This window comes from Lissotriton helveticus (genome assembly GCF_964261635.1).
Source record: "Lissotriton helveticus chromosome 1_1 unlocalized genomic scaffold, aLisHel1.1 SUPER_1_unloc_55, whole genome shotgun sequence".
Lineage (NCBI taxonomy): Eukaryota > Metazoa > Chordata > Amphibia > Caudata > Salamandridae > Lissotriton > Lissotriton helveticus.
This window is the reverse complement of record NW_027611698.1, coordinates 434,052-578,230: the sequence shown is the minus strand read 5'-3', so window position 1 is coordinate 578,230 and position 144,179 is coordinate 434,052. Positions and strand designations below refer to the sequence as shown.

General features: G+C 49.3%; 1 protein-coding gene and 1 long non-coding RNA gene across 2 annotated transcripts; both read right to left on the bottom strand.

The window, feature by feature from the left end:
* Positions 1-56,080: 56,080 nt before the first annotated feature.
* LOC144806236 (uncharacterized) lies at positions 56,081-59,293 on the bottom strand. Its single transcript, XM_078672634.1, has 2 exons — positions 59,282-59,293; positions 56,081-58,965 (listed from the first exon to the last, which is right to left on the bottom strand). The coding sequence occupies exons 1-2, from the start codon at positions 59,291-59,293 to the stop codon at positions 58,033-58,035; spliced, it is 945 nt and encodes a 314-aa protein (XP_078528760.1). The 3' UTR covers positions 56,081-58,032.
* Positions 59,294-60,157: 864 nt separating this feature from the next.
* Positions 60,158-141,524, bottom strand: LOC144806241 (uncharacterized). The gene is made up of 6 exons (XR_013605738.1): positions 141,389-141,524; positions 90,679-90,737; positions 90,495-90,583; positions 76,256-76,325; positions 60,630-60,798; positions 60,158-60,534 (listed from the first exon to the last, which is right to left on the bottom strand). It is a non-coding gene; the product is annotated as an uncharacterized LOC144806241 (long non-coding RNA).
* Between the last annotated feature and the right edge of the window lie 2,655 nt (positions 141,525-144,179).

The following is a 144,179-nucleotide window of genomic DNA, read 5'->3' as shown; positions in this document are numbered from 1 at the left end:
GAATGTCCTTTTTGGGTGAAGTGCCCGACCAAGGGAGCATTGGCCGTCTTGCACCTTAATCTGCTCCGGTGTTGTGAAATGCGCAGTCGGATTTGCTGTGACGTCTGACCTATGTACAGCATGTTACATGGGAAAAAGATGGCATACACTACATTACATGTATTACAATTAGTTAAGCCCGTCAATACATGTCTCAGATATTTATACACACATTCCTTGCATTCAATAGTGAATTCACAGGCCACACAATTTCCACATTTGGCATGACCTGTAAGGGGTGTAAGGGCCCAGATGTCATTGAGAGTGCAGTCAGGGTGGTTGGTGACGGGCAAGGCAGCGTGAACCAACTGATCTTTGATATTTTTACTTTTCTTAAAAGCAAAGAGGGGCGTGCCTAGTTCTAGAACGCCTGCATTCAAGACATGCCCGTTTTTTTGATTGACTTGCGAATTGCATTAGAGACTGGAGAGAAAGTTGTAACACAAACCAATTGTTCAGTGGCAGTTTTAGGTTTCGGTTTGTAACTCCCCTCTTGTTTCCACAGCCATCGGCGAATACAGCGAAGCAGCCCGAATGGTACCGGACGGGTGAGGTGTTTAGCTGCGACGAAGAAGAGGGTGACTACACCTTTAACTGGGAGTGTCCTGCAGGTACTGAAGAGGTGGAGTCCGGCTCTTTAAATACCGCCCTTGACTCAACACAGGTGTGTCTGTACACCGGAGGAGCGGACAGTGAGAAGAGAGGCGGAGGAGCGGTGGGAAGCGATCGAGGAACAGAGTATGAGTATCGAGGAGGAAGGTGCGACGAGAGCGGGAGAAGAGGAGGCGGAGAGAGTTGCGGGGAACCCGAGGAAAGGAGAGGAAGAGGAAGGAGCGGCGAGAGCATCGGAGCGGGAGAAGAGGAGGCGGAGAGAGTTGCGGGGAACCCGAGGAAAGGAGAGGAAGAGGAAGGAGCGGCGAGAGCATCCGAGCGGGAGAAGAAGAGGACCAAGGCGACTACAGACCCGAACCACCAGCTGAGAGGGAGCATGAGCAGAGGAGAGATCCGCAGGCAACACAGGAGCCAGGAGGCCACCGGCACCGCGATTCGCCCAGCCGCTCGCCTGGAGGCGTGTGGCTACTCGAGGTGCGTAACTGTTTCTCGGGCCGGGTTGGGAGGAGGAGGGGTAGGACTGCCCCGTAAGTCATCAAGCCATTAAGGGTCATCTGTGGGCTGTCTCGGGCCACATTCACTGCCCTCTCCCTTTTAGTACTGGGTTATCGTTTCTCCTCACCCCCTCTCCTGTCAAACTACGTACAAAGAGTCTGTACCTGATACGTGCCTCTCTTTTGCCTTGCATGCGGCGACGCTGGAGCCCGTAGATAAAGTCCGGGGAAGGTGCCTGAGAGAGAAGGAGGTGTGTCCAGCAACACGGCATCGTCGTTCCGAGAGAAGCCGATCACCTCGACGTACATCCAGTCGTCCTACCTGCACTGATCGCTTGTTCATGAAAATAAAACCTTCATTAACAAAAACCCGACTGTTGCCATTTCCTATCGCCCAGAGTGATCCGAGCCCAAGCCTTACAGTGGTGGAGAATGCAGGCAGCAGCGCCATCTGTTTAACAAAGATGGACGAATTACTACAGCAACTGGTCAAAGGGCAGGAAAGACTAGAATGGGTGATGGAGCAGCAAATACGGTCCGCGGACGCGGACAGGGAGATCATCAAGGCTGCGGTGACGGCCCATGCCCTTGACCCCACGATAATCAGCACACCGGTAACAGGAGGAGGGGCTCACCAAAACCCTAGTGGCGTAGCTTTATAGAAGTATCAACCAGGAGAAGACGCCGATACATTCCTCCTCAATTTCGAAAGAGCAGCGAGAGCGTGTGGATGGCCCGTGGTGAAATGGCCATTCTTTTTGGCACCTCAGCTTGTGGGAGAAGCTCAGGCAGCCTATCAGGTAGCCAATCCCAATGGAGATACCTCATACACAGACATTAAGAGAATTATCCTCGATCATTTGGGATTGGACCAAGAGGCTTATCGTTTACGATTCAGAAAGGAGAAAGGAGTACCTGGCGAAACCCCTAAGACACTTTTCGTCAGACTCAAGATGGCCGCCGATAAGTGGCTTACCCCCGCTGTGTGTACAAAGAAAGAGATAATGGACAGGGTATACCTTGAGCAGTTCTTGGAGTCCCTTCCCTATGCCTCTCAACGGTGGTTGAGACAGCACCGTAATCTCACGACCGCACAAGCAGTGGAAATGGCAACCACCTTCTCACGAGCCCAGCCTCCCCCATGCCCAGTGGGAACCCGAGAAACCAAGACTTCCTGCCAGAACAGAAAAAAAAAACCAAGGATACCGGAACCAGTGAAACAACGCACCTGGAGATCAGATGCTCCTGTCCACCAAGGACCGCAGTGCTTTGATTGCGGCAACTGGGGACACATAGCAAGATTGTGCCCCCGGAGAAAAAACTTAGAAGAACCGATGGAGGTCGGATACTTACCGAAGACCGTGCTATACTCCGCCGAGATGGGACAAGCATTCAGAGTGAGTGTGGGGGTGAATGGGATTTCCATCAAAGCTCTACTCGACTTTGGCTGTAGGCAGTCAGTGGTGCAGACCTCCCTTGTAAAACCCGAACAGTTCCTACCCAGAGAGATCGTGAACATAAGATGTGTTCACGGTGATGTGAAGCAATACCCTGTTGCCCAACTACCTCTCGTTCTCAAGAAGGGTGGGCCTCAATCTGTCAAAGTCGGAGTGTTGTCTTCCCTACCCGAAGACCTCATCATAGGGACTGACAACCCTGCTTTTCTAGAAATGTTCGATAATAGCCTACCTAAAGAAAAGAGACGGCCCAAGCCCGTGTCAGCACTGTTGTCCTCCGATCCATGGGTGTTAGACAGAAGTTTTAGATTTTCGCAAACAAACGATGCCACATTATTCAACGCATGGGAAAGTGCACAGCAAAACCAAGGTCGTAGTCCTCCAGTATACCCCAGGTTCTACATAAAGAACGATTTGTTGTACAGACAAGGGCAGAAGGATGACCCAGAACAGCTTTTGGTTCCTGTAGCCTTCCGGGAACAAGTGCTCTTTTTCTCGCACGCTCACCTAGTAGCAGGACATACAGGAGCCGAGAAGACCACACAAAATATTTTGAGACATTTCTATTGGCCAGGCATATACAAAGATACTATGATATACTGTCAGACATGTGAGACCTGCCAAAAAAGGAACATGACCCGCCCGGCAGCCATCCCTTTGCAACCCTTACCAATCATCGGCACCCCGTTCGAGAGAGTAGGCATGGACATTATAGGTCCGCTACCGAAAACCAGAAAAGGCAATCAATATGCCCTGGTCATGGTCGACTATTCTACCAGGTTTCCAGAAGCATTCCCCCTGTCTAGTACCATCACCAAGCAAGTCGCAGATAAGATGTTGGAATTATTCAGCCGAGTGGGATTCCCCAAGGAAATCCTTACTGACCAGGGGACCCCATTCATATCACGCCTTATGAAACAAGTATGTCAGTTGTTGAACATCCACCAAATACGGACCGCTGTCTATCACCCGCAAACAGATGGGCTAGTTGAGCGATACAACAGCACCTTGAAAACGACTCTGAGAAAGATGCCAGAAGTGAATGGTAATGAATGGGACCAAATCCTGCCTCTAGCACTATATGTTATCCGCGGACAGAAACAAAGTAGCTTGGGGTGTTCCTCTTTTGAGCTCCTGTATGGGAGGCAACCTCGGTCTCTACTCGACATGACCAAGGAGGCGTGGGAGAATGAAACACCAGAAGAAACAATGAAAACGCTCGAGTGCGCACAGAAATTACGATCCAAACTGGGCAAATTAAGAGACCTGGCCTATACAAATCTAGAGAAACAACAACAGAAACAAAAGGGATTCTATGACAGAGGAAAAAGATGGAGAAAACTGCAAAAAGGAGATTGGGCATTGGTGCTGTTACCATCGACCACTCAAAAATTTAAGGCAGAGTGGAGCGGCCCATATCTAGTAGTGGATACCATAGGGAACACCAGTTACAGACTTCAGGTACAATCCAGGAAACAGCAAGTATATCACATAAATATGCTGAAGAAGTGGCTCGGGCCCCTCCCACCAGAATACACCTGACCTCAGTCCCCGAACTGCCACAACAAAACACTCTGGAACAGCTGGTAATAAACGAAGAGCTCATGGATCACAAAAGGAAAGAGTTACAGGACATGTTACAAAAGCACGCTAAAATCTTTTCGGACCTCCCTGGTAGAACCAACCTAGCGGAACATAGAATAGAGACCATACCGGGAAAGATAGTTAAAATAAGGCCATACCGTATCCCTGAAGCGCGAAGGAGAGCAATACAACAAGAAGTTAAAGATATGTTGGACCTAGGCGGCATCAGACCTTCCAGAAGCAATTGGTCCAGTCCGATTGTTATGGTTCCAAAGCCGGATGGCTCACGCCGATTTTGTATGGATTTCAGGGCCCTGAATTAAATATCCACCTTTGATGCGTTTCCCATACCACGCATCGACGAGCTGATAGAAAAACTCGGAGAAGCCAGATACATAAGTACCATAGATCTCACTAAAGGATACTGGCAGGTGCCGCTGCGTGAAGAGGATCGGCATAAAACGGCTTTCTCCACAGAAAACGGACATTACGAATTTACAGTGTTGCCCTTTGGGCTCCATGGGGCCCCGGCCACATTTCAAAGATTAATGACCCAAGTGTTGAAAAACATTTCATCATTTTCATCAGCTTATTTGGATGACATAGTGGTGTTCAGCCCCGACTGGAATACCCACCTGGAACATTTACATCATGTTTTTGACACCCTCGAACATGCAGGCCTCAAGATCAATGCAAAGAAGTCGCGGATGGCATACCAGAAAGTGAAATATCTGGGTTATTTCCTTGGCCATTGGCTCATAGAGCCGCAAATAGAAAAAATCAGAGCAATTGCTGACACGCCATTTCCATGTACCAAGAAAGAAATTTGTGCCTTCCTATGCCTGGTGGGATATTATCGTCGCTTTATCCCACAGTTTGCGCAGATAGCAGCCCCTCTTACGGACTGCCTGAAGACGGAATTTAAACAATCGGACCTTTCAAAACCCAACGTTGCTGCTAGAGAGGCATTCCATAACCTGAAGAAGATGATAACGTCTGCCCCTGTATTGTCCTCGCCGGATTTCGTACGTCCCTTTTCCCTACATACCGATGCCTCGGATTATGGGATTGGCGCGGTGTTGTCACAAACAGGGAAGGATGGGCTGGACCACCCCATCCTATTCGTCAGTCGCAAACTGTTCCCTAGGGAACTCAAGTATCCCACGGTGGAGAAGGAGTGTCTGGCAATCAGGTGGGCCGTGGACAAACTGGCATACTATCTGGAAGGTCGCACGTTCGACCTATACACTGATCATGCCCCCCTCCTATGGATGGCACATAACAAATCCAATAACGCCCGTGTCATGCATTGGTTCCACGCGCTGCAGCCGTACGCCTTCAACATACGGCACAAAAAGGGTCTATGTAACACTGGGGCGGACTACTTGTCACGTCACCCGCTTCCCGACCGGAAGCGTCCAGGGGGGGAGGTGTGTAACGGGGTTGCGGGGTCTGAGTCCCTGAAGCCTCGAAGGGAACACTCATGGTATGACCCTCCCCTCTTGTTTCCACAGCCATCGGTGAATACAGCGAAGCAGCCCGAATGGTACCGGACGGGTGAGGTGTTTAGCTGAGACGAAGAAGAGGGTGACTACGCCTTTAACTGGGAGTGTCCTGCAGGTACTGAAGAGGTGGAGTCCGGCTCTTTAAATACCGCCCTTGACTCAACACAGGTGTGTCTGTACAACGGAGGAGCGGACAGTGAGAAGAGAGGCGGAGGAGCGGCGGGAAGCGATCGAGGAACAGAGTACGAGTATCGAGGAGGAAGGAGCGACGAGAGCGGGAGAAGAGGAGGCGGAGAGAGTTGCGGGGAACCCGAGGAAAGGAGAGGAAGAGTAAGGAGCGGCGAGAGCATCGGAGCGGGAGAAGAGGAGGCGGAGAGAGTTGCGGGGAACCCGAGGAAAGGAGAGGAAGAGGAAGGAGCGGCGAGAGCATCGGAGCGGGAGAAGAAGAGGAGCAAGGCGACCACAGACCCGAACCACCAGCTGGGAGGGAGCGTGAGCAGAGGAGAGATCCGCAGGCAACACAGGAGCCAGGAGGCCACCGGCACCGCGATTCGCCCAGCCGCTCGCCTGGAGGCGTGTGGCTACTCGAGGTGCGTAACCGTTTCTCGGGCTGGGTTGGGAGGAGGAGGGGTAGGACTGCCCCGTAAGTCATCAAGCCATTAAGGGTCATCTGTGGGCTGTCTCGGGTCACATTCACTGCCTTCTCCCTTTTAGCACTGGGTTATCGTTTCTCCTCACCCCCTCTCCTGTCAAACTACGTACAAAGAGCCTGTACCTGATACGTGCCTCTCTTTTGCCCAGCATGCGGCGACGCTGGAGCCCGTAGATAAAGTCCGGGGAAGGTGCCTGAGAGAGAAGGAGGTGTGTCCAGCAACACGGCGTCGTCGTTCCGAGAGAAGCCGATCACCTCGACGTACATCCAGTCGTCCTACCTGCACTGATCGCTTGTTCATGAAAATAAAACCTTCATTAACAAAAACCCGACTGTTGCCATTTCCTATCGCCCAGAGTGATCCGAGCCCAAGCCTTACACGGTTCCAACAAGGCTTCACATAGACAGTACCATGCCCTCTTCAAGGCATTACGTACTAAGCGTCTGGGATATCCTATGGACATTAGTTTGGTGCTTAAGGTCTTTGCCTCATTAAAGTAATCAGTTTTTAGGAAGCAGTTCCTCCTGATTCTTAAAAATTGTGAGTATGGAAGGCTGTCCCTCAGGGCACGTGGGTGGTTGCTACTGTAACTGAGTAGTGTATTGCGTTCCCTTGGTTTACGGAACAGGCTGGTGATTAGCTTCCCATCAGTGTGTTTAATCAATAGATCGAGAAAAGGGATGCATGTTTTATTGTGTGCGATAGTGAAGGGCAGACCATTACAATTGTTATTGAGCCAGTGGAGAAAGGGTGTGAGTGATTCCACTGTGTCTTTCCAAATAAGAAAAATGTTGTCTATGTAGCGTTTCCAGTGACTTATGCCTGAACGAAATGGGTTGCTGTCAGATAGAATGGTGTCATGCTCCAATGAGTCCATATAGAGGATAGCCAGGTTTGGTGCAAAAATAGCCCCCATGGAGGTGCCACGCACCTGTTGGTAGTATTGTTCTTCAAACGTGAAGAAGTTACGAGTCAGACGGATCTCTAAAAGTTGCAAAATCAATAGTGTGGGGATCGAGTGTGGTCCGGGTCTTCGTCAAGTATACGTTCCATAACCATGAGAGAGTCTCTCTGGGGAATGTTCGTATACAGGGATTCCACGTCCATGGTACATATAGTTTCAGAGGAGGGGACAAATGGTAGGTTTTCAAAAAGATTGATCATGGACATAGTATCCTTGATATAACATTCAGTGACAGGTACGAAGTCCTTCAGAAAGTAGTTGACGTAATTACCCAGTGGTTCGAGGACCGAACCACACCCGGAGACAATGGGGCGTCCCGGAGGGTCTTCCAGTCTTTTATGAATCTTAGGGAGAGTATAAATGACCGGGGTTCTGGGAGTTTTTACATTGAGAAAGTCGAATTCATGTTTGGAAAGGAAGCCTTCGTGGAGTCCTTCATTAGTAACTTGTCTTATTAGTGTTTGTAACTCTCTAGTGGGGTTGGTGGGGAGTTTACAATAATGATCTGTGTTAGATAATTGACGTAGTAGCTCTATTTTGTAAGAGTCAATCTCTTGGTGCACAATGCCACCTCCTTTATCTGCCAGTTTAATAACAACTTGGGAGTTTTCACGTAATGAGTTGATGGCAGATTTTTCTTCCAGAGAAATGTTGTAAGGGATAAATAAATGTGACTTAGCTAGGCGTGATGTTTCTTTCAGGATCAGTTTTTCAAAAGTAATAATTTCATTTGGGATCATGCTTGCAGATGGCGAGAAGGTCGATGGTGGTCTAAAGGGAGTGTTGGATTGTTTGGGGGTGCCTGGATGTAATGAAAAAAATGTTTGGAGTCTGATTTTACGGAAAAATGTAAGTAACTCTGATTGTAAATCTAGAAAATTTGGGTAAGTGGTGGGGACAAAAGAGAGTCCCTTGCTCAAAATAGATATCTCTTGGCTAGAAAGTGTGTGTGAGGACAGATTGAAAATGGGAATATTCATGGTGTTACTTGTGGAGACGGCAAAGGGGTCTACCACTGGTAGAATTTGTGTCTCGTCTGTCTCTCTCCAGGTGGGTTGTACCATCTGGGTTGTTGCTTCAGCCTGCTTCGTTTTGAGGGTATATTATGCACTGATTCACTTCTGCCCTCACAATTCTTCGTTCAGGTTGTCACCTTCTATTACTAGATTATTGTTGCGCCGCAATTTCTTGCAACATAATTGCTGCACCATGTATGACTGGTACTTTGCTATGCCGAGTATTACAGATTTGTTCATAGCTCCACTTGACAACTTGACAACGGATATAAAACCTCCTTTGTGGGCCTTCGTTACCAAATTCCCTCCCCGTATGTATGTGAATCCAACACTGCTATGCACCGACTGTGCATGGAATGTATCTTAGCACATATTATTATCGTTTATGCACAGTCCGAATACCCACAACTGTGTACCTCTGTCACCCACTTTCAAATAATGTAGGCATTACTATCAGCATGCAAGTTAGCATTGTTCTGAAGAGAGGCCAATGATTGGAAGAGCATCTAGTCTGCAAACCATTATATCTACTGACTCACTGTGAGGAATGCGTACTTCCATGAAGTTGTCGCCTGTAATCACACAGAATGTAACTAGTAGCCATGCCATGGTGCCAATAATATGCTGTGGACAAGTACAGAAAGTCAAGACAATCAGAGTTAGAGGTAGACAGTGGGGTGGGGTGGGGTGGAAGATTTATAGAGAAAAATAGAAGCAAGTAAGAGAGAGAAAGAATACCGGGACTCCGCTACATTATGCTCCCAAACAGAGCATTACACGTCCGTGATTGTTCAACAACTTTGAGCAATGTTTGAAATTTTTAGGACAATAAGGGCATGGTGAAATTACGCACCTTCGGCCACTGGAAGTGACAGTGACTGACTCATTCAAGTGTATTGCATGATTTTATTCACTTTATCTGTTTAGAGTTATTCACAACATTTTGGTTTCTTTTGTCACACCAGAAAAGTTATATCTTTGAACTCATAGACTCTGTTGTAAAAATGGCTTACTCCAGCATTGGCCTTTCCCCAAACCAGCACATAGAGCACTGAAATTGTCCCTTTTCAATGCAGTAGTGATTTTAGCTAATTCATTCCAAAATTGTGCTTTAAATGCACTTTTGAATTAATCTTTTTCTAAAATTTCACAGGGCAGGGGACTCTCCTATCAAAACCTTACTATGAGGAAGGCTCCCTTGCTGAAATTCAGATCGGGTAGTACACCTGACTTGTAGCAGTGCCAGTTGAGGATATGGGTGGAGCTAATAGAGTAAGCGGGTGTATCCAGTGGAGGAAGCGGGTGGAGCCGGAGAAAAGTAGGTGTCGCCCCGACAAACATTTGAGCACCTGCACTTCATATTTTACAAATTAAGCACTGTGTACACCTAATGTGTGAGCATCAAGGATAATACATACAATTTGAATTAAGACTCGTAGTATCTGTTCCAGGAAGAAAAACAGAAACAAATGCAAGTTTGTACATATTGCCTGCCTACCTTTCATATGGGCAGGTGATGTCAAATCGGCGCTCAAATCAAAGTACTCCTCGCATGTGATGCAGGTGCCCTTAAAAGAAATATTAAAATAGTGCTTACATCTAATGTGGCTAAATAAAACACATCAGTTATCTCACTTATGAGAAAGCATCATTAAATGGTAAAATAAAATGGTAGGAAACACTCGTGAGCTATGGACAATACAGGACAGACAACACATTTAACATAAAAAGTATCCCACTACAAGAAACTACTTATTTTTAGGAAATAATAAGCCTAATGATCAACCCGGGTGGAGGGATTGTAGTAACCCTACAGAAAAGAAGCATACAATGTGTTGTAGGTAGGAGGGAAAGAATTGCCATTAACAGACCCGAAGACACGGAGGGGAGATTGTGTTAAAAAAATGCTGCAAAAGTGGCATTTCAAACACCTTTGTCGATTCCTGTAAGGAAAACATTTTTTACTTGGCTTAACACTCTTACGGCATGGTGACCTACTCGTTCCCAGGGCAGACCGAATCTTAGCATGTCTGTTACCCGTTGCGAGTTGAAATAGTGAAACTAAAGCTGAGTCATGCTCACGTGTAGTAAAAGGCTGGAGCGTGACCTCGTTTTTTAACATGGCCGTTATAATACGGCAATAAACGTGCGCCATGTTGGATGTATCGCCCAGTTCTTTTGAATTACGCCTACATCCCCCAGAGGGCCAGGCTCCTGCACAGCTGACATCGCACCAGGGGCACGATAAAAAGCCAGCGGCCCTCCCGCAGCTCGGGACGAACACCGGACAGGGGACTTTCGCAGTGCAGCCTCCGCTGCTGCCGTGAGGTGAACTGCTCTTTCCACGGCACTTTCCACCATTCCTGGCCATGAGGGCAACGGCCCAACAAACGCCTACATCCCCCAGAGGGCCATGCTCCTGCACAGCTGACATCGCGCCGGGGGGTGCAATAAAAAGGCAGCGTCCCTCCTGCATCGCGGGATGCGCACAAGCCAAGGGCGGGCCCGTCTGTGCCCGTCAGAGGCCGGAGGAGGCTGGCCCACTCTCCTTGGCAGATTCCACTGGCTCCAGCGAGGTGAAGAAGATAGTGGGTGAGCCTTTTAATACCGCATGTACCCCCACGGACCTGGTGGTATAGACTCTGAGATAGCAACCAGCTGGACCCCGACACAGTGCTGTGTGACTGAGATGGTGATAGGCAACTATTGCACTGCTCCACCCATGTTCAGACTGAAGTGGGCCACAAAGTAACTAAAATCTCCGGTCTGTTAGGGGGCACGACTAAATAGGGGACTGCTGTGGACAGTGAAAAAAAGGCATGAATTGTGTTGGCTGGTGTCCCCCCCTTTCACCTCTAGTCTTAACTGGGTGTAAGAACCAAGTGACATGTAGGGGGGAAAGGGTCGGTCCCAGCAGAAACAAAACAAGCTGTGCTCCTCCACCACCAAAACATCAATAGACAAAATGCTGCAGAGGGCTATTCGGGTGGTGAATACTGAAATTCCTCGTCACCCCCTGGACAGGCCTCACCTCCTCTGTACCCCTGGACAGGCCTCTCCTCCTCAGCATCCCCTGGACAGGCCTCACCTCCTATGCACCCCTGGACAGGCCTCACCTCCTATGCACCCCTGGACAGACCTCACCTCCTCTGCAACCCTGGACCGGCCTCACCTCCTCTGCACCCCTGGACAGGCCTCACCTCCTCTACCCACCTGGACAGACCTCACCTCTTCTGCACCCCTGGACAGGCCTCTCCTCCTCTGCACCCCTGGACAGGCCTCACCTCCTCTGCACCCCTGGACAGACCTCACCTCCTCTGCAACCCTGGACAAGCCTCACCTGCTGGGCACCCCTCGACAGGCCTCACCTCCTCTCCTCCCCCTGGACAAGCCTCACCTCCTCTGCACCCCCTGGACATGCCTCTCCTCCTCGGCACCCCCTGGACAGGCCTCACCTCCTCTGCACCTCTGGATAGGCCTCACCACCTCTGCACCCCTAGACAGGCCTCGCCTCTTCTGCACCCATGGACAGCCCTCTCCTCCTCTGCACCCCTGGACAGGCCTCACCTCCTCTGCACCACTGGACAGGGCTCATCTTCTCTGCACCCCCATGGACAGGCCTCATCTCCTCTGCACCCCTGGACAGGCCTCACCTCCTCTGCACCCCTTGACAGGGCTCACCTACTCTGCACCCCTGGGCATGCCTCACCCCCTCTGCACCCCTGGACAGGCCTCACATCCTCTGCACTCCTGGGTAGGCCTCACCTTTTCAGCAACCGGGGAAAGGCTTAACCCCCTCTGGAACCCTGGACTGGCCTCACCTCCTCTGCACTCCTGGACAGGCCTCACCTCCTCTGCACCCCTGGACAGGCCTTGCCTCCTCTGCACCCCTGGACACGCCTCTCCTCCTCTGCCCCCTGGAAAGGCCTCACCTCCTTTGCACCCCTGGACAGGTCTCTCCTACTCTGCACCCCTGGACAGGCCTCATCTCCTCTGCACTCCTGGGTAGGCCTCACCTCTTCTGCAGCTCTGAACAGGCCTCAGTTCTGCACCCCTGGACAGGCCTCACCCCCTCTGCACCCCTGGGCAGGCCTCACCTCCTCTGCACTCCTGGGAAGGCCTCACCTCTTCTGCACCCCCCTGGAAAGGCCTCTCCTTCTCTGCTCCCCTCTGGACAGGACTCTCCTCCTCTGCACCCCCCATGGACAGGCCTCTCCTCCTCTGGACCCCTCTGGACAGGCTTCACCTCCTCTGCACCACCTGGACACACCTTACCTCCTCTGAACCCCTGGACAGGCGTCATCTCCTCTGCACCCCTGAACATGACTCACCTCCCCTACACCCCTGGACATACCTCGAATCCTTTGCACCCCCTGGAATGGCCTTGCCTCCTCTGTACCCTTGGACAGGCCTCACCGCCTCTGCATCCCTGGACAGGACTCACCTTCTCTGCACCTCTTGGATAGGCCTCACCTCATCTGCACCCCACGACAGGCCTCTTCTCCTCTGCCCCCTGGACAGGCCTCTCCTCCTCTGCACCCCAGGGCAGGCATCACCTCCTCTGCACCCCTGGGCAGGCCTCAGCCCCTCTGCACCCCTGGACAGGCCTCACCTCCTCTGCCCCTGGATAGGCCTCACCTCCTCTGCGCCCTTGGACAGGTCTCACCTCCTCTGCACTCCTGGGAAGGCCTCGCCTCTTCTGCACCCCCTGGAAAGGCCTCTCCTTCTCTGCACCCCTCTGGACAGGACTCTCCTCCTCTGCACCCCCCATGGACAGGCCTCTCCTCCTCTGGATCCCTCTGGACAGGCTTCACCTCCTCTGCACCACCTGGAAACACCTTACCTCCTCTGAACCCCTGGACAGGCGTCATCTCCTCTGCACCCCTGGACACGACTCACCTCCCCTACACCCCTGGACATACCTCAAATCCTTTGCACCCCCTGGACAGGCCTTGCCTCCTCTGTACCCTTGGACAGGCCTCACCGCCTCTGCATCCCTGGCCAGGCCTCAGCCCCTCTGCACCCCTGGACAGGCCTCACCTCCTCTGCCCCTGGACAGGCCTCACCTCCTCTGCACCCCTGGACAGGTCTCACCTCCTCTGCACCCCTGGACAGGCCTCACCTCCTCTGCCCCCTGGACAGGCCGCTCCTCCTCTGCACCCCTGGACAGGCCTCACCTCTTCTGCACCCCTGGACAGGATTCAGCTCCTCTGCACCCCTGGACAGGCCTCACCTCTTCCGCACCCCGGAGCCTCACCTCCTCTGCACCCCTGGACAAGCCTCACCTCCTCTGCACCCCCCTGGACAGGCATCACCTCCTCTGCACCCCTGGAGAGGCCTCACCTCCTCTGCACCCCTGGACAGGCTTCACCTCCTCTGCACCCCAGGACAGGCCTCTCCTTCGCTGCACCCCTGGACAGACCTCTCCTCCTCTGCACCCTTGGACAGGCCTCTCCTCCTCTGCACCCCTGGACAGGCCTCACTTCCTATGCACCCCTGGACAGGCCTCACCTCCTATGCACCCCTGGACAGGCATCACCTCCTCTGCACTCCTGGAGAGGCCTCACCTCCTCCGCACCCCTGGACAGGCCTCACCTCCTCTGCACCCCTGGACAGGCTTCAGCTCCTCTGCACCCCTGGACAGGCTTCAGCTCCTCTGCACCCCTGGACAGACCTCTCCTCCTCTGCCCCCCTGGACATTCCTCTCCTCCTATGCACCCCTGGACAGGCATCACCTCCTCTGCTCCCCTGGACAGGCCTCACCTCCTCTGCACCCCTGGACAGGCCTCACCTCCTCTGCACCCCACTCAGGCTCAGCAGCAGGAAGAGACCATGAATGCCAGGGGGGGGGGGAATCTGATCCTTGGATTAATACATTGCAGCCATTTGAGTTGGCAGCTCACCTACCTGAGCAGAACACTGTCCAGGCTCTCTCCTCCTCCTGGGGGGGCAGATCTGGGGTCTGTGAAGGGGGGGGGGGTCTGTGATTGTCTGTAGATGGCGGTAACTGCTCACCAGACAGGGCTCCTTCCTCCTCTGCAGCAGGCTGCACACACCATGAGAGGCCGGAAATGATGTCACCACTGTTGCTGATGCTGTCTCTGCCGCCGCTGACCCGGAAGAGGAAACCCTTCTCCCTTTCATACAGTGTGCAGCTCAGTGGATTTCACCAGCAGGCGAGGGAACTGCCACCTCCTGGCTCCAGCAGTGAATACATTTCACACAAACAAGCATTTATACCTGTAAAGACCTGGGATTTCAGATGTCACAGATGTGAATGTTTTTAAGGGTCAGACACTTCAAGAACAGGGCCTCACAATTTGCTGCTGTAAAAAAGTATTTATAGCTTCTCTTCAGATTGCATCTTCCAAACACTGACGTAAAGGACTAATTTAAGTCTGTCTGTATTTCAAAGAATATATCTGTATTTCAATGAATATATCAGAATATCAGTCAGTTTTCCAATTAAACTGGGCAGCTTATTTATTCTTTTAAATCATTTATTTGCAGTTTTTCAAATCCCCAACGTGCTAGATAGCAAAGTAAACAGAGGTAAATACCATGGAGTTTTAAACACCACATCAGTGACAATGAGGCATAGGTCATGTGTCAAAGCGACAATTGAAGGAACAGCTTATTTCTAATGTTCCTATGTCTGTGGCTTATTCCTTATATTTAATTCGGTTTTATATCCTCAAACAAGACTAAATTGTAGGTTCTAATTAGGTTTTGAGTTCCTAGTTTAAGAGCACAACTGTCTCCTAAAATATTAAGATAGCGGCCTCTTCCAGGCTTTGTTGTTTTGTTTACAGTAACCACCATCCTCTCTCAACAAAGATTCACTGACAAAAAATAAAGCAATATATCTTTGAAACAATTAATTCCTAAGATAGGGCAACCAAGTATGAACCAGACATTTCTCACACAGTTTACATTGTATCATAAACATGAGTGGGTATTACTGGCCTGAAGAACAGGGCAGGGACATTTCACTACTCTAAAATATTCTACTCCTTCACATAGACCCCTATATCATAGTACGCTCGTCATCAATACACCGCTGATTAGTGACTGTGTCAACTCTTTGTAGCATTGTCATGCAAGCAACCTTGAGTGCCTCGACAGCGACATTAATTTGGACGTGCATATATCAGAGCCTTCAAGCGTCACTCATCGCGAGTGACACTAACACATTTGGAGGTCATGCTGAGGTCTCACACACACCTGGCCCATTCTTCCAAACTATGGGGATTAACTAGAACTTCACACATGACTATTCGGCACAGAGCAGACCCTCTGTCACACATTTTGGTGCAAAACTTTTCTCATATTTCACCATGAGTACTGCACACAGTTCAGTAGAATGTTAAATTGAATGTCTATTTTAGAGAGACTTGGTTGTTAATTTTATCACTTGACATGTGTGCTGATCATGTCTATAAATTCAGTAATGTCTCTTCCTTTGGAATTGTCAAAGTCAAATGTTAAGTGACACCACTCCCTGTGTCTTTTTTAAATACCTCAATTCTCTATTGATTTTTCATATACAATGAGCATATTACAGGGATGGAAGTTTATCGATTCAGCAGAGTCCAAGATACCGTGTAAACTAGAACTTGTGATAAGACATTGAAAACAGGATACACAATAAATGAAATAAACCCACTAGATAGAGGTGATGTGGCCCAGAAGATCCTGCAGATGATCAGGGAAGGAGGATGAGGGAGAACACGAGGGGAAGGGACATGGGAACAGGAAAAAAAATGTCAGGGTGCCAAGCCCCATGGTCGCCCCCAAAAAGCCAACTCCCACTATGAAGGCCATAGCCAGCTAACTCTTACAGTGGTGGGTTAAATCCTGGAATACTGACATTTTGTGAAGCAAGGTCAGACGGACAATCAATTGCGGTGCCACCTCTAGGTTGGTCATCAAGATATCCCAAACATGACAGGCACCGCGCGGTGCCTGCCATGTTGTAACCCCCAACCCCCCACGCCCCTTTACCCTGGGGGCCCACAACGGGCCACCAAAGCAAGAACCGTATGCCTTTTTGTGGTGGCATTTCCGCCATGGAAAGGCATTACCCTCAGCCCATCCTAATATGGCTGGCGGTGTCTGATAGACACCGCCACCATATTATACCTTTTCAGCCGCGGTCGCAAGGTGACCGCAGCAGTAAAGAGGCGTACGGTCTTCCCGTCTGCCACAGTCCCCCCCGCCATTGTAATATGGCGGGGGGAAATAGGTGGCAGATGGGCAAGGATGGCGGACGGATCGCCACCGCCTGCATGGCGGTGGCAATCCGTCCGCCATCCTAATCGTCCCCTAAGTTAGCGGCCTCTGTCAGGCATTGATACTTGGGATTGTCTCTTTGTTTGTTGCTTTGTTGACCACCTCCCTCTCTCTATCAATTCAATACTTTATTTTGCATAAAAGTGTCTAAAACATTTACAATAATTTAATTAAAAAAACATTAAATATGAAATAGCGCCAGTATAGGGATAAAAATATCTTACAACACTACCAAGCTTGTTTTAGATCAGTTAGTTATCCCACAACAAATCGACTTAAAAAAATTCATAAAAGGCAATGCATCATAAGTAAACTGAATAATCTATTGTGTTTCTCTCCAGATGGTCAATAACCCTCTATTTCCACCATAACCACTCCATCTATCACTGGACACTCATCAACACCAATAATAGTCGACCAAAATAAAAAACTCCCTCTCTCAAGTATGATTCAATTACAAAAAATAATCAAGCAATGGCGTAGCCAATAGGTCTCGCCTACCGGACCTAATACGTGTTTAGCCATGCAGGAGAATAGGGTTTAGGCGCAGGGGGGGTTTGCTTAGAATAGCACTAATCTTTGAAGCTACTGTTTGTGGGGTCATGCCGCTGCAACACAAATCAACCACCAACAGAACCAAGCAGATCCAGGCACACGTACAAGCATACACACTCGTGCAAGCAGGCAATGAAGAGGGAGCATGTGCCCAGCTCCTCGTGCTGCCCAAGCAGAGCCCCCCGCACACTGCACCAGATGCCTTAGGAACGTCTCTTTTATTAACCGGATTGACTAAATCGATATCATGGATAATGAGACAGCAAGCACTGAGGCACTGTTAATTGTTAATTGGAAGCTCGCCTTTTTTATTTTTTTTTAAATGAATGTCGCCATTTCTAAACTGGCAGCAAGTGCCCATGCCGGGGAGAGGTCGCCATGCCAGGCACACCATGGGAAGTCTTTTACAGCAAAGGTGACAAATCTCCCTTAAGGGAAGAAAGAGAGAGATGGGTCCTGCAGAAGAGGCAGCGATTTCAGACATCCCTTTTCCCAGTCCTTCTCCTCCCCCTCCTTCTCCTCACTGGATCCGTTACCCCAACATTGATGCACCTCGTGTACCGGCTTGGCAGACAAGCATTGGCAAAGCCAAAAGGTCATGACTTTTGGCGCTGCTAATGGTTTTTGCTGACTCTATTCAGCCTTTTAATAAACAGTGGTGTGCCGCGGGCGGGCAAGGGCGGGGGAGCACCTCACGGGCTGCCGCAAGTGAAGAGGCAGGAGGAAACAAAAAAGAAATGCAGACAACGGGAGGAGGGCGGGAGCATGTTCAACACGGACAAAGGAGGGGGGCGGGAGCAAAGGGTATGCGGACAGCGGGGGGGGCAATAGCCTTGTGAACACGGACAAAGGGTGGGGGGTGGGAGCAAAGTAACAGGAAATCAAACAAGCGCGCCGCTAAAGTGAAAGTGACTGCACTGTGTTTAATTAATAACCTGATCCAAAATGAGGAATGCAGCTGCCACCCTGCACGCTGCTGCTCGCTCCCGAGAGCAAAACAAGGCGGGAGTGAATCTTTGAGAAGAGGTGGGACATGCACCTGCCTTTGGCCGTTTGCACGCTTCCATTATTGAAAGACACACGCAAAGACCAATCCAATGTGTGGGAGGAGCCAGACCCATACGGAGAAGTTTAGAGTGCTGACAAGAAGCCTCCCATAGAGCTAGGCTCGACCTAAAAAAAATATTGTTGAAACAAGAATTCCTAAGAGAGAGCAAAAGTAAGAGACACCGCTTGCCTCCCGCACTGCGTTTTTAAGCACTTTCAAACACTTTACATTTTACCTTTCTCATTTTAAAAATACCTTACTCATTTGTACATTGCTTATTTGTACTTGCATGCCACGGGGCGATGTTGTCATACAAGTTTGGGGTAGCTTTTAGTTTTTAAATTTACTGGGGGTATACAATTCGAATTTGCTTGAATACGATCTGGATTTGCTTGAATTTGAAACTGCTTGAACCACTTTTACCTGCATTCAAATGGCGGCGGTGTAACTCCACTGCAAAGCCTTCGCTTCCCCGCTCCAGTGTTTAGCAGTGGGCGGGGCTGCTTACTCTTTTCTATTCTAACGCTTCTTAATATGTTCAAAGGGCATATGTGCCACTGGGGCACCGAAAGCATGCCTAAGGCAAGCCCATCTGCGCCCGTCATGATCCCGGAAGTAACCAGATTCTAGCACATCAGACTACGTCAATAGGAATAGCAATTGCTCCTGCTGCAGATAATGTCTTACCAATGCCCAGTGCTTCGGGGGCAAAGAAATGCATGTGACAAGAGAGATCACTTATGAAAGGTCTGCAGGTTAAACCTGTCAACACAATCTAAAGCACCTGAAAGAGAAAGGGATCTAGACTATTCATGAAATACACATCAACGGCAAGAGGAATAACGACTGAGAAGGACTCCTCCACCAGGCCCCATGCATGGTCAGGACCACATATTTTCTATTCACTACAGATTTGTTACTAAAGATGACTGCATCAAAGAGCTGGTACTGGACTTCATTACTGATACAATTGTTTTTCTAGGCTGATACAGTCCCCATGTTTTGTCTGCAGCCCACCTTGGTCCAGTTTGATATCGCTGTTTGCCGATTACCTGGTCTTCTGAAGTACTTCCTTTGCCCGTTGTAGCTGCCGCCTAGAGCCTCCTGAGATTTGCGGGCTCAATCCTTACATCAAGCCATCCACGCGCTTACCTCGCAGACCGCGGACTGCCGGGGAACTACATCCCCCAGAAGGCAGTGCGGTCTCGTGGGAAGAGGCGCGAGAGGACCTGTGTCACCACCACATAAATCTGCCAGGGAGACCCCGCGGTGCGGGACGCTGTTTGCCGATTACCTGGTCTTCTGAAGTACTTCCTTTGCCCGTTGTTGCTGCCGCCTAGAGCTTCCTGAGATTTGCGGGCTCAATCCTTACATCAAGCCATCCACGCGCTTTCCTCGCAGACCGCGGACTGCCGGGGAACTACATCCCCCAGAAGGCAGTGCGGTCTCGTGGGAAGAGGCGCGAGAGGACCTGTGTCACCACCACATAAATCTGCCAGGGAGACCCCGCGCGCGGGACGTGCGTGGGCTCACCCAGGCCAAGGGCAGGACTGTCTGTGCCCGTCCGGGACTGTTCGAGGCCGGGCTGGGCCACCCACCTGATATTGCCATTCCAAGGACAGCTGGACCCTGCAGCGGTGAGTGGGGTGTATTTTTTAAAGTACCTATTGAATGTCTGGGGTAAAACACAACCTGGGCAAACGAAATCCAACCTCCACAGCTTGTAATGCTACGTCTATAGATACTATGTTGGAAAGGGCAATGGACATAGTCAGTACCGAGATCGAACTGACAGAGAGACGTTTATCCCTGGGTCTCACAAAACCCCAACCTGCAGTACAAGTTGAGAACACTGATATAAGTGACCCTCAAATAATGGTATACAATGAGGCTGACCACTGTCCACACCCATTAATTGGAGATAACTTACTGAACGTGGAAGGCTCTGACCATATAGGTGCAATAGTGGACTCTTTATCTAGGAGCTGCCCAATTGACATTACAGTTTTGGTTAATTCGGACATATCCCCTAACCCTGAGGTATGCGGAGCGAAAAGGAAGAGGAAGGCAGCGAAACCAGTTTGCTCCAAACGGAAACAACCTCCACGCTTGAACTCAAAATGCACAACATTGTATACATTGATTAAAGGCCTGAAGGCCATAGTAGACCCAATCCCTAGTAGTGACTCAATTGATTTAGTTTCATTGGATGTTTTAAGTAACTCTGTATACACACAGACAGAGCCCACACAGACTGCTTTTTCTAATTTTACACTTGGGGACACTGCCGTAGATATTATTAAAGACACACTGTATGAACGTGTTAAAGGGATTGTGGATAAAAGCTTTGCAAAACTATGGAAGCATCTAGATCGCCTGGAATCCTTAACCACTAAGGCAAAATCTCCCTGTAGGGAACCTAATCAGCAGCCTGAAAAGGCCGGTCCCCAGGGAAATTTAGCCCAGAGTGGGCAATATGTACCCAAACTGCAAAGTCGTTATCTTCCCCCTGTGATAATAACAGTAAAACTAATGATTATGCACTTTAAAAACACGCATTGCACCTGCTAATATTCAAACCATGAGTGTCATTTGTGCTCATGACGGCCCGACAGTCCGCTCGAATACTGTCGATATTAATATCGGTAAACATGTTGAGCCAAACAAGGATGTTTTAAATCTTTTTAAATCTACCTCCAGCATCTTGCCCGTATGCTTTGGTTCTTGCAGGGGTACCTCCATTAGAGAAAAACAAATTAGAGTCCTGGGAACAACTTCGGAACAAAAGTGTGGATTTGCTGGCTAAATACAAAGGGTACAGGAGGTGGGATATACATTATATTCTAATGGAACGAAGGGTAGGCTGGGTGGGACCAGCAGAAAAAACTATTAGGGGTGATTGTATTGTCATCAACTTTCGCCGACCAGGTATTGTTAGATCTATACTAGTTGTTAGAGAGACTAATTGCCCCCTACCCACAAACATATGTACACTACCCCTCGGCTTCTTTTATAGACCACCACCGACACAGTGCTCATTCATTAGCCCATTTTCCCAATCGGTAAATAGGTTCTCTCCCGTCTTTGACCTAGACACTCTTGATTGACCTTTTTCTAAATCTCAACCGACTGTTTCTGTATTCGCGGCACCCTTTGAGACTCCTAAAATTAATATTGACACTGAGGTGGAAACTTTCTCCAAATGATCATTCTGACTCATTACTACTGGTGCTGAGCAGGAATGTGGCTGGTCTGGCTCCTAAACTAGACATCGAAGAATGGGTTAATATGGTAAATAAATTTGATATCCTTATCCTGGGCAACTAAAGAATTATACCTAGAAGGATATGAGTGCTATAATATTATACCCCCAAACACGGTAGACCCTCTGGCGGTTTATCAATATGGGTCAGTATCGCATCAGGTGGCAGACCGAAATTAATTCCCATTAGAAACGCTAACTTTCAAGTACTGATTTATACACGGGGGGGTTCTATTTGTTTTTATTAATTTTTATAATAAGGACTTCTTAACCACACCTAACGTTAATTTTGTTAATCTTTTTAACTTTATTTCAGACATGGCTAATCTACTGGGAAAGCATAAACCGGTAGGGATATGTTTGGGAGGTGACTTTAATGCGAAGATAGCAGGGGGAAATACTGCGAGTCCCACCCAGCATATCTGAGTTAATCCATGTAAGAGAGGACACGAATTAATAAACCACCTATCAAATAGCAGCCTTTTAAATGTTATGGATATTGTTTCTGTAAATAATGGGGAAAATTCAACACCGACTTATAGAGGTTTTGGTCGATCCTCAACTATAGAGTATGTTTTTATATCTGCGCCATTAGAAGATCATCTGGTTTGGGCAGAGGTTAGGGCATCGACTTTTGGGGATCGCAATCCCATCTTAGTCTCTTTCTGGGCAGGCCCGAGACCCAAAACTAGAAAGGAGCCAGGGGCTGGCAATTTAGACATTTCCACTGATAACCTAAGAGTTAAATGGAAAGCATTGGACTGCACGAAGGTGTTCCAAAAGATGGTATACAACTATCCATCACTCTGTGAGACTTGTCTCACACTGGCTAACCCTAACCCAGAGGCAGTCTCTGCTTTTCTCTTACTATGCGCAGGTATTAAAGAACTAATCACCAGACCCGCAGCTACACCTCTACCCGACCCTAGGTGGTTTGATAACATTTGCTCCAGGGCTAACAGAGAACTCAGAGCTGCCCTATCAGCGTCCCCTAGAGATCCTAACCTCATTAGAGTACTAAGGCACACTTATAAAAGTGCGGTAAAGCACAGGCGAGATGTGGTTTTAAAAGAGCTCAGCCCAGGGGCCCCCGGATAGAAGAGCCCAGCTCAGCCCAGGGGCCCCCAGATAATCAATCAATCAATCAATCAAGCATTTATAAAGCGCACTACTCACCCGGAGAATCCCAGATAGAAGAGCTCAGCCCCAGGGCCCAGGAAAGAAGAGCCCAGCTCAGCCCCAGGGTCCCCGGATAGAAGAGCCAAGCTCAGCCCCAGGGGCCGCCGTATAGAAGAGCCCAGCTCAGCCCCAGGGGCCCGCGGACAGAAGAACCCAGCTCATCCCCAGGGGACCCTGGATAGAAGAGCCCAGCTCAGCCCCAGAGGCCACCGGATAGAAGAGCCCAGCTCAGTCCTAGGGGCCCCAGATAGAAGAGCCCAGCTCAGGCCCAGGGGCCCCAGATAGAAGACCCCAGCTTAGCCCCAGGGGCCCCGGATAGAAGAGCCCAGCTCAGCCCCAGGGCCCCAGGGCCCCCGGATAGAAGAGCCCAGCTCAGCCCCAGGGGCCCCGCATAGAAGAGCCCAGCTCAGCCCCAGGGGCCCCCGGATACAAGAACCCAGCTGAGCCCCAGGGGCCCCCGGATAGAAGAGCCCAGCTCAGCCCGGCTCCTGAAGAGATTCCCTCCAGGATTATTCAGTCCATTTCTACAAACACGGCAGAAGGTGCTGACAATCTCCTACCTGAGCAGAGACCCGTGCAGACATGTCCAGGCTCTTTTCTCCTCCTGGGGTGCCGAGGGGGGGAGCCGGGGCTGATCTGGGGTCTGAGGGGGGGGCGCCGGGGCAGATCTGGGGTATGGGGGAGGTGCAGATCTGGGGTCTGGGGCGACGGGCAGGTCTGGGGTCTGAGGGAGGGGTCTGTGTGGGTCTGTAGATAGCGGTAACTGCCCACCAGACAGGGCTCCTTTCTCCTCTGCAGCAGACTGGACAGACCATGAGAGGCCGGAAGTGATGTCACCACCGCTGCTTGTGCTGTCTCTGCCGCCGCTGACCCGGAAAAGGAAACCCTTCTCCTTTTCATCCAATGTGCAGCTCAGTGAGATTCATCAGCAGACAAGAAGCGCCCTCTGCTGGCCGCTGACGGAACCGCCGCTTCCAGGTACCTGCAGTGAATACATTTCACACAAACAAGCATTTATACCTTTAAAAACCTGGGATTTCGGATGTCACAGACATGAATGTTTTTAAGCACCAGACAGTTCAAATACAGGGCCTCACACTTGGCTGCTGCTGTGGAAAAGTATTTATTGCTTCACTTCAGATGAGCATCTTCCAAACACTGATGTAAAGGACGTAAGAGTATTTACAGAAAGGTGACAACTGGAAGTGACAGTCTGTATTACAAAGAATATATCTGTATTTCAATTAATATTTCTGTATTTCAATTAATTATATGTAGTTCAATGAATATATCTGTATTTCAATGAATATATCTGTATTTTAATGAATATATCTGTATTTCAATGAATATATCTGTATTTCGAAGAATATGTGAGCATATCGGTCAGTTTTGCAAATAAACTGGGCAGCTTAGTTATTTATTTAACTCATGTAGTTGCAGTTTTTTAAATCCACAGGGTGGTACACAGGAAAGTAAACAGAGGAAAATACTACGGTCTTTTAAACACCAGATCAGTGACATTGGGTCATAGGTCATGTGTCAAAGCTGAAGGGGACAGAGCTGTATCCTCAGCACTTCTTGAGTGGGGTGCAGGGGGGAGTCATCTAGACAGTCACCTTGAGGTTTGTCTTAAGCTTTCTAGAGTGTTCATAGGACTTTGCTCTTTCTGGTCCCTACACGCCGGGAAAGAACGTGCATGTGCGTGATCCAAAGGATCAGAATCAGCTTCCGGCCTGGCCATTGTAATGCGAGCCACGCGCATTGCTCGCATTCTGGTTGTCTGTTTGTACCATACGTTATCTTAACAGCATCCATCTAACATTTTCTAGCTTTACAATTGCACCAAAATACGTTCTTATTAATGTCATTCTTTTTTGAAGGCCCTTGGATTTCTATCCATGGGCTGTGTTTGGATGCGTATCATTGGAAGAGATTTGTAAAGTATCAGATTTTAAATTAGTTATGCCACTGATGGCCGTACCAACCACATATTCCTAAACATAATGGGGTGCATTGTAGTGGCGGTTTGTGACTTTTGAAAGTAGTAAGGCGTAGAAGTTGGGGCTGAGTGTTACATCGGAACCAAGCAAAGCAAGCAAGCCTGGTCAACAAAAGGGGATTTGGGGGTTGTCCCCTCTGTGAAAATGTTTAAAAAGAGTGCACTTTAATACAAAATTATTTGACATGCAATTAGACATGGGGTCACAAAATTAAAAAAGTTCTGGCAACTGCCTCCTTAAACTGACCGACTTGCGTGCACAGCTGTACCTTTTATAATGTGTGTATGTAATTGTGATTGTGTGTACATGTAGTGTGTATGAAGCATGATCTGCTGTACTGTACCTGCTATGTGTGTATAAAGCGTGTGCTGTTGTTGCCTGACTGTACATGTCAAATGTAAGTGAGCGAGAGAGCGAGTGAAGCTTTTTCTGATATTGATGTGTGTGTGTGTGTGTAGGAGAGTAGGGTCTGCTATCCTATGGTCACCCCAAATTTTTGCTTTTTGCTTCACTGGTTTTCGACTACTGAGGCTGTGGGCCTGCTGATCAGACCCCCAGCCTGCTGTTCTCTCACTAAATTAATGACACATGTGCTATAGGCACATACCAATTGGAAATGGACTCCTTGTCAGCCCCTGTAGAATGCACTATAGGTGCACAGGGCACAGGAGCCACTAAGGCCTACCAGGGGCTGCAGCATATCTTTTGCCACCCCTGGCTGGTTCTTAAATTGACACAACTGGCTGATCACTCAGCTGGGGTAAGGTGGTGTACACACCCCTTGCTTAGATATAGTATACCTATGTCTAAACCTATATCTGGACACATGTAAACCTGTGAGCCACTCCTATAGACAGGCCTCACCAATCCTGGAGGCTGGGTGCGTGGTTTTTATGTGAGATGGAGCTCTAGCATGAGCTGAGCCTGTCTGCAGCCGTAGGGAACAAATCCCTAAGCTGTTTCAGGATAATGCCATACCATATACTATTAAGTGCCTTATAATCCTCGCGGTTATTTAGCAACTCTGGTTTGGCTTTATCAAAACATGTCGTGTAAGGTGTCATACGCTTTGGAATACCATCCCCTCGCCAGTTCTGGCGACGGGGATGGCATTCCACCCCTCTAGAGGGGTAAGACATGTTACTTCACTTTAATGCGGTTGATTTCTCCAAAGGCCTTAAGATCCACAAAATGGATGCCTCTGCCACAGACAAATGTCTGGACCCCTGGAGCTGACCGAAACCCAGTCAAGGGGGTCCTGGACAAAGGGTTTCCTGTCACAGGAGGGTGTCACCGCCCTCCAGACAGGAGATAGTGTATTGTAGCAGGGAGGTTTGAAAGAAACCAGACACTGCCTGGGGCGCACAAGGCTGCCCCTTGCATAATCCGGCCAAACCGGTTCTGGGGCACTCCAGCCCTCGTGCCAGGGCGGCCTGGATCAAAGGAAGGGGGTGTATCCACCCACTTCCTGGGTCCCACCCATAGGAGGGGACCTAGCAGGTAATCACGCCCACCAGATTCGAATAAGAGTGGGAGCAGTGCCAATGCACATCAGATTTCCTGGAAGAAACATTTGAAACGATATTCTGGACCCTTCGCCCTCCATCTCAACGTGGAAGCCCGAAGAATCTCCCTTGTGGTCAAGGAGTGACCACCCTGCAGCAGCAGGCACCATCCAGCCCTCGACGTCTACTTAGTTGCAGTTCCCGCCGGAACTCGAGCGACTGAGATCGACGAGATCAAGCCTGCCCAGCTTCTAACAGCCCGATCCACAGTCCATGCCAAGCTGAGACCCGTGGAGGCGACCGGAAGCGTGGGGCACGCCATCTTGAAGTGACCACGAGACGCTGACCGTGCAGCCCACGAGTGACCCTCGAAGCTGTACACCGAGGTTTGAGAAGCCCCCACCCTGAGCTACTCCTGAGCCGAAGTTCAGCCCTCCACACTCGACGAGTGCTGCGTGGGGCCCTTTGGCACGATTTGGCTCAACGCGTTGGCCCGGTCACTTGCCAGCTGGCTTGTGGTCCCTGTGCCGACGAACTACAAAAGAAGACTCGTGATTCTGGTTGCTCCAGATCCACACCAGCTCCCCTGAAAGGGAGCCCCGACTCTGACCTTCCTGGTCCGAGTAAGACGCCATCTTCCAATCCCGCGTGGATTGCTCTTACCAAGGCTTGTTTGCTCCAAACCGGAAGCCGACTGCACCGACGGTGAGAGCCTGCGTGGGACAGATCGTGACCTGCTCCTGGACGTCGCAGATGCCCCAGAGCCCACGTGACAGCGAAGAGAAGCGCCTCGACGACCACCTGATTGCGCCCGACATTGCCTGGTTCCGTCCTGGTTCCACCCTGGTCACTGCTGAGTGACCCAGACTCTGTCCCCTCTGCTTTCAGGTACTCTACAACTTGAGTCCACCCTTGGACTCCACCGGACACTTCGTCTTCACCCTGCCTGCAGCCCTTTCAGCTTCAAGCACCAAGAGCCTGCGTGTCAAAACCCGACGCCACTTCGACCCTGTGCACCCACTTCCTGTGGGTGAGGTAACTTTGCTCCGCCGGTGTTCCCACACTGGTGCACACCTCTAGGGTCTGTGTGTTAAGTTTTGTTCCTCTAGGTTCAGCGGAAGTGTCCTTAAACTTTAACTATTTGACTTTTACGCACCATTGGTTAACATTGGTGCATGCGTGCGCTTTCCGCACATCTCCCGAATCCCGAGGGCCATTCCCGACTTCAGCATTGCTTGTCCTGACTGCTCCCAGCGATTCCCTAGGCCCTAGGCCTAACCACTGTTCGAGTGGCCTCTCTTATACCACTTGTTTAGTATATGGTTTGAGTGGCCCCCTGCCCTCATCCATAATTGTGCAACTTTGTATGTTTAAACAGTGCTTTTGATTTAACGCTTGTGCCCCTTTATTCATAAAGAATACTGGGGATTGTTTTTAGTAATAAACACATATATTTTTATAATATATACTTGTGTGGTGTCCTTTCATTTGGTATTACAGGATTGTATGTGGTAAAACAGCTCGCTTAACACGACCTCTTAAGTTAAGCCTTTAGGCTGCTTAGTCCATGCTACCCCTAGGATAGCTTGTCTAATAAGGTTGACTTACAACCAGACACCATAAGGGGATTGTTTGGTCAGGTAGTAGGTGGTTCCAGAATTGGAAACATCCCCTACCAGGCCAACTTCTCACATTGGTGAGCAGCGGTGCGGATTTGAGCTTGCTGTTGTTTTACCATTGCAATCTTTATATCAAATTGAAAGATCACATCAAGTACCTCTAGGTACATATAAAATCAAAAGCTTAGCATATTAAGTTCTACTGAACTTAGTAGTTGTAGGTTGAAGGGAGTAGCACACCCCTGACTACAACTCACTAGCAAGGTCCAGTAGGAAAACACTTAGTGTAGGTAAGTGCACCACTTACACCTCACTAGTAACCATGTCTGACACAGGAAAGGCCTCAGGGTCTAGTCCTGTGACAGTTGACCCTACCCAGGCAACTTTTGGATATGACAAACTAACCCGCAGAGACTTGATTGCCTTGTGCAAAGCAAGAGGGTTAAAAAGGGGCAGAAGCCCCACCTGCCTAACCCTGGTAGAAATCCTAGAACAGGATGACTTAGAGAAGGCTAAAACAGCTTCCCTAGACACAGGAAATGGAGAGAACCCCCCTGTAGTTGATCCCCCTGAAGAGGAGGATGATGATGACTTGGATGAGGACTCAGATGCTGGGGACTTAGAAGTACAGGATCAGGGTAGCCAGGTTCCAGTTGGTAGGCTTAGCCAGGCCAACTTGGACCTACTGGGGAATGGAGAGGGCCAGCACCTCCCCAGAACCCAACATGTGATTCTCCCAGGCAACAGAAGAGTGAGATCTCCCTCAGGGGACTCTCATCTTTCTAGTGCCTCCAGAGAATCAGAGAGAGGCATGAGTGCTTCTCAGAAAGCTGAGCATAGGGCTAGAATGAGGGCTGTCAGACTCCAGATAGAGAGAGAGGAGGTAGCCCTGAGTCAAGCTAAGCTTACCTTAGCTCAAGCTAAACTTGCCTTGGCAAGAGAGCAGAAATTAAGTGGCTTAGATGTCACTGGTGGCAGCAATTTTCCAAGAGAAAAAGACAGGGCCTATGATAATAGAAACCTGACCAAAATTGTGCCCCCCTTTAAAGAAGGGGATGACATCCACAAATGGATGACTGCTCTTGAGAGAGCCTGCATGGTACAGCAGGTTCCTGAGAATCAGTGGGCTGCAATTTTGTGGTACTCCTTTTCTGAGAAAGGGAGGGACAGGCTCCTCACAGTTAGACCTGAGGATGCCAAAAACTACTCTGTTTTGAAGAGTGCTCTCATTGAAGGGTATGGCCTAACCACTGAGCAATACAGGTTGTTGTTCAGAGACACCCAGAAAGCACAGACTCAAGACTGGACTGATTTTGTGGAGTGTGCCACTAAGGCTTTGGAGGGTTGGTTACAGGGAAGTAAAGTTTCAGACTATACAGGATTGTACAATCTTATGATGAGAGAACAGATCCTTAATAACTGTACAAACCAGCTGTTGCATCAATACCTTATTGACTCTGATCTGACCTCTCCCCAAGAATTGGGAAAGAAGGCAGACAAATGGGTCAGAACAAGGATTAAGCAGAAACCCCAGAACCAAGGTGGTGACCAGAAGAAAACAGACCAGAAGGGTGGTAATCAGAATCAGAAAGATAAAGAAAAAGACCAGAAGTCTTCAGGCCCCCAAACTAATAGTAAGGAGGGTGGTTCCCAAAATGGTAACAAGAAGAAGAAGAACAAAGGTCCAAAGACACCTTGGTGTAATACCTGCAAATCAGTTTCACACTGGGGCAGTGAGTGCACCAAGGCAAATCCAGTTCCCACCACTACAGCTCCTAAAGCAACTGAAACCCCAAGTACAGTAAGCAGTGGTGGAACACAGTCCAAGGGTGTAGCTGGGTTGACCCTGGGTATTGAAGTAGGATCTGGCCTAGTCAGAGTCCCTACACAGGCAGTTCTCCTGTATGATGTGGACATTGAGTTGCCCACTGCAGTAAGCCCCACTAACCTGGGCAAATACAGGCAGACTCCCTTAATAAATGAGAAACTGGCTCAAGCTTACAGGGACACATGTGCTAGTGTCACCATGGTGACCCCTGGCTTTGTGGACCCTGGACAGATTGTACTAGGAGAGAGCTACCTAGTAACCAATGCAAGCAACTCCACTACCTCCCATAGTGTGGCAGTTGTGAACTTCTCCTGGGGAGGGGTTGATGGCCTAAAGAAGGTTGTGGTGAGTGCAGACCTACCAGTAGACTGTCTGTTAGGCAATGACCTTGAAAGCTCAGCATGGTCAGAAGTGGAGTACAGGACTCATGCAGAAATGCTAGGGATTTCAGAGCATGTCCTTGCCATGACAAGGGCTCAGGCTAAGAAGTGCCTTCCTGAACCAGTGGTGGATCTTGAGACAATAGACCAGCCACAACCCAAGAGAAGGAGCAAGAGAGGAAAGGCCTCGCCTTCCACCTTGCCCCAGGTTGAGGATCAGGTTTCAGAGGAAACTGATTCTGCAGTCCAAGAGGAGACTGTCTCTGAGGAGCTTGAACCTGACCAGGTTGAGTTTCTGGGGACAGGGGGACCCTCAAGGGCAGACCTGAGGCAGGCTCAATTAGATTGCCCTTCCCTTGAACCCCTCAGACAGCAAGCTGCTGCTGAGGCTGCTGGGGATGCCCAAGGTACCCATACTGTGTATTGGGATGAGGGACTCCTTTACTCAGAGGCTAGAGCCCCCAAGCCTGGCATGACCAGGAGGTTGGTGATACCTCTGCAGTTTAGGGGATTCCTCCTTACCTTGGCCCATGATATTCCCCTTGCAGGACACTTAGGCCAGAACAAGACGTGGGACAGGCTTGTTCCACACTTTCACTGGCCTCACATGTCAGAGGATGTCAAGGAGTTTTGTCGCTCCTGTGTCACTTGCCAAGCCAGTGGTAAGTCAGGTGGCACAACAAAGGCCCCCCTAATACCACTACCTGTGGTGGGGGTCCCCTTTGAGAGAGTTGGAATTGATATTGTGGGTCCAATGGACCCCCAAACAGCATCTGGGAACAGATTCATACTGGTGGTAGTGGATCATGCCACCAGGTACCCAGAGGCTATTCCCCTAAGGACCACCACAGCACCTGTGGTGGCAAAAGCCCTCATTGCAGTTTTCTCAAGAGTGGGCTTTCCTAAGGAGGTACTATCAGATAGAGGGACAAATTTTATGTCCAGCTATCTAAAAGCAATGTGGAAGGAATGTGGAGTAAACTATAAGTTTACCACCCCATATCATCCACAATGCAATGGGCTTGTGGAGAGATTTAACAAGACCCTTAAAGGCATGATAAAAGGATTACCAGAGAAGCTCAGGCGGAAATGGGACATTCTTTTACCCTGCCTGCTCTTTGCTTACAGAGAGGTCCCACAGAAGGGGGTTGGCTACAGCCCTTTTGAACTTTTGTTTGGCCACCCTGTGAGAGGTCCATTGTGTTTGGTGAAGGAAGGATGGGAGTTACCTCTCAAAAAGCCCAAACTAGACATAGTGGACTATGTACTTGGTCTCCGCTCCAGGATGGCTGAGTACATGGAGAGAGCATCCAAAAACCTGGAGGCCAGCCAAGAATTGCAGAAAGCTTGGCATGACCAAAAGGCTGTACTGGTAGAGTTCCAACCAGGACAGAAGGTATGGGTACTGGAGCCAGTGGCTCCAGCAGCACTCCAAGACAAATGGAGTGGACCCTATCCTATTATTGAGAAGAAAGGGGAAGTCACCTACTTGGTAGACTTTGGAACACCCAGGAGCCCTCACAGGGTAATCCATGTGAATCGCTTGAAAGCATTTGTAGACAGGGAGGACATGAGCTTGCTCATGGCCACAGATGGGGAACAGGAGGAAGAGAGTGACCCTCTCCCAGACCTGCTTTCCCAGAACCCTGATGATGGTTCAGTTGATGGAGTAGCCTTGGCAGGCAGCCTCACTGACCAGCAACAGAGGGACTGCAGACAAGTTTTGCAGGCTCACAGGCAAATGTTTTCACTCACACCCAGCCAAACTGACTGGTGTACCCATGTTGTGGACACTGGTGACAGTCTGCCTGTCAAGAATAAGATCTACAGGCAACCTGATCATGTCAGGGATTGCATCAAGGCTGAGGTGCAAAAGATGTTGGAGCTTGGAGTGATTGAGCCATCAGAGAGCCCATGGGCCAGCCCAGTAGTCCTGGTGCCAAAACCTCATACCCAAGATGGTAAGAGAGAAATGAGGTTTTGCGTGGATTACAGGGGCCTCAATGCTGTCACTAGGACAGATGCTCACCCCATTCCAAGAGCAGATGAGCTCATTGACAGATTGGCTTCTGCCAAGTTTCTGAGCACATTTGATCTGACAGCTGGCTACTGGCAAATCAGACTAGCTGAGGAGTCAAAGGCCAAGACAGCATTCTCTACCCCTAGTGGGCATTATCAGTTTGTGGTAATGCCCTTTGGTTTGAAGAATGCACCTGCCACTTTCCAAAGGTTGGTGAACCAAGTCCTTACTGGGTTGGATGACTTTTGTGCAGCTTATCTGGATGATATTGCTGTCTTTAGCTCCACCTGGGAGGATCACCTGATCCACCTGAAGAAAGTTTTGGAGGCCCTGCAAAAGGCAGGCCTAACTATCAAGGCCACAAAGTGCCAGATAGGGCAGAGTAAGGTTGTATACCTGGGCCACCTAGTAGGTGGAGGCCAGGTTCAGCCACTGGAAAGCAAAATCCAGGCCATACAGGACTGGGCTCCTCCAGTTACCCAGACACAAGTCAGAGCCTTCTTGGGCCTGACTGGGTATTACAGAAAGTTTGTGAAAAACTATGGGTCTATAGTGACACCATTAAATGACTTGACATCCAAGAAGATGCCAAAAAAGGTTCAGTGGACAGTTAGCTGTCAGAAGGCATTTGAAGACCTGAAGAAGGCCATGTGCTCTGCACCTATCCTAAAGAGTCCTGACTACTCCAAACAGTTCATTGTTCAGACAGATGCTTCTGAGTTGGGGGTGGGAGCTGTACTCTCACAACTTAATCAAGATGGTCAAGACCAGCCAATTGCTTTCATTAGCAGGAGGCTAACCCCAAGAGAAAAACGTTGGTCAGCCATTGAGAGGGAGGCCTTTGCTGTGGTTTGGGCATTAAAGAAGTTGAGGTCCTACTTGTTTGGAACTCACTTCCTGGTGCAAACAGACCATAAGCCCCTCTTATGGCTTAATCAGATGAAGGGTGAAAATCCCAAACTGCTCAGGTGGTCCATTTCCCTACAGGGGATGGACTTTACAGTGGAGCACCGCCCAGGGACTGACCATGGTAATGCAGATGGTCTCTCCAGGTACTTCCACTTAGAACATGAAGACTTATCTGGTCAAGGTTAGTTTAATGTCCCTGCGTTTGGGGGGGGGTTGTGTAGGAGAGTAGGGTCTGCTATCCTATGGTCACCCCAAATTTTTGCTTTTTGCTTCACTGGTTTTCGACTACTGAGGCTGTGGGCCTGCTGATCAGACCCCCAGCCTGCTGTTCTCTCACTAAATTAATGACACATGTGCTATAGGCACATACCAATTGGAAATGGACTCCTTGTCAGCCCCTGTAGAATGCACTATAGGTGCACAGGGCACAGGAGCCACTAAGGCCTACCAGGGGCTGCAGCATATCTTTTGCCACCCCTGGCTGGTTCTTAAATTGACACAACTGGCTGATCACTCAGCTGGGGTAAGGTGGTGTACACACCCCTTGCTTAGATATAGTATACCTATGTCTAAACCTATATCTGGACACATGTAAACCTGTGAGCCACTCCTATAGACAGGCCTCACCAATCCTGGAGGCTGGGTGCGTGGTTTTTATGTGAGATGGAGCTCTAGCATGAGCTGAGCCTGTCTGCAGCCGTCGGGAACAAATCCCTAAGCTGTTTCAGGATAATGCCATACCATATACTATTAAGTGCCTTATAATCCTCGCGGTTATTTAGCAACTCTGGTTTGGCTTTATCAAAACATGTCGTGTAAGGTGTCATACGCTTTGGAATACCATCCCCTCGCCAGTTCTGGCGACGGGGATGGCATTCCACCCCTCTAGAGGGGTAAGACATGTTACTTCACTTTAATGCGGTTGATTTCTCCAAAGGCCTTAAGATCCACAAAATGGATGCCTCTGCCACAGACAAATGTCTGGACCCCTGGAGCTGACCGAAACCCAGTCAAGGGGGTCCTGGACAAAGGGTTTCCTGTCACAGGAGGGTGTCACCGCCCTCCAGACAGGAGATAGTGTATTGTAGCAGGGAGGTTTGAAAGAAACCAGACACTGCCTGGGGCGCACAAGGCTGCCCCTTGCATAATCCGGCCAAACCGGTTCTGGGGCACTCCAGCCCTCGTGCCAGGGCGGCCTGGATCAAAGGAAGGGGGTGTATCCACCCACTTCCTGGGTCCCACCCATAGGAGGGGACCTAGCAGGTAATCACGCCCACCAGATTCGAATAAGAGTGGGAGCAGTGCCAATGCACATCAGATTTCCTGGAAGAAACATTTGAAACGATATTCTGGACCCTTCGCCCTCCATCTCAACGTGGAAGCCCGAAGAATCTCCCTTGTGGTCAAGGAGTGACCACCCTGCAGCAGCAGGCACCATCCAGCCCTCGACGTCTACTTAGTTGCAGTTCCCGCCGGAACTCGAGCGACTGAGATCGACGAGATCAAGCCTGCCCAGCTTCTAACAGCCCGATCCACAGTCCATGCCAAGCTGAGACCCGTGGAGGCGACCGGAAGCGTGGGGCACGCCATCTTGAAGTGACCACGAGACGCTGACCGTGCAGCCCACGAGTGACCCTCGAAGCTGTACACCGGGGTTTGAGAAGCCCCCACCCTGAGCTACTCCTGAGCCGAAGTTCAGCCCTCCACACTCGACGAGTGCTGCGTGGGGCCCTTTGGCACGATTTGGCTCAACGCGTTGGCCCGGTCACTTGCCAGCTGGCTTGTGGTCCCTGTGCCGACGAACTACAAAAGAAGACTCGTGATTCTGGTTGCTCCAGATCCACACCAGCTCCCCTGAAAGGGAGCCCCGACTCTGACCTTCCTGGTCCGAGTAAGACGCCATCTTCCAATCCCGCGTGGATTGCTCTTACCAAGGCTTGTTTGCTCCAAACCGGAAGCCGACTGCACCGACGGTGAGAGCCTGCGTGGGACAGATCGTGACCTGCTCCTGGACGTCGCAGATGCCCCAGAGCCCACGTGACAGCGAAGAGAAGCGCCTCGACGACCACCTGATTGCGCCCGACATTGCCTGGTTCCGTCCTGGTTCCACCCTGGTCACTGCTGAGTGACCCAGACTCTGTCCCCTCTGCTTTCAGGTACTCTACAACTTGAGTCCACCCTTGGACTCCACCGGACACTTCGTCTTCACCCTGCCTGCAGCCCTTTCAGCTTCAAGCACCAAGAGCCTGCGTGTCAAAACCCGACGCCACTTCGACCCTGTGCACCCACTTCCTGTGGGTGAGGTAACTTTGCTCCGCCGGTGTTCCCACACTGGTGCACACCTCTAGGGTCTGTGTGTTAAGTTTTGTTCCTCTAGGTTCAGCGGAAGTGTCCTTAAACTTTAACTATTTGACTTTTACGCACCATTGGTTAACATTGGTGCATGCGTGCGCTTTCCGCACATCTCCCGAATCCCGAGGGCCATTCCCGACTTCAGCATTGCTTGTCCTGACTGCTCCCAGCGATTCCCTAGGCCCTAGGCCTAACCACTGTTCGAGTGGCCTCTCTTATACCACTTGTTTAGTATATGGTTTGAGTGGCCCCCTGCCCTCATCCATAATTGTGCAACTTTGTATGTTTAAACAGTGCTTTTGATTTAACGCTTGTGCCCCTTTATTCATAAAGAATACTGGGGATTGTTTTTAGTAATAAACACATATATTTTTATAATATATACTTGTGTGGTGTCCTTTCATTTGGTATTACAGGATTGTATGTGGTAAAACAGCTCGCTTAACACGACCTCTTAAGTTAAGCCTTTAGGCTGCTTAGTCCATGCTACCCCTAGGATAGCTTGTCTAATAAGGTTGACTTACAACCAGACACCATAAGGGGATTGTTTGGTCAGGTAGTAGGTGGTTCCAGAATTGGAAACATCCCCTACCAGGCCAACTTCTCACAGTGTGTTACTGTCTGTTTGTGAAAGCACATGTATGTGCAGCACTGCTTCTGCCAGAGGGTGCCTGCCAGTCATGTGTGTGTGTGTGTGTGTGTGTGTGTGTGTGTGTGAAGCTTGTGCTACTGTTGCCTGACCAGCTGCTGTTCCGTGTGGGAGAGCAGAATGAAATGGTAAAGCTTCTGCTTGTTAGCATAATAAGCGAATCTCGAGAACAGTGTTTACACTACACCATGGCACTACACAAACACTAAAACTGCTGGCCGCTGACACGGCTTGCTGCTTTACTCACCAAAACACGGGGTGTGCAGCAGCGCCTACTAGTGCCTAGAGAACCTGCTCTCCGGCGCCTCGGTGACGCTGTCGAGTAGTGAACCGCCCTCCTCATATCGGACTCTCGCAGGGCTGACTCTACCTGATTATCTGCTCTGAGGGGTTGGAGGAAGTGGGTTCCCAAAGGCCACAATTAAGAGGCAGCCACATCCCTCCTCTCAGCGAGCCCTATGTCATTGCTGCGCAGTTTGGCTTTTTAAACCGGCTTTCTTGGGGAGAGAGAGGCCCTTCATTACCAGGTCTTAAATCCTTGTGTCAACTGATAAGGGGGAGGCGTGAGGGAGCCAAGCCCAGGAGCTGTGTGCTCTGCCCATCGAGGGCTCTGCTGCTGCCTGGCACCGCGGAACAACTTTGAGGGCAGATCTAAGAACCTACAGCCTACCAAACAAGCATTATAAAATGCAATAGATCTAGCCTTTAATTAACTTAAAGCTACTTGCTTTGCTATACAATACCATTAGCAAAGCAAATGGCTTTAACTTAAGAAAAGGCGAAACCTATTGCATTTTCAATGCTTGTTATCGTATTGCCTCAACGAATGGACTGCCACCAACCGCCTTCGCATTAGTTAAGAACCTTGGAGTTGTAAGTCTAGCTCAGCTAAGATGACAGTAGCCTTCCTGAGTGACCTTTAATTTGGGATTTAGTGACTACCTGCCCTGCCCGGGGTAAGGTCCATTTATCGGTGCAGCTTTTCAATGCAGAGGGCTTTACTTTGGATTTTCTTTTAGCCCTTTTAGTTCCCGAGTATCACAAGTCAGCATCTAAAATGGTGTAACCCAGCTAGAAGCTATGGCCACACCTTGCCCTGCAGAGCCATTGGAAGCCCTTGGGCGGAGGGGGCTTCACCAGGCCTAGTGTGGCGTCTTCTGATTGATTATAGCATACATCTGCATAGCATAGTAATAGGAAACTTCAGAAAAACTTCAATCAAACCACCTGTAGCACATTATACAAAGGGCATTTTCAATGGACACAAAACAGCCAGAGATTCATTTTCTACAAACCGCTGAAGACTGTAATCAGAAGCCTGCAAACAATCACACACAGCACCCGCCTTACCCCGAAACACCAGCACGCCCGCTCTTACGTTTGAACAACTTAGATGGACTGGGTAATTCATCCCAAGCCTTTCCAGCTATTGTGGCCTCAATCGATGCACTCTATGCATACAGAACAGCCTCAATGTACATTGATCGCACAATATATCCATAGCCCAGTGTTCCCCAAAAGCATCAGTTTTACAATGGTGGCAATAAACAACAACTGCACATTGATTTCCAAAGACAGCATCAAATACTGCTCACCCAAATAATCCCTTTGCTTAAACAAGGCCATTATGGATTGCGCCACAAAATAGATATAACACATCGGTTTAAAAATATTTTTCTATCACAAGTTATATTTAAAACAAGCATTTGCAATGCAATAGGTCTCGCATTAGGAAAGTTTGAGCTAGTGGTATTGTAAATGACATTTTTTTTATTTATGTGTTGGTTTTGAAAATAGTGAAATTAATAGCTTTGTCATTTACAATGCCAATAGTTTAAACTTTCGCAAACGTGACACTTATAGCATTTGTAATGCAATATTTGTTGTATTTACATGACTTAGATGTATTAATATTACAAATAACAATGGCTTTTATTTTTTTAAATAATTAGTACTTAAATAACAGGTATTGTAATTTATAATGGCGATACCGTAAACTTGTGTAAATAACTTTTGGGAAGATTATGTTCAGTGTATTTTATTGTGATGAAAATCCAAGAACAGAAGTGAAATATTAACATCTTTTTGTGACATTTGTAATAAAGCTTGAAGCATTGAGAGAACATATTAGAACCAGTTGTTATTGAATGGTTGCACAGAGTGATGCTGTGGCGTTCAGTGGTGCTGAGTGATGCTGTTGCCTTCAGTGGTGCTGAGTGATGCTGTGGCCTTCAGTGGTGCTGAGTGATGCTGTGGCGTTCAGTTGGGCTGAGTGATGCTGTGGCATTCAGTGGTGCTGAGTGATGCTGTGGCATTCAGTGGTGCTGAGTGATGCTGTGGCGTTGAGTGGTGCTGAGTGATGCTGTGGCGTTGAGTGATGCTGTGGCATTAAGTGATGCTGTGGCATTGAGTAATGCTGTGGCATTCAGTGATGCTTTGGCGTTGAGGGATGCTGTGCACTGAGTTGTGCTGTGGCGTTGAGTGGGGCTGTTGAGTGGTGCTGTGGCATTGGGTGGTGCTGTGGCATTGAGTGGTGCTGTGGCATTGAGGGGTGCTGTGGCATTCAGTGGTGCTGAGTGATTCTGTGGCGCTGAGTGATGCTGTGGCATTGAGTGATGCTGTGGCGTTGGGTGGTGCTGTGGTGTTGAGTGGTGCTGTGGTGTTGAGTGGTTCTGTGGCGATGAGTGGTGCTGTGGCATTGAGGGGTGCTGTGGCATTCAGTGGTGCTGAGTGATTCTGTGGCGCTGAGTGATGCTGTGGCATTGAGTGATGCTGTGGCGTTGAGTGATGCTGTGGCGTTGAGTGATGTTGTGGCAGGATGGATCCCACTGATTTCAGAAAAGGTCAAAGGGTGCGTAATATCACATCTGCCACCACCAGCAGTTTGGTGAATGGGGGACAATAATTGTAAGGTCACAGTGAAGCTTTTATTGTGGAAGTGGAAAGTGCACCTGCCCCTGAGAGACAGCTACGAGACGGGACAGTAGTGTGTGCCAGCAGTAGCACCACCCTCCTTCGCTTGTGAACTGGGAAACTCTTATCACATGTAAAATCAGAGCAGAACCGTGGAACATACACAGGCGCGGGACTGGAAGCTTCCATCCAGGAACAGCGGGTCAGGGGTCAGGCACTGCAGACACACTCTGGGTATCGGTCAGCATCTCACCTGGAAGGACGATGTGTCCTCTTCTGCAACAGAAAGGGGCAGGTAGAGGGAGGGAGAGCAGGGGCGGGAGAAGCGAGAAATGAAATAGGAGCAGAGAAAACAGATAAGGGAAGGCAGTGTGGACAGAGGAGAAACAAATGCACAAATAAAGTGAGGGAAAGGATAGAAAGAGAGTAGAGTGACAAGATAGAGAAACAGGGACGAGGGGAGACGTTTAGAGAAATATGAGGTTGAGAGAGGATGAGAGGGACAAAGGGAGGTAGAAAAAAAATGAAAGGAACAGAAGGGAGGAGGGGCCAATCGAGAATGAAGGTGGGGAAACAGGGCACGAGGAAGTAGGAGAGAGGGAGAGATATAGAGGCGAGAGAGCGAGCAGGCACAGAGAGGGGAAGGGGCAGAGAAAACGTGTGTTACTTAAGTAAATAAAGCTGATTAAATATCATTTCACAGCGCCTAATCACAAACCTTTAACCCGGATTAGCATATGGCAGCAGGTCAGCACTAAAAGAAAAGGGTGAAAAGTAGCCGGCAGAGGAAAGGCAGCGCTGGGAGGGGGGCTGGGTAACCATGCCAGCATCCCGATTCACGAGCAGATGGTCCTGTTTATGACCTGCGGAGCGCGTGAAGTGGATGGTGGCAAATGGACTCAAAGCGGCTGGTCGCTTTGATGTTCTTGGCTTGCTTTGTGGGATGGCGGGAGTTTCAGATCCTCAACAGAGTCAGCAAGTTTCCAAGTACTAAGTGCAAATGTAGTCCTTAGTACCAGGTTATGGTCCTGTCCAGATTTTCATTCTGCTCCTCTAGTGCACGATGAAACATAACCAAACTAGGGCACAAATTAGAAAAGCAAGACTGCGTTATTCAACATGCACAGGGATATGGACTTGAATATTAAGCAGGCCTCCCAGGTGCACTTTAGAAATGGGGCTGGAGAGCTGTGCAGTCTGGCTGCAGTCCAATATCTATCTATCTTATTTAATATCTGTAACCCTGCTGAAATAACCAGTGATAGGAGCAGAAAAGCACCACTGTTAGTCTGGTACTATAGTAGCTCCTGTTGTGATTGGGATTCTGAAACTGGGGGATCAGGCATGTCAAAAATGAAACAACTGTGAAACAAACTATACTTATAAAAGCAGGACAAATGTATTTGTAAAAGAGTCTGCTAGCAACAAATTGATACTTGCGGTGTGAGTTCAGAGTACTTGGGTCACTGTGAAGCGTGTAGTCAAATATATGATGACATGCTAGCGAAAAAGCACCAAAACTCAGGTAAAAAAGACAAAAAAACACACAGGACACATCAATACAATGATCGACCATGGTTTCAAAGAACAAACTCTATATTTTGTTAAGACTTTTGTGAATCTGCCTAATAGGTTGTCATCTTGTCGGGGTGCATTTGTATCCATGTCTACTGTCATAAGGGTGGGGGCTGTAAGCACCCGATCATCGATGGTTCGGCATGCTCCCAGGCTTCCAGGAACCTGAGACAGGCCTTGGGTGTTAAGGCCCGAGATAGGATGGCGCTCAAAGGTCACGAAGAGCATATAAGGCTGCTCTAGCAACTCGCGAGTCGGCCCTGAAGATGGAGGCCTGGAGTACACTGAGTAATAGCTCAAAGTTCTGGTGCATTATTAACAGCCCATTTCTATCTGGAAATAATGCTAAATTACTGGAAGCCCATATCACTGAGGACAATTGAGTACATCATTTCGAGGGTATCTTCCAGTCGGATACCCCGCCAACTGAGGGGCAGGAAAGGGTGGAAGGCAAGTCGGAACTTATTTTTACCACCCAAGAGGTAAGAGCTGGTATTCTGGGTCTGTTTAAAAACAAGGCCCCCGTGCCAGATGGGATCCCGCCATATCTCTACATCACCCACGTAGAAACCTGGGTGCCTGTCCTCACAGCTGTTATCAATGCTGCAGTCCAGGTTGCCGCCCAGATTCTTGGGCTTTATCGATTATAGTCCCGGTATTTTAAAAAGGGATATCGGTACAGTACCTATTGTTATAGGTTCATGTCTCTTCTGGACTCTGTGGTGAAGGTGATGGGCCACATGGTACTTGACACACTTGTATCTTGGGTTGATGAAAACAACTTTTTATCCGATATCCGAAAAAGCTTTCGCCCAGGTAGTTCCACCGTGGAACAGTGTTTTAAACCTGTACATGGTTCTCAACAAATACATTGTGGCTCGTTCCAGCCCCATATACCTAGCCTTCATGGACCAGTCCTCAGCATTCGACTGTGTCAATAGGTCCAAGCTGTGGCAGCTGATGTCCTCCATTGGCATAGACAGTAACATCATTTTATTTCTGCTGGATCTTCACCGTGATTCAACCGCGGTTGTCTGCTATTCAAAGGATCTGAAAGTGTCCAGTCAGCTTGACATCAAGAAAGGGGTGTGTCAGGGGTGCATTTTAGCACCCTTTCTTTTTAACCTCTATATTAACTCCTTAGAGAAGACCCTTTTGGCCACAAATGCTGATTGTCCTCAGGTTGGCAAGCGTAGCCTGCCAGTCCTCCTATACGCAGACGATGCAGTCCTTGGGCGAAGGCAGCTAGGGGCCTAAAACTTCTTCTGAATTCTTTTGCCCTTTTTATGAATGACTTGAACCTTTTGTTAAATCATTCAAGTCGTTCATTATGCAGGTGGGACCTCGTAAAGTTAAGCAGTTCACTTTTAAATTCGGACTTTCGTCAATACCGAAGACCAATGTTTTCTCCTATTTGGGAGTTGTGTTTGACGATTCCTTGAGTTGGTGCCCTTTGTTTACTTGGAAGAAAGGTGATCTAGTGAAAGCTTTTTCAGCTGTTTTTAACTTTGCCAGCAGAGTGGGAGGGAAGCCAGTAGGGGCTCTTTTGAATACATATGAAGACAAATATATCTCAAAGGTTAGTTATGGGAGTGAGATATGGGGCCACATTGGGGTAGGGGCAGTGCAAAATGCTGAAAACTCTTTCCTGCGATGGGCCCTTTCTGTCCCACAAAGCACCCCGTTTTATGTTGTGCACGTAGAGTTGGGGATGCCTTTCCTCTCAGATTTACTGGTTTTCCATCCCCTAGCTTTGTGGCTTAATATTTGGGCTAATTAAGAAAATACACTTAGCAAAGACATCCTACGGGAATGCCTTTCACTTGACCATGTCTCAAGCATCCGATGGCTCCAGTATATAAGAGTTGGCCTCTCCAGGGTAGGTAGGAACTATTTGCTAACCCTGAGCGCATATGTAAGAGAGACCTTTCTCTGGTCAAAGAATGTTTTTTAAAGAATGAGCTGCTGTGATAGAAAGGGAAATTAGCTGTGTAAGCCTAGTGTGCATAAGTACATTGGGCCACATGCATCAACCTATTTAGGAAGTGCAAACGGTGCGAATCGGTAAATTCGGCGATTCCTAAATAAGTTTTTGGGATGCATCATACATTTTTGTGAAAATCGCTATTTTTAGTGATTTCCAAAAATGCGATTGCTTTTAAGGAATCGCAAATTTGCGATTCCTTAAAAGCAATGCATGATTGTTTTTCAAATAGCGAATTAGCAATTAGGGGGTGCAAATTACCACGAGGTTGAACCTCGTGGTAATTTGCGAAAAGTTATGAAAATGCTCAAAATTGCATTTTTTAAACTTTCATGTTACAGACACACATGTCCTTAGGACATGTGTGTGTGAAACATGCACTTTAAAATACATTTCAGGAGTGCAGGGGGGGGTCCTTTGGACCCCCCTCTGCACCCTTGCAATGCATCAAACAAATGGGATTCGCCAAAAAAAAGTGCAAAACGGCATTGATTCCTATGGGCCTCTAGGCCCATAGGAATCAATGTGATGCCATTCCTTAATTGCGATTCGCAATTAAGGAATCGCAAATACCGAAAATTAAGAAATCCTAAAAACTTTTAGGATTTCTTGATGCATAGGATTTTGCAATTCCTAAATTGCGATTCCTTAATTTTCGCAATTTAGGAAATGCAAAATCCTACATTGATGCATGTGGCCCATTGTGTTCAAAACTGTACCAACCATCGAACCTTATTTCCTAGGGCTTAAAAGCATCCATGATCTTTTTCTATTCACCCAGTTTCGGCTCAACTTCTTCCATTACCTCTTGGCACACCCTTGCGGCTCTCACAGAGGCCTCGTGCCTCATGCCCTGTGGCTGCAACAGTGAGTCTCCTCAGGACATGATGCACTTTTTTAATGTTTTGTAATTTTAATGCTGTCTTTCATAAAGTTATTTATTATTCCCATTCTCAAAAAAGCGGGGTTTAGGAGGGTGAGACCAGCTCTTAACTTTTTACAACTGCTCTAATGACACTGTTTTGCATACGCTTAACTTTTTACGGGTCACTGTTCAGGTCAAGCTGCGATTAACTTCTGTACTGTAATTCATGAATTTTTATCTTGTGTTCTGATTAACTTGGACATATTATATTGTCAATCTGTAACTTGGAAAATGTTTTATCATTTTATGTATGACTTTTATGGTTTTCTTTTATAAAACCGAATAAAGTTTGTTGCTAATAATCACTAGGGGATTCATTTACAGGGTAGCATGGTATCCCTCACAATAACTTCAGGAGTCACAGTCCACACAATGTATATGCGTTGTTCCCCCTACTTCCAAGTTTACATGTATCCCCAATCACCTGCCCAAACCTCTCCTTGCTGATGCCAATGTGGTACTCCGTCAACCCGCAGACCATATCTTTGGCCCCTTTGAAAGTGCCCATACAATAAAAATGCTGCAGTTGTAAATACATATCAACTACCATTTGTTGTGTTTGAAACATTTTATTGAATAATAAAACCTAATAAACATAAGCTGATTATTAAAGCAAAACAGAACATCAGTTGCCATACACATAAGAGACGATAGTTGTACATAAAAATCAACATAATGTAACACAGCAAAGTTATGTAAAGCACATTTCCTAATTTCGGGCAATCTTTAAAGTTCAACAATAGAAACGTTCATAAAGAACAGGAAAGGAAACAAAGAAGGTGGGATACAGTGATTTCATTAATGTAATGCTTCCTACATATAGAAAAACAAATACTAATTATTTTCCTTAAACAATAAAGTCCTCACATTAAAATACTAAGAGAAATATATTGAACATTGAACATTTCATATGTAATTAGAATTAAATTTGAATATTTTAACCTCCTCAGCATTATTTGACTCATGATTACAACCTGAATGCTTTCTGGAAAGGAACCGCCTCATGGGGTTCAAAATCACATCTTTTCCAACAATAGGATTCAAATGATAAACTTGAATTTCAATTCAATTTATTGATTTAGTCCATTTTGGAGATCAACAATTTGAAATATATACAAAATCCATACACTTTAGTAAAATTGTCTCCTAAACTTGAATTCCATCCACTTTTTGATTAAACACTTCCCATTCCAGCAAGCATCACAAGACCATTTGTTGTTATCTTCCCAATTAGTGATAATTTTTCGGATGGCAACAACAATAAATATGTTTAGAATTTTACCTCCGAAAGCAAAAACATGCCATTTCTGAATCATGGTGCACAATAAAATGGAGGAACAGAAGGGCATCGTTTGGTGTAGCATTCATTAAGGTTTGACCAGGCTTGAAACTAGAATTCCTGATTTTTTGGGACATTTAAATGTCATATTTTTGAAAGAGTTCTAACAGACCCAGCACGAGCTCCGCAAAAAATAGAAGATGACTGAATTGTACTTAGAAAAAATGTGCTGATAAGTAATCTATTGATGTAAAATACAGTGGTCAGGCAATGCATGTGGATCTAATCTATTCAGATTTTAACTCCATAGTTTGTTCAATAAATTAACTGAGCATAATACTTGAAGGTCCATCTCTCAGATAAGTTCTATTACAGTTTTAGTTGCGATAACACTAATAGAGATCATTGATAAATAGATTTTAAAAGCCATGGGTGGAATTGATCCTTGGTCTAAATCTAGATTGTTGTCTGCAATAGAAACCAGTACAAACAGATCAAATCTCAAAGCATTGAATATGTTTATTATAGTGGTTTAGAGTACACCCAGAAGACACACATTGTTCCTGAAACTCAGAAAATGTATCCAAAGATTATGATCACATCCTATTTTATGTCCAGAAACTGCTTTAGCTGCTTTCCTGTACAAGTGACACCATTTGCAAATATATTTAACAAAACATTAACGCTGGATGTCAGAAATTCTGTCTTTAAGTATTGTGTAAGAGTTATGCGTGATGGTTTTTATTTGATCTGAAGCAACACTAACACTAAATAGGTACATGCACCGGTTATTATTCAACTAACATTATTAGCAAACTTAATTTGGAGGGAATTGAGAGAAATTGCCTCATGTTTTATTGTTAAAAAAATCTACTGGTTTACTAATTCACAGAGTTTGCAAATGCTAAACCCCTTTTTGAAATGTACTAAGCCCATTTAACAATTCAGAATTTGGAAGGGGAATGTTAATAGTTTCCCTTCTGAATATTTAATACATTGTTAAGGTATGTATTGAGCTTTGAAACCATGTGTGGGCTGAAAAACAGTAACAGGAGGTAGTAAGCCAAGGGGACATTTGTGAATGTGAAAGTAAAATGGGGTGTATTAAAAATGCCTTTATTTAAAAGCTATCACAGACAAAGTAGTGTGCTGACTCTACAAGCAACCACTTTTCACCAAATGGATTATTAGTACATGAACCTCAGTATTTCCTATATTGTTGAAATTTCGTACCTAATATTTTTGTAATGTGTAAATATTTGTTCCTGATAGTTCAGAATTTCAATATTGTCATGAAATGTACCTATTCTTTTTGTCAAACATATTGAAATATCGTTATCCCAATTTTGGGGCATTCTAAAAAGTGTTTTCACTCTCTAACTTGAAGCTTCCTAAGAAAAATACTGACGCCAGTTCCTGGTTTCTCCTAGATCATTTAGCTTTCTCACTAAAACAAGCACAATATTGATTTGAGAGAGGTGAATATTGTAGTCATACACACTGGGGTTAGTTTAGAAAAGACCAATTCCTTAATCTTTCGAAATAATACTTGGAAAAGTTTATGTTCAATAATTTCAGATACCTTACTGATAAAGATATCAGATAAAGATCCCCAAACTTCTTATTGTGGTATCAAAAATATGCTAGAATTAACTTTCTAGTTATATTTGCGATGATGAACTTTCTGTTATTTTAACACATTTTGTCAGTGCACAGAGTATTTTCCCTACATAGATCACATTTCATGCAATGGTCTGTGCTTGAACGTACAATGAAGGGGTAAAAATGCATTTCTACCACAATCAAGAAACCCTTGGGTCTCTGAGGATTACTGTTGCAAATGAAGACCTAGCTAAGATGAAATATCCCTTCAAAAGGACAATTTCCCTCACCCACCATAGTTGGCATGCTTCTTTATTGGGAATCTCCTTGCACCATGAAACAACCCCCTCACTGAGAGGGAGGAGTTCAGGCATATTTTGTTATAGAGAAAGGTATACTAAATACAACAATAATGAGCTCAGGGTAGTGGGGGTAGCAGAGTGAAAGTTAAAACTTGCTAAAGGGTATGTGGTTTCCATTATTTGTACAACCCTGGGCCAGGATTAAAAATAGGACACTGTGGGAGAAATATATATGCACTGTTAGAGTCAATAAGAGGTCAACATGTTTCAGCCTATTAACCCTCCAAATAGGTGTTTGCGGCATTCTTCAGGACTTAATCAAAAGTTCTGCCGCTCAATGTACTCAATCAATAACAAGCATTGTCATAGCCAATAGGTCTCGCCTTTGGGTCCTTATAAGTGTTTAGCCATGCATATTCAGTAACAATGTGAAATAATTACTATTAAAAAAAGAAGACTATAAAGTAACTAAGCTAGACGTGACTTTATAACTGGTTAATCAAACGTTTCTGGAGGTTTAGTATATATAAACAACTCCTTTTTTCTATGGTGTGTGATATTAAGTTGATGCTTTAAATTTTGGTGAGAGTACACAACGTCCAAAAATTCAATACTGCTTTTATATTAATATACCTTAGAAAGCTTGAAGTGAAAGACAATTCTAAGTGGCATTTGTTATGAGTAGGCGCTAATGACTATTTCCGGATGACAATGTAATTAGCATTTTTTTGTATAAGATGTGTTAAAAGTATGGGTAGGGAAAATGGCTATTTTGGCCAAAGGCAGCCCTTTCTATATGCATGCTAGTTTTAATTTGTAAACAGAATCACAATTTGTCATGTGGTGCACTGTAATGTTAGATGAATCTGTTTTACCCTTCTGATAAGCAAGGGATGACGATGAACCGTTTTTTCCTCCCTGGTTTTAAATGGATTCAGGTTGGAACAGAAGAGGTGTTGGTTGACTTTACCTCAGAAAATGGTTGTTTCCCGCATGCTGCTTTCATGCGACTTATATCCCTTCAGAGGAAGAGGCGGTTGCATGCCTGCATATATGGCCAGATCAGTACTTGGCTGTTTCGGTTCTCCAGTGGGGCTAGAATAGAAGCTGTTAAGGGCAGGGGCGTAGCTTCCCATTGGTACAGCAGGTGCAGTGGCACCAAGTCCCAGATGCCATAAAGGCCCACTGAACCCTGATAACTGCTGTTTTTCACAGTTCAAACAGAGGCCTGAGGGGCCCACAGAACAATGATTATTGCTGTTTTCCACAGTCCAAATAAACAGCAGAGGTCACATTTCCTTTCGTGCCTTGGGGCCCAGGACACACTGGCTAGGCCACTGGTTAAGGATGCAGTGGGGAAGAAGTGGTGAGACAGGTGGATATTTAAACAGCTCGACAATGACTTCATGCCTGGGTACTAAAGTATTCATTACAATTAAAGAATTAAGCAGGAATGGATATCATAATATAGGAAGGCCTATGTACAAATGCAGCTCGATTAGCGGCTGCCTTTAACTTCTCACTTATCACCTCTCCTAATTTACAGTTTTATATTAGATGCAGACATAAATTGTGACCTATGAATATGTTTATCTATCTTTAGGTTCAAATGACCCATCTTTTCCATATGCAAGTATCAGACAGGTCGGGAACACCCAATGGCGTTGAACTTGATAAAGCCACATTAATCACTGGTCTTGAAATACAAATGGCAGCATTAGGCACGTAGTGGTGTATTCTACGTAATCTCATTATGTTCAGGGTACGGGAGAGTATTTAGGGCATAAAGCACTTTGACAAAAACATTTCCGCCACCATAGAAATACAATCTTCCTTGTCCTACCCTAGTATACAAGTAATACCACATTCTTTGTATACCTGAATTAAATAGGCACACAAAATAGCACCGTATTTAAAGGCCCAGTTCAGAATTACATGGAAGGTGCACTGTCCCAGACTACACAACGGTGCAGTTTTCAGTGGGTGCTATCATCCCACACAGGGGGAGCACACCAGATTATGCTGGAAAAAACATGTGGTGCCCCAACGTAGGCGCAGTTGTAAACCACCAGTCTGCTTACATAGTAAAGCGTTGGGCAGCTATTAAGTGAGGTGGCACGTTTCCCCTGCAGGTGGTTGGGGTCTGTCACCATCTTGTCAGGTGGGGGGTATACAATCAGTGTGCCCCCTGACTGCTTGTTTGCCTTTTCGCCCGTGCCAATAATACAGTGCAGTCCTTGGAGGAGTAGTCAATTTGTATTCATGAAACACACTTGTGTTTCTCGGATGTGTAATCCCCAGATGATCCCTGAACTGTTCCCCAATGGGCTATTTGTACGTCGTATTGAATTGTATGGTCTTATGAGGACTGTTAATAATAATAAAAAAGATTTAGTGAGTGTTTATTGCCCTCTATGTCACTCTACTTCTAAGTACCTAACATAGCTTGTAAAGTGCTTACTGTCATCTGCTCACTTACATTATGCTTATTATGCTTAATATAAATAGTGAACAATTTAGGCGTTTGTGTCGGCCTACAACGTGGACCTGATACAAATAGCAGTACCTACAAGGTGGATGGTACAATTCAACAAGAGTCTAAGATACTCCAGCACAGATGACTTTGCATCAACATTACGGGGCATCAGTCTTGATGGCAAGCCAACTTAAAACTTATCAGTATTGTATACATTATTATCAGAGACTATACTTGCCTCTTGGATACAACTTTACAACGGAATTTTATCAATTTGTGTACAGTTGTGTGTATACAATAAAACAACCTCCCCACCATAATTGATCTGTCTATTCATCTTTTTGGGATCTGGAGTAGCATGCTACTCGCCGAAAAGCACTTCAACACTTCATCAGGGGTAGCAAGCGCTATATAAATGCAAAACCTTCCCTCTTCTATCCCCCCACAATCTTTTTTAACCCAACAGACCAACATGTCCAGCTCTCATATACATTTTATATTTCCCTGTACTAATTCACCACTAATCATTTTTGGATCCTAGAGTAGTGTGCTACTCGCCGAAAAAGCGCTTCAAAGTTCGTATGGGGTAGTAAGTGTTATGTAAATCTAAATACATTAAAATTACTGTTTACATCGGGCTGTACTAACACGAGGATAGAAGTAGAGTGGGGATTAGAGTTTATCTTCCCAGAACAAAGCATACTACAGAAAGTGTGTGAACAGTCTATATGTTGTGCGCCTGGCAAAAAAAAACACAGCAGCGGTGGGAAGAAGGTAGGTAATCTGATGGTCAGACCTATGTGGAAAGAAGCAATCACTTTGGTCAGAGAAGAGGGCTTACACGGAGGACTACTTTGTTCGGATGGACAGCAAGAAAGGGCGGTCTGGAAGATAAGCCTGAAGCTCACTCATCCTGCAATCAGAGGTGATGGCAAGCAAAAAAGCAGTCTTCTAAGGAGGCGAAGAGGACAATTATATAGGCGCTCAAAGGGAGCACACATAAGATAAGTGAGGTCAACTCCCACTAGGGCATTACGAAAGGAGAAGGAGGAAAGAGATGAGTAATGCACTTCAGAAATCTGTTAACAATAGGATCGAAGGCCATGCTCAAGAGCTCGGGGTACCAGACTTGGGACTGATCGCGTTTGATCTTCTTCAGCAATCTTGGCAGAAGTGGTACAGGAGGCCGCAACTCCACTCGCAACGAAAAGGGTCGCCGAGCAAGAGCTGCTTTGGAAACTCTAACACGCAGAACTGCTGACATTGAGCGTTCTCTTCGGTGGCGAATAGATCTAACCAAGGCTCTCCCCACTACTGAAAGAGACCTAGCAGGACCTTCGAGTGAAGATGCCATTTGTGATCCATCATGCACTGGCGGCTGAGTTTGTCCGTCCTTGCGTTCAGTGAACCTGTTAAGTGTTGAACCACCCGAGATATGCCCTGATGTTCCAGCCATGTCCAAAGGCGAAGAGCCTCTTGACATACAGTCCACGACCCCACCCTGCCCTGTTTGTTGCAGTACCACATGGCGGTGGTGTTGTCCGTGAACACCTGCACCACTCTTCCTTTGACAGAAAGAAGAAATGTCTTCAGTGCAAGACGAATCGCCCAGAGCTCTAGAGGATTGATGTGGTGCCTGGACTCCGCCAGAGACCAGAGGTCTTTGATCTGCACCATTCCCATATGGATGCCCCAACCCAGGAGTGACGCATCCGTCACTACTGTGAACTCAGGTTGGGGAAGGTAGAGGGATCTGCTGTTGACTCAATCCTGGTTCGTGAACAACCACTGCAACTGACTTGCAGTCACCTCCGAAATCTGAACGTCATCGGAAAGATTCCCCTGGTGCTGAGCCCACTAAAGTTTAAGTTTAAGTTTAAAATATTTATCAAGCGCAACGTACACCTGGGCGGTTTCTTGGCGCTAAAATAGCAGGCAGCCAGCTGGGCAAGAACAGTCGCTAAGAAGTCGACTGGAAAGGCAGGAAGGGCTTACGAAAGAAGAGACTGATAAAATAAAAAGGTCTTCAAGGCTTTGCGAAAACTGGAATACTGGGTGAGGGACCTAAGATGGAAGGGGAGAGAATTCCAGAACATGGGGGCGAGAGTGGAAAATTTTGAGCCACCCTGTTTTTTTTTCCGGTAGCGGGGTACTGCTAAAAGAAGTTTGTTATAATCTATGAATAATGTCTCCCTATGTATGTCCCTGCCATCTAGATGATGTCCATTAGAGTGCTTCAGTGCTGTGATGTAATATAGAATGTTCAGTGCTGTGGAGAGACTAATGACAGTTTAGATGGGGCTGAGCTACCTGCTGGGTGCTCCTGGTGGTACTTGTCTGGACCAACTTACTACATTTTGATGGCGACGATTTGAACTTACCCTCTGCGTGCTAAACTGGATTTTCAGCGTCACAGCTACCTCTTTAGGATTTCAACTCAATACTTCAAACAAGATTCAAACAACAAAAAGGCAAGTGGTTTAATTCAATTTTCTACCTTATTCAAAGAAGGCTCTGGCACCTAGCCCCACCAGTGACCATTTCACCGGTCGCCCCCAACGTCCTTATGCCACCCTTCTCTGCCACTCTTTTAAACATTTAATCACCTTTCAAAAGCCAGTTTCAGTCAATTTACACTGCAGCTCTTCTTCCTGCCTGCTCCTGCCTGCTCCTGAGCGACAAGGATTTTTACAGTTTCATCCTTTCCTCACTCCCTACTTTGCTGCCTTCCAACTACCTTTCTAATAACGCTGGCAGCACCTCAAGCTTTCACCACGGTTCTTCAGACCTGACAACCTTGTTCTATTATGCTATATGGTTATTGCCTTTCAGCAAAATTAGCACGTTTTTCTAACTGCTATAAATCTAATGAAAGCTACACAAGAACAATCTAAAATAACATTAATCTACGTCCAATGTCCAGCGTAGCCAGGTCACAAAATGAATTTGGAAGCATGCAACTACGATCCATGGCGTTGAGGTTAATTGACATTGATTTAAGGGGCAGTACGTTTTTCACACAGGATTGGTGTGATATCACAAATGTTTTAACGGAGTCTCGAGCAAGACAAATTTACATTTTTTTTCAAGTCAAATTCAATGTTTTATCTCAAGATGTTCGGATGTGTCGCACTTTACAACTGCCACTTAAAAAAAAAAAAATTCAAAAACTTTGCTCGCGCTTACCTCAGAGCAGTTCTAACGTCTCGTGCAGACTCTAGATACTTCTTCTTCTTCTGTCGACAGTGTGACGCATTGACTGCAACGCTGCCTTCAAGCGTTTTGCCGCACGCTGCTGCTTTGAGCCATCCTGTATAACATCGAGTACGTGCCACCATTTTTCTGATGTTGACTTTCAGTGTAAATATACTGTCTTATCAGATAAATCACGACACGCAGTATACGTACCGGAGATCTACCTAAATCGCTATGAAGCTCATATGAAGCTTAAGAAGCAATAAGTGGTTGACAACTCGATGTATCAAAACAAGTTTTTTGTTTCGATGGCGATTAAATGACTGTTCATAAGTAAAGAAATATTAATTTAATAGATGTTTCATTTACGTTTGAAAAAAGGAAAAATTGCCACAGCTCACTTTGATGCTTCAAGGTATTTTTTGTGTATCGACATAGTCAGAGGCACACTTCATGATCTTCAAGGGTCATTGATTTAAGTTCTATTAATGTCGTACATATTAATGGGCAACATTACGTTCAAGTCTTGTTTACATATTGTCTTGTTTACATACTGTCACTTCAAGACATATATTTTTATTTGGCTAAAGATTGTTGGAAAGTTAATCCGAGTATCTATTCTTTTCTGTGTTATGCAGGTTCGTTATATACTCTGTACACACTACGCTATACAACACTGCCATCTAGTGGCTTTATTTCTAGTACAGATTTATGTTAAAAATGCTTAACAGTTTAGTCTCTCCACCTACCACCAAATAAGAGTCAAAGACTACCATAATGTCTATGTTGCTCACTTACTAGTGTTATTGTGGAAGCCTGTATTAAGACTTTATTTAGACTTTATCGCTTAAAATTTAACAATTTTTACAAGGGTCTACATATAAGTACATTTTAACCCAATTTTCAATTTACGTGCATGTATTCAAATTTTCAATTATCTATATATGTACATATTTACAATGTTTCCTAGTTAGGGAAGTACATTTCAATTCAATTTTCAAGTTACATGCATGTATTGAAGTTTTCAATTATCTATGTATGTGCATATTTACGATGTTTCCTAGTTAAGGAAATACATTTCAACTCAATTTTCAAGTTACGTGCATGTATTGAAATTTTCAATTATCTATGTAGAGCATATTTACAATGTTTCCTAGTTGGGAAGGTATTTATCAATTCTATTTTCAAGTTACATGCATGTGTTCTAAAAATTCCCTTTGAGAATTTTTATTTCAATTTCAATTTAGACGCCACAAAAGGAAAACTTCTCAACATTCAAGTTATATGTATTGCTGTGAAACACTTAGAGTAATCTAATTTTCAATAATCACGCAATATCTCGAAGTTTCCTAATTATCAATGTTTATTCAATTGTGACGTTTGTGAGGTTTTTGCTTAATATTACCTCATTTGTTGTCAATATTCAACCTTTAGGTTGTCGATATGGATCTATTCCTGTCAATATTTCAATGTTTTGATTCAATTTACATTTGCTCAAGGTTTATATTATTCTTATGTTGACACTGTTTATTGAATAGTATAAGAAGTCACTATCTGTTCCTTCTTATGCTTTCATTCAGTTTTCTATACTTTTTCTTGACATCTTTCTCCTTACATGCTCTTCGTTTAGTTAGTTATGTGAGGGGTTGTTGTTGAGCTGTTCTTTCCTTTTTACTCTTTTATGAGGAAGATAAGGAGAGAATATAGTATATTCATCTAAAGAAATATAAGGAAATGTATGAGAATGTCTATTTCAACTCCACATACTTTATTGTGCTTTCCGACACATTTGCCTGGCCAGTATTTGAGTCAGGGAGTATCGATAGGTATGTATACTTTTCTCTTACAAACTTATGTTTTAAAAATTTCAGTTCGCTTTCAGAGAAAAGGAGATATGTTATAATCTATGAATAATGTCTCCCTATGTATGTCCCTGCCATCTAGATGATGTCCATTAGAGTGCTTCAGTGGTGTGATGTAATATAGAATGTTCAGTGCTGTGGAGAGACTAATGACAGTTTAGATGGGGCTGAGCTACCTGCTGGGTGCTCCTGGTGGGGCTAGACTTTACTAGATCTTGACTAATTTAATATCTTAATAAATATCACTTAAAACATACCTGCTTGCCTGGACTAATTTGCAACAAAGTTGTGCCGAGGAGCGGAGGTCTCTGCCCGGGACATAGGCCTTGATGGCAGAGGATATGAAAAGGGGGGCCAGGCCAGTCCTGGCCTGGAACGCCATGCAGCCTAATTTGAACAAGGCGCGTTCCCGCACAGGGAGCCAGTGGAGGGTTTTCAGAAGGGGGGAGGTATGGTGGAATTTGGGAAGACCAAAGGCCAGGCGGGCAGCCTGGTTCTGCACTAGTTGCAGTTTACGCAGGCTGTACTGAGGGATGCCGTTGAACAAGATGTTCCCGTAGTCCAGGCGGGACAGGACCAGTGCGGACATAATTAGTTTGAGTGCAGAGAAAGAAAAGAAGCGAGAGATGGAGCGGATAGTACGGAGAGTAAGAAAGCAGGAAGAAACCACCGAACCAATCTGGGAGTGCAAAGTAAGTTTATCATTTAGCTTGATGCCAAGAGTCTTAACAGAGGAAGCAGGGGTGGGAGGAGAACCAAAGGAGGGGGGCCAAAAGAGAGAATTCCAGGGACTGGAGCAACCACCCGTCACTACAAGTTCCGTTTTATCGGGATTGAGTTTCAGGTGGTTGGAGTTCATCCAGTCCCTGATGAAAGATAGGATAGATTGAAAATTAGAGATAGAATCAGGAGTAGAAGACAGATTGAAAATGAGCTGGAGGTCATCGGCATAGTTATATACCGTGACCTCCAGCTGCTGTAGAGCAAAGATAAGAGGAGCGATGTAAAGATTAAACAGTAAAGGAGAGAGAGAAGAGCCCTGAGGAACGCCGCACTGGACCTGGCAGGGGGTAGCTGAAAACTCCCCGAGGTGGACCGCCTGGGTCCGGTCCCTCAAAAAGGATGAAAGCCAGATAAGGGCTGAGCCTCCTATGCCCGCCGCCTTGACACGGGAAAGCAAGATGGAATGATCCACCGTGTCAAAAGCGGCGGACAAGTCAAGGAGGACCGGCACCTGAGATCTGCCCATGTCCATGCCCTCTCTGAGGGTGTCTAATACTGACACCACCACTGACTCTGTCGAGTGCTTGGGCCGAAACCCAGCCTGACACGGAGCCAGCCTCCCATTCTCCTCGGCAAAGGAGCTGAGCACAGATGTAACATGTCGCTCAAGCACCTTTGCCAGAAAGGGGAGGAGGGAGATGGGGCGATAGTTGGCCATCACAGAGGGGTCGGCTCCTGGCTTTTTCAAAATGGGGACGATGGAAGCAGCTTTTAGCGATGGAATGACAACCCCTCGAGCCAATGAGTCGTTAAGGAAGCCCAGAGGAGGCAGGGAACAGACAGTATAAACCTGCCGTAAGATGTGTGCCGGGCATATGTCGGAAGGGGAACCGGATTTAATTTTGGGAAGGAGGGACAGGAAAAGTTCTTCAGAAAGAGGAGGAAAGGAATTGAGCAAGGCTTGGGCGGGGGGAGGCAGGGGGTCAACAAAAAAAGAAGATGGGGGGGGGATGTTGGATTTGATTGTCGAAATTTTTTCGACAAAGTAAAGATTCAGTGAATCACAGAGTTTCAGATCCCACTGCAGAGCACGTATAGGCAATCTGGCATGATGCACCAGCAGGATGCAGGAGGCCCAGCAGCCTCAGGGTCATTCTCACCGAACACCGGGATGGAGGCTGAATCATCGGTATCATATGTAAATGTACAGGAATTTATATAGCGCAAATCACCGAGCGGTTTCTAAGCGCTTGCTTAGGGAACCCGTCCTGGTATTCCCCTGTGAGATAACCCTGGCAGGGTATCCGCAAGGTGAAAGCCAGGCATCCCGCCGCGAGGGGCCGTTGTGGAGATTAAGCAAGCTATTGCCCAGAGTCGCAGAGTGTGAACCCGTGAATCGAGTAGGCACCGGAGCGAGAATTGTCGAGTCCATGGACATTTTAGGACTCAAGACCCCGCCGAGCCGGGAATTGAACCCTGGTCCCGGGCTGACCTCTGCTCTCAGGTCTGCCTCCTCTAACCAGTGAGCCACACTTCTCCACCATAGCCCCAATATACTGGACTTGCTACTAGGGAGGATAGACCCAAAACTGTGCTGTGTCCAGAACCGCTCCGATGAAAAGGAGCTTATCGGATGGAATCAGGTGTGACTTCAGCACGTTAACTGAGAACCCCAGCAAATGCAGGAAGTCCGTCGTAGTCTGGATGTGGAAGCCTTCAACAGCCAGTCGTCGAGAAAGGGGAAGACTGGAACCCCTGACCTGCGCAGATGAGCTGCGACCACCGCCATCACTTTCGTGAACACCCGGGGGAGGGGCTGGTAAGGTCAAAGGGGAGCGTGGTAAACTGAAAATGCGTGTGGCCCACCGTGAACCGTAGGTATTGCCGGTGGGCAGGCAAGACAGGGATGTGAAAGTAAGTGTCCTGCAAGTCCAACGCTACCATCAAATCTCCAGGGTCGAAGGCAGATAAGACCTGAGCCAAGGTTAACAACTTGAACTTCTCCTTTCGGAGAAAGCGGTTGATGTCCCTGAGGACTAAGCTAGGATGCAGGCCTTTGTCCTTCTTGGGTACCAAGAAGTAGTGGGAGTAGCAACACCGACCTACTTCTGGCACAGGGACGCATTTGACAAAGAGATCCATAACTTCCTGGAAGAGAAGGGCCAAATGATCCTCCGACATGGGATGAAATCACCACACACTGCATGACCCTTACGCACTCCGCTGCTTGCGGAACTCCGCGTAGACCGCCAGAGTTTTTTTGTCACTTTGCGGAGTTCCTCACTGAGGAACTCCGCATAAGCTTAATCTTATCATGAAAAAACTAGATATAAGGCATATGTTAAGAAACAAGGGTGAGTAGAAACCTTTGGGCAATTAGTTGATTTTTGCAAGCACTAACACTTCTCTGTGTCAAGTAAAGACCTTGAGAGTTGTGTAACTTTCAGATACTCAAATTGTGGATTCTGTTGCAATGAAAAAAATTTCCAGGCCTGAAATTTCTTTGGAGGTTGCATGCAGGCAGCCTAAGATATCCTGCAAGAGTTTCTTGATGAATTCTATTGCAACTACAATATCTGCTCTCTCATGTAAAGTCAGGTTGTTAGAAGCTTTTCTGCAACTCAAGATACGCCTTACTTTTCACCTGGTGTGGATGCATTGCTCATGTTTAGTGATATCTCCTTTCTGAGTATAACGTTTCTGGCTTTCCCCTCCTGTATATGGCTTTAGTCCAGTGTGAATTCTCTCATGTGAAATGACATTGTATTCAAGACTAAACCTTATCTGACATTCAGAATACACATAAGTCTTTTTTCCCCCGTGTGAGTTCGTTCATGTCAAGTGAGAAGTAATTTGTAGCCAAAACATTGCTTGCATTTCGAGCACTCATAAGGTTTTTCCCCAGAGTGAGATCGCTCATAAAGCATAACACTGTCTTTCAGATTCAACCTTTTATGGCATAAGGATTTTCTCTAGTGTGGAGCTTTGCATGGTGAAATAGCGTTTTTTCTGCAGCTTTTCTGGCATTCAGAGCACTCTTAAGGTTTTTCATCAGTATGGAGTCGCTTATGGTTAGTGAGGCTGTGCCTATCAAATAGAAATTTCTGGCATTCACAGAAATTGGTAATGTTTGTCCCCCGTGTGCGTCTGCTCATGTAGAGTGAGATTGAGTTTAAAATGTATGCTTTTCTGGCATTCGGAGAACTGATTATTTTGATGGTGTGTTTTCTTATGGCGCTAGTAACCATCTCTACCTCTGAATCTTTCCTGACATTTAGAGCACTGATACATTTTTTTCTCTTGTGTGGATTTTCACATGACCAGTGAGATGAGATTTTTGGCTGAAACATTTTTGGCATTCAGAGCACTGATAAGGCTTTTCTCCAGTGTGGATTCTTATATGCATAGTGAGACTGCTTTTTACACTGAAACATTTCTGGCATTCAGAGCACTGAAAAGGTTTTTCCCCAGTGTGGATTCTTGTATGTTGAGTGAGTCTTATTTTGTCACTGAAACATTTCTGGCATTCAGAGCACTGATAAGGTTTTTCCCCAGTGTGGATTCTTATATGCTTAGTGAGACTGCATTTGTTTATGAAACATTTCTGACATTCAGAGCACTGATACGGTTTTTCCCCTGTGTGGATTCTTATATGCACCGTGAGAGAGCGTTTTTCACTGAAACATTTCTGGCATTCAGAGCACTGATAACGGTTTTCCCCAGTGTGGATTTGTATGTGCCGTGTGAGACTACTTTTTGTACTGAAACATTGCTGGCATTCAGAGCACTGATAAGGTTTTTCCACAGAGTGGGTAAATGCATGTTGATATAGAGTCGCTTTGAAACTAAACCTTTTCTGGCATTCAGTGCATTGATAAGGTTTTTCCCCAGTGTGGAATCTCAAATGTGCAGTTAGAATAGATTTACGGTTGAAATGTTTTGGGCATTCAGAGCACTGATAAGGTTTTTCCCCAGTGTGGAATCTCAAATGTGCAGTTAGAAGTGATTTAAGTTTGAAATGTTTTGGGCATTCAGAACACTGATAAGGGTTTTCCCCAGTGTGGATTCTTGTATGTTCAGTGAGTGTGCTTTTGTAACTGAAACATTTCTGGCATTCAGAGCACTTAAAAGGTTTATACCCAGTGTGGGTTCTTATATGCCGAGTGAGACTGCTTTGGACACTGAAACATTTCTGGCATTCAGAGCACTGAAAAGATTTTTCCCAAATGTGGGTTCTTATATGCAAAGTGAGACTCCTTTGGTCACTGAAAGATTTCTGGCATTCAGAGCACTGATAAGGTTTTTCCACAGAGTGGGTTAATGCATGTCGAAATAGGCTTGGTTTGTTACAAAAACTTTCCTGGCATTCAGAGCACTGATAAGGGTTTTCCTCAGAGTGGATTCTCATATGTTCAGTGAGTTTAGATTTACGGCAGAAACTTTTTTGGCATTCATCGCACTGGTAAGGTTTTTCCGCAGAGTGGGTTAAAGCATGTTCATATAGAGTCGCTTTGACACTAAACCTTTTCTGGCATTCAGAGCACTGATAAGGTTTTTCCCCAGTGTGGATTCTCATATGCTCAGTGAGATAAGATTTACGCCTGAAATGTTTTTGGCATACTTTGCACGGAGAGTGGTTTTCCCCAGTGTGGATTCTCATATGCTCAGTGAGATAAGATTTACGCTTGAAACTTTTTTGGCATACTTTGCACTGAGAGTGGATTCCCCCAGTGTGCATTATGTCAAATTCTGTGAGATAAGATTTATGGCTGTGTCTATTTTGGCACATGTAACTTTTCCCCCCAAATTAGGTTATTTTGCTTTGATTGAGGCGGTTTTGAACACTGAATTTGTTCTCACAGCCAGTGTTTTTATAAGGTGTATTCCTAGAGTTAATATCTCTACATTTAGTTTTCTCTTGCTTATATGCCACGGTAAGAGGGAACCCGATTTTAGAGTCAGGCTTGTTTAGATAATGTTCAGCATTTATCTCTAAAAGAAATTGTGTGTATTCTTCTTAACACTTCAATTGAGCAAACTATGTCTGGAAGCAGCTCTGTAACACCTGTTGAAATGTTTCTAGCAGATAATAGTCTTTAGGTTATGGCCTCTCCGGCATCAACTTATTTTGTGACTGAAGACTTTCTCAAATTTATTTGTATAGGTTCTTAATAATGCAGTGATAAGGTGTTAGTCTGATATTTAATAATTAAGCTGATAAGTACCTTTTTGCACTGATGTAATGGCAGTAACTGAGGGCGTTAGAACGTGCACAGTACTATTGTGGATCACGAGTCTCAGAACATCAGTTCCTTTTACCCTTTCTATGTTTGGTGTAAGGTTAAGATTTGTAGTTCTGAAGACGAAGATTTATTTACATTAGCTATAGCGCAACTGTGCTCATTTAATCCATTTTTATATTTAACAGTTTTACATATCACTCACGCACAGCAGATAATGTTGAGGCGATTTACATAGAATTACAGAACAGTACACAATAAAAAGGAAACAATCTTAGATTGTTATGAACACAATAAAGTGGTGACTTTTTAAGGTTTTCGCAAGAGTGAGCAGAGTGGGTCGTGGTTTTCTACCCAGAGGCAGATAGTCTCAAACTTGCGTAACTGGTTAAAAACGGTGTTGAACAAAGGTGATTTTCCAATATTTCGGTTGTTAACGTGTCAGCTTCGGAGTCTTCTTTCAGCGTCTTTTCTTTGATGGTCTTCAGAAGAAACCTTTTGTTATAACTTTCTTTTATGCAGTGTGTGCTTCCTCTCTGGAATTACATGATGTTTTAGATGAACGTTATTCTGTGCACAGATATGGCTTTGTTCTGGGTTAATGAAATACTAAATTAGAGATATCACTTACAGTATAGTACTTTACTCAGCTCCCACTTCCTCGCCACACCTAGATTTTGGAAATTGTTTAAACGTAGAAGGCAGGATGACCTTCAGTTTTTCAAAATAATCCTTCTTATGGCACTGACTTCAGTTGCCTGGTGCTAAATCTTGCTTTCTTCGTCAGTACTTTCAATCACCTATAGTATTAAAATTAAATAGTTAATACATGAAAATTTCCAAAAATATAATTTACAAGCCATATCAATGCAGAGTTGCAGAATTTTGAAAATGTTGAGCTGTTTTTCAGACAGAGCAGAGTGTAGAATGGTAGCCTGAGAGTACTTGGATGTAGGAGTGAGGATTTATAGAATTGTCAACATTTTATTAAGCTCACAAAGGATACATGTACCCTATGGAGTTGCAACATAGAATCCCAAAGGCAGATATGAAAGTCATATGGACTGGCACCAAACAGATATTAAAAACATATACACTATTAATTAATTTGTAATGCATATTTCTGGGAAGGGAATGACTCCTCCACGGACAACAGGCATTTTCCCCTGCCCTGAGTTACCACCTACTTGTATCTGGTATCCTGACTTTTGAGTTTGGCCTCTGCCGCACGCAAATCTATTGTGTATTGCGAGGACTATGCCTAGACATATCCCTCAACTATAGTCCAGAGTATGAATCAAGGGCAATGAAATTAAGGCGTACTTTCATGTGTTCATTTTATTCCATCTGATTATCCTTTGTTAGGTTTTTCGGCACCTGGATGTACCGGGTGCAGAAAAACAGGACACCATTTTTTTCCAGACAGGAAAATTAGACTGAATTTTTCTGCCACCCCAGTATTGTGCAACTTCTAACAAGGGACTATGAGAGGTCTTGGACCGGTCCTGTGACCTTGAGGGTCACACCAAGTGTGCCCTTATTTAAGCTAGAGGACTGGCATGGGTTTACCAGATAGAGCGGTGGTGGCAATGCACCCTGTTGTAAGGATCAATAGCCTGATGAGATCTTTGCATCATGGTCAGTGTAGTGGCTTCCTACTGACACACCCATGTAATGTTCCATTTCTATACCTGTGCCCAGATTTTGCGATAACATCAAGTGCATGTTTAGGGTGTTGGTGTGCGTAGCATAAATGCAATGTGAGAGTGCGACAGAGTAAACCGCATCTCCTGCCTGCCAGTTGTGTATACAAGTGGGACCATCTATCCCTTTTTATACCCTAGTTCAAAGTCCTCTGTTACCAAGGAATAAAATGCTCTACAAAGTATTCAGGTGCCTGCTGTGACACCAGGGATGGTGTCAGCCTGACAGTTTATCTAAGTTGAAGGGACATCACCTGCAGGCTGAATTACTTAATGGAGAAGCTGTGTACCTGTCCTGAAGAGCCTAGAAGTCAGTCTGCCTAGAAGCCTGGCTGTCTGGTAAGAAAGGGAAGGGAGGACAAGGCTGTCCTGGAAGAGGCAAGGTTCGACATATCCTCGTTATCTGTAAGGCAGGCCGGAAAGCCATCCAGCAGGACCAGCTAGTCTGAGGGACTTCCCCCCCAACCCCCGCCTCGCCAAGACTCTCCCAACAGTTCAAGCCAAAAAATAAAACTCTACGACAAAGTGATTGTTGAGGCCCAGTTGGACGATTGTGTGCTGCCAACAGGCCCATTCAAGGTTGCATTTGCCAAATTCCTAACACAACAGGGTCTAAATCTACTGGCTTCCTGGAGAGCATGTGTTGGGCCTTTAGCTGCTGAATTTCTGACTACTCTGTGTCAGAGGCCCATGAGGGACTACAACTACGCCAGTGTCAAACACCCGGTCTGAGCTTACGCCTGTGGTCCAGCCGGCCACAGTGTGGGCTCAATTGCTGACAGTCAGGCCTCCAGAGGGCTTGCACTTACCGACAGGCCAGGTGTGACTGCTACCTTGGGACTGCTGATTTTCAGGCAAAGGCAAAGAAAAGACAGAGTGGGTGCCCTACTGTATGCAGCCTTACATCCAGGACAAAAGCTCTCCACAAAAGCCTGCTGGTGGGTCACTGCTCTCTCGAGTGTTCGGGTGTGCCATTCAAGTGCCGGGAAACAGGAAAGAGACCCATACAAGACTGACTCATCCTGTGGAAGGATAAGGCACTTACGACAGAGCATATACGCATTGGGGTGACTGGAGTGACAGAACTGCACCTATACTATATTCATGATACTCCTAAATTCCCCTAGAGGGGAAGAGGGTATCAGAACCGGACACACCTGTCTACAGCACATGGTAGTCTGGCATGCCTGCACCATCCTTTCACCCATAAAGTTGATTTTAGATCTGTTACGCACATAGCAGGGGGAATCTCAGACCATTCGCTGGTGGAGGTGCAACTGGATGGTCCGGTTATGGACTTCATCCTACCCCCAAGGGTTGATCCGTGATATTTAAAAGACAAGACGTTCAAAGCTTGTATGAGAGATAGAGCAGAATTCTATTTTAAGGAGAACGGGCGGCCTGTTGAATCAGCTTGCATGCTATAGGGTGAATTTAAGGCAGTGATTCGAGGCCAGACACAAGCCTTGATTGGGAGAATGTCGAAGGAACGTAAATTGAAGTGCGAAGCTCAGGACAAGGAATGTGCTTTCCTGGAGGTTCGGTTGGGAAGTGGGGAATCAGTTTCTCTCCCATTACACCATCAACTGAAGCAGCACACATTAAGAGCAGTAATGGAAAATAGCTGGCACTCATACGCTGACTACCCAGCATTGTCTATATGATGTCGGTGATAAAGCCAATGAGTTGCTTGCATGGTTAGAGAGACAAGACAAAGGACGGAACTGGATCCTTGAGGACACTGACAACAAGGGGACAGAAATACTGGGAGAGACTTCCTGAAAGACCTGACCCTGTCAATGCTAACGAATGAGGATCGAGACGCACTAGACCAAGACCTGACAGTAGACTAAATCAATAAGACAATAGGAACCTTGAAAACAGGGCAAGCGACGGGGCCTGATGAGCTCCCATTAGAATTATATAAAAGCATGATGGATAAAATCAGGGAATACCTCCAGAGTAGGTTTCAGACTGCCTGTAAATAAGGGTGTCTCCCAGAGCACCAAAGAAGGTCTGAGGTGGCGGTCATCCCAACAAGCAGTAAAAATGCAATAGGTCTCGGATTTATTTGAGTTAGAGCTAATGGCATTGTAAATGGCAATGTCTTTTAGCCATGTGTTATGGAGTGTATGCATGTAACCTGGTGACCCGATTTGAGGAGCTGATTGCACAGACCCGATATCACTGTTTTTGCTTGTTTCTAGAGAATCAAACTGTAGAGCACACTGACCACATTGGGAAGGGTTCTAATCTAGGCAGGGGGGGGGGGAAGGGTAAGAGGAAGTTGTGAATAGGGGAGGGGGATGGGTGGGGTGTCATGGGAGTTTAATTGCGTTCAAGAAAGTTTTTGCGACAAGCGATGGGCAACGTCACAGTGTCCATACAAGTGGAGGTTGGGACCTCCCGATCCTCATGACTGACAAAAAACGAGTTCCATGGGTTGGGCACTGTGAGACGTCGTACATCGTTATTATACAGTTTGGGGCCATGGCAGGAAGTTGAGTTAGGGTACTGTTGATTTGGTTTCCAAGGACATAAAGAAAGTGTTTTCTAAAATGATTGGATATGTTTCACGCAGGTATGGATTAATATCGTGCTACTGATATGTTGCTATGTAGCGCTGCCGGCCTCCGGGTTGTGGATTCACAGCTGTGTATTCTATGTGATGTGAAATAAAGGTTTTTGAAACTTAAAAAAAAAATGGTGGCATGCTGTACTCACTCACACTCTGCCGCACTCACTCCCACTCTGCCCTCAACACGCTGCCCTCAACACGCTGCCCTCAACACGCTGCCCTCAACATGCTGCCCTCAACATGCTGCCCTCAACACGCTGTCCTCAACACGCTCCCCTCTGCAAGCCCTTAACACTCTGCCCTCTGCACGCCCTCAACACTCTGCACTCACACACACTCTTCACGCCCTCAACATGCTGCCCTCAACACGCTGCCCTCAACACGCTGCCCTCAACACGCTGCCCTCAACAAGCTGCCCTCAACACGCTGCCCTCAACACTCTGCACTCACACACACTCTGCACACCCTTAACACGCTGCCCTCAACACGCTGCCCTCAACACGCTGCCGTCAACATGCTGCCCTCAATACTCTGCCCTCTGCATGCCCTCAACACCCTGCCCTCTGCACGCCCTCAACACTCTGCCCTCTGCACGCTGCCCTCTGCGCGCCCTCAACATGCTGCCCTCTGCATGCCCTCAACACGCTGCCCTCTGCACGCCCTCAACAGTCTGCCCTCACACACACTCTGCACGCCCTCAACACGCTGCCCTCAACACGCTGCACTCACACACACTCTGCACGCCCTTAACATGCTGCCCTCAACACGCTGCCCTCAACATGCAGCCCTCAACATGATGCCCTCAATACGCTGCCCTCAACACTCTGCCCTCAACACTCTGCCCTCAACACTCTGCCCTCAACACTCTGCCCTCAACACTCTGCCCTCTGCACGCCCCCAACACTCTGCCCTCTGCACGCCCTCAACACTCTGCCCTCTGCATGCCCTCAACACGCTGCCCTCTGCACGCCCTCAACATGCTGCCCTCTGCATGCCCTCAACACGCTGCACTCTGCACGCCCTCAACACGCTGCCCTCTGCACGCCCTCAACACTCTGCCCTCAACACTCTGCCCTCAACACTCTGCCCTAAATACTCTGCCCTCACACACACTCTGAGCGCCCTCAACACGCTGCCCTCAACATGCTGCCCTCAACACGCTGCCCTCAACACTCTGCCCTCAAGACTCTGCCCTCAAGACTCTGCCCTCAACACTCTCTGCACTCAACACTCTCTGCCCTCAACACTTTCTGACCCTGCCCCAGCTCAGCGCCCCTCTGTGTCTGCAAGAACCATGTCCTAGAAGCTGACTGACCCTGCCCCAGCCCAGCGCCCCTCTGTGTCGCAAGAACCATGCCCTGGGAGCAGACTGACCCTGCCTAAGCCCAGCGTAGACACAGAGAAGAGGCTGACAGGGAGAGCTCCGTGCTCTAAATACATATTTGGAATTTTTGCAGTTTGCCAACTCCAGCTGGAAAGCAAGCGCCGGCTCCAAGTGCTCTTGTTATTCAGTTCATAGACAGCTAAGCGGCCCAATTTGCTGACATAAATCATGGGCATGAAATGTATCCAGTCTCTCAATTAAAAGTTTTAAATATAATTTAAATATAATATACGAGTCTATCTCTCAGCACCCCTGCCTACTTGATCTCATAACAGATATTAGTATGCCCGATACGAGAGCAACTCGCAACAAAAAACAGAAGCCGCAAAAAAAAAGAGAAAGAAACATAATCGTAAACCGCCGGCGAGTGGTGCATGCGCGCGCGCCACTGCCACCATATGTCTTGAATTATCTCCGCCGTGAAGGCTGAGATAATTGAAGATATATGGCCTTCTGATGCACGTAACAGACACCAATAGGCCATAGGCGGAGCTACTCGACCGCCTATGGCCTATTGCGTGTTGTGTTTCTAAAGCACACACACACAAAGGCCAATAGCAATGCACGTAGCATAAAAAAACACAAAAAACCACGAGCAGCCTGGAATTCGTTAGGTACGTTTTCGGAAGCCCTGAGAAAAGGACTCTTAGGCCAGTGGGACGGTAGGCCCGAGCCCTAAAAAGGACGAACCAGCAACTCAGTGTGGGTCTTATAGGCCTATCTCCCCGCTTAATATTGAGACTAAGGTCCTTGAGAACGCCCTGGCGATCTGCCTGCGGACAGTATTGCAACAGTGGTTCATCCTGATCAATCGAGCTTTATGCCACACCAGGGAACGCGCTTAAATCTCCGACACCTTAATGGAGTACCATATGCAATAGGGGATTCCTTTGCTGAAACAATGGCGCTGCTGTTAAGCTCTTGTATGTGGCCCCTGTAGCGTGCATGCGTGTCAATAATACAGTCTACCGAGTCTTTGCCGTCCGACAGGGATGTTCCTTGTCTCCTATGATCTTCACACATGTTTGGGTTCACCAGGACCTCTCATATGGGGTATTCCAGTTGATCAGGAGTGGGATGTGAGAATCTCCGTCTACTCAGGACGTTTTGTTATATGACACGTAGCCAGCCTTCTCGAGTGAATGAATCCTACACATTTTTCACATACTTGGAGATTATTCAGGATATAATATTAACTGGAAGAAGTCCTTAATATTCCTGCTGGTGGCAGGGACCCTGCGGCTGCACTCTAGGTGCACAGTTAGGGTGGCACTACATAGCTTTAAATATTTGGTTGTGTTCATTACAAGAGAGCACAGGCAGGAACATACTCCCGTAATTAGATCTTCGCTGGGATGCCCCACACTTGCGGGCGCTCCCGCTCTCCTTACTGGGCTGGGTGGCCCTATTTAAAGTGATGAACCTCCAGGGTCTCCTGTACATTGTGCAAAAAATGTCCTTTAAGATCCCACCAGACATTTTTTTTCAAAAGATAGTCTGAGAACTTCGCCTCCTGTTGTGGGATGGTGGCACGTCACACTGAGTAAGTTGCAGAGGGGAGTTTATTAAGGTGGACTGGCGGTCCGGAGCATTCACAAGTATTACTGGGTCACGCAGCTGGTGGCAGTCAACAACTGGGTTGTTGCGGACTGTGAGGATCCTTCTTACCGGGTAGATAGATTGGCCATGGGCAAGAGAGGTTACCCCACCCCGGTGCTGTATCGAAAAAAGTATGAGTGCACCCTAACTACTCATACCTAAACATTGGTAAAGGTGTGGAAAGAGGCTACCAAGTGTTTAGGCTGAGAAGGTAAGCTGACTGAAATTACTCCACTGTATGATGGTGATCTCGTAAGTGCAGCGGGAGGATTGCAGGGCTTCAAAAATGGGGATTGATTAGCTTAGAGCGGCCGGGCGATGTGTGAGGCGACAGGCACTTGTGTCCTTCACGATCCTACAACAAAAGTATGAATTAGGTGACTAAAAACGGTTCAATCAATCATATCAATCATAGGCATTTATACCGCGCACTACTCACCCGGAGGGTCTCAAGGCGCTATGGGGGGGGGGTCCGCTCCTGCTCGAACAGCCAGGTCTTGAGCTTCTTCCTGAAGGAGAGGTGGTCTTGGGTCAGGCGTAGGTCGGTCGGGAGGGAGTTCCAAGTCTTGGCGGCCAGGTGGGAGAAGGACCTTCCTCCTGTTGTCGCTCTGCGGATGCGGGGGACTGCTGCGAGGGCATGATTGGTCGAGCGGAGATGGCGTTTGGGAGCGTAGAAGTTGAGGCGGCTGTTGAGGTAGGTCGGGCCTTGGTTGTGTAGGGCTTTGTGTGCGTGGGTGAGGAGCCGGAAGGTGATTCTTTTGTTGATCGGGAGCCAGTGCAGGTCTCTCAGGTGTCTGGAGATGTGGCTTCGTCTGGGACGTCGAGGATGAGTCTCGCCGAGGCGTTCTGGATCCGCTGGAGTCTTTTCTGGAGCTTGGCGGTGGTTCCGGCGTGGAGGGCGTTGCCGTAGTCCAGTCGGCTGGTGACGAGGGCCTGGGTGACCGTCTTCCTGGTCTCGGTGGGGATCCAACGGAAGATCTTACGTAGCATGCGCAGGATGTTGAAACAGGACGAGGAGGTGGCGTTGACTTGTCTGGTCATGGAGAGGGAGGAGTCCAGGATGAAGCCCAGGTTGCGTGCGTGGTCTGTCGGTTTGGGTGTGTTGCCCAGGGCGGGGGGCCACCAGGAGTCGTCCCAGGCGGAGGGTGAGGAGCCCAGGATGAGGACTTCCGTCTTGTCTGTGTTCAGTTTCAGGCGGCTGGTCGTCATCCACTCGGCCACGTCTTTCATCCCTTCGTGTAGGTTGGCTCTGGCGGTGGCGGGGTCGTTGGTCAGGGAGAGGATCAGCTGGGTGTCATCGGCGTAGGAGATGATGTTCAGGTTGTGTTGGCATGCGATGGCTGCAAGGGGGCTCATGTAGACGTTGAAGAGGGTGGGGCTGAGCGAGGAGCCTTGGGGAACGCCGCAGATGACTTCCGTGGCTTCTGATCTGAATGGGGGCAGGCGAACTCTCTGTGTCCTTCCGGCGAGGAAGGAGGTGATCGATTCCGACGTTGCTGAGGCGCTGCACTAGGGTGCGGTGGCAGACAGTGTCGAATGCCGCGGAGAGGTCCAGTAGGATGAGGGCCGCTGTTTCTCCGTTGTCCAGCAGGTTTCGGATGTCGTCGGTGGCAGCGATGAGGGCGGTCTCGGTGCTGTGGTTGGCCCGGAAGCCTGACTGAGATGGGTCGAGGGATCCAGTCGTCTCGAGGAAGGCTGCCAGTTGCTTGTTGACGGTCTTCTCGATGACTTTGGCTGGAAACGGGAGGAGCGAGATGGGGCGGTAGTTCTTGAGTTCGGTGGGGTCCGCCGTTGGTTTCTTTAGTAGAGCGCTGAGTTCGGCGTGCTTCCAGCTCTCAAGGAAGGTGGCGTGTCGAAGGAGGTGTTGATGATGTCCCGCAGGTGGGGTGCGATGACAGCGTCGGCCTTGTTGAAGACGTGGTGAGGGCAGGGGTCGGTTGGAGATCCGGAGTGGATGGAGTTCATCGTGCGGATGGTGTCTTCGAGGTTGATCGGTGTCCAGGCGTTGAGGGTGGTGGTGGGGGGCGTTGGTGCGGTCGTGGGGAGCGTTGTTTGTGTGCTGAAGCTGTTGTGCATGTCAGCGATCTTGTTGTGGAAGTAGGAGGCGAGGGAGTTGCAGAGGTCTTGCGACGGGGTGATGTCGTTGATTCCGGCGTTGGGGTTGGAGAGCTCTCTCACGATGTTGAAGAGTTCCTTGCTGTTGTGTGCGTTGTTGTCCAGCCGGTCCTTGAATGCTGTTTTCTTGGTGGCGTGGATCAATTGATGGTGCTTTCGGGTGGCGAGCTTGAGGGTGGCCATGTTGTCCGGTGTTGGGTCTCTTCTCCAGGCTTTCTCTAGGGCACGGCAGTTCTTCTTGGAGCTCTTGAGTTCGTCGGTGAACCACGGGGCCTTCTTGCTTCCGAGTCTGCTGGGCGGGGTCCTCAGAGGGGCGAGTTGGTCCGCGCAGGTGCAGATCCATTTCGTGAGGTTGTCGGCGGCTTGGCTGGGGTTCGCTGAGCTGGCGGGAGGGTGCTGGCTCAGGGATGCGGCGAGTTGGTCGGCTGTGATCTTGTTCCAGCTTCTTCGTGCAGCCTGTTGCTGGTGGTGGTGGACCGTGGTTCTTCTGAAGGTGAAGTGGATGCAGCTGTAGTCCGTCCAGTGGAGTCCAGTGGCGTGGCTGAAGGTGATGTCTTTGCTGGACGAGAAGACGGCGTCGAGTGTGTGTCCGGCGAGGTGGGTGGGGGTGGTCACCAGCTGCTTGAGTCCGAGGGTGGCGAGGTTGTCAAGCAGGGTGGTGGTGTTGTGGTCGTTGTTGTTCTCCAGGTGGAAGTTGATGTCCCCGAGGAGGATGTAGTCGGCGGAGGGGAGGGCGTGCGGGCTGATGAAGTCGGCGATGTCTTCGCTGAATTGAGTGCGTGGTCCCGGGGGTCGGTAGATCAGGGTGCCCCTGAGGGTGGTCTTGGGGTCGGTGTGGATCTGGAAGTGCAGGTGTTCGGCGGTTGTCAGGGTGTCGTCGGTGTTGGTCGAGATGCGGATGCTGTTCCTGTGGATGATGGCGATACCTCCTCCAGTCTGTTTGTCGCGGTCTCTCCGGAAGATCTTGTAGCCCTCTGGGATGGCGATGGCGATGTCGGGCGCTGAGGAGGCGTTCATCCAGGTTTCCGTGAGGAAGGCGACGTCAGGAGCTGTGGTGTCGAGGAGGTTCCAGAGTTGGACGGCGTGTCTGTGGACGGAGCGGGTGTTGAGCAGGATGCACTTGAGGTGGTTGCTGCTGGTGTTCGGCTGGGTGGGCGCTGATGCAGTGCAGGTCCGGATGCAGGTGAACTTGCAGGGCTGGCAGGTGAAGGGTCCGTGGGTGCATCTCGGGGTGGCTCGGTAGCATCCAGGGGTTCGGCCGGTGTTGAGTGCGTTGAGGGTGGCAGCGTCGTACGTCCGGCGGGTGGGCTGGGGTCTGCGGGGGCCAGGGGTCCTGGAACTGGGCGCGGTCCAGGAGCGGACGGGCGTAGACGGGCTTACCTTTGGCGCACCTTCGGCGCTCAATCGGTGCTCCCGCTGCGCGCGTCCGCTGCGCGGTCGCTCTGGGGGCGTCATAAGAGGGGAGCCGGGAGGGAGGGTCTGCGGGGAGGCGGGGAACGCGGGAACCAATCAGCAGGCGGGGGGGGCGGGGTCTCGTGGGAAACCGGCGGGAAAAGCCTGAGGGCTCGGCGGCGGCCCTGCGGTGGCTTGGGCGGCGCTGGGGCGGCTCTGCGGCGGCCCTGCGGCGGCTGGGGCGACGTGCAGTGCGAGGCTCAGGCAGCAGCTAAGGAGGAGCAGGCGGGGGTGTGGGGGCGACCAGGCCAACTGTTCTGACATTTGCAGGTGGCCACGCTCTGCAAAGTCACATTCGGGAAGGGGGGCAGTTGCCTGATGCATCCCTACTGGAGGACCAGCTGCTAACTAATCCCCTGACCGAAAAAGCAATCTCAACCATCTATAGGAAGTTGATCTACAATTCTCTGGATGCCTTGGGGACGCGGAGAGCTGTGTGGGAGAGGGATCTAGGCAAGCTTGGCGATGGCGATTGGGTTGAGGCCATTCAGGGTGTCAGGGAGTTGGCAATTAGAAGTAATTTTTGTCTAATTTAACTAAATATACTGATACTGCCAATTCTATTAAAGGGCAGCTTGAACTCAGAGCTCAACAACAGACTCGATTGAATAAATGACCAGCACACTGCTTATCTTGCCAAGACACAGGTACTTTGTAAATCTCTTTTTATTCAACTAGTGCTCAATCGATAGTGTTGACACCGAAAATACGGTGCACATTAGTGAGAGTGATTAGACCAAAAACACAAAGTCTGCAAATATAGAGTGAGTAACATAGCTTGGCTTGTCCTGACACTCCCTGGCCAAATCCCACTACATAAAACTAGATTGCCCTTTATCGAAGGCAGGTAGTCCTCCCAAGGTTCTGGAGGTCGCTGGGCTGCAAGACGACTTGACTTTTGGTTCTGGATCATCCAGGGATGCAGACAGGCCAGTAGGACTGGGACCAAGACAATAGTTCTCTACAGATCCTCACCAGCAGAGAAGGCTGCAGTGCCCGGCTCATCTTAGGTCGTCAAGAACTGAAATTCAGGGTCTGGGGATGCCACCTAAAATCTTGATTTAAGGGTGTTACAAGGGAGTGACAGGTAGAGTCTAATGGGCCCCTTTCCTGGGGTGTCTATACCCTCTATCATGCCCACCTCCTGTGGGAAGGGGACACAGTCCTAGCCCTGATTGGATAAGTCCCATCATCTTCCCATCTTCAGCACCTGAGGGGTGGAGTTGACAGAGGGTGCGGTGGCGCACCTCCTGCTCTATCTAAGGTTTCCCACCTGTCCTTGCGCCTAAAAGGGGGTGAGGCCAGGATGATCGCTTGCTCCCTCTAACAGAAGAGGCTGGGGTTGCATTACCAGGGTGGCAAGGCCTTTGAAAATCCCTGCCACAGATGGCTCTGCCTGACCAGGGAGAGGTGTGAATATCTCCACCCAGGAAAGGCATTGTTATCAACCTCAAAATGCACAGGCACTCTCTCCATGAGGACAGAACACTGTCTGGTGGTAGCAGGCTGGCTCAGGCCAGTCGGTGACCACACTAAGGATTGGTAGATCTTAGGGGACCCCTCTAAGGGGGATGTATGACGTTACCACGCATACTTTTACAACGCATACCTTTACAACGAAACTATAACAACGCAAGTACCTTTACAACGCATGCCTTTACAACGCATGCCTTTACAACGCAGAGGGTCGTGGACCTTGGTCAGCGGACTCGATAATTCTCGCTTCGGTGCTTACTCTAATCAGGGGTTCCACTCGGCAACTCTGGGCATTAGCTTGCCTAATCTCCACAACGGCCCCACCAATTCCGGGGAGGCCTGGCTCCACCTTGGGGACTCCCAGCAAGGGACCATCCCACAGGGAAAGCCAGGACGAGTTCCCCAGAGTTATACAGCGCCGGGACGCCCCGTTGCTGGGGCAGCTGTGCGCTTTACAAGTATACTACCTTTACATTTACATTTACAACGCAATGCCATTACAACGCAAAAAAAGGTAAGTATATAATATAGTGTACTTTAATTTTTTTTAATTATTCAAATTTTAATTTACTATTCTAACTCCTGGGGGGAGTAATAGTAGGGTAAGTGCTGGATAGTGTAGGGGTAAAATTTACTATTCTAACTCCAGGGGGGTGTAATAGTAGGGGAAGTGCTGGATAGTGTAGGGGCAAAATTTACTATTCTAACTCCAGGGGGGTGTAATAGTAGGGTAAGTGCTGGATAGTGTAGGGGAATAATTTACTATTCTAACTTCGGGGGGGTCTAATAGTAGGGTAAGTGCTGGATAGTGTAGGGGTAAAATTTACTATTCTAACTCCAGGGGGGTGTAATAGTAGGGTAAGTGCTGGATAGTGTAGGGGTATAATTTACTATTCTAACTCCAGGGGGGTGTAATAGTAGGGTAAGTGCTGGATAGTGTAGGGGTAAAATGTACTATTCTAACTCCAGGGGGGTGTAATAGTAGGGTAAGTGCTGGATAGTGTAGGGGTAACATTTACTATTCTAACTCCAGGGGGGTGTAATAGTAGGGTAAGTGCTGGATAGTGTAAGGGTAAAATGTACTAATTACTTTTTTAATAATTAATATTAAATTAATATTTTATTTAATTATTATGAAAATTTAATTATTTCTTTAAATAAATGTACACTATATTATATACTTACCTATACTTACCTATATTTGCGTTGTAATGGCATTGCGTTGTAAAACCATCTGCGTTGTAAAGGTACTTGCATTGTAATGGTTTAGTTGTAATGGCATTGCGTTGTAAAAGTTGCGTTGTAATGGTTGTATACCCTCTAAGGGGCACCCTGTGTGCAATTTTTAATAAATCGGACACTGCAATCAATGCAGTTTTAATATGCTCAGATGTTTGGTATCAAATATCCCATATTTCAGAGAAACCTTCATGAGGCTGGGGAACTCGTAATGACAAGTGTCCAGCCAATGTGCTTACTATAGAGCTTGCCTGGTCACTTGCAATATTCAGGAATCGACAAGGACATTGCAGTAGATATCCCTAAAGCAGCATGCACTATAAGGCCTGCTAGAGGGGTGTCTTACCTATATCTATGGGCATCGCATACAGGGATGTGTGGCACGTCGACTCTTCAGTTTTGTCTGCACCAAGACACACAGCTGCAGTGGCAGTATGTATGTATGTATGTATGTATGTATGTATGTATGTATGTTTGCATGTGTGTATGTGCGTGGTGAGGGGTCCCTTAGGGTGGCATAATTTGTGCTGCAGCCTTTAGAGACCCTCTTAAACAAGGCCTTTGGTACCAGAGGTAATCTTTTACTAGGCACTTATATGTGAGCTAATGGGGTGCCAACCGTGGAAACGACAGGTACACTTAAGGGAAGGAGATCGGGCTCAGGGGACCTGGTTGGCAGGGACCCTGTCCACTTCCAGTAAATACTATATCATTTTCCGGTTAAAAAGTGAAGGCTAACCATGTCCAAAACAGGCCCTTTCCTACATTAAGACATTTTTCCTAGGACAGCGAAACCTCTACAGCAGGTCTTGCTCACAGTCCTTACACTGTGACTGCCACTACTGGATATTAATCTTGAATTTTTAAAGCAGGGCCAGGATGTGGACAGGAGCCAATGAACAGGAGGGCAACTCACCAGATAATAGAAGTCTTCTGTCTTCACACTCACTTAGAGAGAACAATAACATCCCATGTATTGCAGGACAAAGAGGCCACAACCCTCAGTGAAACACTCACCTTTCAGAGGAGATTCGTTAATAAGAATAAAATGAACATAACAGGTCCCTGGGGACCCCACAGATACACCGTTACTACCAGTACCATAAATGCTTGGGGTCCCGCAGGTAAACCTAACAGTGCTACAAAGTCTTAGGGGCCCTACAGGTAAACCTTTCCTAACCCAGTGCTACAAATGCTATGTGCTCAGTGCAGCAGGACTGGGCGCTCTAGGGCAGCAATTAAGTTGCTTGGCATTCATCTACCCTTAGCTAAGCCACGTGATAAAGGCAGTAGATCAGGATGATTCTCCTCGATCAGAAGTAGCTCTCACTATCGAAAAGGTGAAGACCCTGGTATAACACAAACGCAGACTTGCGGTTAGGCTCTACCACGACATGTAGTAAACTATTAATTTATGTATCTGTAGGATTAGATTGCATTGCAAGTTAATTCTTATGTCAATATTTTCCGCACACAACATACAACATAGATTCCTCACGTGCATACCCTGATGAAGGAGAACCCCCAAAATGAATTGGGGCAGACTGAATTAGAATTTTTACTTGGGGAACAGTGATTTTGAAAGTGATTCTATGAGAATAAATATGCTTAAACTGGAATACAGGTGGATTTGCTCCCAAGGGAAGGAGACATAGATGCACTTTTGCGGGTACAAGCTGTGGAGCAGGAGACACAGACCAGATCTAGTCTAGAGCTATACAAACAACTGTAGCCAAATACATCTCCCTTCTGGAACGCGATGAGTGGATTACATAAATACTACAATAATGAATGAAAAGTACATGGCATGCATAGACAAGGTTTGCTATGTAACCTCTGGACTCCTGTAAACCTAAACAAACACCAGTAATCAGACACTAGGGACATCACCTGAAGCTCCTAAGATTTTCCTTTTGTTTGGTATCTTGTTTTTGGGAGGTGTGTTTTAGGATAAGCTATGTTGGGTGTGTGTGGGGTGTGTCAGGTAGCCCCTGTGGTAGACAATGGGATAGAGGATAAGGAGTGCCATGCCATCCCTTCATATATTTCTCCCCTCCTATATTCACAGTCCCCTTTTACCAGTTGTCCGATTTGCTGTTATCAAGAAGTGGAGAGAGGGGAATCGGCAGGCGGCCCCTTTAAGCCGGAGCTGAGGACGGACATCAGAGGATACACACTTGAAGAAGGCGGGGCGGAGAGCGCGTCAGGTTGCTCAGTAGTTAGTCCAGCTACACGTGGCATGGGAACGCGAGGCGGAAAAACCAGCGGGGAAGACCGGAAAGACAGAGAAGGACTAACAGCCTTACGAGAGAGACAACCAGAGCCCAGGGGAGGTCACAGCTTGTCGGCGAGCAGAACACCCGAACCTGGCGGAGGAGGGAAAGCCGAAGCAGAAGACCAGACCTCACTGAAGGTCGCGGAGTCACCACGCCACGGCCCCGGAAGGACATGGCTCTTCCAGGTGCGTGGGCGTCTTCGGGGCTTTTGGAAAGGGGCTGAGTCAGAGAGGGACGGGAGGGGAGGCTGAGGGGTGAAAGGGACCAAAGGAAAAGGAAATAAGTGAGATGGAAATAAAGACAAGAGCAGAAATCATCGGCTACTCTTTTTGTTTTGGTTGCTCCAACCTCTACACCCTCCCTTGACATTTATGCATGGCTATTATTTATCCCTCACATCCTCCCTTGGCTAAACCATAAAGCAAAAACACTTACCTGGGTCTTTTCCTTCTGTCCGAGGGACGACGGCGGCCGAGGCTCACCTAAGGGACTGATGTGGAAGACCCTGTGGGAAAGAACAATATAACAGAGACAATCAATCATTGTGATTTCCTGTAATACTAATAAAAAGTACATACCAAGAAATTATTCAATGCAGTGTGCTCCTTCTTGACCGACTCTTCTACAACGGGGAGCTACATACTTTCCCTACAGGGATTGGGAGACAGAAACACAAAGACCAACAGACACACACAGACACACACACACGGGAAAGCATAGTAGGAAAACGCTATATACAGTTTTTATACGCTTGCATATGTACATTGTTTTAGAAAGATGGTGGAACAATTTATTCTGTTCAATGTGCTTATTTTGCTAATTACTTTTATCTGCTTCTATTATCATTGCAGTTCGGGTTGGACTGTTCCCATGAGGCACAGGGTCAAGACTGATTTGCATATGGCCATGTCTGAACTGGGGTGGCATGGTGAGCAAAATAATGATGGATTTACCCAGATCTCTTGACTGAGGGTGAATGTTTTGATTTGTTCTACATTCCGTCCATCAATTGTGTGTCTTTTGCATTATTATAATTGTAGCACATAAATTCTATACAAGAATTACGATGGTTAAATTAATAATGAAAATGCTAATGTTATGTTATTTTAATTTGATATCGCACACGAATTACCCCTAAGCAGAAACTACTTTAAGGAGAAATTTAGGATTGGTACGTAGAACCACTCAATTTTTGTGAAGTTGAAAGAAAGGCTCTTGTATAGGTAATGCCTGAAGTTCATCAACTCTCCTTAGTGAATTTATCGTTCTGAGGAAAGCAACTTTCCATGATAGGAATTGTAACGGACATTTGTGCATTGGTTCAAAATGCGGGCCCATTAGCCTTGTAAGGGCTATGTTTAAATTCCACTCTGGAGCAGGGGGAATACTTGGCGATATAACCCTATTTAATCCTTCCATGAAGGCTTTAATCACTGGTACTCTGAAGAGAGATAGGTGTTGTCCATTTTGCAAGTATGCAGCTACGACTCCCAGGTGTAAACAAATGGATGTGTAAGTTAATCTGCATTGCTGTAAATGCAATGGATAACAAATGATGTTCTTCACAAACAACAAGAGCAATTTGACTGTGACCTGGTTCGATAGGAAACACCTGATTTCAGAGTGGGAAGGATGACATAAAATCACGTAGTACGTAACAATTAAGACCGATATAATTGCTAACAAGATGCGGGTTGTAGCAGTGCAGAACATCGGACTAAAATGTCAAGAAGTTTACACGGTCAATTCAGCAAGAGTGGGCAGTTTGCCAAGTAGGATGGTGTGACAATCGTTTCAGCATATGTCACGGTAAGCCTAATATGATTGAAGTGGACTTAAGGGCAGGTAGAAGTGAGGGTTGTTGCGATGATGAAATTGAGCCTCACAGATACAGGGCAGTGTATTATGAAGCACGGTTTTGTTAAAGATAGGCAATGGCTATTGAGGGCATAAGAATAACGCCTAGGAACAGGTAACAGCTTGGGGTGGTGAGATGACGCAAGGTAGCGCCACATGTATGGGGCAGCATATTGCAAAGTATGATTGTTGTTTGGCAAGAGGGCTAGCTACGGAGGGGTATAAGTTCAACGCTGAGTGCAACTTGATAACTATCAAAATGTGGAGTGCTATTCTGTTTGCAGTACGTTTCATGGACATTTTTTGTTTGTGTACAAAACATATTAAGAATGTATATATTTTAAAGACATGTGTGTAAAGTACGTTGATGGTAATGCACATGAATTTGCTTGCTTTTTAGATGCCCCTGACGAAGGGAAATCTCCCGAAATGCATTGGGCTTTTTAATAACAATAAAAAAAACGTGACATATGGCAACCACCTCTCCTTTGTTTTTGGGAACGTTTCAGCTTGGAAGTAGAATGAATAAAATGGATTGAAGCAAATGAAAAATGGTTAAAAAGAAATTGAGCAAAAAAGGATTAAGCGAAGTAAAAAGAAGAAAGCATTAATTGATTGGATTCATTCATTCACGTGGCTGTGCAGCCTACATGGGATCAGAAACTTGGTTCCTGTTCTGTCTTTTATCTGCACCTCCTGGACTCCTCACATTCCTATCGAGAGAAGATCCTGCCTCCTCCTCATTAGTGTTGTTTCAGTAACTGCTTCTATCACGTGTTCATGTTTCATTGACTTGTATTAGGAGAAAAGTGCATAAAAATACATTGTGTAGCATTAGCATTATATACTCCAACTTGCTTTAGGGTGGATGCTCTCGTCCATTGCAAAGACAATTGTCACTTGTTAGTTTGCTTGGCCTTTTGCTATTTTTGCATTAAATGTATGATAGATGTGTTGTGTTTTATTTTACATAGCACAAGAGATGCTGAGGAAAATGACAGTCCAGTATACACATTCTTCATATAAATCAACTCACAGTATACTGTTCTGGAGGTTCAGTCCCACAGACATTATCTCTAACTGAACACCCTAGGAAGCATGTGCTTTTCAAACCAGTCGCCCTCTGATGCGGCGTCCTTGCTATTGGACAAGTCAATATGTCCTGAATTTTAGGAGGGTTACCGTATCTAGTGCACTCTGTTAGACAGCGCTCACCTGTGGTAGCAAGATGTTAATAGGCACCTTATCACCTATGCACGATGCAGGGCATTGAGTTACAGAGCTCCTCACGCGGTGGAGAAGATTAGGTCACATTTACTCGTTTTTCCATATTTGGTCCTGATGAAGTGCCACCTGATTGCTCCATGACTACACAAGGCATGAAAAACGTTGACCTGAAGTATAGACCCCAGCTTACCAGCAGGTCCATTGGTGTAAGCTTGAGGAGTCGTCCCCATGTAAATGTGATGGTTTTTCAACCCAGGATAATGCGCATTTTTTGTTCTTCTGTTCTTTCTATTGTGAACCTCGCACTCGATATTTAAAACCAATCCTGAAGGAGATGGGTTTCATGCAGTACAAGCTTGCATTGTTATACTTACAGATGATGAATTCCCCTTTAATTATGTATTGCACTGCTAGTTTTTTGGCCGCATCTGTCAGATGTAAGAGATCAAGGTTAAGATTGGAATTACAATTGAGGACAGATACCTAAATTCATGTCTACTGTACTGGTGAGCGCAAATTGTAATGAAGTTTATGGAAATAATGCCCTTTTAACTTGTTTTTTAATTCCACTTAATGTTTAATACTGTATTAATTGATTTTAAGATATTTTGAATGTGTGATATATGGTGTAGAATACTTTTATGATTTTAATTAATCGAATAAAGTGGACTTTGACTGACTGACTGACTGACTGACTGACTACTCACATGACTTGAGTTGTTGAGTCTTCCTCCTCACATAGAGTGTTCGGTGCTCCTGTTCTTCTAACACAAGTGCGTGCACTGGCGTGGGTGTAACTAAGTGCGTCAGCGCGCTGCTTGCAGAGCAGACTGCACGCTGCTATTCATCCCGCACCAGGCAACAGTATTTAAGGGTGTGTGGTAAAACAATATTATCTACGTTTGAGCACTCTGGGCTTCATATTCCACCGGTGAATGACAGTATAATAGCGTTGTGTGATGGAACGTCGGTTTTGCAATGCTGTTGCTAAGTGCCTAATTACCTACAGGTAATGACATCGCTTGAAGTGTTTGCCTTATAAATAAGTTCCTTTCGTCGACAAAGAGGGTGTACTTAGCCTGAAGAGGTGAAAACACTTCCAAAAATAAGCCCTCTGTACACATATTGTGTTGTGAAACAGCAAGGCATTTGCCATTTATCCAACGAGCGGGTACTTATAGCAATAGTTACACAGCGGATGCCTCAACTGGTTTTTGTCACGTGGTCAAGACCGTTTGTACAACTCGGAGGATTTAAACAAGGAAATTACTGGGTCAACATTGGTGTCTTCTGTCCCACTTAGGACGTTCCGGAAACATAAAGGACCGATCGTGCCATAAATTAAATTCATATCTCCCGCAAGTGCAAAATGTTCATTATTCATAAAGCACAGAATTGTGATGCGCCCAAAGTCACTCGCATCCGACATCGTGTACTTTACACAGCTTAAGAGTAACTTATGCACTTGTGAGTACACTATGCACGGGCGAGTGAGAGAGTAGGGAAAAGCAGGTGGGCATTCAGAGGCGAAACCCGAGAGTGGCGAGGCTGGCAGTGCAGACTAGAGGAACACCCACAGGGCTGGTTCGAAGAGTTGGTGTCCCCGGCTGAAAGAGAATGCACGAAGCCCCTCTTTGATTTGCATACACTGACACATTGAGGGGCTGTTTGCATCTCATCAGATGACCCTGCTCCAGGAACTGCTTGGTGCAGACCTCTCCTGTGCTGCAGTCATAAAAAAATCTCTGTGTCAAAAGCAGTAACTCTGCTATCTGCTAAAAATAAACATCTTTCATCTGCATGATACAAGTTTACTTCCCTGTAGACACATTAGCCCTCTATACTACTTTATGACTTAAAGCGTGACTAGACAAAACACAGACCTTGAAGTTTGCATGCAGTTCCTTGAGGCTGGTTTATAGCTCACTGTGTTATAATTGAAGGATTGCAATTTATGACCTGCAAGTCATAAAAAAATCTCGGTGTCAAAAGCAGTAACTCTGCTATCTGCTAAAAATAAAAATCTTTCATATGCATGATACACGTTTGCTTCGCTGTAGACACATTAGCGCTCTATACTACTTTATGATGAGGTAAAGTGTGACTAGACAAAACACTGATCTCAGCAGCAATAGCCGCCAGAGTTACCTTACCATTATTATTATTATTAATATTATTATTATTCCATGAGATTCCATGAGATTTAGATGGCACACAAAGCTCTCAGCCGCAGGTGGCTTGATCTCAAAAGATATTTTAAAAAGCATCCTTTGCAACCCATTAAGCCACAGCATATTTACTGTCACATTTCTACTTGTTTCCTATTTCTTTGTGGAAGACTTTTAAAAGCAAGTGTATTAGAGGACTGTCAAACTGCTGTTCATGACTCATCCCCTCATTACTTAACCCTCTGTTTGTTGCCACATCTGGACCCCCAGTTTATGGGTTCCCGAAGTAAAGTTTTTCCAATTACAGCACTGAACACTAATCTTATTTCTGTTAGTTTTTGTGAACGCGACTCGAATGTACTGGAGCGCTCTAGGTGAGAACCAGTTACACGGCACAACCTAGTACGCCAGGCAAATGTTGACTCGTTTCACTGAATACATCTGTCTGAACTGCGTGTATGTTCAACAGACCCCCACAAGCCACTGTTCCTTCCCAGTGCGAGTGAAACCGCTCCTCGCAAAGCATTACAGTAAATTAATGCACAACGCGTTTTCAATGTAGAACACAGACCAGACAGTGAAAAACCTTAAAATTCACGTGTCACTAGACACTGTAATAACACGGAGCTGCGGTAAAGCGCTATTATTCAGGCGGATTCTAAGATTTAAAAAATATATATTATTATATTATTATTTTACCTCACTGCTGATGAATGGGCACGAGCTTTTAGATAACACATGCTTAACGGAAGGTAGTCCTTGCAGTGAATTGTTTCAGAAAGCAAACAAGAATGGGCTGCCACCAATTCTTTACATGAAAAGGAAAACCAACGCTGCAAGACATTCTGCCACGAGGCTCGGGTTATGCAGCACTAGAAGAAAGTTACACCGAGTGTGTCTGGTGCTGTATTACATCTCCAGCATTCACAAACTCGGTGATTAATAGCGCGGCTCCTCCGAGACCGGCACTTACAGACCAATAAAAAATAAGGAAACCCTCTCCCTCCTCCCACCCGGACCTCCGTGCACCCCCTCCCCGCGTTCCCACCACTAATAACATAGCCGTATATTACCTGCCCCACCTCACTCAGCACGGCAGCCCCCTGTCCTCAGTCGTCACGCCAAGAATGCGGCAGCCGCAGCCTGGAAATTCCCATTGTCCGCTCGCTGAAGCCATCCGCACAAAAAACGAGGCGCGCGACGCGATCCGATTCTTTGGACAGGAGCAGCAGTGAAAGATGATCTGAATCTGGTCAGAGGGACCCTGTGGCCCTGCCTACCGTAAGGTTCAGCCTCTAAGTGACGTCAGGCGGGCACACGCACTTCCACGCAGGCGCAGAGTGTTCTTGGCCGCTTCTCTGCTTGCTGATGGCATACAAGAGGCGTTGGACGGGACGAGAATAGCCCAAGGGACCCGGTGAGTGGGGTCGGGGCTGTGTGTGGGAGTGGGGTGGGAGGAGGGGTGCGTGTGTGTGTGCGTGTGCGTGTGTGTGCTGTGTCTGTGTGCTGACTTGCTGGGAATCTGAGGCAGGGGATGTGCACGGCGCCGGGCTGGGCGTGCGCGCCCACAAGGTGAAGTCGACGCTCGTGCCCGGCCCCTGTCTCAGATTCCCAGGAGACGGGTGACAATAGTTGTCGAGCTAGACATGCTTCGCATGTGTTCTAGCTCGACCTAAAAAAATAGTTTTATATGTCACTACGTGCAAAAACCATAAATCGATAACAATATGACGTTGCAGAATTATGAACATACTTTAAACTGGCATCATGAGAAGGATACCGCTTCCGCTCGTTTGAACGATATACTTAACATGTTTGTTCTTATCTTTTAAAATTCTTTTTTAATCATTTTATAGGGATATAATATTTGTATTATGACATTGTTATGGTTTTAAATAACTTAAACAATAAAGATTACTTACTTTAAAGACCTGGCCAAGCCTCATTCGGCTGCTGCCGGGGCCCTGGCCGATGATAAAGTGCCTCCAGGCCGGAACGTGGACGGCGTGCTCAATGCTTAGTGGTGCCGGGAGATGTAGTTCCTCACCCCTGTCAGTCACAGGTTTGTGGCAGGCAAGCAAACAAAGATTAACGGGCTCCCGTTTCAGTGCAAGACAAATTGCCCGAAGCTCTAGAAGGTTGACTTGGAGCCCGGACTCCGCTGGAGTCCAGTGGCCTCTGATCTCCGCCTCTCCCATGCAGCCACCCCACCCCAGAAGTGATGCATCTGACACCATTGTGAACTCTGGTTGGGGAAGGGAGGGGGGCCTGCCGTTGACCCAATTGTGGTTCGTTAGCCACCACTGCAATTGGCGTGCAGAGCCCTCCGTGATCTGGATACAATCGGAAAGATTCCCCTGATGTTTTGCCCACTGGAACTTCAGATCCCACTACAGAGGCTGCATATGCCACCTGGCATAATCTACCAGCAGGATGCAGGAGGTCATGAGGATCATTCTGACTGAAACCTAGGATAGAGGCTTAAAGATCGGAATCATAGCCTGAATATCCCGGACTCGCTGTTTGGAAGGATAAGCCCGAAACTGCGTTGTATCAAGAACCGCTCCGATGAAAAGGAGCTTCTGAGAGGGAATCAGGTGTGACTTTGGCACGTTGATAGTGAACCACAGCGAATGCAGGAGGTCCGCTGTAGTCTGGAGGAGGGAGACGACAGCCTGGGGCGAGCCCGCCTTCAACAGCCAGTCGTTGAGATACGGGAAGACGTGAACCCCTGATCGGCGCAGATGAGCTACAACCACCGCCATCACTTTCATGAGCATCTGAGGGGCGCTGGTAGGGCCCCAAAGGGGAGCACGCTAAACTGAAAATGCTCATGGCCAATTAGTGAACCGTAGGTAATGCCTGTGGGCTGGCAGGTCGGGAATGTAGAAATAGGTGTCATGCAAGTCCAGCGCTACCATCCAGTCTCCAGGGTCGAGGGCAGACAGAACCTGAGCCAATGTCAACATCTTGACATTGGCTCAGGAGGAAGTGGTTGACGTCCCTCAAGTCTAAGATAGGACGCAGGCATTTGTCCTTCTTGGGTACCAGAAAGTAGTGGGAGTAGCAACCACAACCTACTTCTGGCACAGGGACGCGTTTGATGGCTCTCTTGGCCAGAGAGCCGCAACTTCCTGGCAGAGAAGGGCCAAGTGATACTCCGACATGTGATGGAATTGAGGTGGCATTGATGGAGGAGTAGTCTCGAAGGGGAGGAGGTAGCCCCTTTGGACTATCTGCAAAACTCACCTATTTGACAGGAGGTTCTGCCAGTGGGGGAGGTGATGGCGAATCCTGCCGCCCATTGGCCCAGGAGGGTCGGACTATGAAGGTTTAGAAGCTGCTGCAGAGGGGGTACTGGTGGACTGGCCCGCACGTTGGCCCCTGACCACGACGCTGCGTCCCACGTCCCTGGCCACGCAGAGGCTGAACAGTATACGCAGGCCTGTGGCTCTGGGCGGAACGTGGTGGGACATCCCTTCCATAGCCACAAAAAGAGCTAAAAAGCAGACTGCGCTGGGCGAGAGTTAGTAGCAAGGCTTAAGGATCATTCTTAGCCCTAGAATCCTTAAAAAGCTTGAGCGCGTTGTCCGCTTTGTCACCACACAAACGACAGCCATCAAAGGGTCTGTCCAAAAGAGTTGATTGGACATTGCCCGAAAAGCCAGTAGACCTTAGCCAGGCAAAGCGTCTCAGTGCTAATGACGTTGAAATCGTCCTGCCTAGTGAGTCGGCGGTGTCCAGCCCACATCGTATGTGAACTTTGTTGCACCTCTCCCCTCAGCAGCTGCAAGGGAGAGCACGGCCGTGACTCTTCCGGGCACTGAGGCAGTACCTGCGGGACAGTGTCCCACACATAGTGGGTATAACGGCCCAAGAGACATGCAGTGTTCACAGACCTCTGTCCTAAGCTGGCGAAAGAAAACATCTTCTTCCCATGATGGTCCAGCTTCTTGGATTCCCTATCAGGTGGAGCAGTAGGGAATGCACCATTGGAAGTAGAGGCTTGGACCACCAAGCTCTCAGGAGTAGGGTTTTGGGAGACGAAAATGGGGTTGCCCGGGGCAGGGCGGTGGGGTGGGGCAATCGTCCTATCCACAGTAGCCCCTGTGCTGGGCTTGGACCAAGGGCCCAGAAGGATGTCTGTGAGGGCCATATTGAACAGCAGCAGGAGCTCCGAAGAGGCCGCTGATGGTTGATGGACCTTGGTCAGGAGGTTAGTACTGATTGCCACCATAGGAAGCTCAAGGTTTAAGGCCTCAGCCACCCTACGCCACACCACTGCGTATGATGCAGCCTTCTCTGTAGCCAGAGTAGGGGGAGAAAGCATACCAAGGTCTGGAGAAGTGTCCAGAGCACTGGCCACACCAAACTCCTCTCTCCAGTCTGGTTCTTCCAACTGGTATGCTAGAGGGTCCACAGACCCCTCCTAGTCCTCAACTTCCTCTGGTTGCCATTCAGGGTGATAGTAAACACCAGGGTAGAACAAGGGTACAAAAGTACCGGGTGGTGCCGGTATCAGCGTCCGTTCTGCTCCGTGTCCATGTCGAGCGGGAGGCCGGGGTAGACAACGGTTGGGGAAACAACCTGCAGTGGAAGGGGTGGAGGTGTCGTCAATGGATTAGACGCCGGAGGTGGTGTCGTAATGTCGACCAGCCCCAATCCAGATCCAGGAGTTGATCCATGGGAGCACTGCGGAGCCGAAGCCGCCAGCATCGAAGGCCAAGAACCCCCAGCCGAGTCTGCAGGGTCCGAAGGCGCACTGGCCCAGTAGGGGCACAAGCAGCCCCCATGCTTACTCCTTTTGTCGGTTTAGACTCCATCAGAAAAAGCAGAGAAGTTTTTGGATGTTTATTTTAGATACGGTTAAACATGGTCTAAACCAGGAAATTCAATGGGAACAGGCCATGTGATACAATACCAGTTAAATTACCATGGTAAATCAATCACTGACCGAAGGCCGAGTGCCCATGGCATGGAAAAAGGCATCAGTAAGACCTATTAGGAAGAATACTACAATCCCTTGGACGGATTTGTCTAATCTCAGACCGATATCCCTACCTCCATTCATGGGAAAGCTCACTGAAAGACATGTAAACAAGCACCTTTCGAGCTATATATCGAACAGGCCGGCAGTCTAGACCATTCGCAATTTGGCTTTAGGCCGAAGCACAGTACTGAGTCGGCACTGTCAATAACGGATGATCTACACATGTACCAGGACAGGGGTCATTCGGTAGTCCTGGTACTGTTAGATCTGTCGGCAGCGTTCGACACTATATCTCATAATATTCTGCTCGAACGGCTTGCTAAGATCGGTCTTGTGAGTACAGCACTGGCCTGGCTAAGAAGTTTCCTATCTAACCGGACTCAATCGGTTAAAATGGGCACATTTCGCTCGGTGGAAACTGAGATTACCAAGGGGGTGCCACAGGGCTCTTGTTTGAGCCCAACTCTTTTTAACATCTACGTGGCCTCCCTGGCTAAAATCTTTAGAGAGTTCGGTTTCATCCCAGTATCATACGCGGATGATACCCAGCTCCTGTTTCCTTTTAAAACTCTTACCGACGAAGTGAAAACATCTTTTTCCAATGGCATTAAGGCAGTAGCAAATTGGATGACTTCTAACTGCCTCCAATGCAACGTAGGCAAAACGGAGGTTGTATTCTTTGGGGAAGCGCAAAGATCCTGTGGACCCCGGACTGGTGGCCGCAAGACCTTGGCCCGGTCCCAGACCCTAAATTGGTTGTGAAAAATCTAGGAGTGCGCTTGGATCGTGAACTCTCTTTTAAGCAACATTGTAACATCATTGTGGGTTCCTGCTTCCATGTCATCGGCTTGTTGCGAAAGGTCTTTCCCCTGCTACCGGACTTCACCAGGAAAACCTTGGTGCAAGCTCTGATACTTAGTCGTTTCGACTATTGTAACGGCCTCCTGTTATCGGCCAATGATGGAGTACTAGCCAAACTCCAGATGATTCAAAACACTGCGGCCAGGCTGGTATTAAATGCCCCCCCTAGAACACCGTCTAACCCTCTCTTGGAGAAATTGCATTGGCTCTCAGTCCGTAACAAGGTAAAATTTAAGACCTGCTGTTTAATACACAAGAGCCTAAATGGACTGGGGCCATCGCACTGGAGAGATAAATTCATTCCATACAACCCGGTTAGGTCCCTTAGGTCCAGTAACCAGCTTCTCCTGAGAGTGCCAGCTGTGAGAAAGGCCAGACAGGGTGGCAAGACCCTATCTGTAGTCGGTCCGATTTTATGGAACAAGTTTCCCCTTGAGCTGAGGCAATGTTCTGAACATCTGAGCTTCAGAAAGAAGCTCAAAACATTCTTGTTTCAGAACTAATCTGCTATCCACTGACTGCTTGACCATGCTTCTGGTATTTTGGGCGCAGAGATACTCCGTAAGGAGTCGATTCAAGCGCGTTATAAACCCGCAAATAAATAAATAAATAAATAAATAAAACCATCCATGGCGTTTGTTCCAAATTCTATTTTTTGCAATTCCTATATACTATATACACCTCAGCAAAATATATCTATTAGTGGCACATGTTTCATCTTCCACCTTATTTTCTTCAGTCTTACTATTATCTTTCATATTTTATTCCTTTATTTATTTATTTTTCTTAGCTTTATATATGTAGCAGTTACATACCTGCGCGTCGCAATTAATCATCATATACTGTCCTTATCATCGCTTGCCACGGAGTTCCCTGTTAGTACACCGCCTAGTCAATTCGGATTAGGTCGGCAACACTACACCACCCAGTCAGTTTGGATTAGGTCGGCCACACTGTATAAATACATGTGTAGCACGCTATGACTACATTGCTATTCACTTTCCTGATTGCAATACTGTTTCAACAAACAGATGCACGAATACTGCTTCATATAAGGAGTGACATTGCTCTTCATATTATGAAAATTGATTCATTTTAGCTGTGTCACAGACAGTATAAGGTGGTAATATTGCGTAAATTTAGGCATTGTGCTTCACATATATGTTTTTTACATCGTTCCAATAAAGTTTTGTCAAGGTACACAGACGATTGGCCATCTTTTACCATGTGATACACCCGCTGCAGGTCAAAACACCTTAACCGGATCACGCCAGGTTTGTTTCCGATAGCAACCAAAAAAATGCCAATACTGATACCATTCAAACTCAAGCAATTATCCCACACACCAGATGACCTAAACACTCTGGTTGAAAATAGTAGAATTCTCTTTTTCTTTTTCAAGTACACTTTTTTACTTATTAGTTATTATTTTCTCTTGATTTGTATTGTTTACATTTATAAACAATGATTCATTAACAAAAAGATAACTAATAAGTAAAAAAGAGTATATGAAAAAGAAAAAGAAAATTCAACTTTTTTCATCCAGCGTGTTTAGGTCATCTGGCGTGTGGGATAATTGCTTGAGTTTGAATGGTATCAATATTGGCATTTTTTTGGTTGCTATTGGTGTATTGGTCCGAACCTTACTGAATAAGAGCCAAACCCTTTCTTGTTTTTCAGGTTTAGTTTCCGGGCATATTCGCAGAAAGAAGGAACCTCATATCCGGAGGCTCCAAATGACTAAAAGGTAAGTTCGAGCCATTGACACGCCCTAGCTTTAATCAAGTCCGCATAGTTTTTCACAGTACCCTAATTAAGTTTGCATAGCTCCTGCTGGCGCATCGTTATCTCGTGACATTATAAAACACATTTAACTTAACATATGTGGATATTTTGTAACTCTTATTATTCTTCTGCCTATATTTTTACCCGGTCATAGTAAAAGGCACGAGTGAAGTACAATTGTGCATTCTTTCTCCTCTGCAAATTACACACCTGTGTAACTTACCCCGCTAGTTTAAGCCTCCATTTTGTAGGCATTCGAAGGCTTGATTTCGAAGTATATTATATAAGCTGTACTGTAATTTCATTTTCGCCTTATAGTTACTTCATTTATATTGCAGTAATCCTTGAAATCACAAAACAGAATTGCACTGACCCCTTTCATCTGCACCGCATTGCATCAAAGTAAGTGCTGTGCCGTTCTACATTAATGCATAATACTAGTATTGACTAGCTATTTATTATCGATCTTCAGTAGGTCTCATTGCTATTACATTTTCGCTAAATACAAACATGCTTTAAGTTTCAACTAACCAGGACAATCCTGTGTATCTTTATTCTTTAGCTTTGAAAATATAGCAGTGACATCCAGTAACTATCAGACATCACTGTGCTATCTTGTTTTTCTGGCGTCGCCTGATTCCTCTCTCTATTGCCCATCAGGCATACAGGTATAAATAGAAAATAGTTTTCGGATTTGTAATTAAGGACCCATTCTCTATCACATTTGTCCATTTACATATGTTTAATAATTTTTAGTACACCATTATTGAAACACCACGAGGACTTACATATTTCATCCGCTTACAATGTACTGACGGCGTCTTTTTGCCCTTGGCAACTGAGGTAAATATTAGTTAGATACCTAGAATCGCTGTCAATCAAAAACATTATTAAATGTGAGCAACTATCAATATGCGTCTTCTACCTTCATCGTTTAGATTATACATGAAGTATCGCACTGTCTTCATTTACCGTTCAACACGACGGTTCTCCAAACCCCATCAATAGTAGGTATACTATTTCTGACACCATGAGTTAAGCATGTGACTTTGATACAAATAGGGGTCACCATCGTATACATACACAAATGTTCTGGGTGCCTTTTCCTTTCTTCCTTCCCCCCCCCCTTTTTTAATCATTCACATAGGGTTCCCTTCACTATCTTTATATATTGCCTTTTTCACATCTAATTTTATTCCATTAACCTTACTATTCACTTCTAAAGTAATTATCTTGAGTCATATCTTTCCATTTTCACTTTTACTCTCATTCTTCTCCCTTATTTCATCCAATGCAAATGTCTTCTTTGTATACTTATCGCTCATTGTATTCGTGAAAGAACCTCCCTCATTAATAAAGACAATGTTTACTTCACAGATTCATCAATTGTTTGTACTGTGGCCGTCTTCGTGGCGAAGGCACCCCTGTTGTGCCGACACAGACGTAGAATTCCACCAGTCATTTGAATTTGTGCCACTCAGTCTCCAATTGATCTTGTTTTTTATATATTGTGTCAATCTATCAGTGTTGAGCAATATGTCATCATACCAACAATGTTTTAAATGTGTCTTCAGTATGTCTGTGAGTTTGTATGATGGACATGAAAGTGGATGAATGATTATTATTTTTTTTCTAATTGTTTAACACTTAATAAATGCTCATTTTGTATTCTTGATAAATAATTTGTGCTCTTTGGTTCTTTCTGACCTTTGTCTATTGATTAGCATTTAATTATTGTTTATTGAGTGGTTGCCTTAAATCTGTACAATGATTGATTTTTCCCTACCTTAAGGAACCTTATCTTAACTGTAGGCGGCCTCTTCTTTTGCGCTTGTCAGCAATCCTTAGCATCTGAAGGCTTGGGAGTCAACGATCCTTCACATAGTAGAACATATGTGAAAAAAGAAAACCCAAATCATTTCAGTGATTCTTTTTGTGCCATTTCCACTTCCCCATTAGATGCTACTTACCTTGCTTGGAATGCTGAAAGTATATATTAGCGGACACTTCCAATATCAGGCGTACCAATCTGCAGGAGAACAATACCAGATATTTTAGCCACCACTCACACATGGATGACAGTGAATTAATTCATGGACCTAAAAACATCAAGAAGTAATCAATATAGTTTTCTACCATTAAAAGAGCTATGAGCGAATTAAAGTTACATCATCATGTCTGCAGCAACAAACTAAAGTTACATCACACAATGCAAGACAGACAGGTGGAAAGGTCATAAGATTGCGGAAACATGTGTGTACCTAATTTATCTGAACGACCTCATTCATAGAGGTGCTCCAAGGAGAAGATGTGGCCACCATACACTCCAATAGGGGGCCAACACTTCCGACTCTAAAATATAAGATCCCCTGAACAACAAAATTAAGAGTTATTATATGTACAATAGTCCTATTTAATCAGCAGTGCTTTATTTCCTATCTCTACATGCATCCAGCAGTATTGATAACCTTTGCAGCCAACATATGTTTCGTCAATAGGGTATATCCACCATCGACTTCATCAGGCTACAAATAAACAGAAAACCATACATAAACTACATAGTCTCATGCTTATGTAGTAATCAACCACGGTATCCCTGCTGCAAGATCTTTTGTGTAACACCGCATTCCAAAATGTTCTTTCTTGAGATTAAAATTATATAGTTAAGAACCGTGAAACCACAAACAAGACAATGCATCCAAAGGAAAGATTGAGTTGTGCGCCCTCGATACCAAAGAGAAGAGACCTAGTGACACCTCAAAAGAACACCCGTATTAGGAGGACAGTTGTCCAGAAACAGACTGCAAAAAAGAATACCAGGTGAATATTTAATACAAATAGGAAATCCAAATAACCACTCATATTACCCAAAACAGTGATAAAACTTGCCGCATTAAGGGCTAAGGCTATCTGCCTCCCTCTTAAAGAGCGCAAGGGAAATGTTAATGGATTAGGGAGACCCAGCAAAATATAGGCAGGGAAGCACAGGATATCTGTCTCGAAGGCTTCATTTATGTCCTGGAGTATCAGGTCCCAGTATCTTACTAATTTGAGGCAATGCCAAAGTAGATGTACTAATGAGCCTGTCTGCCCGCAGCCACGCCAGCAGTAAGCCGGGGTCGGTCTTTGTTCGAGTGCTTCTGTCGGGCCGCAGTTAAGTACCAGTATGAGGCAACTTTATAAGCTGCTTCCGTACCCGGGATGTTGTGTGCAGTGTGATGTGTTCTAAAAAAAGATGTCCTGCCACTCCTTGTCTGTGAGGGATCTGCCTATTTCCTCCTCCCACCTTAACTGTCCTTAGAGTTCGTTGGTGTGGTGTCTACTGAGAGGAAAGAATACAGTTTTGATATAAGGCGCTTGCCGTCGCTTTTACTAATAAGCCACTTTTCATACTGGGTTAATGGACGAGAAGCTCCTGGTCTCATCTCCGGGTAGGTTACCCAGTGACGAATATACCTTTAAATCCCCCATTCTTTTTCCCCGCAGGGAATCACAACGCCGTCGTTACAACGAGCGTGTTGTGATTCCGCATACCATTACTCCGCAAATCAGAACAACGACTTGCAGAGGAGGGGCGCTGGAAGTTGGAATAGTATATTCCAACTCCAGTCTGTGCAGACACTAGGGAAGGTGTTGGATTTTAAATCCAACACCTCCCCGCCCCCCGCAAAGTGTTGTTCCGACTTGCGGAGTAATGGTGTGCGTAATCACAACGCAGTCGTTGTAATGACTGCGTTGTGATTACCTGCGGGGTAAAAAATTAGTTGTAAACGCTGTTTACCCCCAGGGACACGCTTGATTATAGGCGTACTAGTCAGTGGCTGGGATTTCGTAATCTTTCTGAAGCTGATCAAAGGGAAAGGCCCTCTCTTGATTACACCCCTTCTCACGCCACTGCTGGAATGTTTTTGATTTGCACCCAGGCGGGAAGTCAGAGTTGTCCACCAATGGAGTGGGGAGGGGAATGAAGTAAAGCCATGGCGGATTGCAGTTGCGTCCCATACTTTTAGGGTAGTTGTCATCACCGGGGAGAGGTAAAGCCTCCATGCGTTATGCCTACGCGGGAGCAAAATCTCTCCCCAAGTCTTCGCTCCTGCAATTATTTGGTTACTAAACGAGCAATGTTTCTCTGAAAGTGGGTGGTTCCACTCAAGAATGAAGGGTAGTTGTGATGCTTGAAAATACCTGGACAACACAGGGGCCCCCCCACCTAACTTGGGTTTTGTGATCTGCACAAAGCTGAGTCGCGGTTGCTTCCCACCCCAGATGAAGTGGTTGATGGCCCACTGTAGGTTCCGCAATGTAACCGCAGTTGGGGAAAGGGAGCTAGTTTGAAAGATGTACAATATGCGCGGCATTATCGTCATTTTAACTGCTGCAACATGACCCGCCCAAGAGAGACCCGATCATGACCATGTGGAGAGGGTTTCAGTAGTCTGTTCTAGAAGTGGCCCGTAGTTAGCCGTTAGTGTCTTATTAGGGATTCATACTAAGAAAATCCCCTGGTATGGTATGTGATTGCTGGTCCAAGTGAATGGGAAATGCCTGGACAGGGCCTCTACATGTGTCAGGGGTAGTAGACAGATTCAGTATTTGTAACTTGGGAAGGTTTACCTTGAAGCCCGCCACTTCACTGAACCACGAGAATTTGCCACTAGGGCCACGAGCGAGGTCTCGGGATTTGTCAAGGACAGGAACACGTCGTAAGCGTAGAGGCTTATAGTATCTATGTCAGCCCCCAGGCGGACCCCGGAGATCAACGGGTTGTCTCTAACCTCTGAATTTGGTATATCCCGCTTGGATAGATTTGTGATTCTTTTTTCTTCAAGCTGATATTTGGATATTCTCCATCAGTACTTATGGTGGGTCCGATCTTCAATCGGTGTTCTTTTCTTATCTTCATTATCTCTCCTCCTGTTTTCTCACTTCCCTCACTTTCTTGTCACTCTATTCTTAGTACATATAAAAAGAATTCCTGTTAAACTTATCTTTTTTTCACTTGGTGATGGCTGGTGCTTGTTTTACTTACACTGCAGTCAATTCCACCTTTGTTATACTCTTGGATTCTTGAGTCACACTGTTTAGATGTGTATTTAGGTCTACAACAAACTCTGTTAAATTTTGGATGTATAGACACGTCAAGGAGTGTATACAGCATGTTTTGTTTTACATAACATATGGTTTATCTATGTTTCTCAAATGTATATACAAATGTTGTTTTTTATGTGTTTTTAAATATGTCAATCTCTATATATGTTAGTGAATTGTATGGTATGTATATGTTTGTTTTTGTCAATGTATGCAATTTTGTATGTCATATTTATACTAGTATTGTTTGATATTTCCAGCCTTGAGAAAGTCTTAATGCAAGACAAAAAACGTGTTGGCAAACTGCGTGCTGGGAGATCTTATACGATTTTTTGAATACTAATAAAGAATTGATGAAATCACAAGAAGATTGACATTCAATTGACTCTGAACTGCCTGGATCTTCTTTCTTGGAATTGATGTTGGTTTTACTCTGTCTCATTGTCCAATTGAGGGTATACAGATCCCTTAACAAGCGATTACTTAGCTAGGACTGAAAAGAAACTTATAAGGTGTGCTTTGGATAGCCTCAATGCTATATGTTCATATTTCGCATCGACGTTGAGCAATGAGACTGGACGATAGGAGGCACATTCAAGGGGATCTTCAGATGGTTGTGTGATTACTGAGATGGAGGCCTCCGAGAGGGAATCAGGGAGTGCTCCCGTATCAAGAAATGAGTTAAAAAGCTGTTTCGCAACAGGGGCTAGTATCTGACAGAATTTGTTATAGAACGAGGGGGGGGGGGGGGGAAGCCATCCAGGCTCGGGGACTTGGAGGTTTTGAGACTGGCTATTGCTGTCACTACCTTGTCAACTTGGATAGAGCGATCAATGTAAATTGCAGTAACAGTAGGCAGCGCAGTCAGCTGCGCACCATGGAGGTAACTACCTATGTCTCTATGTGTAGAGTCTTCCTCCGCACTACGTTTGCTGTAGAAGGCTCAGAAAGCTTCTGCAATTTTGCGTATACTAGAGTCCCGGACGGGTCTTTGATTGCCGGTATTGTTACGGTAACCTCTCTTTGGCGTAGCTTATGGACTAGCATGCAGCCAGAAGGTTTTCTGTTAAGGAAGAATTTGTGCCGGAGATGCACTAAGGCATATTCCGCTCTATCTAGGTCCAATCGGTGGAGAATTAAGCGTTTCTTCTTCAATTCCCTCCAGGAGCGGGGGGCACCGGTGAGTTTGTGTATGAATTCTAGTTCTGCTACTGATGCCGCTATTTACTTCCTCTGTTCCTTCCGTAGCTTGTTTTAGCTTGCTGATGTGGCTATTAATTCCCCTCGTATAACTAGTTTTAACGCTTCCCACAAGGACGCCGGGCGAACCTAGTCTCGGTCATTGGTGGTGAGATAGTCTTTGATTGCCTTGCTAATAGCTTTAGTTATCTGGTCGGAGTGAAGCATGGCGTCAAGTAGAAGCCATCGTGACGGGCATGGTTGAGAGGCACCTAGGTTCAGCGATAGCGTGATCAGGGCATGATCAGAGAGGGAATGGGATTCAATTGTTGCTTCAGCTACGCATCCCAATAGTGCATCTGTGATGAGAAAATGATCAATAGGGACATAGGATCTATGGGCCGCAGAAAAGTATGTGTAGTCTTTGGCGGAGGGGTGTGTCTGACTCCATATATCATTAAGGACGCTATTCATACGCCATTGATGTCCAGTCTGTGTGAGGGTCCCAGCTTGTGTAGCGAGATGCCCCGAGCGATCTAAGTCTGTATTCATTACCAGGTTAGGCCCCCCCACCCTATCACCACCTCTCGGTCTGGCGTGGCTAAGACTTGTGTAAGGTAGGTAATCAAGAAGCGTTCCTGGTGTTCGTTCAGTGCATAAATAGATGCCACTGTGAACCGTTTATGACCTCACTGGAGCCTAATCCATAATGCTCTGCCCTTGTGTTTAGCTATCACATCAGTGACCATTCCTGTTGGACCCGGCCTGGGCAAGCAGTGTGGCAACCCCATTTTTTTTAGTTGTGTCAGTGGTCCAGTATGGTCTGGGAAACCTGGGTGAGCGCATGCGGTGGGTGTCCCTGACAAGTGAGTGGGTTTCTTGCAATAAGCATATGTCTCCCCGGAGTGTTCTAGATAAGATAAAATCGCTTTGCATTTTACTGGACTATTGAGGCCTCGAACATTGAGGCTCACCAAACGTATATTATGCATTGCACAAGTTTAGGAAGCCCCTATGCAGCTTGTTCACTTCGTCCTCATCACGCCTGCGAGGTAGAGATGGTGCGCCATACCATGAAGTTCGTAGAACTCTTGGAGCCCTTCTGGAGACTTGGCTGGTGCGGAGGAGAAGAAGTGAAAGAAGACAGAATGTACCCATAACCAACAAAAGGATATACTGAAAAAATCAACAGGAGCCAAGTCTGTCAAGACCCAAGAGTCAGTATGAGACGACGACAGCCAAGGGAGGACTGTTCTGGAGGACCACGCTCCAAGAGATTCTGTGTGGGACCTCTGAGCGACCCGCAGATTGTACAGTACTGGGAGCATCCTACCAAGAGCCCCTCTACTGCCTCCTTCAGTGCCTCGCAAGTCCCTCTGTACCCCCGGGAGCAGGTTCGTCTTCAGCTCATGATGCAGTTGAAAGGGTGGATTCCGCTGATAGGACCTGTAGCACCGCCTGTCTCTTTTTACTAATGGTGGCCAAGTCGGGCCGGGCCCGCAGTGGTTGCTTGTTACCTTCTGCCATGCAGTTCGTATACACTTAGGAGAGGCGGGCTACTCCTCAGAATCATCCTGCGTGGTGATGTGCAGGAGGGCACAGGCTTCCCTGAGTGATCTGATCTGATAGAGAGATCCTTCATACTTGAAGATGACGCGGAAGGGGTGGCTCCATATTAGCCTTCCGTAGGTGTTCTGTTACAGAGCGGAACGTCCTACGTTTCTGCAAGTTGATCCTGGAGAGATCCTGGTAAAAGGTTAGGGAATAGCCTTTGAAGTGGACCGGTGGGAGTCTCTGGCTTTTCTAAGAAAGTCCTCTTTGATCTGAAAATCGCGAACGCAAACCAGTATATCAGCTGGGGGACCTTTCCCCAGGCATTCAGATCCCACTCTGTGAACCGAACCCGGTCTAGCTGTAGTGCAGAGGTTTCAGGAAGTCCGGAGACATGTCGTAGGAGGTCTGTGACAAACTTGCGTAGGTTGGAGCCCCCTGCTTTGGATGGCACACCTCTAATTCTTATATTGTTCCTCCTGGATCTGTTCTGCAGGTCCTCGTTGCGAGCCTGAAGGGCCAGCTACTGCTCTTTTAGCCGTAGCCCCCCTTTTTGAAGCCACAAGAACTGCTCCTCCCGGCCTAGCTCCCGGTCTTCAAGTTTGGCGACTTTCTTGCCCACTTCGGCCTCCTCGCATGTCACCTATCGGTTTTCCGATGCTAATTCAGTTTTCATTATGTGCAGGTCTGCACGTAGTGAGGAGAAGAGTGTTACAAGGCATGCCTTAGTGACCGTACCCTCTCAGTCATCTGCGTCTAGCCGAGCCTCATGCCCTTGGCTTCTAGCCTTATCTTCCATCCTGGAACTGCCTGACTTTCCGAACATGACGCCTTGTATTATGAGAAGCGGTTGAACCCCCCTGTGTCGATTTGAAGACTGTGCATGACTGGTTCTCTATCGTCTCCGTAGAAAATGGAGGAGTCATCCTGAACCCTACTCATATGCAGAGATTACCCTCTTAACTATTGGCATCCTTCTCTCTTCTTCATCTCCCGGATTTGGCATTATTGGACTGAACCCAGCTTGGGAGTCGCCCACAAGAATGACCTTCAACCTCTATGAGCATTTCTTGAAGTTCCTTATTTGAGGACCTCTGCATTGCTCGATCCCCCGTGAGAGTTGATGTGTCTACTTTTTAGATTGATTGTGTCGCACTGTGAACTGTACATCATCGCCCTGAAGAAGGTGTAGCCCCGTCCGGGGGCCTTACACCTAAGCGTGCGTCGGCGTTTTGTGTCATCTGGGGTCTACTTGGCTGATCTGTTGTCCATCCCCCTGATGACTGTTTTCCATCTATTATTATTAGATCAGCTCATGGCTATTATGTACCTTGGTATTGGATGCCTGGTTGTGGTATGAGAGTGTTTGAAATGCTGGTATGTATGAAGGTATGAGAGTTTTTTGTTTGATGTCGATATGTGGGACTATATTTGTCAAATCATCAGTTTTTTAGAAAAATCCCCATGTGGTTTGTCATTAATGTATTGAATAAAATGTTTTTCTATGTAATAAAACTTGTATCTATTTTTCATTATGTGCTGAATTAATCTGTTTTGATTTGGGTGGTTCTAAATGTATCAAAGGACCTCCTTGTGAGTTCTATATTAAATCTATATGGCAGGTATCTTTTCTCTTGTTGTATTTTGCCTTTCCGAACATGTTCCCTGCCATGGCTTTGAGGCTGAGGGGAATAGCTATCTTTGTGCCAATTATTCGATGTGACCCTGCAAAGCGAAAGATGGGCCAAAACTTGGGCAGGCTGCTCATCACATGCCACAGGAGCACGCCACAGGAGTAGGCACGCTTTTGATCCCTACTGTTCACCGGGACACCTGCACGCTCCAGAGTTCTCCCACTCTGTGGTCCAGGGTCGTGGCGCAGTCCGCAAGCTCTGTTCGCCTCACCAGTCCAGGTTGTCCACACAGCCCCTGGGGGGAGAGGGGATCAATCAGCTCCCCTGTCTCCGCGGTCCACGGAGCTCTACCCCATGGAGGATCATCACTCGTTTGGTGGACATCCGTATACTATAGGCCGCAGGTCCCGGTCCAGAGACCGCTGGTCCTCTTAGCCTTTCGTTCTTTTGCACAAAGGGTTCTATGCTGCTTCCGCAAGGATCCGCTTGTACCCCCTTCTCTCAGGAGCTTGTATTTAGTCCCAGGGGCACCTACTGGGGAACAAAGGGCTCGAATTGTATGCTTATTTAGGCGGCGGCACGGAGTGATCTAAAAGCGCGTCCTAGCTGTCCACCATCTTGGCCACGCCCCCAATTAACTTTTATAGAGGCAAAACAGTGTTTGCAGTGTTGGGCAGTGTTACTTGTCTAAGAGTAGAGTTTACATTGTCTGTGTAGTGTTACCCATGAGTGTAATGTGTATAGTGTCTGGGCAGTGCTGTCTCTTGTCCTGGAGTGGTGTTTACAGTGTCTGGGCAGTGCTATCTGTTGTCTGGCGGGAGTGTTCACAGTGTCTGAGCAGTGCTATCTGTTGTTATGGAAGGAGTGTTTACATTGTCTGGGCAGTGCTATCTGTTGTCTGGCCGGAGTGTTTACAGTGTCTGGGCAGTGCTATCTGTTGTCTGGCAGGAGTGTTTACAGTGTGTGGGCAGTGCTATCTGTTGTCTGGCGGGAGTGTTCACAGTGTCTGGGTAGTGCTATCTGTTGTCTGGCGGGATTGTTTACAGTATCTGAGCAGTGCTATCTGTTGTCTGGCGGGAGTGTTTACAGTGTCTGAGCAGTGCTATCTGTTGTCTGGCGGGAGTGTTTACAGTGTCTGGGCAGTGCTATCTGTTGTCTGGCGGGAGTGTCTACAGTGTCTGGGCAGTACTGTCTGTTGTCTGGCGGGAGTGTTTACAGTGTCTGAGCAGTGATATCTGTTGTCTGGCAGGAGTGTTTACAGTGTCTGGGCAGTGCTATCTGTTGTCTGGCGGGAGTGTTTACAGTGTCTGAGGGGTGCTATCTGTTGTCTGGCGGGAGTGTTTACAGTGTCTGAGCAGTGCTATCTTTTGTCTGGCGAGAGTGTTTACAGTGTCTGAGCAGTGCTATCTGTTGTCTGGTGGGAGTGTTTACAGTGTCTGGGAAGTGCTATCTGTTGTCTGGCGGGAGTGTTTACAGTGTCTGTTCAGTGTTACCTCTGAGGGTAGTGTTTCCAATGTCTGAGCAGTACTACCTGTTGTCTGCTTTTAGTGTTTACAGTGTCAGGCAGTGTTACTTGTCTGAGGGTAAGTTTACAATGTCTGGGCAGTGCTATCCCTTGTTTGTTTTTAGTGTTTACAGTGTTGAGCAGTTTTACTGCTGTCTTAGGGTGCTGTTTACAGTGTCTGGGCAGAGTTTCTATTGTCTTAGGGTAGTGTGTACAGTGTATGAAGTGTTGCATGTTGTCGGGGGGAGTGATTACAGTGTCCAATCTATTGTGTTTTTAGTGTTTACAGTGTAACCTGTTGTCAGAGGGTAGAGTATGTAGTGTCTAGGCAGTGTTTCATGTTGTCTGAGGGTAGTGTTTACAGTGTCTTGGCAGGGTTTCTGTTGTCTTAGGGTAGTGTGTACAGTGTATGAAGTGTTGCATGTTGTCGGGGGGAGTGATTACAGTGTCCAATCTATTGTGTTTTTAGTGTTTACAGTGTTACCTGTTGTCTTATGGTAGTGTTTATGTTGCCTGGGCAGTGGTATCTCTTGTCTGAGGGTAGAGTTCACAGTGTCCGGGCACTGTTACCTGTTGTCTGAGGGTAGAGTATGTAGTGTCTGGGCAGTGCTTCATGTTGTCTGAGGGTAGTGGTGGTGACCCTTGACCCTGCTCGCAGGGCCGGTCGCTCCACACACCGCACGGCTCCCTGTGTGTGACCAGGACTCCTGCCCTTCACCGCTGCTGCCGCGAGTTCGCCGCTGCACCCGTATTTCTGAGTATTGTTGTTGACTGTACCCAGTGTTTTACTTGCATTGTGCCCTGCTTATTGCCTGTTGCCAGTATATTTTGTGTTTCTCCGTGACTGTTTTTCCCGCTTCTGTGCCCCCCTGCTCCCCGCTTCCCATCGCTGCTCCCCTGCGGCCCCGTCCCTTTTCCTTCTGTGCCACGCTCCCTCTGTCGCCCATTGGCCACCCCGCTCCCACCTCCCAGCTGCTCCTCCCTCCCACTTGGCCATTTATGGAGGACGCCGCACGGAAGCGCAGCGGACGCGCCAATTGCGCGCCAAAGGCAAGCCCGTCTGCGCCTGGACCGCGCCCAGCGCCAGAACCCCAGGACCCCGCCGACACCAGGACACCCGACTAAGATACGACACCGCCGCCATCATCGCACTCAACACCGGACAACCAACCGCCTGCTACCAAGCCAACCCAAAGCGCACCCACGGACCCTTCACCTGTCAAGCCTGAAAATTCACCTGCCTTCGACCCCGCACCCTGCCCGCCAAACCAAACACCAACAACAACCACCTTAAGTGCATCCTCCTCAACACCCGCTCCGTTCACAAGCACGCCATCGAACTCTGGGACCTCCTCGACACATCAGCACCAGACGTCGGTTTCCTCACGGAAACCTGGATGAACGCCTCCTCAGCCCCCGACATCGCCATAGCCATCCCAGACGGCTACAAAATCACCCGGAAGGACCGAACCAACAAAACAGGAGGAGGAGTCGCCGTCATCTACAGGAACACCATCAACGTCACGACCAACGCCGAAGACATCGTCCCACCGCCGAACACCTACACTTCCAAATCCACACCAACCCCCAGACCACCCTCAGAGGAACGCTCATCTACAGACCCCCAGGCCCACGCACACAATTCAGCGAAACCATCGCAGGCTTCATCAGCCGCACGCCCTAGCCTCACCAGAATACATCCTCCTAAGAGACCTGAATTTTCACCTGGAAAAAAACAACGACAACGCCACCTCCACCCTGCTCGACAACCTCACCAACCTCGGACTCAAGCAACTGGTGGACAGCCCCCCCCACCTCGCCGGCCACACGCTCGACGCCATCCTCTCCGCCAGTAACCACGTCATCTTCAACCACTCCACAAGACTCCACTGAACCGACCACAGCTGCGTACACTTCATCTTCAAGAAGACTACATCTCACCACCTCGCGCATCGGATCCTCCGCAGATGCTGGAGCAAAACCACCACAGACCAGCTAACCACATCGCTGAGCCAGAACCCACCAGCCGACACCAATCTACCCGACACCAACAACGCAGCCCACAACCTCGCTCAGTGGATCACCAACTGCGCCAACAACCTCGCTCCACTGAAGAACCCCCAAGGCAAGACCGGCAACAGAAAACCCCCATGGTTCACAGATGCCCTCAAAGCCGCAAAGAAATCTTGCCAAACACTCGAAAAGACCTGGCGCCACGAACGGACAACAGAAAACATGACAACCCTTAAAAACACCACCCGCGAATACCACCAGCAGATCCGGGCCACCAAGAGGACATCGATCAAAGAGCAACTGGACAACAACACCCACAACAGCAAGGAGCTCTTCAGCATCGCCAAAGAGCTCTCCAACCCCAACGCCAGCAACAACGACATCACCTCGTCACAAGATCTCTGCAACGCCCTCGCCACCTTCTTCCACCGCAAGATCGCAGATATACACGACAGCTTCGGACCCCAATCTCCATCTCTGGACACCAAACCAGCTACCCCCACCACCACCCTCAGCGTATGGACCCCCATCAGCAGTGAAGACACCATCCACGTCATGAACTCCATCCACTCCGGCTCTCCCTCCGACCCATGCCCCCATCACATCTTCAACAAAGCCGACACCATCATTGCACCCCACCTTCGGAACGTCGTAAACAGCTCCTTCGCATCAGCCACCTTCCCTGAGAGCTGGAAACACGCAGAAATCAACGCCCTTCTGAAGAAACCCACAGCGGACCCCAAAGACCTCAAAAACATCCGCCCCATCTCTCTTCTCCCCTTCCCGGCTAAAGTCATTGAGAAGACCGTCAACAAACAGCTGACCACATTCCTCGAGGCAAACAACTCGCTCGACCCTTCCCAGTCCGGATTCCGAGCCAACCACAGCACCGAGACCACCCTCATCGCAGCGACAGACGACATCAGAACCCTGATGGACAGCAGGGAAACAGCCGCTCTCATCCTCCTAGACCTCTCAGCAGCCTTTGACACCGTCTGCCACCGCACCCTAATAGACCGCCTCAACAACACTGGAATCCAAGGAAAGGCCCTGGAATGGATCACCTCATTCCACTCCGAGGTCACTGAGATCATCTGCGGCGTACCCCAAGGATCCTCACTCAGCCCAACACTCTTTAATATCTACATGAGCCCCCTCGCCACCATCGCACGCAAACACAACATCAACATCATCTCCTGCCCCGATGACACCCAACTGATACTCTCCCACACCAAAGACCCAGCCATCGCCAAAACCAACCTTCAGGAAGGTATGAAAGAGGTAGCGGACTGGATGAAGCACAGCCGTCTAAAGCTCAACTCAGACAAGACGGAGGTCCTCATCCTCGGACAATCCCCATCAGCCTGGGACGACTCCTGGTGGCCCACGGCGCTGGGCACCGCACCGACACCCATGAACAACGCTCGCAACCTGGGATTCATCCTGGACTCCTCCCTCACGATGACCATGCACGTCAACGCTGTTTCATCCTCATGCTTCAACACGCTACAGATGCTCCGGAAGATCTTCCGATGGATCCCCACCGAAACCAGAAGAACAGTCACCCAGGCCCTCGTTACCAGCCGACTGGACTTCGGGAATGCCCTTTACGCAGGAACCACGGCCACACTTCAGAATCATCTCCAGCGCATACAGAACACCTCCGCACGACTCATCCTCGACATCCCTCGCCACAGCCACATATCCGCCCACCTGAGAGACCTCCACTGGCTCCCCGTCAACAAAAGGATCACGTTCAGGCTGCTCACCCACGCACACAAGGCGCTCCACAACACGGGCCCCGAATACCTCAGCAGCCGCCTCTCGTTCTACACCCCTACCCGCCAGCTCCGCTCCACCAGTCTCTCCCACGGATTCGTAGAACCACCACCGGAGGAAGATCGTTCTCCTACCTGGCAGCAAAGACTTGGAACTCCCTCCCCAAACACCTACGACTGACCCATGACCATCTCACCTTCAGGAAACACCTAAAGACCTGGCTCTTCGAGCAGTAGCGGCACCCCTCCAACCCCCACTCAGTGCCTTGAGACCCTTATGGGTGAGTAGTGTGCTTTATAAATGTACTGATTGATTGATTGATAGTGTTTACAGTGTCTGGATGGTGCTATCTGACGTCTGTGGGTAGTGTTTACAGTGTCTGGGCAGTGTTGCCTGTTGTCTGAGGGTACTGTTTACAGTGTCTGGGTGGTGCTATCTGAGGTCTGAGGGGAGTGTGCACAGTATCTGGGCAGTGTTGCCTGTTGTCTGATGGTAGTGTTGACCCAATTTGCAGTTGCAAGATCCCACAGCTATCGGAATACTTTAAAGGAGGGGGCGGTGCTATTCGCCAGCCAGAACGCAAAGTCTTCTGTAATCAGGAGTGGGTGGAGGTACTCGTCTGTCATCGGGGTGGAGGAATGGTTCATGAAGTTGGAAGGCATGGCTTGGCAGTTCGGGCTGGACTGTTCCCATGAGGCACAGGGTCAGACTGATTTGCATATAGCCATGTCTGAACTGGGGTGGCTGAGTGGGCTAAAGAACGGTGATGGATTAAACCCAGATCTTTTGACTGGGTGTGAGTGTTTGATTGGTTCAGATGCTCCGTCCATTACCACCCCCTTTTGTACCACTAATGGTTCATGAAGTTGCCAGTGGCAGTAGCAGGAGAGGATTCTGAGGCTGACATTGGGACACAGCGTGATTCTGATCTTCACAATCTCCCTGATTTTGGTTTTTTTTTTAGCGTGAAGTGGGTCATGGAAAGGGTTTCTCCGAGTATTGCTGCTACTACAACCCCATGGTGTTGTTGGTGTGTTTCAAGGAGTATGTCTGAAGCATGAGATGCTGCAGCACACGGCACAGGAGTCTAAAAGGCAAGTCTCTGGGATGAGGTGGGTGTGAAGTTTGGGATTTTATCTGGTGCAGGCATCACAGCAGATCTTACAATAAAAAGATTTCAAGAATTGCTTTTTTTTAATGCTTTCTGTCAGCAGATTACACTTGCTGGACATTGGTAGGATGCTGCTGGCCTTGAGGATCTCACTCGGTTTAGGGTCCTTGGTCACAGTTTGTCATTCATGCTTTTCCAGCTGGGTCTGGTGGTTCATTGGATGAATGCGCCAACTGTAGGGGCCTGTATTTAACCTTATGGTCACAGATTCAAATCCTGGCAGGTCCACTCACTCTTTCATCCTTCTGAAGTCGATAAAATGTGTACCAGTGACTTGGATAACAATATAATCTGTTATTCAGCACAATGAGGCCCTTCTGGGTGACCGTGTGTTAGAAATGGGGGTCTCTAGTTGGCAATGATTTGCACCTTTGTCCAAAAAGGAACCCTTCAGGATAAGGGGGTACACTACTGAAATAACCCCAGCTCACTTCCTTGGTAGCTTGGCACGAGCAGTCAGGCTTATATCAGAGGCTGTGTGTAAAGCATTAGCACATAACCAACAGTAACAAAGTGAAAACACCACAAAAGGACACCACACCACTTTAGAAAAATGTCCAATACTTTATATATTCAAAACAAAAACAATACAAATCCAACATACAGTTCTTCAAAATATGAACTTTTCCAGAATAACCTTAAAATACAGTTCCTTGAAGTCTGTAGCTCCGTTTGGTGCTACAGCGGTGCTGAGAACAGAATCCAACAGTTCCGTCAGACTGCATCGGTCATGGGGTCGGCAGACTCGTTAACAGTACCTTTTAGTTGCAGCCGATCACGTTGGTGCAGGCCGGTCATTGCAACCGTTGTGGTCGCGTTGTGAAGAGTAGCTGTGCAGCGTGCGGTGCCCTCAAGATTCGTACGGGTAGCAGCTTGGTGACGATGGTCGTCGGTAAGACCAGAGTTGCAGTGCGAGATGCGGCTGTGCCCTCTGCGGTGCCTTCCGGACATGTAGTCGGCGCGACAAAGTCTGCTGCTTTCCCCCACTGTGGCAACTGAAACTGCGATTCCAGAGGTGGTACCCAGAGGTAAGTGAAGTCTTTGCTGTCCTGGAGACTTCGTGAACAGGAGGTAAGTTTGGTTTGAAGCTCTTGGAGATACTCAGCACAAGTTTAAGAAAGCTCAGTCCAGTCCTATTACTGCCCAAAGCAGAAGCAGCAACTGCAGGCCAACCCAACAAAGCAACAACCCAGCAAAGGGGCAGTACTCAACCTGCAGTTCTTCCAGCTCTTCTTCTTTGCAGGTTCCTTGATTCCAGCGAATTCTAAAGTTCTGGGGTGTGGGCCCTAAAATTTATACTCAGTTCCTCTTTGTTCCCTTGGGTGGAGAGTGTCTGTGCCCAGCCCATACCAGTTCTGTTCTCCCTGGCCCGGCTTCCTGGCAGGAGGTGGAGACAGCATTGTCCAAGGCAGACCAGGCCCATTCAGGTGCCGGGAAATTCCTCCCACTACACTAAATACAGCCCAGGTCTATTCAGCCCAGCCCTGACTCATCCATTGAAGGCAGGACACACCTCGACCCCCCCCCAGTGGCTGTCTGAAGAGAATGCACAACCCCAGCCCCTGTCACTCCAAAGCCAGATAGTCAATCCAAAAACTCAGCAGAGGCACGCAGGATCATAAAACTCATCTTTACTAATCTTTACTCATCTGAGTGCAGGCATACTAAACTCCCTTTCTCTATTTTGTCCCAATGGGAAGATATACTCGTAAAATCTTACAGAGTATTCCCCATTCTATCCTATGGGACAGATAACCTTTCAAAAGTGAACAAGCATTTGCAATGCAATAGGTCTCGCATTAGTAAAAGTTTGAGCTATTAGCATTGCTGATAATAATGCAACGCCAATGACTGAAACATTTAGTAATGCGAGACCTGTTGCATTGCAAATGCTTTTTTATTTCTGGTACGACACAGACCGTATCAGTCTCTACGTCTTAAAGATACTTTTAAATGGTTTGTGTATCCCAAAGAAATCCGGCTCCTATACCATTATGAGTTAAGCCAACCAAGTCATTTATAGTGCTTAGAAACAATAGAAAGGCGACATATAGTTGTATATATAAACACCTAACTTCCTATAGACGCTGCTAACATAAACGAGGTGGACCCGGAAAGGTCTCCTTGGAAATGTTCAATAAGCAGCAAATTTGGAAATATCAGGTACATTTCATTTCCCTCCAGAGTGCTCCACTGCGCAGTGGACCTTGTAATTCTGACAGGGCTGGTAACACTTGTTACCGGCCCAGTCAGCATTACCTGGCCACTGATTATGAGGAACTTAGACTAACTGAGCCGCTTACCCTGCTGACAGTGACAGCACATCTCCAGGAACGTATTCAGACGGTTATACTCCGGTCTGCGATAGGAACCTCAGCCCAGAAAGTGAACAATGCTGTAATACCACACTAATGACAAATTATACGCTATCTAATTGCCAAATAACTATAATAAGAACATACACCACTATGAAAAAAAATATTTATGCAATATGCGCTAGGTAGAAAAAGAGACAAAGAAGGTAATTTAGGTAACATGATTTGGCTACAGAGTATAGACAGGAAGAGTGCGAGGTGTGCTGAGTTCTGTTCCCTCCTCACAGTTGGACATCACTGTCCAGTTTTGGGCATGAGTAACACTGTGCCTGGTTGCAAGATTTTTGCTGTTCTTTATCGAGGCATTAGTCTTGAGCCTCAAACTTGATCTCCCCAGGGCCTTAATTATAGCGCTGGAACAATCATTTGTCTGCTGCAGGTCGCCTCGGTGCTTGGAGATGATGGGTGTTGGAAAGGCGATCCCAGGGGTGTGGTAAATAAATAATTAATTACCGGATCTATTTTTTCGGAATTAATCAATAAACAGGTAGCTCAATAAATAAGAGTCAAGATTCGAGGTAGCTGAAGTTTACAGGCTTTAATCAGGCATAAAGGACAGGAACAGGACAGCCTGTACGGGAATAGGATGGCAGCTGCCGGGGGCAGGAATAAGGCTGGCTTGGGGGTAACTTTTAATAACCGTGCACAATATATATAGTTAAACAAGATACATTACATTCAATACAGTAGGCGTAGCAGTAGGCGGAGTTTGTAGCAGTCGCGAAAGATAAGGGCAAAATGATGTAACAAGAAGGCGTGTACAGGGCGTATACATAGACATGTGATGCAAAAGTAACAGAATATGTCATAAACGGGGCGGAAACATGGAGGGGGCTACCTGAGCAGCTGGGACCTCTAACCTAGTGGTGCGCGCAAACTGGCAATGACGTGTTACCAGGGAGAACTGGGGGCTATGACTTCTGCGCTAGAAGAGGAGACTAAAGTCTGGAGTGTCAGAGCGACATGTACCTAAAGCCTATCTAGTATCTGGTGTTTAGAGAACATGTTGATAGAATCCAAAAGTTATCAGGGCAAAGGCTAACAGACATTAAGACTGGTGCATGCATTATTCTACATGTAGCTCGTGTGCGAGGAATATTCTATAATATTAATACAGTATTTCTCTTACATGGAGACATAAAGGCTGGACCATGACGGAAACTATTGATGCGATTCAGTAGCTTAGGAATGCAGAGAAGGAGGGCTGAACTGATAACTAGAAACATAACATACTCTTGGCAGACTGAGAGGCAGAGCCAGGCCGAGCCGGGCACTGCGAGGCATGAAAGTAAGCTAAGGGTCAGGGATACAGGTGGGGGCTGTATCGCTCCTCGGAGAGGGTTCAGGAAACAGGAGCTGAATCTGAGTCCGGGCCCTTTTGAGGCCTAGAAACAGGGATAATTCAATGAATTAACGTGCACACTGTGAAACGTGGCAACGTAGGTTTACATAGGCCCAATATTCGTTGTTTTCACGAAGACTGGAAACTGACATACTAGGGGTGGACACAACTGTAATTGCGTCTTTAATCGATCAGAAAGGAATACATGCATATCGATCATGCACATATATCATAACATGGGGAACACGTAGGCACATATAACATGGCAAAATGTACTTTTCCACATTCCCTCCTTGTGCCCTACGTTTCCATCAGGAAACATCAATATTCATGATACCATCTATCATTTCATATAGCATCATTTGCTCGTCTCGAATTGTCGTGGAACGGGATTTAGGACTAGGAATACAAGAGGTAGCGCAAATGCCGCAAATCGCAGGGCCACATTGTATACAGAGGCAGCAACTGAATATGATCATTACTGCAATACCTAGGAATGACAATATTTTCCATCCCCAGGCAGATATGATACTCCAGAGCCAACCGGACCATGTCCAGGTGCCTGGATTCTGGTGTAACTGATGGGCAATTTTATGAAGTCTGGTTATAGCTGAATAAACAGACGGTGCGTTATTAGGAATGAAAATGCAGCAACTAGATCCGATGACTCTACATGCTCCTCCTCTATCGGCCAGTATGACGTCAAGAACGAGACGATTTTGGAGCACGACAAATCTCATAGCAGATTGCTCTTCGGTTAAGTTACCTAGAGCAGAAGTAGTCTCATTCACTACTGCTTCAAGGGTTCTGGTTAATCTACGGATTAACTTACTATTCTGGACAGGGCCTATAAAGAAGAAGAAACCTTTATTAAAGTCTTGATACTGTTCTAGAGTAGTTTCAGTTTGATCGACAATTGGGGACTCGATCTCCCTTCTAGGTCTGACGTGTAGTAGATGTGTGTTTCTGTGATAATCAGATGGGGCTAGAAAAACTGGTGGCAGTAGGAAGGCAATGTAACATGTTCCATCCCAATCGAGGGGCAAACGAACATATGCGGTCTGACCACAAACAAAATAAGAATGACGTGAGGCTTTGAAAATAGATTTCCCACTGTCACTATACTCGATAGTAGTAGTACAATCACTATGTCCTACATGTGCGGAACCATTCTTTCTGACACATAATTCGCCTTTGACTGGTAGTACTGAAATAGCAGACAAATCTGGAGTAGTATCAGACTGAACATTCAGAACCATAAAATTCGAAGAATAATTACCTAAATTATATACTTCATTTTCTAGATCTAACCCTGCTCTATGGGGGAGACCTTGCTTGTCTGGAAAACATGTTCTATTCAGAAGGGACATATCATTGGAAGATGACGTTAACGTGGACCATGCTCCACACGAACCATTATGTGAAAACGGATAAGGAAAGAGTGGCAGAACTCCCTTCGGTGTCTGGAAAGGGGGGAGTCGACCACACACCCAACAATTAGTAGCATTGCTGGTCTGGTGTGAATAGTGTAACATTCTGATAAATGTATTATTGCGCATAGCAAGACGATAAGATAGTTCGTGAGGAGGCAGATCACTAAATGTGTGCTCTACTGTAGCATTAGAAAACTTATTTACATGTGAACTTGGAAAACATAAATGTAATGCATAACTTGTGCAGGTAATCATTAAACTTAGAAACAATAAGAAACTTAGAACGACGATACATCGTATAGAGTTTTGACTAACTCTCTCACTATGGGGGTCTATCTCATACATGTCAGAGACCTGTCTAACCGTTTCACCCGAGAGGGACTTAGACAATTAAACTGGCTGACTTATTTTACTAGACCTAAGCTTCAACTTATACTCCTGCTGCGGAGTTTTCTCTAACAGAGGAACTTTCAGTTCAGAGTCTGGTTTAGAGTCTGGTTTCAGGCAGTCTTTAGAAATGTTCGTTGCAAATGTTTTTTCACGAACTCCATGGAACTTCTTGATGTGGGACAGATGGACCCACCCCTTGCGGCCTTCCAACTTCACGGCCGTGCGGGTGGTCAGAAGAACAAGTCGCGGCTCCTTCCAACGGGGCTCCAGCGGACTTGAACGATCAAAGTTCCTGACGAGGACAAGGTCGCCTGGAACGACCTCATGCGGTTTCACTTCAGTATTGTCTGGAAATGCAGCGGCAACCTGTGAACGACAAGAGTGTAGGGCAGACATCAAGGAAGCTAGGTAATCTGTCAACATATTACTGGAAACATCTGTAATACTGCGGGGTCTAGGTGTACCCCACATGTTTGGGGGCGGCCGAATACGACCTCATAAGGGGACAGACCTGATCTGGAATGTGCAATCATTCGCATATAAAATAATGCAACTGGCAGGGCAACTAGCCAGTCTACACCTTTCTCTTTACATGTCTTGGCAATACGGATTTTCAGGGTTTAATTATGTCTCTCTACGAGACCGGCTGCTTCAGGATGGCGCACACAATGGAACTTCCACTGGTACCCTAACAAAAGGGAAACATGTTTCATTAACTCGGATGAGAATGGCTGGCCGTTATCTGAATACACGACTCTAGGGAGTCCATAGCGGGGAAAGAATTCACGAACCAACTGCCTGGCAGTGGTCGCGGCTGTGTAATCTGGGACTGGATATGCTTCTGTCCACCTGGACAAAGCGCATACAACTACGAGGACATACTTGAAACCTCGACAACGCTCCATCTGAATATAATCCATCTGGAGGACTTCAAAAGGGTGGTCAGGAGGTTGGAATCCACCTTGTTCCACCGGGACACTTTTACCTGGATTGAACTGACAACATATCATACAAGTACGGACTTTCTGCTTGGCTGCAGCTCGTAAGTGTTTGTTGAACCAAAGGTTCTGAATACTGTCTAACATAGCTTTTTCTCCTAGATGTGCTGGACTATGTGCGGTATTGATAATGACTTGAACCATAGAGTCAGGGAGAAACCATGTGGCTTTTCCCTTCGTCACCCATCCCTGATCTGTCTGGACCCCTCCTTGTTCGGACCATTTCTTGATTTCTTCAGGAGTAGCATGTAACTGTATGTCTATGACATCTTGTGTAGGGTCCTTGACTGTCATACAAGTAGTCTGTTCTGGAGTGGATGTCTGTGTCTTGTTAACTGGAATGTCTGGTGTCTGAGCTGTAAGCTTGGCTGTTCGATCCGCTAGATAGTTACCTTGGGACATGATGTCAGTAACTTTCGTATGTGCCTTGCACTTCATGATGGCGATAGCTGTCGGTAAATGTATTGCATCTAACAGAGCTTGAATGAGGAGACCATGCTGAATCTTGGTTCCATGAGAAGTCATGAAACCTCGTTCTTGCCAGAGCACTCCGAAGTCGTGTACAACTCCGAATGCGTAACGTGAATCTGTATATATATTTACTTTCAGGTTCTTGGCACGTATGCAGGCTTGGGTCAGAGCAACTAGCTCTGCTGCTTGAGCAGACAAGGTGTCAATACGATGTGTTTCTATAACTTCGGTGTCAGTAGTCACTGCATACGCGGCTACTAGTTCTCCTGTACTTGTTCTCATACATGAACCGTCCACATAAAGTGTCAGGTCGGGATTAGGTAATGCAATGTCTGTCAGGTCTTGTCTTGGCTTGGTCATAGTGTTAACAACTTCCACACAGTCATGTGTGGCAGGACTTGAAGTAACTGACGGTAACAGTGTAGCAGGATTTAGAACGTTGCAGCGTCTGATTTCTATGTGTGGCTGGAACAGTGTCAGTTCATAACCTGTTAAACGTGCAATGGTCAAGTGCTGAGTCTGTGTTCGGTTTAAAAGAACTTCCACAGAGTGTGGAACTTGTACTGTCAGGGAGTGTCCTAATACTATGGAATCACTTTGTCTGATTGCTAGAGCTGTGGCTGCAACTGACTTCAGGCACGCAGGCAAAGCCTGGGCTACTGGATCTAATGTGCTCGAAAAATAAGCACCAGGCTTGTACTGTCCTGCTTGATCTTGTGTGAGAACAGATAATGCAGTACCATCACGTTCTGTGACAAAAAGTGTAAAAGGCTTACTGTAGTTCGGTGTTGCTAGAACAGGTGCTTGGCATAAGGCTTTCTTTAATTCATTAAAAACAAGTGTATGTTCAGATGTCCAAGGGAGGACAGTCGATACGGCTGCCTCCTGTGTCGTTAACTGTATCAGTGGCTTGGCTAGAAATGCATACTGAGGAATCCATTGTCTGCAATAAGAAGTGAGGCCAATAAAAGCTCGTACCTCCTTCTGTGTCTTGGGCTGTGGAAGACTCGCTATTAACTGGATACGGTCTGGTGTCAACTGCCTACCCCACTTGGACAGTAAGTGGCCTAAGTAGATCACTTGCTGGACACAGAACTGAAGCTTCGAAGGGGACACCTTGTGCCCCATCTCGGCTAGGAAATACAGAACTGTAAGTGACGCACGTTCGCAGTCACGTTCAGAACGGGCTGCGATCAGTAGATCATCGACATACTGGAGCAGGGCAGTGTCAGTTGGCATGTGAATATTGTCTAGTTGTCTTTTAAGTGCTTGACTGTAAATACTAGGACTTTCTGTGAAACCTTGAGGAGCTCGTGTGAATTTATAGCTCCTTCCATTTAAACAAAAACCAAAAAGGTACTGGCTGTCTGGATGAATCGGGACACTGAAAAATGCGTTCTTGAGGTCGATAACAGTGAAAAATGTAGCTTCAGAATCAATAGCTGTCAATAGGGATGAAATATCTGGGACTACTGGATACTGGGGTATGATACATTTATTAAGCTCTCGAAGGTCAATCACTAGTCGATATACTGGAGGTGCATTTGGATCAGTACGTTTCATGACTGGAATGATAGGAGAATTACATACATTGGAGTCAGTTTCTACAACCACTCCTTGAGCAATGAGCTCGTCAATAATTTTAGATAAGGCTGCTACAGCCTCAGGTGGCAATCTGTACTGTCTGATTCGTGGCAAGACGATACCTTGTTTGAGAGTCACACGATGGGGTGTGATTTGCATAAAACCTACATCAGTTGGACCTTGCGCCCATAAATGCTGCGGTACATTTGACAATCTAGGATCAAAATCACGTAATACATAGTGACCTTTAAAGTCACGCAAAAACAATCGGATTCCTTCTGGAGAGCAGCAAATAACTGCACCTAATTCTTTCAGTGTTTTAATGCCTAACAAATTTTCTGGACATGACTTCGTAAGTAACAAATCAGTAGTTCGGGACAATGGACCAACTTCTAGAGTAACTGGTTTTGAAATCTCGTTCACTATAGGCTTTCCTGAAAATCCAAGGGAAACATTTCTAGAGCCTGAGAGCGGAGCCCCTGGAACCTCGTCATGACTGATAGTAGTCCTACTTGCCCCTGTATCAATCAAAAATTTTCTGTCTTTCCCTAATACTTGACTGTGTACATAGGGACCCTCTTGATCTACAGGTATCTCGATGAGAGGCAAGCCTACCTCCCTCTCTAGGCTGTTTCATGAATACTGTTGATACTCTGGATACTCTGACTGGGCATACTGGTACATCTGCTGTGTAACATGCTGTGTTGCAGCGATAGGCTGCGGTGCTGGAACTGTCTGTTGTGCATTCTGGGGTGACTGAGAAGTCTGGGAAACTTGTTCTTGTCTAGGCGGACGTGGTCTTTCTTTAGTCTTACCAGTGGCTATGTTGTGTTTCAGAACTGCACACTCGTTTATAAAATGACCTGGCTGTTTACAGTAATTGCATGTCCCTTTAACGGGAGCTGCAGGATGACTGGCTTGATTCGGACCCCTCTTCTGACTGTCTTGTGGAACAGATTGTGCAACTAGCACTTTCATTTTCGTGTCTTTCATACGTCTCCTTTCGTGTTCTTGCTCTTCCCTGATTCTGTTCTGGTGATATTGAAGCATTTGAAGCATTTGTGACGGGGTACTAGCTTGCCAAGTACATTCGACTTTCAAAACTCGATTTTTAACTTGTGGACTTGAATTCTCGACTAGTTTAGTAACAAAAAGATGAGGGTATGACTCGCTACTCGTCTTCAGACCACTGTTAATAATAAAACATTTTTCAAATCTAGAATAAAAATCACTAGTGTCTTCATCCTGTTTCTGTTTGCATGCTGAGATTGCATCCCAATCTTCCTTTTTCGTGGCTAGTAACCTTGGCAAAACTTGTATCAATAACTCGGGCAATTCTTTACATTTGTCCCCAAGACCGGTACCTGGTACTCGTATTTTATCTTCAGCTTCTAGAGCTGTCCAATCAATCTTTTTCTCTCCCACCTCCCATTCTTTTTCCTTGAGTTTTTCATATACCCCTGCGGGTAACAGGACCTTTAGCATTTTAATGATATCTGGATACGTGTATTCTCCCATACGGAGCATGTCTTTTAATTCTCGATGGAACCCTGCTGGATCTTTGTCGTGACAGGGAATTAATTTCTTCATCTCTAAGAGTTCCATCTTTGTAATAGGGGTGTAAACAAATACTCGTTGCATTTCACCACCCGGTGTCCTAACTGGGTGTACTTCTCGTAACGGATGCTGTCTATCTATGTAAAATGGTTTACTTTCTGGAGGTGAGACGTGAACAAAATGCGGATTCAGAAACGTTCTATATTTGTGGCGCTGTTCTAGAATGACACTAATTAAATCGGTACCTAAACCTTTCCATCTATACTGGAGTAACTCGTTCAGAACATCATGTAACGGACCTGGATCAGAATGTTGTCCCTCATACAGTGTAATGAGGTGCTGGATCATGTACATACCCACCAGTCGCTGCTCGGCTGGGGGTAGTTTCAGAAACATTTGTGCCACTATTTCGTCTGGAAAAGTGGTAGAATCAGTAATCCATCGGACTGCTGATCGGGCTAGTTCTTGTTCATGCATAGTACTAAGTTCACTATAACCGATTCGTGATTTCAGAATGTGATCGGTAGCTTGAAATACTTGTTCTAGAGAACCTTGTTCTGGTGCTGGAGAAGGGAAAACTTTCTTGTGTTCTAGGCGTGAATGTCGGTCGGGAAGTCTAGTTCTACCTACATACGCTATTCTGGTGGGATTCTCGTCGTCTACCTCTTCAGTATCAGAGTCGTCTTCTTTCTCGGACACTTGTGCTGATTTGCGTTTCTCGTGTAACCTTATTATTTCCTTACGAATTTTCTTGTACATACTCTCTATACTACTTAATGTCCTGTGTCTTCCCTCGGCTATATGATCACTCCACTTTGTCAGAACTCTCATTTCGGTCGGATCTTTAGTCGGATAATCTTGTTCCCTTATTAAACAATTAATTAGAAACTTTAGAAGCATGAGCTGGGTCTCAGCTTTCCTTTGAGACATGATTTCGCCAATACTTTCTGGATCTTCTCCTGTACGGATGAAACGATATATTCTGTCTAGATCTTCTTTCATATTCGGTAGGGTGTCCAAATACTCGGTCACCCGTCTTACACGCAATGAATATATAACCATATTATCATCGCCTGGGACTGGATCATAACGGCATTCGGTAAGAGCTCGCTTGATATCTGCAACGGACTGAGATTTAGGCATACGCTGTAACGCACGTTCATGTAACTCGAGTAACGTTACACGTTTGTGTTGCGGCGGGGTTCCCGGAGGATCTCCCCCCGCGGCTCCTAAACTGGAATCATCGACGGGTACTGTACGGGCTGGCAGAGTGACTGATGTAGCGGGTACCTGTACTATGGGCTGGACCGGGGGTACCGTAACAGGTACTGTAACAGGTGCCCCGGTGGCTGGAGGAACAGGAATTATATTATTCGCAGGAGCTGGCGGAGCAGGATTTGCATATTCTGGGACTGTGTCGTCCAAATAGGACGAGAGAAAAATATCAGCTGCGGTCGGTTTGTGACGTAGCTTAATCGGAACTAATGGCGGCGGAAAATTACATGGTGCTTCCGGGGTGGCTTTTGGCAAGCCCTCGGCAAGAAGAGGATACATACCCTTAATGAGGGCATTTCTCTGTCTGTCTGACTGTTCGGCTTTAACTCGTTCACCTACTTCGATTACTTCCCTTTCTTGGGCTCTTTCTGAGGATTCTCTACTTAATTCAGACTTTCTGATTTCTTTTTCTGTTCTTTTATGAGATTCTTTGCGCCATAACTCGATGGCATCTTTCTGGGACTGTCTGGCTTTCTTTTTCCATAATGCTTCTTCTACTCGCATGATGCACTCGGCATCCCACGTACCTGATACGGGCCATCTATACTTTTCTTCTAAGTCTTTGGTGTACTCCACCCATAAGTCTAGATATAATATGGCACTTATGCCATGCTTATGATACATAAAATGACCTGGACTGTCCCTAGGCGGGACAGGAACTGCTTCCTTGAGCAGACCTTTTCTAGTTTTTAACTGACGTAACTTAGAGAACAGAGACATAACTTAGGCTGGAGTCTGGACACAATACAATACACGATAAACACAATAATAACTTAAGAAAACAAATCACTCATACCACGACATTGAAGACACATGGAATAACATTTAAAATAACAGTTCGGACAGAATATTACCTGAAATACTGAAAACAGAACACATGAATTTCTCGAGAACAGTACTTAATAGAACGACTAGATGTACTGCTAAAACAGCACGAAACTTACCGGTCCCATAAAGAGACACGTCAGGACCCCCATCCACCTAGGTGAACACTTCGTGTTGGATCTGCGTACCCAAACCCACGGACCAGAGACAAAATTAATTGACCCTGTCTAGATACTACCCCAGCAACGGTACTCACCGGGCAGCAAGAACGGAAGGCCTCGGACTGGACTGGACTGCTACGACGACGGACGGACGAACTTCGGACTTCAGTTACAGGTGGGCCTCCGGATACCTCGGACCTTGGACTCTCGGCTTGGGCTCTGGTCGGGACTCGCCGCGTTCCTCACCGCCTCGTCTGGACGCTGGACCGCAACCTCCGTCTCCTCCGTGGGCCTGAGGGATACTTGAAGCAGAAATATCTGCACGTGCACGGTATGGTTCCGTCACGGCTGCAGAGGATCAGGGGGCCTGCGTGGCTTCTCCGGCGCGTGGGGAAAGGGCAAGTCCCTATTCGGGCGCCATTATGTGGTAAATAAATAATTAATTACCGGATCTATTTTTTCGGAATTAATCAATAAACAGGTAGCTCAATAAATAAGAGTCAAGATTCGAGGTAGCTGAAGTTTACAGGCTTTAATCAGGCATAAAGGACAGGAACGGGACAGCCTGTACGGGAATAGGATGGCAGCTGCCGGGGGCAGGAATAAGGCTGGCTTGGGGGTAACTTTTAATAACCGTGCACAATATATATAGTTAAACAAGATACATTACATTCAATACAGTAGGCGTAGCAGTAGGCGGAGTTTGTAGCAGTCGCGAAAGATAAGGGCAAAATGATGTAACAAGAAGGCGTGTACAGGGCGTATACATAGACATGTGATGCAAACGTAACAGAATATGTCATAAACGGGGCGGAAACATGGAGGGGGCTACCTGAGCAGCTGGGACCTCTAACCTAGTGGTGCGCGCAAACTGGCAATGACGTGTTACCAGGGAGAACTGGGGGCTATGACTTCTGCGCTAGAAGAGGAGACTAAAGTCTGGAGTGTCAGAGCGACATGTACCTAAAGCCTATCTAGTATCTGGTGTTTAGAGAACATGTTGATAGAATCCAAAAGTTATCAGGGCAAAGGCTAACAGACATTAAGACTGGTGCATGCATTATTCTACATGTAGTTTGTGTGCGAGGAATATTCTATAATATTAATACAGTATTTCTCTTACATGGAGACATAAAGGCTGGACCATGACGGAAACTATTGATGCGATTCAGTAGCTTAGGAATGCAGAGAAGGAGGGCTGAACTGATAACTAGAAACATAACATACTCTTGGCAGACTGAGAGGCAGAGCCAGGCCGAGCCGGGCACTGCGAGGCATGAAAGTAAGCTAAGGGTCAGGGATACAGGTGGGGGCTGTATCGCTCCTCGGAGAGGGTTCAGGAAACAGGAGCTGAATCTGAGTCCGGGCCCTTTTGAGGCCTAGAAACGGGGATAATTCAATGAATTAACGTGCACACTGTGAAACGTGGCAACGTAGGTTTACATAGGCCCAATATTCGTTGTTTTCACGAAGACTGGAAACTGACATACTAGGGGTGGACACAACTGTAATTGCGTCTTTAAATCGATCAGAAAGGAATACATGCATATCGATCATGCACATATATCATAACATGGGGAACACGTAGGCACATATAACATGGCAAAATTTACTTTTCCACAGGGGAGACAGAAGGTGTCTGACTGCCCAACCCGAGACCCACCTCTTTGTATGGAATAGGCCGAGCGCCGTAGGGAGGCCTCCTTGGCGAGGCTCCTCTCCTACAATCGTATCAGCGGAGCAATCACACTACCACAGACGGACACCACACGAAGGGATATTCTCAAGAATCTTTATATAAGAAATGAAGGCACGTTCTCGTTGTAGTATAACACAGGGATCGAGGGATCCGTAAAGTCTTGGTTTTGGGAAAAAGGGGGTAGCGGGACAGTCTTGGTACCAATTAGTGCGTGGATAGTTCAGGGGGTCAGGCCGCGACAGTGTCAGCAGGGCCTCGGGATAGTTCAGCGTTGATCAGGCCGCGACAGCATCAGCAGGGCCTCCAAGGTGGTTCAGCTCGGTCAGGCCGCGACAGCGTCAGCAGGGCCTCGAAGGCGGTTCAGCTTGGTCAGGCCGCGACAGCGTCAGCAGGGCCTCGAAGGTGGTTCAGCTCGGTCGGGCTGCGACAGCGTCAGCAGGGCCTCGAAGGTTGTTCAGCTCGGTCAGGCCGCGACAGCGTCAGCAGGGCCTCGAAGGTGGTTCAGCTTGGTCAGGCCGCGAAAGCGTCAGCAGGGCCTCGAAGGTTCCAGGGCAAGAGTTCGGATCATGATCAGCCGCGACGAGGTCAGCAGGGCTTCGACTCCAAGATACAACTAGAGTCCTAATCCAGGGCTGGCCCAGATATAGGACTGGAGGCCTTTGATGTCCGGACCCTCGCGCCTGGGGGTCAGAGGGGCCGGGATGAAGGTGTCCAGACACCCAGCAGGGGGGTGGAGCCAGCGCCCAGGGAGGCTGGAGGGCGATCGATACCAGGCGTCCGGGGACGGCTGGAGGGCCATTGAAACTCCCCTCCTCCGGGATCTGCCAAGTGGCCACTTTACCACCTGGGAGGATCTTGGTGCCTCGATGTCGGGGCTTTGCTGGGGCCAGGGCGGCTGCGGCCACGTGCTCGGGACGTGATGGGCCCAAGATGGAGTCGGGCCGGAAATGGTGGCCTGGCATGGTCGCCGGACCGGCAGGGTTGGCGAGCAGGGTCCGCCGGGGTCCCAGGGAGGGGGAGAGCCATAGGTTGCCAGGGGGGCTGCTCTCGTCGAGGTTTCGTGAAGGTTCGTGTCAGGGGGGTCGACAGCAGGTCGATGGAGGGCCGATGTCGCCCGGGGCCCGCCATGCGGGAGGGGTAGGACCACGCCACGAGGCCGGGTCCAACAATGGGCTTTCATTTTTATTTCGAGTGCAATTGAGCCCGTCCTATCCGGTCTGATTGCAAAAAACGGTGAAATGCACAGTACCGACTAACGCAGGTTTATGTAAACGCCGAGGAATTGCCTGGATGGCTGTTTATGGTGCAGTACTCAAAGGATGCTGCGTCAGGGTTTAATGGTTCCGGTGGTTGCAAGTGTTGGGCACCGGTTCTCAGTTTCGGGGCGCGTAATATCTATTTTACCATTAGACTGTTTCCCAGAGAAAGATAGAAAAGGCAGCAAATGAGAGACAAAGGGACAAGAAAGGGAAGAAAAAGAACATGCAAGGTGAAACAAACATGAAGGAAGTGTAGGCGGTGGAAGAAAGAGGCATGACGTCGAATCGGGACTAGGCAGGCCCAGTATTCGGCGTACTGGGCATTTGGCAGCACCGAGGGCGGCCTCTTAAAAAAAGAAAAAAACTTTTTGCCTCAGCACTTGAAAAAAAATGATGTACAAATTAAACAACGACGCTGTCTAATGAACATTAGTGCTGACTTCTCCAAAATCAGTCTCAAGCTGAGATTTCACACTGCATGTCAAACATAACAGACCCATTCAGACGGGGTACGTGTAGAAGATTTAGCTTTGTTATACCACTTTACCAGGAGCAGGTGTGACCTTGTGACGCAGTTCCCTTTTGAGTCAATATTCCATGTCTGGTGCAAACTGGACTCAACGGGAAGGGGTAACCTTTTGTTTACGAGCGCTACGTGTGATACTGGTCAACACAAACCTCAGGAGATGAACAGTATTGTAGGGGCTGAATTTGTGTGTTCTTAAATGCTCCCAACATAAAGCTAGTAATTATTTCATCGAAGATTGATTGAACAAGGAAGCATCCTCGAGATTACAAAGAGTGAGTCTGTTTCCAAACATCGTCACTTCCGAAGAGACAAGTGGTGAAGCATAAGAGCAAACTTAGCATCTACCAAGTTTCATGTGCTTGAGTCACGTTCTGTATTGAAAACAGCGGGCCCGTTTTGTTTAATTATTTTACAGTGTGTTCTTGCTCCCCCGCAACGCTTGATGGGTCTTTGTTGTGAGAAGTACATCTGCTTAAGGCCGTGCGAGTTAAGCACTCCCTATTGCAATCTGTCGCGACTTGCAAGACACAAGATTATGTCTGAGATGGCAATCTCGACTTCTCATCCTTCCGATGACAATAATTTGAGTCCCATTTAATTCGGCAATCTTACCTTGATGCTGTGCATTGTCTTAGCCATGGCAATGTTTCAAATGTATTTTAAAAACAAGCAACAGCATTGCAAGCTTTCCTTAGCTTACGTAAACCGAGCTGGTATAGCGTGTGTATCACACCTGTATACATCCTCATACTCACAATATAGAACAAGTTCTGCCGCTGAGTAGTTTGGGCAGTGTTAGGGGGTGTTATCTGAGTCCGGGGACGCATTGCTGACGAGCTTACTAAAGCCATTGCAGACAAAGGATGTGACCGCGTGCTGCAGGAGGCACGAGCTGTGAAAGTGAAAGTGTGGGAGAGCGCGAGAAGAGACGCGCGCGTTTACAGCATGTGTCTCCTAAAGCACGTGTGTTCACAGCACGTGTCTCATAAAGCGCGCGGTCACAGCCATAGTCTGCAATGGGTTTATTAAGCTTGTGCACCTCAACTGTCCCACTTTGCTACTTACACAGCGACAATAAGTATCGCTGGCGACAGCGCTTCGCGCTGCGACGACCGCTTTGCGCTGCGACGCCAGCGAGACCTCAAAACGAATGACCCTGTAGATCACCATCAGGACATGTCACACACACCAGGACATGTACTACTTTTCAAATACACTGTATCCTGCCCAGAGGGGTACCTTGGGCCTACCTTAGGGGTGCCTTACATGCAATAAAAGGGAAGGTTAGGGCTTGGCAAGTGGGTGCCCTAGCCAAGTCAATCTGGCAGTCACAACTGAGCGCATACACAGCAGTGGCACGTCAGCGGCACCTTTAAAATGCTGCTGGTGTGGGTGGCACAATCAGTGCTGCAGGCCCACCCTCCTCATTTGATTTACAGGCCCTGGGCACACACAGTGTACTGTACTACGGACTTACTAGTAAATCAAATATGACAATCATGGAAACACCAATCCATAACACAATTTACAATAGGAGCACTTGCACTTTAACACTGGACAGCAGTGAGAAAGTGCAAAGAGATACCAAACCAGCAAAAACAGAGAAAAAAACAGGCGGTCAATGCAAAAAAACGGGGGAAACACACCAAAAGATGCCAGGTCTAACACTGTGCACTTTACACATACACATATTATGCTTTTCACTACTTCAACAGATTGGCACATAGAATGACAGAGAAGCCATCAGTTTTGGAATTCCATCTACAACAACCAATCACATTGAGGCCCAACATAGCGATAAGGATTGATGATGTTATGAACAGCATCGGGGTACCCTCTTTGATAGTCTTCACAGAAATCATTGTACATTTAAGCAGGAGGGCTGGTCTGGGTCAGTAATGGGGGCAGCAGGGCTGGTCGGGGGTCAGTAATGGGGGCAGCAGGGCTGGTAGGGGTCAGTAATGGGGCAGCAGGGCTGGTCGGGGGTCAGTGACGGGGGCAGCATGGCTGGTCGGGGTCAGTAATGGGGGCAGCAGGGCTGGTGGGGGTCAGGAATGGGGGCAGCAGGGCTGGTGGGGGGTCAGTAATGGGGAGGCAGGGCTGGTGGGGGGTCAGTAATGGGGTAAGTCGGGCTGGTGGGGGGTCAGTAATGGGTCAGCAGGGCTGGTGGGGTCACTAGTGACGTCAGCAGGGCTGGTGGGGGGTCAGTAATGGGGCAGCAGGGCAGGTCAGTAATGGGGGCAGCAGGGTTGGTGGGGGTCAGTAATGGGGTCAGCAGGGCGGGTCGGAGTCAGTAATGGGATCAGCAGGGCTGTGGGGGGTCAGTAATGGGGACAGCAGGGCTGGTGGGTGGTCAGTAATGGGGCAGCAGGGCTGGTGGGGGGTCAGTAATGGGGTCAGCAGTGCTGGTGGGGTCAGTAATGGGGTCAGCAGGGCTGGTCGGGGGTCAGTAATGGGGTCAGCCGGGCTGGTCGGGGTCAGTAATGGGGGCAGCAGGGCTGGTGGGGGTCAGTAGTGGGGTCAGCAGGGCTGGGGGGTAAGTAGTGGGGTCAGCAGGGCTGGGGGGTCAGTAGTGACGTCAGCAGGGAGGGGGTCAGTAGTGACGTCAGCAGGGCTGGTGGGGGTCAGTAATGGGGTCAGCAGGACTGGTCGGGGGTCAGTAATGGGGTCAGCAGGGCTGGTGGGGGGTCAGTAATGGGTCAGCAGGGCTGGTGGGGTCAGTAGTGACGTCAGCAGGGCTGGTGGGGGGTCAGTAATGGGGTCAGCAGGGCTGGTGGGGGGTCAGTAATGGGTCAGCAGGGCTGGTGGGGGGTCAGTAATGGGTCAGCAGGGCTGGTGGGGGGTCATTAATGGGTCAACAGGGCTGGTCAGGGGTCATTAATGATGTCAGTAGGGCTGGTGGGGGGTCAGTAATGGGGTCAGCAGGGCTGGTCAGGGGTCAGTAATGGGGTCAGTAGGGCTGGTGGGGGGTCAGTAATGGGGCAGCAGGGCTGGTGGGGGGTCAGTAATGGGGCAGCAGGGCTGGTGGGGGGTCAGTAATGGGGTCAGCAGGGCTGGTGGGGGGTCAGTAATGGGTCAGCAGGGCTGGTGGGGTCAGTAGTGACATCAGCAGGGCTGGTGGGGGGTCAGTAATGGGGTCAGCAGGGCTAGTGGGGGGTCAGTAATGGGGCGGCAGGGCTGGTGGGGGGTCAGTAATGGGGCAGCAGGCCTGGTGGGGGTCAGTAATGGGGTCAGCAGGGCTGGTGGGGGGTCAGTAATGGGTCAGCAGGGCTGGTGGGGTCAGTAGTGATATCAGCAGGGCTGGTGGGGGTCAGTAGTGGGGTCAGCAGGGCTGGGGGTCAGTAATGGGGCAGCAGGGTTGTTGGGGGGTCAGCAGGGCTGGTGGGGGGTCTGTAATGGGGTCAGCAGGGCTGGTCAGGGGTCAGTAATGGGGTCAGTAGGGCTGGTGGGGGTCAGTAATGGGGCAGCAGGGCTGGTGGGGGTCAGTAATGGGGTCAGCAGGGCTGGTGGGTGGTCAGTAATGGGTCAGCAGGGCTGGTGGGGTCAGTAGTGACATCAGCAGGGCTGGTGGGGGTCAGTAGTGGGGTCAGCAGGGCTGGGGGTCAGTAATGGGGCAGCAGGGTTGCTGGGGGGTCAGTAATGGGGTCAGCAGGGCTGGTGGGGGGTCAGTAATGGGGTCAGCAGGGCTGGTGGGGGGTCTGTAATGGGGCAGCAGGGCTGGTCGGTGGTCAGTAATGGGGGCAGCAGGGCTGGTTGGGGGTCAGTAATGGGGTCAGCAGTGCTGGTGGGGGTCAGTAATGGGGTCAGCAGGGCTGCAGGGCTGGTGAGGGTCAGTAGTGACGTCAGCAGGGCTGGAGGGGGTCAGTAGTGGGGTCAGCAGGGCTGTTGGGGGTCAGTAATGGGGTCAGCAGGGCTGGTGGGGTCAGTAGTGATGTCAGCAGGGCTGGTGGGGGGTCAGTAGTGACGTCAGCAGGGCTGGTGGGGGTGAGTAGTGGGGTCAGCAGGGCTGGTGGGGGTGAGTAGTGGGGTCAGCAGGGCTGGTGGGGGTCAGTAGTGACGTCAGCAGGGCTGGTGGGAGTCTGTAGTGACGTCAGCAGGGCTGGTGGGGGTCAGTAGTGACATCAGCATGGCTGGTGGGGGTCAGTAATGGGGTCAGCAGGGCTGGTGGGGGTCAGTAATGGGGCAGCAGGGCTGGTGGGGGTCAGTAGTGAGTTCAGCAGGGCTAGTGGGGGTCAGTAATGGGGGCAGCAGGGCTGGTGGGGGTCAGTAATGATGTCAGCAGGGCTGGTGGGGGTCAGTAGTGGGGGTCAGCAGGGCTGGTGGGGGTCAGTAATGGGGCGGCAGGGCTGGTGGGGGTCAGTAGTGACGTCAGCAGGGCTAGTGGGGGTCAGTAGTGACGTCAGCATGGCTGGTGGGGGTCAGTAATGGGGTCAGCAGGACTGGTGGGGGTCAGTATTGGGGTCAGCAGGACTGGTCGGGGGTCAGAAGGGCTGGTCGGGGGTCAGTAATGGGGTCAGCAGGGCTGGTCGGGGGTCAGTAATGGGTCAGTAATGCGGTCAGCAGGGCTGGTTGGGGGTCAGTAATGGGGGCAGCAGGGCTGGTGGGGGTCAGTAATGGGGGCAGCAGGGCTGGTGGGGGTCAGTAGTGACGTCAGCATGGCTTGTGGGGGTTAGTAGTGATGTCAGCAGGGCTGGTGGTGGTCAGTAGTGGGGTCAGCAGGGCTGGGGGGTCAGTAGTGACATCAGCATGGCTGGTGGGGGTCAGTAGTGACGTCAGCAGGGCTGGTGGGGGTCAGTAGTGGCGTCAGCAGGGCTGGAAGGGGTCAGTAGTGACGTCAGCAGGGCTGGTGGGGGGTCAGTAATGACGTCAGCCGGGTGGGGTCAGTAGTTACGTCAGCAGGGCTGGTGGGGGTCAGTAATGGGGTCAGCAGTGCTGGTGAGGGTCAGTAATGGGGTCAGCAGGACTGGTGGGGGTCAGTAATGGGGTTGGCAGGACTGGTGGGGGTCAGTAATGGGGTCAGCAGGACTGGTCGGTGGTCAGTAATGGGGTCAGCAGGGCTGGTCGAGGGTCAGTAATGGGGGCAGCAGGGCTGGTCGGGGGTCAGTAATGGGGTCAGCAGCACTGGTCGGGGGTCAGTAATGGGGTCAGCAGGGCTGGTCGGGGGTCAGTAATGGGGGCAGCAGGGCTGGTCGGGGGTCAGTGATGGGGTCAGCAGGGCTGGTCTGGGGTCAGTAATGGGGGCAGCAGCGCTAGTGGGGGTCAGTAATGGGGTCAGCAGGGCTGGTGGGGGTCAGTAGTGGCGTCAGCAGGGGTGGTGGGGGTCAGTAATGGGGTCAGCAGGGGGACTGGGGGGTCAGTAGTGACGTCAGCAGGGAGGGGGTCAGTAGTGACGTCAGCAGGGCTGGTGGGGGTCAGTAGTGACGTCAGCAGGGCTGGTGGGGGTCAGTAGTGACGTCAGCATGGCTGGTGGGGGTCAGTAGTGACGTCAGCAGGGCTGGTGGGGGTCAGTAGTGACGTCAGCAGGGCTGGTGGGGGTCAGTAATGGGGTCAGCAGGGGGACTGGTGGGTCAGTAGTGACGTCAGCAGGGAGGGGGTCAGTAGTGACGTCAGCAGGGCTGGTGGGGGTCAGTAATGACGTCAGCAGGGCTGGTGGGGGTCAGTAGTGACGTCAGCATGGCTGGTGGGGGTTAGTAGTGACGTCAGCAGGGCTGGTGGGGGTCAGTAGTGGTGTCAGCAGGGCTGGTGGGGGTCAGTAGTGACGTCAGCAGGGCTGGTGGGGGTCAGTAGTGACGTCAGCAGGGCTGGTGGGGGTCAGTAGTGACGTCAGCAGGGCTGGTGGGGGTCAGTAGTGGGGTCAGCAGGGGGACTGGGGGGTCAGTAGTGACGTCAGCAGGGAGGGGGTCAGTAGTGACGTCAGCAGGGCTGGTGGGGGTCAGTAATGACGTCAGCAGGGCTGGTGGGGGTCAGTAGTGACGTCAGCATGGATGGTGGGGGTTAGTAGTGACGTCAGCAGGGCTGGTGGGGGTCAGTAGTGGGGTCAGCAGGGCTGGTGGGGGTCAGTAGTGACGCCAGCAGGGCTGGTGGGGTCAGTAGTGACTTCAGCAGGGCTGGAAGGGGTCAGTAGTGACGTCAGCAGGGCTGGTGGGGGGTCAGTAGTGACTTCAGCCGGGTGGGGGTCAGTAGTTACGTCAGCAGGGCTGGTGGGGGTCAGTAATGGGGTCAGCAGGGCTGGTGGGGGTCAGTAATGGGGTCAGCAGTGCTGGTGAGGGTCAGTAATGGGGTCAGCAGGACTGGTGGGGGTCAATAATGGGGTTGGCAGGACTGGTGGGGGTCAGTAATGGGGTCAGCAGGACTGGTCGGGGGTCAGTAATGGGGTCAGCAGGGCTGGTCGGGGGTCAGTAATGGGGTCAGCAGGGCTGGTCGGGGGTCAGTAATGGGGGCAGCATGGCTGGTGGGGGTTAGTAGTGACGTCAGCAGGGCTGGTGGGGGTCAGTAATGGGGTCAGCAGGGGGACTGGGGGGTCAGTAGTGACGTCAGCAGGGAGGGGGTCAGTAGTGACGTCAGCAGGGCTGGTGGGGGTCAGTAATGACGTCAGCAGGGCTGGTGGGGGTCAGTAGCGACGTCAGCATGGCTGGTGGGGGTTAGTAGTGACGTCAGCAGGGCTGGTGGGGGTCAGTAGTGGGGTCAGCAGGGCTGGTGGAGGTCAGTAGTGACGCCAGCAGGGCTGGTGGGGTCAGTAGTGACGTCAGCAGGGCTGGAATGGGTCAGTAGTGATGTCAGCAGGGCTGGTGGGGGGTCAGTAGTGACGTCAGCCGGGTGGGGGTCAGTAGTTACGTCAACAGGGCTGGTGGGGGTCAGTAATGGGGTCAGCAGGGCTGGTGGGGGTCAGTAATGGGGTCAGCAGTGCTGGTGAGGGTCAGTAATGGGGTCAGCAGGACTGGTGGGGGTCAATAATGGGGTTGGCAGGACTGGTGGGGGTCAGTAATGGGGTCAGCAGGACTGGTCGGGGGTCAGTAATGGGGTCAGCAGGGCTGGTCGGGGGTCAGTAATGGGGGCAGCAGGGCTGGTCGGGGGTCAGTAATGGGGTCAGCAGCACTGGTCGGGGTCAGTAATGGGGTCAGCAGGGCTGGTCGGGGGTCAGTAATGGGGGCAGCAGGGCTGGTCGGGGGTCAGTGATGGGGTCAGTGATGGGGTCAGCAGGGCTGGTCTGGGGTCAGTAATGGGGGCAGCAGGGCTGGTCGGGGGTCAGTAATGGGGGCAGCAGGGCTGGTCGGGGGTCAGTAATGGGGGCAGCAGGGCTGGTCGGGGGTCAGTAATGGGGGCAGCAGGGCTGGTGGGGGTCAGTAATGGGGTCAGCAGGGCTGGTGGGGGTCAGTAGTGACGTCAGCAGGGCTGGTGGGGGTCAGTAATGGGGTCAGCAGGGGGACTATGGGGTCAGTAGTGACGTAGGGAGGGGGTCAGTAGTGACGTCAGCAGGGCTGGTGGGGGTCAGTAGTGACGTCAGCAGGGCTGGTGGGGGTCAGTAGTGACGTCAGCAGGGCTGGTGGGGGTCAGTAGTGACGTCAGCATGGCTGGTGGGGGTTAGTAGTGACATCAGCAGGGCTGGTGGGGGTCAGTAGTGACGTCAGCAGGGCTGGTGGGGGTCAGTAATGGGGTCAGCAGGGGGACTGGGGGGTCAGTAGTGACGTCAGCAGGGAGGGGGTCAGTAGTGACGTCAGCAGGGCTGGTGGGGATCAGTAATGACGTCAGCAGGGCTGGTGGGGGTCAGTAGTGACGTCAGCATGGCTGGTGGGGGTTAGTAGTGACGTCAGCAGGGCTGGTGGGGGTCCGTAGTGGGGTCAGCAGGGCTGGTGGGGGTCAGTAGTGACGCCAGCAGGGCTGGTGGGGTCAGTAGTGACGTCAGCAGGGCTGGAAGGGGTCAGTAGTGATGTCAGCAGGGCTGGTGGGGGGGTCAGTAGTGACGTCAGCCGGGTGGGGGTCAGTAGTTACGTCAGCAGGGCTGGTGGGGGTCAGTAATGGGGTCAGCAGGGCTGGTGGGGGTCAGTAATGGGGCAGCAGGGCTGTTCGGGGGTCAGTAATGGGGTCAGCAGCGCTGGTCGGGGGTCAGTAATGGGGTGAGCAGGGCTGGTCGGGGGTCAGTAATGGGGCAGCAGGGCTGGTCAGGGGTCAGTAATGGGGTCAGCAGGACTGGTGGGGGTCAATAATGGGGTTGGCAGGACTGGTGGGGGTCAGTAATGGGGTCAGCAGGGCTGGTCGGGGGTCAGTAATGGGGCAGCAGGGCTGTTCGGGGGTCAGTAATGGGGTCAGCAGCGCTGGTCGGGGGTCAGTAATGGGGTCAGCAGGGCTGGTCGGGGGTCAGTAATGGGGCAGCAGGGCTGGTCGGGGGTCAGTGATGGGGTCAGCAGGGCTGGTCGGGGGTCAGTAATGGGGCAGCAGGGCTGGTCGGGGGTCAGTGATGTGGTCAGCAGGGCTGGTCAGGGGTCAGTAATGGGGGCAGCAGGGCTGGTGGGGGTCAGTAATGGGGTCAGCAGGGCTGGTTGGGGTCAGTAGTGACGTCAGCAGGGCTGGTCGGGGGTCAGTAATGGGGGCAGCAGGGCTGGTCGAGGGTCAGTGATGGGGTCAGCAGGGCTGGTCGGGGTCAGTAGAGGGTTCAGCAGGGCTGGTGGGGGTCAGTAGTGATGTCAGCAGGGTTGGGGGTCAGTATTGATATTAGCAGGGCTGGTTGGGGTCAGTAGTGACGTCAGCAGGGCTGGTCGGGGGTCAGTAATGGGGGCAGCAGGGCTGGTGGGTGGTCAGTGATGGGGTCAGCAGGGCTGGTCGGGGTCAGTAGAGGGTTCAGCAGGGCTGGTGGGGGTCAGTAGTGACATCAGCAGGGTTGGGGGTCAGTATTGATATCAGCAGGGCTCGTGGGGGTCAGTAGTGATGTCAGCAGGGCTGGTGGGGGTCAGTAGTGACGTCAGCAGGGCTGGTGGGGGTCAGTAATGGGGTCAGCAGGGGGACTGGGGGGTCAGTAGTGACGTCAGCAGGGAGGGGGTCAGTAGTGACGTCAGCAGGGCTGGTGGGGGTCAGTAATGACGTCAGCAGGGCTGGTGGGGGTCAGTAGCGACGTCAGCATGGCTGGTGGGGGTTAGTAGTGACGTCAGCAGGGCTGGTGGGGGTCAGTAGTGGGGTCAGCAGGGCTGGTGGAGGTCAGTAGTGACGCCAGCAGGGCTGGTGGGGTCAGTAGTGACATCAGCAGGGCTGGAATGGGTCAGTAGTGATGTCAGCAGGGCTGGTGGGGGGTCAGTAGTGACGTCAGCCGGGTGGGGGTCAGTAGTTACGTCAGCAGGGCTGGTGGGGGTCAGTAATGGGGTCAGCAGGGCTGGTGGGGGTCAGTAATGGGGTCAGCAGTGCTGGTGAGGGTCAGTAATGGGGTCAGCAGGACTGGTGGGGGTCAATAATGGGGTTGGCAGGACTGGTGGGGGTCAGTAATGGGGTCAGCAGGACTGGTCGGGGGTCAGTAATGGGGTCAGCAGGGCTGGTCGGGGGTCAGTAATGGGGGCAGCAGGGCTGGTCGGGGGTCAGTAATGGGGTCAGCAGCACTGGTCGGGGTCAGTAATGGGGTCAGCAGGGCTGGTCGGGGGTCAGTAATGGGGGCAGCAGGGCTGGTCGGGGGTCAGTGATGGGGTCAGTGATGGGGTCAGCAGGGCTGGTCTGGGGTCAGTAATGGGGGCAGCAGGGCTGGTCGGGGGTCAGTAATGGGGGCAGCAGGGCTGGTCGGGGTCAGTAATGGGGGCAGCAGGGCTGGTCTGGGGTCAGTAATGGGGGCAGCAGGGCTGGTGGGGGTCAGTAATGGGGTCAGCAGGGCTGGTGGGGGTCAGTAGTGACGTCAGCAGGGCTGGTGGGGGTCAGTAATGGGGTCAGCAGGGGGACTATGGGGTCAGTAGTGACGTAGGGAGGGGGTCAGTAGTGACGTCAGCAGGGCTGGTGGGGGTCAGTAGTGACGTCAGCAGGGCTGGTGGGGGTCAGTAGTGACGTCAGCAGGGCTGGTGGGGGTCAGTAGTGACGTCAGCATGGCTGGTGGGGGTTAGTAGTGACGTCAGCAGGGCTGGTGGGGGTCAGTAGTGACGTCAGCAGGGCTGGTGGGGGTCAGTAATGGGGTCAGCAGGGGGACTGGGGGGTCAGTAGTGACGTCAGCAGGGAGGGGGTCAGTAGTGACGTCAGCAGGGCTGGTGGGGATCAGTAATGACGTCAGCAGGGCTGGTGGGGGTCAGTAGTGACGTCAGCATGGCTGGTCGGGGTTAGTAGTGACGTCAGCAGGGCTGGTGGGGGTCCGTAGTGGGGTCAGCAGGGCTGGTGGGGGTCAGTAGTGACGCCAGCAGGGCTGGTGGGGTCAGTAGTGATGTCAGCAGGGCTGGAAAGGGTCAGTAGTGACGTCAGCAGGGCTGGTGGGGGGGTCAGTAGTGACGTCAGCCGGGTGGGGGTCAGTAGTTACGTCAGCAGGGCTGGTGGGGGTCAGTAATGGGGTCAGCAGGGCTGGTGGGGGTCAGTAATGGGGTCAGCAGTGCTGGTGAGGGTCAGTAATGGGGTCAGCAGGACTGGTGGGGGTCAATAATGGGGTTGGCAGGACTGGTGGGGGTCAGTAATGGGGTCAGCAGGGCTGGTCGGGGGTCAGTAATGGGGCAGCAGGGCTGTTCGGGGGTCAGTAATGGGGTCAGCAGCGCTGGTCGGGGGTCAGTAATGGGGTCAGCAGGGCTGGTCGGGGGTCAGTAATGGGGCAGCAGGGCTGGTCGGGGGTCAGTGATGGGGTCAGCAGGGCTGGTCGGGGGTCAGTAATGGGGCAGCAGGGCTGGTCGGGGGTCAGTGATGTGGTCAGCAGGGCTGGTCAGGGGTCAGTAATGGGGGCAGCAGGGCTGGTGGGGGTCAGTAATGGGGTCAGCAGGGCTGGTTGGGGTCAGTAGTGACGTCAGCAGGGCTGGTCGGGGGTCAGTAATGGGGGCAGCAGGGCTGGTCGAGGGTCAGTGATGGGGTCAGCAGGGCTGGTCGGGGTCAGTAGAGGGTTCAGCAGGGCTGGTGGGGGTCAGTAGTGATGTCAGCAGGGTTGGGGGTCAGTATTGATATTAGCAGGGCTGGTTGGGGTCAGTAGTGACGTCAGCAGGGCTGGTCGGGGGTCAGTAATGGGGGCAGCAGGGCTGGTGAGTGGTCAGTGATGGGGTCAGCAGGGCTGGTCGGGGTCAGTAGAGGGTTCAGCAGGGCTGGTGGGGGTCAGTAGTGACGTCAGCAGGGTTGGGGGTCAGTATTGATATCAGCAGGGCTCGTGGGGGTCAGTAGTGATGTCAGCAGGGCTGGTGGGGGTCAGTAGTGACATCAGCAGGGCTGGTGGGGGTCAGTAATGGGGTCAGCAGGGGGACTGGGGGTCAGTAGTGACGTCAGCAGGGCTGGTGGGGGTCAGTAGTGACGTCAGTCGGGCTGGTGGGGGTCAGTAGTGACGTCAGCAGGGCTGGTGGGGGTTAGTAGTGACGTCAGCAGGGCTGGTGGGGGTCAGTAGTGACGTCAGCAGGGCTGGTGGGGGTCAGTCAGTAATGGGGTCAGCAGGGGGACTGGGGGGTCAGTAGTGACGTCAGCAGGGAGGGGGTCAGTAGTGACGTCAGCAGGGTTGGTGGGGGTCAGTAGTGACGTCAGCAGGGCTGGTGGGTCAGTAGTGACGTCAGCAGGGCTGGTGGGGGTCAGTAGTGACGTCAGCAGGGCTGGTGGGGGTCAGTAGTGACGTCAGCAGGGCTGGTGGGGGTCAGTAGTGATGTCAGCAGGGCTGGTGGGGGTCAGTAATGGGGTCAGCAGGGCTGGTGGGGGTCAGTAGTGGGGTCAGCAGGGATGGTGAGGGTCAGTAGTGGGGTCAGCAGGGATGATGGGGGTCAGTAGTGGGGTAAGCAGGGCTGGTGGGGGTCAGTAGTGACGTCAGTCGGGCTGGTGGGGGTCAGTAGTGACGTCAGCAGGGCTGGTGGGGGTCAGTAGTGACGTCAGCAGGGCTGGTGGGGGGTCAGTAGTGACGTCAGCAGGGCTGGTGGGGGGTCAGTAATGGGGTCAGCAGGGCTGGTGGGGGTCAGTAGTGGGGTCAGCAGGGATGGTGAGGGTCAGTAGTGGGGTCAGCAGGGCTGATGGGGGTCAATAGTGGGGTAAGCAGGGCTGGTGGGGGTCAGTAGTGACGTTAGCAGGGCTGGTGGGGGTCAGTAGTGACGTCAGCAGGGCTGGTGGGGGTCAGTAGTGGGGTCAGCAGGGCTGGTGGGGGTCAGTAGTGACGTCAGTCGGGCTGGTGGGGGTCAGTAGTGACGTCAGCAGGGCTGGTGGGGGTCAGTAGTGACGTCAGCAGGGCTGGTGGGGGGTCAGTAATGGGGTCAGCAGGGCTGGTGGGGGTCAGTAGTGGGGTCAGCAGGGATGGTGAGGGTCAGTAGTGGGGTCAGCAGGGCTGATGGGGGTAAGTAATGGGGTAAGCAGGGCTGGTGGGGGTCAGTAGTGACGTTAGTGGGGCTGGTGGGCGTCACTAGTGACGTCAGCAGGGCTGGTGGGGGTCAGTAGTGACGTCAGCAGGGCTGGTGGGGGTCAGAAGTGACGTCAGCAGGGCTGGTGGGGGGTCAGTAATGGGGTCAGCAGGGCTGGTGGGGGTCAGTAGTGGGGTCAGCAGGGATGGTGAGGGTCAGTAGTGGGGTCAGCAGGGCTGATGGGGGTCAGTAGTGGGGTAAGCAGGGCTGGTGGGGGGTCAGTAGTTACGTCAGTCGGGCTGGTGGGGGTCAGTAGTGACGTCAGCAGGGCTGGTGGGGGTCAGTAGTGACGTCAGCAGGGCTGGTGGGGGGTCAGTAATGGGGTCAGCAGGGCTGGTGGGGGTCAGTAGTGGGGTCAGCAGGGATGGTGAGGGTCAGTAGTGGGGTCAGCAGGGCTGATAGGGGTCAGTAGTGGGGTAAGCAGGGCTGGTGGGGGTCAGTAGTGACGTTAGCAGGGCTGGTGGGGGTCAGTAGTGACGTCAGCAGGGCTGGTCGGGGGTCAGTGATGGGGTCAGCAGGGCTGGTCGGGGGTCAGTAATGGGGCAGCAGGGCTGGTCGGGGGTCAGTGATGTGGTCAGCAGGGCTGGTCAGGGGTCAGTAATGGGGGCAGCAGGGCTGGTGGGGGTCAGTAATGGGGTCAGCAGGGCTGGTTGGGGTCAGTAGTGACATCAGCAGGGCTGGTCGGGGGTCAGTAATGGGGGCAGCAGGGCTGGTCGAGGGTCAGTGATGGGGTCAGCAGGGCTGGTCGGGGTCAGTAGAGGGTTCAGCAGGGCTGGTGGGGGTCAGTAGTGATGTCAGCAGGGTTGGGGGTCAGTATTGATATTAGCAGGGCTGGTTGGGGTCAGTAGTGACGTCAGCAGGGCTGGTCGGGGGTCAGTAATGGGGGCAGCAGGGCTGGTGGGTGGTCAGTGATGGGGTCAGCAGGGCTGGTCGGGGTCAGTAGAGGGTTCAGCAGGGCTGGTGGGGGTCAGTAGTGACATCAGCAGGGTTGGGGGTCAGTATTGATATCAGCAGGGCTCGTGGGGGTCAGTAGTGATGTCAGCAGGGCTGGTGGGGGTCAGTAGTGACATCAGCAGGGCTGGTGGGGGTCAGTAATGGGGTCAGCAGGGGGACTGGGGGGTCAGTAGTGACGTCAGCAGGGAGGGGGTCAGTAGTGACGTCAGCAGGGCTGGTGGGGGTCAGTAATGACGTCAGCAGGGCTGGTGGGGGTCAGTAGCGACGTCAGCATGGCTGGTGGGGGTTAGTAGTGACGTCAGCAGGGCTGGTGGGGGTCAGTAGTGGGGTCAGCAGGGCTGGTGGAGGTCAGTAGTGACGCCAGCAGGGCTGGTGGGGTCAGTAGTGACATCAGCAGGGCTGGAATGGGTCAGTAGTGATGTCAGCAGGGCTGGTGGGGGGTCAGTAGTGACGTCAGCCGGGTGGGGGTCAGTAGTTACGTCAGCAGGGCTGGTGGGGGTCAGTAATGGGGTCAGCAGGGCTGGTGGGGGTCAGTAATGGGGTCAGCAGTGCTGGTGAGGGTCAGTAATGGGGTCAGCAGGACTGGTGGGGGTCAATAATGGGGTTGGCAGGACTGGTGGGGGTCAGTAATGGGGTCAGCAGGACTGGTCGGGGGTCAGTAATGGGGTCAGCAGGGCTGGTCGGGGGTCAGTAATGGGGGCAGCAGGGCTGGTCGGGGGTCAGTAATGGGGTCAGCAGCACTGGTCGGGGTCAGTAATGGGGTCAGCAGGGCTGGTCGGGGGTCAGTAATGGGGGCAGCAGGGCTGGTCGGGGGTCAGTGATGGGGTCAGTGATGGGGTCAGCAGGGCTGGTCTGGGGTCAGTAATGGGGGCAGCAGGGCTGGTCGGGGGTCAGTAATGGGGGCAGCAGGGCTGGTCGGGGTCAGTAATGGGGGCAGCAGGGCTGGTCTGGGGTCAGTAATGGGGGCAGCAGGGCTGGTGGGGGTCAGTAATGGGGTCAGCAGGGCTGGTGGGGGTCAGTAGTGACGTCAGCAGGGCTGGTGGGGGTCAGTAATGGGGTCAGCAGGGGGACTATGGGGTCAGTAGTGACGTAGGGAGGGGGTCAGTAGTGACGTCAGCAGGGCTGGTGGGGGTCAGTAGTGACGTCAGCAGGGCTGGTGGGGGTCAGTAGTGACGTCAGCAGGGCTGGTGGGGGTCAGTAGTGACGTCAGCATGGCTGGTGGGGGTTAGTAGTGACGTCAGCAGGGCTGGTGGGGGTCAGTAGTGACGTCAGCAGGGCTGGTGGGGGTCAGTAATGGGGTCAGCAGGGGGACTGGGGGGTCAGTAGTGACGTCAGCAGGGAGGGGGTCAGTAGTGACGTCAGCAGGGCTGGTGGGGATCAGTAATGACGTCAGCAGGGCTGGTGGGGGTCAGTAGTGACGTCAGCATGGCTGGTCGGGGTTAGTAGTGACGTCAGCAGGGCTGGTGGGGGTCCGTAGTGGGGTCAGCAGGGCTGGTGGGGGTCAGTAGTGACGCCAGCAGGGCTGGTGGGGTCAGTAGTGATGTCAGCAGGGCTGGAAAGGGTCAGTAGTGACGTCAGCAGGGCTGGTGGGGGGGTCAGTAGTGACGTCAGCCGGGTGGGGGTCAGTAGTTACGTCAGCAGGGCTGGTGGGGGTCAGTAATGGGGTCAGCAGGGCTGGTGGGGGTCAGTAATGGGGTCAGCAGTGCTGGTGAGGGTCAGTAATGGGGTCAGCAGGACTGGTGGGGGTCAATAATGGGGTTGGCAGGACTGGTGGGGGTCAGTAATGGGGTCAGCAGGGCTGGTCGGGGGTCAGTAATGGGGCAGCAGGGCTGTTCGGGGGTCAGTAATGGGGTCAGCAGCGCTGGTCGGGGGTCAGTAATGGGGTCAGCAGGGCTGGTCGGGGGTCAGTAATGGGGCAGCAGGGCTGGTCGGGGGTCAGTGATGGGGTCAGCAGGGCTGGTCGGGGGTCAGTAATGGGGCAGCAGGGCTGGTCGGGGGTCAGTGATGTGGTCAGCAGGGCTGGTCAGGGGTCAGTAATGGGGGCAGCAGGGCTGGTGGGGGTCAGTAATGGGGTCAGCAGGGCTGGTTGGGGTCAGTAGTGACGTCAGCAGGGCTGGTCGGGGGTCAGTAATGGGGGCAGCAGGGCTGGTCGAGGGTCAGTGATGGGGTCAGCAGGGCTGGTCGGGGTCAGTAGAGGGTTCAGCAGGGCTGGTGGGGGTCAGTAGTGATGTCAGCAGGGTTGGGGGTCAGTATTGATATTAGCAGGGCTGGTTGGGGTCAGTAGTGACGTCAGCAGGGCTGGTCGGGGGTCAGTAATGGGGGCAGCAGGGCTGGTGAGTGGTCAGTGATGGGGTCAGCAGGGCTGGTCGGGGTCAGTAGAGGGTTCAGCAGGGCTGGTGGGGGTCAGTAGTGACGTCAGCAGGGTTGGGGGTCAGTATTGATATCAGCAGGGCTCGTGGGGGTCAGTAGTGATGTCAGCAGGGCTGGTGGGGGTCAGTAGTGACATCAGCAGGGCTGGTGGGGGTCAGTAATGGGGTCAGCAGGGGGACTGGGGGTCAGTAGTGACGTCAGCAGGGCTGGTGGGGGTCAGTAGTGACGTCAGTCGGGCTGGTGGGGGTCAGTAGTGACGTCAGCAGGGCTGGTGGGGGTTAGTAGTGACGTCAGCAGGGCTGGTGGGGGTCAGTAGTGACGTCAGCAGGGCTGGTGGGGGTCAGTCAGTAATGGGGTCAGCAGGGGGACTGGGGGGTCAGTAGTGACGTCAGCAGGGAGGGGGTCAGTAGTGACGTCAGCAGGGTTGGTGGGGGTCAGTAGTGACGTCAGCAGGGCTGGTGGGTCAGTAGTGACGTCAGCAGGGCTGGTGGGGGTCAGTAGTGACGTCAGCAGGGCTGGTGGGGGTCAGTAGTGACGTCAGCAGGGCTGGTGGGGGTCAGTAGTGATGTCAGCAGGGCTGGTGGGGGTCAGTAATGGGGTCAGCAGGGCTGGTGGGGGTCAGTAGTGGGGTCAGCAGGGATGGTGAGGGTCAGTAGTGGGGTCAGCAGGGATGATGGGGGTCAGTAGTGGGGTAAGCAGGGCTGGTGGGGGTCAGTAGTGACGTCAGTCGGGCTGGTGGGGGTCAGTAGTGACGTCAGCAGGGCTGGTGGGGGTCAGTAGTGACGTCAGCAGGGCTGGTGGGGGGTCAGTAGTGACGTCAGCAGGGCTGGTGGGGGGTCAGTAATGGGGTCAGCAGGGCTGGTGGGGGTCAGTAGTGGGGTCAGCAGGGATGGTGAGGGTCAGTAGTGGGGTCAGCAGGGCTGATGGGGGTCAATAGTGGGGTAAGCAGGGCTGGTGGGGGTCAGTAGTGACGTTAGCAGGGCTGGTGGGGGTCAGTAGTGACGTCAGCAGGGCTGGTGGGGGTCAGTAGTGGGGTCAGCAGGGCTGGTGGGGGTCAGTAGTGACGTCAGTCGGGCTGGTGGGGGTCAGTAGTGACGTCAGCAGGGCTGGTGGGGGTCAGTAGTGACGTCAGCAGGGCTGGTGGGGGGTCAGTAATGGGGTCAGCAGGGCTGGTGGGGGTCAGTAGTGGGGTCAGCAGGGATGGTGAGGGTCAGTAGTGGGGTCAGCAGGGCTGATGGGGGTAAGTAATGGGGTAAGCAGGGCTGGTGGGGGTCAGTAGTGACGTTAGTGGGGCTGGTGGGCGTCACTAGTGACGTCAGCAGGGCTGGTGGGGGTCAGTAGTGACGTCAGCAGGGCTGGTGGGGGTCAGAAGTGACGTCAGCAGGGCTGGTGGGGGGTCAGTAATGGGGTCAGCAGGGCTGGTGGGGGTCAGTAGTGGGGTCAGCAGGGATGGTGAGGGTCAGTAGTGGGGTCAGCAGGGCTGATGGGGGTCAGTAGTGGGGTAAGCAGGGCTGGTGGGGGGTCAGTAGTTACGTCAGTCGGGCTGGTTGGGGTCAGTAGTGACGTCAGCAGGGCTGGTGGGGGTCAGTAGTGACGTCAGCAGGGCTGGTGGGGGGTCAGTAATGGGGTCAGCAGGGCTGGTGGGGGTCAGTAGTGGGGTCAGCAGGGATGGTGAGGGTCAGTAGTGGGGTCAGCAGGGCTGATAGGGGTCAGTAGTGGGGTAAGCAGGGCTGGTGGGGGTCAGTAGTGACGTTAGCAGGGCTGGTGGGGGTCAGTAGTGACGTCAGCAGGGCTGGTGGGGGTCAGTAGTGGGGTCAGCAGGGCTGGTGGGGGTCAGTAGTGACGTCAGTCGGGCTGGTGGGGGTCAGTAGTGACGTCAGCAGGGCTGGTGGGGGTCAGTAGTGACGTCAGCAGGGCTGCTGGGGGTCAGTAGTGACGTCAGCAGGGCTGGTGCGGGGTCAGTAATGGGGTCAGCGGGGCTGGTGGGGGTCAGTAGTGGGGTCAGCAGGGATGGTGAGGGTCAGTAGTGGGGTCAGCAGGGCTGATGGGGGTCAGTAATGGGGTAAGCAGGGCTGGTGGGGGTCAGTAGTGACGTTAGTGGGGCTGGTGGGGGTCAGTAGTGACGTTAGCAGGGCTGGTGGGGGTCAGTAGTGACGTCAGTAGGGCTGGTGGGGGTCAGTAGTGACGTCAGCAGGGCTGGTGGGGGGTCAGTAATGGGGGCAGCAGGGCTGGTGGGGGTCAGTAGTGACATCAGCAGGGCTGGTGGGGGTCAGTAATGGGGTCAGCAGGAGGACTGGGGGGTCAGTAGTGTCGTCAGCAGGGAGGGGGTCAGTAGTGACGTCAGCAGGGCTGATGGGGGTCAGTAGTGACGTCAGCAGGGCTGGTGGGGGTCAGTAGTGACGTCAGCAGGGCTGGTGGGGGGTCAGTAATGGGGTCAGCAGGGCTGGTGGGGGTCAGTAGTGGGGTCAGCAGGGATGGTGAGGGTCAGTAGTGGGGTCAGCAGGGCTGATGGGGGTCAGTAATGGGGAAGCAGGGCTGGTGGGGGTCAGTAGTGACGTTAGTGGGGCTGGTGGGGGTCAGTAGTGACGTTAGCAGGGCTGGTGGGGGTCAGTAGTGATGTCAGTAGGGCTGGTGGGGGTCATTAGTGACGTCAGCAGGGCTGGTGGGGGGTCAGTAATGGGGGCAGCAGGGCTGGTGGGGGTCAGTAGTGACATCAGCAGGGCTGGTGGGGGTCAGTAGTGACGTCAGTAGGGCTGGTGGGGGTCAGTAGTGACGTCAGCAGGGCTGGTGGGGGGTCAGTAATGGGGGCAGCAGGGCTGGTGGGGGTCAGTAGTGACATCAGCAGGGCTGGTGGGGGTCAGTAGTGACGTCAGCAGGGCTGGGGGGGGTCAGCAGGGGGACTGGGGGGTCAGTAGTGACGTCAGCAGGGAGGGGGTCAGTAGTGACGTCAGCAGAGCTGGTGGGGGTCAGTAGTGACGTCAGCAGGACTGGTGGGGGTCAGTAGTGACGTCAGCATGGCTAGTGGGGGTTGGTAGTGACGTCAGCAGGGCTGGTGGGGGGTCAGTAGTGACGTCAGCAGGGCTGGTGGGGGTCAGAAGTGACGTCAGCAGGGCTGGTGGGGGGTCAGTAATGGGGTCAGCAGGGCTGGTGGGGGTCAGTAGTGGGGTCAGCAGGGATGGTGAGGGTCAGTAGTGGGGTCAGCAGGGCTGATGGGGGTCAGTAGTGGGGTAAGCAGGGCTGGTGGGGGGTCAGTAGTTACGTCAGTCGGGCTGGTGGGGGTCAGTAGTGACGTCAGCAGGGCTGGTGGGGGTCAGTAGTGACGTCAGCAGGGCTGGTGGGGGGTCAGTAATGGGGTCAGCAGGGCTGGTGGGGGTCAGTAGTGGGGTCAGCAGGGATGGTGAGGGTCAGTAGTGGGGTCAGCAGGGCTGATGGGGGTCAGTAGTGGGGTAAGCAGGGCTGGTGGGGGTCAGTAGTGACGTTAGCAGGGCTGGTGGGGGTCAGTAGTGACGTCAGCAGGGCTGGTGGGGGTCAGTAGTGGGGTCAGCAGGGCTGGTGGGGGTCAGTAGTGACGTCAGTCGGGCTGGTGGGGGTCAGTAGTGACGTCAGCAGGGCTGGTGGGGGTCAGTAGTGACGTCAGCAGGGCTGGTGGGGGTCAGTAGTGACGTCAGCAGGGCTGGTGGGGGGTCAGTAATGGGGTCAGCGGGGCTGGTGGGGTTCAGTAGTGGGGTCAGCAGGGATGGTGAGGGTCAGTAGTGGGGTCAGCAGGGCTGATGGGGGTCAGTAATGGGGTAAGCAGGGCTGGTGGGGGTCAGTAGTGACGTTAGTGGGGCTGGTGGGGGTCAGTAGTGACGTTAGCAGGGCTGGTGGGGGTCAGTAGTGACGTCAGTAGGGCTGGTGGGGGTCAGTAGTGACGTCAGCAGGGCTGGTGGGGGGTCAGTAATGGGGGCAGCAGGGCTGGTGGGGGTCAGTAGTGACATCAGCAGGGCTGGTGGGGGTCAGTAATGGGGTCAGCAGGAGGACTGGGGGGTCAGTAGTGTCGTCAGCAGGGAGGGGGTCAGTAGTGACGTCAGCAGGGCTGATGGGGGTCAGTAGTGACGTCAGCAGGGCTGGTGGGGGTCAGTAGTGACGTCAGCAGGGCTGGTGGGGGGTCAGTAATGGGGTCAGCAGGGCTGGTGGGGGTCAGTAGTGGGGTCAGCAGGGATGGTGAGGGTCAGTAGTGGGGTCAGCAGGGCTGATGGGGGTCAGTAATGGGGTAAGCAGGGCTGGTGGGGGTCAGTAGTGACGTTAGTGGGGCTGGTGGGGGTCAGTAGTGACGTTAGCAGGGCTGGTGGGGGTCAGTAGTGACGTTAGCAGGGCTGGTGGGGGTCAGTAGTGATGTCAGTAGGGCTGGTGGGGGTCAGTAGTGACGTCAGCAGGGCTGGTGGGGGGTCAGTAATGGGGGCAGCAGGGCTGGTGGGGGTCAGTAGTGACATCAGCAGGGCTGGTGGGGGTCAGTAGTGACGTCAGTAGGGCTGGTGGGGGTCAGTAGTGACGTCAGCAGGGCTGGTGGGGGGTCAGTAATGGGGGCAGCAGGGCTGGTGGGGGTCAGTAGTGACATCAGCAGGGCTGGTGGGGGTCAGTAGTGACGTCAGCAGGGCTGGGGGGGGTCAGCAGGGGGACTGGGGGGTCAGTAGTGACGTCAGCAGGGAGGGGGTCAGTAGTGACGTCAGCAGGGCTGGTGGGGGTCAGTAGTGACGTCAGCAGGACTGGTGGGGGTCAGTAGTGACGTCAGCATGGCTAGTGGGGGTTGGTAGTGACGTCAGCAGGGCTGGTGGGGGTCAGTAGTGACGTCAGCAGGGCTGGTGGGGGTCAGTAGTGACGTCAGCAGGGCTGGTGAGGTCAGTAGTGACGTCAGCAGGGCTGGTGGGGGTCAGTAGTGACGTCAGCAGGACTGGTGGGGGTCAGTAGTGACGTCAGCAGGTCTTGGGGGTCATTAGTGACGTCAGTCGGGGTCAGTGAGAGGCCCTGATCTCCCTCAGACTCACCTCCTCGGTCTCTCCTCTCGGGGGGGGGGGGATCCCTCCTCTCCTGATCTCCGGCGGGGAAAGCTCCGAGTCCGAGTTGATCCCGAGAGCGGAGGAGACCGCGGGGGCTCCGGGCGACATTAACCTCCCGACGGGCATGAGCGGGGTCCGTTACTAATATACTGCGCATGCGCTCAGCTTTGTACACTAATGCCTCAAGACTTCACGGCGCAGGATCACAGCTGGAATACTAATCACTGATGGACGTACTGCGCATGCGCACTGCACGGAAGGGATTCCAACGTCAGTATTGCGCATGTCCAGCGCAGGTATACTATCAAACTCCACAATGTTATACTAATCATGCATGATTGCACTGCGCATGTCCTTTACACGGAATACTATACAATCACGGTTCGTACGCATGCCCACATCTCTGAGGCAGGGAAGTTTCTTCTGCGCATGCCGTTATCTCACAGACCTAGAAGCGTTGTACTGCGCATGCCCACAACTCAAAGGCCAGGCACTTCTGCGCATGCTCTTGTCTCGCAGGCCTGCGCATGCTTCTCTCTGCCGTTCCGCCCGTTCTTAGAGGCCTCGTGCTTCCTGTTGTTCTGCGCATGCTCAGACCTCAGAGACACTTGAATCGCCTGTGCGCATGCGCGGAGCCGGGGACACTATTGCACAGTTGTACTGTGCCCGTCTATGCCATCTTTGTATGTATTTATTGTATATGTACACGGCGCGGCCGTCACCCAGCGGATGCTCGAGCCCTTTACAGGAGCGTCTCGAGCCCCGTGGAAGATGCAGCTGTTGTGATGTGGTCAGCCCAGCTGTGGGAATGACAGAGGCTGAAGCGGGTCCAGATAGATCAGAGTCTGCTCGTCTCTTTTTTCCTCGAGCCTCCAGGCCCACAATATTGTGAAGTGGCCGCTTGGGACCTCGGGTAATCGGGAGTGTTTGGACTGAGCGCATGGGCAGCCCTGCCATGGTCATTCATCCGGCGTTAGACTCACGCATGTTCACGCTGGTGACTGCCCCACTGCACTAACATGCATCAGCCTGCCTGTATCGTGCTCTTGACCCCGGCACGAGGCACTCTCTATCTGCTCAGCCAGGGCCGGTCCTAGGCCTTCTGAGGCCCCGGGCGAAAGGGAAGATGCGAGGCCCCCCTAATTGCATATTGCGTCACAAGAAGTGACATCACAGAAAGCGACATCGTAGTACTATTGATCTTATTTGGCATCACGGAAGCTAACTAATGTGGATATCAGTAACATTGACAAAAAGTGGCATCGTCATTTACATTGCCATTAGCTTAATATCTGTAGTCACTCTGCAGTCCCTAGCACTCCATAGCACTCCCTAGTCACTCTGCACTCCCTAGTCACTCTGCACTCCCTAGCCCTCCCTTGCACTCTGCACTCCCTTGCACTCTGCACTCCCTAGCACTCCCTAGTCCCTCTGCACTCCCTAGCACTCCCTAGCCACTCTGCACTCCCTAGTCACTCTGCAGTCACTCTGCACTCCCTAGTACTCCCTAGTCACTCTGCACTCCCTAGACACTCTGCACTCCCTAGCACTCCCTAGCTCCCCCTAGCACTCTGCAGTCACTCTGCACTCCCTAGCACTCCCTAGTCACTCTGTACTCCCTAGTTATCCTGTGAGTTTCAGCCCTTCCAATGAACAATGGGCCAGGAAAGGCAGGGCGAGGGTAAAAAAACAGAGCTTGCTATGACAAACACTTGGCAGAGGTGAATGTGTTCCAGAGGCATGCTCGGTACCTTTCTCCAATCTACACAAAGTATCTTACAGTCTCCTACTTCCACAAAACCAGTCCTTACCACTCCTTTTTTAGTTATATAGCATAGCCATGCTAGCTTTACCTTTAAGAGGTCAACATCAATAGTTATGGCACTTGTCACTATTGGGGCTTTTTTTTGCTCAATCTTGTGATGTATTGTAAGAACTGCCTGATTTGCAATAAGCAGCTATTCCTGATCCACATTTTAGGGCGATTCCTCTCTGGTTGTGAAAGACTTATTGTGAGATTACAAGGAGCATAGAAGGACTTGCAGCCCACCCATTTATTTCCATTGGCCAGCTTTACTGTCACTCTTGTTTACCTGCTTCCGTTTGAATGGCTTGCCTTGCCCATCTTATGTCTATCACTCCCCTGGAACATATGCAATTTACTTTTACCCTTCCACTTCTACTTTTAAGGAATTTCTTTCTTCTTTTTTCTCAAGCCCTCCAAAAGAATGCATGTGTTTTCAAGCTGTCTCCCTAGTGTGCTTCTCTTCCCCTGTCATGCTCGATGTTGCTCTTTCAATCCCAATTGCTTCTCTCCCTCATCCTTTTGTGATGCACTCACAATTGTGCTCTTCTCCTCCCTTGTTGCTTTTCAGCCGTGTGCTTCTCTCCCCATCTCGCTGTTCCTCTCTCTCTCTCTCGCATGTTTGCTTTCCTCCTTCCATTACCCATGCCCTCCCTGTTCCAACTCGGATTGCAAAATAAAAGTATTAAAAAAATGTTCCTGAGTCATTTTGTAGGTGTGCAAAAGCATGGTGCACCTACATTCAAAATGACGGAGCCGTCATAGGAATTTTATTATTAATATTCTTTAGCTATGCTGCACTGTAGAGCCGGGTTAAAAGCCATTGGCAATAACAAATAAGTCACAAAATGCAAGACCTGTTGGCTTTGCCATTAAATCGGTAATACCGAGCACAAATCTGGAGTGGATGGGATACTTAACGCATTGACTAGGGAAACTTGAGGGCTTTGCGGAAAACCGTGGGACAGCGAGCAG